This window comes from Passer domesticus, chromosome Z (genome assembly GCF_036417665.1).
Source record: "Passer domesticus isolate bPasDom1 chromosome Z, bPasDom1.hap1, whole genome shotgun sequence".
NCBI classification, from domain to species: domain Eukaryota; kingdom Metazoa; phylum Chordata; class Aves; order Passeriformes; family Passeridae; genus Passer; species Passer domesticus.
In genome coordinates this window covers 58,515,562-58,645,233 of record NC_087512.1, presented here as the reverse complement: position 1 = coordinate 58,645,233, position 129,672 = coordinate 58,515,562, and the positions used below count along the sequence as shown (strand labels likewise).

At 37.2% G+C, this 129,672-nt stretch overlaps 2 long non-coding RNA genes across 5 annotated transcripts; one reads left to right on the top strand and one right to left on the bottom strand.

The window, feature by feature from the left end:
- Positions 1-12,719: 12,719 nt before the first annotated feature.
- On the bottom strand, positions 12,720-109,851 carry LOC135290095 (uncharacterized). 2 transcript variants are annotated; one of them, XR_010352805.1, is made up of 5 exons: positions 109,635-109,851; positions 109,094-109,177; positions 48,096-48,191; positions 17,939-18,064; positions 12,720-14,158 (listed from the first exon to the last, which is right to left on the bottom strand). It is a non-coding gene; the product is annotated as an uncharacterized LOC135290095 (long non-coding RNA). The 2 variants fall into 2 exon arrangements; XR_010352807.1 differs by having other exon boundaries at positions 109,692-109,851.
- Positions 65,259-101,367, top strand: LOC135290096 (uncharacterized). Of its 3 annotated transcripts, XR_010352809.1 has the most exons (4): positions 65,259-65,470; positions 66,529-66,596; positions 99,225-99,566; positions 101,267-101,367. It is a non-coding gene; the product is annotated as an uncharacterized LOC135290096 (long non-coding RNA). The 3 variants fall into 3 exon arrangements; XR_010352810.1 differs by lacking the exon at positions 101,267-101,367 and having other exon boundaries at positions 65,259-65,460; positions 99,225-100,506; XR_010352808.1 differs by lacking the exon at positions 101,267-101,367 and having other exon boundaries at positions 99,225-100,506.
- Positions 109,852-129,672: the final 19,821 nt, after the last annotated feature.

Sequence of the window (129,672 nt, the reverse complement as noted above, 5' to 3'; positions counted from 1 at the left end):
CAGGTCCTTCATCATCCTCACAGACAGTCCCTAATAGCTTAATGTCTTTCTTATGCTATGGTGCCCAAAACTCCCCCAGGACTTGAGGTGAGGCTGCCCCATTGCAGAGCAGAGTGGGACAATCTCCACCTTGCCTGGCTGACAATGCTGTGCTTGATGCACCCCAGGACATGGTTGGTCCTCCTGGCTGCCAGAGCACTGCTGACTCATATCCAACTTGCAGTGACCAGGACCCCCACCTCTCTTTCCACAGCACTGCTCTGCAGCCTCTCATTCCCCAGTTTGTCCATACATCTAGGGTTACCCCATCCCAGGTGCAGAATCCAATATTTTCCTTTGTTGAAATTCATATTGTTGATTGCCCGTTCCTCTAACGTGTTGAGACTCTCTCTGCAGTGCCTCTTTGTCTTCAAGAGAATCAATAGCTCCTCCCAATTTTTTTGTCTGTCCCATCAGAACAAGTGAAATTTCCTGTGTGTTCAGACATGATGGAGATGAAAGGGGCAAGGAGCTCACTGTTAATGTTTTCTGCATTTCTCTCTTGTCTAACAAGTCTTGTATTTATTTTACTCTCAAATTTTATCTCTTCGTCTGAACTCTACATTATTAATAATCAGAGGATAAGAGAGTGTCTCTAACTTCTTAGTCAGTCTCCCAGTGTTTATAAAAATATGTTGGTGGCAAGGGAGGATTTGGTGGCATCAGAAGAGAAGTTCTGTTTTGGACAGTGTGGAAAATTGAGATCTTCTGCATCCTAGGTCCACTGCCCAACAAAGACACTTTGACCTTCTGCTTTTGCTGCCACTATGAACAGAAAAAAAACCCAAAATTCAAACAAAAAGCAAAACAAAATCAAAAACAAACTGAAAACCAACACTAAAACAGGACTTTTCATCCTGGGCTCTTAATTTGGAGATTATAATCTTCACAAAGTGGCTAGATCCATGCAGAAAGGCTCTTCAGTGCTCAGCACTGTGCTATTTGCCTTTGAAGATTTAGTCCTTGGCCTAGTTTTGTAATAACAGCCCCCAGCTTTTGGTGTATTATTAAGGATCCATGCAATTAGGTCAAGTAGTAGGTCATCAAACTGCCTTTCCCAGAGCCAATTACAACTTGTAATTTCTGAAGTGCCTCCTGAATGGCTATCAATTACTTTCCTTCCACTTTTATTGCCCTATACTTGGTCAGGTATGTATTGAATTTGTGTTTTATCATTCTTAAACAAAGAATTGGTTGTAGGCAGTCGCAAAATTTACAAGGCTTTTCCTAAGTCATAGCGCAAACACACACACTTCTAAGGCCATCAAATTGCTACATCTGTGTCAACTCTAAAATTATTATCTATTATATTCATTTTGGTCTATGTCTAGACAGAGTGGTAAAAAACGTGTGGGGGTTTTCCACAGCTTCCTCTCTATTTCTAAAAGCAAAACATTTTTTTTGTAGTGGTGGAAGAGGCAGAGGGGAAGGAGGGGAAAGGGGGAGATGGAAGACACTGTTTTTCAAAATGTAATTTTTTCTTTAGAATATCATGGTTTTGGATAGCCCTTCCAGAGCTGTTGAAGTCATAGTGATCTGTAAGTTCATTTGAAGGCCGGGGTTTCAGCAGCACACCCCATAAGGCTGGTTTTACGCAGTGAATGAATGTCCTGCTGCTGGGGTTCAATTTCAAGGAGGGTCAAAGCTCTTATGTAAAGGTGCTTTTCCATCACTTCAGATTCAAAAGAATGTTAATATGAAATATGAGAATGGGAGGACTGCCAGGTTGTGTGGCAGTTTTGGAAGTGAGGGAAATGCTTTTGTTGGCAATAGTGTTTTCTTGTTTGAAAAAGTGGGGAAAAAAGAGTGGGAAAAAAGAAAGAACAAAATTCAAAATGGTACCCCAAAGAAGATGTATTTTGTGGTTTGGGATTTTTTTAAATTCAGATGGATATCCTGTCTGTGAGGTCTCAGAAACATCTGTGAATTGCAGGGACATGCTGGGTGAGAGAGGAGCCCTAGCAGCAGTTTTGACGTCCAGAGAAAGTGAATTAGAACTGCTGCAAGGCTGCCTGGGTAACACAATTCCAGGTGGGGAAAAAAGGAAGGGCCTAATACAAATCTTGGAATATTTTCTGGAATTCCATATTTTGACTGGCTTAAATGGTTTATAGGATTGTTCTCATTTTGTTTTGCCTAAAGATGTGTTTCACTAGTGTGCTGTGAGCAAAGCAGAGACACTGAGTGAGTATAACGGAAGAATAAAAATGCTGCAACAACATAATTAAAAGGTTAATTTTAAGAAATGCACTTTAAATCTATATAGCTGACATACATCCAAGGAGTTGAGACCTAACTTATTTCAGTTTCATTTACTTGGTGTTTTTCCTGGAGTTTGATCCAATTACAAGGGTATGTACATGGATCTCCAGACTACAGAGCTATATTCCTGCTGTTTCACTGATTCATTGTCTGACTAGAGAGCAGTTTAATCACCTTCTGTCTAAATTGCCTGTTTGGGAAAAAGGATTATATCATTATTTCACTAAGAATTAAATTCTAGAAAATGGTCTAATATGTTCTGATTTAACACTACATATTAGTTCAGAGAATATTATTGTCTTCTTCCTGTTCTACAGGATAAACAGCAACACCATTTTTCCCTGAATAATGCTTAGTCATTCTCCTCTTGTTGCCTCAAATAAATACATAAATAAAGAACACCAAATTTGCATGACAACATTGTGTGTTATAGCCTAACAACAAAAATGTCTACTGATATTTGCATAGGTGTGATGAATTTGTTTTGTTATCATCACAGAAATATTTTCCTCCTTTTTTTTCATTTGCTATGTGTGGATCTTAGCTGCTGTTTCTTCTCACTTCATTGCAGCATGGCATTAACTCTAAATTCTGTAGCATTTGAGACTGAAGGCAGGTTGCAATCATGAGCCATATTTTCCAGCTGCAAGGAAGCTTTCTCTCCCAGATCTATTCTGCATTCTCTGAAATTCTATTCCACAACAGCAGTACTGTTTTGGGTTTTGTCTACTCCTACATGGAAAGGACTCCAAAGCAAAATTTACTTTGGAAAGAAGCTCTTTGGATGTGTTCTTCTAAATGAGTCAAAGTGAAAGGCTTACTGAAAATCATAGTATTTGAGTAACTAAGAGAAGTGAACAAACACACTATACCAAAATGTTTAAAAAAAAGAGAGATGCCTAAGTATTTAAACAACAATACAGGAGAAAATATCCTTTCACTACACAGAAATATCAGAGCAAATCTTAAGGCTGTATAAAAATACTGATTACAAAAAAAAATTTGTGTAGAAAATATTATTATTCAGAAAATAATGAGTTTTACTACATTTCTTCTCTGGCAAACTTGCTTGCACATTGGTGCTCTTGATATTGTTATTTGATCTTTGACAGATGACAAATTTGTGGCCAGAGAGACCAGGAATAGACAAGAATTTGAAAAAAAAGTCTCTTTCTCTTTTTCATAATAGTATAGGACTTAGATTATGATGGATCAGACCACAGGATAGAAGAGAATTAACGCAGAATGTCAGTGCTAAATTTATTTCCAGTGTGGAAGTAATGGTGAATATTTGACCTAGAGCAAAACAATATTAATATCCTGAAAACACCAAACTCCAAACAAATCACATGGTCCTGTCCTCAATGGAAACCTCTTCCTTAAAGATATCCAAAGGGTTCATGTGGTTTTGCACATTGGAAACACTTGCAAAGCTTGTCATGCCAAGTAAAATTGAACCAAACCAAAGCTTCTAAATATACAATACCAAGCGGTTCCCTGTTTGCTTCATGCACTGTCTTCTGCATCCTGTTGTTTATTGCCTTCATCCTACATCCTGGGCAAAAATCATCTCTACACAATTAACATGAAATACAGACAATCCCAGCTTAAGGATCTGGTCATAAATATATTTCATTACATTCACAGATCTGTGAATCACTTCCACTGCCATTGCCCTTTTTCTCGTCACCTTCCGCTACCTTATTGCTCAGATGCAGGAAGAGCAACGAGACTCCTAAACTTCAAAAGTGCATCTTCAGTGACAGTCTTCATGCAGGTCTAACATACTCACATAGGGCTTACGTATGACAAAATTTAGTCTGTGCCTAAGCAAATCTTCCTAGCTCAGGGCTGTGCCAACACATTCACGTCTCATTTTTTATCAATTCAGTTAATGATATAGTAAGATGATAGTGTGTATCTATATTAAAATATAGAAGACATTGTTCATCACATGAGCCTCTGCAGCCATTATGGCCTAACATCTTTTTTATCAGGAAAGTTATTATTTTTACAGAATTATGTATTTTTTCCTGTCCAATCCGTATATTCATTTTTATGTGTTTCATTTTAGTCCGCCAATAATCTCTTCTCAAGGGCTGAGGAGCTGAATCACTATTTTGATAGTGATTCAGAGCTCATATTCAGAGCTTCTTGTATGAAAAAAGAGTAAAGCAGCTTTCTGTTTTCTGGAAGTGCTAGCAAGCATAACTGCTCATGGTACCACTTGTTTTTTCCCGATTGCCATTGGCATTTTCAAAGGACTATTCACAAAGGATAACTTTAGCTTGTAGGAAGCACATTTCTCTCCAGTCAGGAAAGACAAAGAAGATCTCTTGAAGAGGGTTGTGTTGGGTACTTTGTGCCCCAGAAAAGAATCACTGACTATAAAGAAAAACCTGGTAAGTCTTTCTGGGCTGAAGTAATCCTTTGTGCATAGCTTTAGCTGACATCAATCTTAAAGACACAATTTTGAGGTTTAAGCCCAGAAAAGAATGGACCAGGAGCAGATGCAATCAAATTGAGAAGAGTTACAACTTTGTGAAGAATCATTAAGGTGTGAGGCTGGTTTATGCAAATCCATCCATTCTACTTCAGAATAGATCAAGAATGAGATATGATAAACACACCTTCAGGAAAGAAGCCATGTGTGAAATATGACTTTTCACAAATTAGATGAACCTCAATTACATCATTGACCATGACAACTCCTCTCAACTCAGAAGAGATGTAAGAAGCAATTAAATATTTTTCAGAAATACAACAGATTAAAGAGCAGAAGCCATCACTGAATATCACTGCTGATGTCCTACATTAGATTTTTGCCCCCACAAATAAATATGCATTATGTTTGTATATTAACATAGGCATATTTCTATATACAAAGTTCACATGAAGGTATGGGAAAAGAATTAAAGCTTGTTATCCATTTTCGTGGTTGTTTGAGAGGGATTTAATTGTGAAGTTGATCAATTGAGTTTAAAATATGTTTCAGGAACTACTATATTTTATGCACTGATGAATATTAAATTCTTTTCTTTAAATATAGATTTAACTTCCATCTCTAGGATATAGCTTGATTGGAAAATTGTTTTAAATAGATTGCACTGATACATTCCAGAAACATTATGCTCATATGAATGGAAAATTGCAAGCATGATAACACACGGAAGAAAGAAAACAGTAAGGTTTTCTCTATTTCTACACTACCAAAAATAAACAACTTTGTTTAATTTTACATTTTAAGATTTGAATTTGACATTTTAAGATTCATCACAGAATCACAGAATTAACTAGGTTTGAAAAGACCTTTGAGATCATCAAGTTCTACCTGTGACCTAACACCACCTTATCAACTAAACCATGGCATTGAGTGCCACGTCGAGTCTTTTTTTAAACATCTCCAGGAACAGTGACTCTACCACCTCCCTGGGCAGACAACTCCAGTGCCCAACCACTCTTTCAGTGAAGAATTTTTTTCCTAATGTCTAGTCTAAACTTCCCTTGGTGCAGCTTAAGACTGTGCCCTCTCATTCTGTCAGTTGTTTCCTGGGAGAAGATCCCTACCTGACTATAACCACCTCCCAGGTTGTTGTAGAGAGTGGTAAGGTCACCCCTGAGTCTCCTTTTTTCCAGGCTAAAAAACCCCATCTCCCTCAGCTATTCTTCACAGGGTTTGTGTTCCAAGCCCTTCACCAGCCTTGTTGCCCTCCTCTGGATATGTTTGAGCATCTCAACATCTGTGGTATTCACATGCCCTGTAAACAGAGAGAAGCCGTGAGAGAAGCAGAGAAAAGAATGATCAAAACAATTCTTATCTCATTTGCTGCTCCTGTGTTTGTGCTATGTAGAATGTTCTGGAGATTGTTTACCCAAGGTGATTGCTTAATTAGATTCTGGTGGAATTGTTTATGTTAATTAACCTATCAGGTCCAAGCTGTGTCCTGACTGTCAGGAGACAGTCAGGAATTTTGAGTAGTATTCTTGAATAGTTAGAAGCAAGTATGATATAGTATAGTATTGTATCTCTCTAATATAATATAATATAATATAATATAATATAATATAATATAATATAATATAATATAATATAATATAATATAATATAATATAATATAATATAATATAATATAATATAATATAATATAATATAATATAATATAATATAATATAATATAATATAATATAATATAATATAATATAATATAATATAATATAATATAATATAATATAATATAATATAATTTTAAGAAAGCAAGTGTTCAGCATTCCAAAGCCTTGGAGTCAGATGTCAATCATTCCCAGAGTTGAGGTCACCCTGCAACATCTATAAACATCCTTCCTAAACTGAGGGGCCCAGAACTGGACACAGTACTCAAAGTACTGGCTCACAAAGTGCTGAGTACTTCCCTGGTCTTGCTGGCCACACTATTCCAGGCCAGGATGCCACTGGCCTTTCTGGCCACCTGGCACACTGCTAGCTCATATTCAGTTGGCTGTTGACCAGTACCCCCAGGTCCCTTTCTACCTGGGCACTGTCCAGCCACTCTGTCCCCAGCCTGTAGCATTGCAGGGGGTTGTTGTGGCCAAAGCGCAGGACTCGGCAGTTGAACTTGTTAAGCTTCATGTTATTGGACTCAGCCCATCTATCCAGCCTGTCCAGGCTGCTTTGCAGAGGCCTCCTACCCTCCAACAGATTGACACATGCTCCCAGCTTGGTGTCATCCGCATATTTGCTGATGGGGGAGTCAAGCTACTTAACCAGGTCATCAGCGAAGATATTAAACAGGACAGGGCCCAACACTGCTCCTTGGGGAACACCACTGGTGACTGGCTGCCAGCTGGATGCAGCACTGTTTGCCACCACTCTAGGCCCAAACATCCAGCCAGTTCCTAACCCAGCAAAGAGTGCTCCTGTCCAAGCTGTGGGCTGCCAGCTTCTCCAGGAGTGTGCTGAGGGAGACAGCGTCAAAGGCTTTGCTGAGGTCCAGGTTTTTTTACCATCTTTTCACTGCAACTTCTCTTTTTAGAACTTTCTATTTTTGTGCCCCATACTCTGCCTTGTTTCAGGCCCAGTCCAGAAGATGTTCCTTGGGTTGAATTTTTTCTTACTCACTCCTCCACACTGTTGCAAAATCCCATTCCCACTTTTTTAACCCCATGAACCTTTGTTTGAACATGTCTGAATTGGCTAGATTTGATGTCCACTTGCAAATAGATGTATGAAAACACCAATGTTATTCTCCAGTCTTGTGCTGTTTGCATTGAACCATGACTGCTGCGTCTCCCATCATTAAACTGGAAGTTGACAAATAGTCTAAAAAATATTCCCTTCCCAATTGGTATATATAGGGCAAATATTTGGGCCTCTTGAATAATCTCAGACTTTTGATTGTTCTATGCACTCTGGCATAAATAATCAGCTGTAATCAGGGTTGCCGTGGTGTACAAAGAACAGAAAGAAACCTCTACCTAAAAATGCCCATACTGCCTCTGAGAGGAGGAGTGAAATTGAGGGAGATCTTCAAAGGTTTGAAAATGCATGTAATAAGCACTTATACTTTTCAGAAGACTTACCCATCACAAATCAAAGGTATCACAGGTATCTTCCCTGAGTAAAACTGTCTTTTCTTCTGGAAGATGCATCTCATTTAAAATGGCTACCATCTCTAATCAAAACCAGCCACGCAACAATACCAAACTTTTTTTCTTTTCTTTCCTTATTTCCATCTCAGCCTGGTTTTTCTCAGCCTGCTGAAAACCGCACACAAACAATTCAATAGATAAGGACAAAGAATTTAAAATTTGTGGTGTTGTTCTCCAAAGCAATTTCTGACAGAGACCCAAATGGTTATCCAAGGACTAAAGTGTTCTGCTTTCATATTTTGCAGCTCCATAAGAACACTTGTTACTACTAGTTTCATATTAGGTTTAATAAATTTTTCTGCATTAACTGTACTGATCAACCACAAATTATTTATAAAATTCCCACAAGAAGATGTGGTGGTCTTGATAAGTGTATCATAATAATATTTTACTTCATGTAATAAAGCTTTTAAAATGTTTTAAAGTGGGGAAGGTAGGATAAGATTTAGTCTGGCTGGCTGGCCTCATCTAAGTGATGAGGTAGAATAGACATCCTGGCTTTCCAGCTGTAAAGTGTAGCAGGGAATACCTTTACTAGTAAGGGCTGACTTCCTACTGAAAGTCATGTTGTCCACTTGCTTCATATAGAGTGCCAATTTCACAAACCACCTGAGATTTAAGACTTCTTGGTTTGTGAACTTCTATTTTCCGTTTTGGGGCTTTTCCACTTTCCTGGACTCCCATTGCTCTCAAGCTGAAGTAACGTGCTGATGCCTGAAGTAATTTTTTTGAAAACCTGAATCTTGTTCACTCTTTTCAAATTAAGCTCAAAGTAGCATTTTCTGTCATATACTGAACAAATAACTTGGGCTCTCCACATATTTTTTACCATGAGAGATGAAAACATTCATATGTAGCCTGTTCATGCCCCAGGAGTCAAAATGGGTGAAATTTTACAGTGGTTGAAGATTTCCAATACTTTAGTAATGAAGTATCTAATTTAATTTGGTCACAGATAATTACTTTTCTGAAAAAAATGCCTCTGGAAAACCATGACTAACTTTTTTGTGACTGACACTGAGGTTAGGCTCTTTTACTGCAGTGTAAGTAGAGCTGCACAACACATCCTGTAGCAAAGCTGGGTAATGGTCTCCTAATTTGAAAACAGTGACTCTTACTTCTATTCTCATGCCCACTGGTTTTATGTCTTTGTAACTAATGATGTTGGCGTACTCCTGGCTTATACCAGAAAAATAGAAGATCAGGGCTCCTTTATGTCAGCTGTTCTGAAAATGCTCCAGAGTCAGTTACCTAAACCAATTTTCTCCCCACCACTTTCTTTCCTCTAGCTTAAAAATAATGATTCCAGAAAATTTACTTGCTGGATTGTTCTTTCAGTTTTCTCTGCAATTTAGGACCATTTCAATAAACAAACAAACTGTCATTACTGCAAATCATGGTAAGCAGTGATAATTGAAATGTTTCAGTAATGCTGATTAGCTTTAAGATGGCCTTTAAGGACATTAAATAGTAAACTCACCACTCTAAAACGTGTCGTTTCAGGTTTGGGAGTACTTAAAACATAGAACACAGCTATTTCTTGTGCAGTAGAGAGTGGGAACAAGTAACAAAGTGACTTATGGAATATACAAACAGGTTATCATGCAGTTTGTGTGCAGCTGACACTGTGGAAAGCTGCCATGTCCATAATGTGTTTCTTGAAGAGAGTCTGTCTTTAACTGTCTGTTCCTGCATCTCACCAGAAAACAAAGGAGTTTGAAGTACCACCAGTATTCATGAAGAAATGCTGATTTAGGCCACTTGCAAATAGTTTTGACATTTATTACTCATGCTTCTTTTTTTTTTTTTTTTTTTTTTTTTTTGACCTTAAGGACTATAAAGCTGTATTCTTAGGCAAGTGTATTAATTTTACAGGAAGACATTGGGAAATATGCTCGCAGAAACTCTATGTAAACACTTTAAAATATTTCCACATTATTTCTCAGGTGGTACAGTCAATGAGAAGCTGCTCAATAGCTATACGAACTGGGTCACCTAATCATTGTGCATCACATGTGAGCTGATTCCTCAGCTGAGTGTCAAACTACCTCTGATTTTCTCATAGTGATAATCTCTATTCATAACTGTATGAACTACAAGAGTTCTAATGCTGCTGCACATTGCTCCAGCAAGCTGACTTACACACATTTATGTTTGTGTAACCAGATAGATAGATAGATAGATAGATAGACAGATAGATAGATGATAGATAGATAGATAGATAGATATGGCAAAACTTGCCTGGAGGTGTGCATAAAGGCTAGTAAGGCAGAGCCAAGAAGTGCCAAAAGGCAAGTTGTTATATGACCTTCAACCCATTCTCATGTGTGTGACACAATGTGTTTAAGAATACTAGCTGGGTTTTTTTTCACACTCCTACATTTTTGTTACAGTCCTTTAAGCAGTTCTGCATAATATAACAATTGCCACAACTACAAAAGATGGACAGTGCAAGACCCTTAGGCCAGATGTTCACAGTCCTTGATCTTATTTAACTCACCCTTTTCCAGCTGGCCTAAGGTGATTTCTAAAGGATCTCATGTTCTTTAGAGCAGCCCTAAAAAAGGTAGGCCAAGTGTGTGATTTCTGAATAAATTTGTAATAAATTATTTCACACAATGAATATTCATTGAATAGACAGGAAAAAAAAAGAAGCATTTTAATGTTTCTTGAGTAATGAAATCAGAAAATCATTCCAGGTGAGGAAATGGCTGTCTAAAACTGTGTATGATCTTTGGGACTCTGCTCAGTGGTAAGAAATGTTTTCAGATGACTGAGAACATCTCAGCATAATGCAAACAACAATCCTTGATTTCTTAACTCCACTTCTGTTCTGATCTTGGCTGAGGATTTCAGTGTAATTATTTGTCTGTGGCAGAGACTAAACATTAGAAAATTCTTCCTTTTTACCATTTGCTTTTTACTGGTACGGTCTTGGAGTCACATTCATTTTGTTGTAATCATCACCTTTTTCTTAATTTTGTCTTGGTGTAAGAATGAAATTGTGGACATCTGAAGCATCATAAACCTTCCAATCTAAACTCTTTCAAAAACTTTTCCCTTTGTATAAGGTAACTCCTGCCTCTTCCATCCTAACTCCTTGGACAATACACTTTTGTAGTGCAATACAGGTTCACAAGAACTTTTAAGAGAGCCTTCAGGGAGTTGTGCCCAACCAGTGAAGCTTCCATAGTCATCATATCTGAAAGACCTTTGCATTTGTAAGAACTGTGTAGAAAAAGACTGAGTGATTCTTAGTTTGGCAAAACTAAAACCTTCTTCTGCTGGACCTTTTTCTAGTATGAATGTCCTCACTTAAATTTCATTGAATCTGGGTACCTGGCAAAATACTAAAGTGAGCTCTTGTCCACATATAGGCAGAATATATAAAAACATAAGATGTAATAATCAGAGAAATAGCAGCAAATTTAGAATAAACCCACTGTGCAATGTGTAGCTATAAAAAGTTTTCATCCTGCTCATTGCTTTAAGTATACTGAGTTATGCTTAAAATGAAGATGTAATGTCAAAGGTACATAGAATTTAGGACATTCACCACTCCAATATATATTTCTAATTCCTGCATTTATTTTACTTATTGATTAGAAATACTTACTGAGTTGTGCATGTTCCAGGAGTGCTTCATTATACAAGTATGTATATGCTATGTATATGCTATGTATATGCTATGTAGAAAATGTCAGTACTGATCTGCCTCAAACCTTTTCATGTCATTCTAATCTTCTTCCAAATGCTTTCATAAGCTTCATCTCTGTGTTATTTAACAAAAAATCTTCTTTAAAGAAGCAGTTTATTGTGCTCAGCAATTCAGCAAGGGATCTTAGCCAGAATAAAATAATACACACTCTGAAAGCACCTGAAATGCCATATTTGCATATTTTTTTTGTAACTTGTTCAGTGTAATCATGCCATTACTCAACTTGCAAATGGATTTATGAGGAAAAAAGGGGATACTCTAGCTTCTGAGCCCTGAAGAAAACAAAGTTACATCTTTCCTCCAGCAGTGCCAGGTATCATTTAGGAGAGAAAATCACCAAAGTAAGTGACCCTCAAAACTGAGCAGGAGATTCCTCCTTTGGAAAGCTCTCCTTGTCATTGGCAGACATGAGAAGAGGAAAGTTGACTGGCATGGCTTCGTCTTTCAAATTATATCAGTTCTGGACATGTATATTTAACATCTTGTTAATTTTGTTTGCCTCACTCTTACAGCATTGGAGCATTTTGGGTTTGGTTGGTTGGTTGTTTTTTGATTTGTTTTGTTTAGAAACCCTGGGTATTGTGAATCTTTGTTTCAATTAATCAGAATGAAAATTTGCCCATTTGGAATAAAAACATACAGAGATAATATTTAAAGTATTCAGTCAGGATTTTAGTTTATTATCTCTTTTCCTATGTCAGAGGAATAGATAGGAAAAACCAGCAAAATAATAAAAAATATTTTAAAAAATTAATAAAAGAGTTCCTTAGTTGCTTGTATTTCATGGTCAGTATCAGATTCAGGAAAAAAGCTCTTTAGAAATAAATAAAATCTACAAATTTGTTGGTAGATTTTAAAGCTTGTGAAAAGACAAAAAATTCCCACAACCTTTATCATGGAAGAGTTGAAGGTCTAGGCACACCTGAAGACAAGGACACACCTGGCAATGTTTGCTTCTAGGTAAATAGAAATTGATACAAGAACTGGAAGAAGTTACAGATGATCACTTTCAGCCCAACTTTTTGATTGTCTCCAGGTGCCTAATTGTGCACATCAAACAGGAACCTTGGCATTTCAGGATGATTGGAAAGGAATCATCATTCCATTCTTGGTCCTAAATATTTTTTTTATATATTTTGAAGTCATCATTCAACCTCCATATACAACGGAGGATAACAGAGCTATTTTCTGATAAAGCCACATTTTATTAATAAATACCATACTACGTTACTAAAAAAATTGAAGTAAACTTTACCTTATCCCATTTGGCATTTTCATTAAACTCTTGCTCATACACCTAAAAAATTACTCTATCATCAGCATCTTTATGTGTTTTCAATCCTGTTTTCAAACATATAATGAGATATGTTTGGTGACTTTTCCTAATCCAAGAATTCAGTGTTCTCAGAAAGCCATCACAGATAACTCTCATGAAATTTGATAATCAACTTGTGTTTCTGTCTGGTTTTTAAAGTTCTTTGAAATGCCTCTTCCCAAATTAAGGTGCAAACAAGACCATATGCCAATGTCAACAGAATGGGCTTCATTTAATAATAAATATGGGGGGGTGGGGGGAAGAAAGGGAAAGAAAAGAGGTGGGAGGACAGAAAGAGAGTGACAGAAAGAGAACATAAAGAAAATATTACCACTCCATAGATCCCACTGGCTGCCCAATGATCCTCTACATCTAGTTTTGTTGATGAGGGTCCCCAAAAAGACACAGAATCGAATGGATTAATATACGCTCAGGCCAGATGGGAATGTGCAGGCACCTCCCCTGGAGGGGGCGGGTGGGGGCGGTACTGCAGTTTGACGCTATCCTGCAGCAGACTCTGTCGGTTACATCACTTTGCCTTATGAGCAGTGCTGTGGTGCAAGGCCTTAGGAATCAGTCTGAGGAGTACTTGGGGGGTCTTTGATGTATTAACACATCCTCTCAGCTGCCACCCACATGAATGTCCCATTGATGAAGCCTTTCCACAGTAGGGGTTTCACAGCTGGGCTGGTTTGTGTAAGGAGCAATGGGTGTTCAGTGCCTTTGACCAGAGGTCACACCACACACCCCAAACCTCCTCCTCCCCCCTTGGCTGGGGGGATTCTGTGCAAACCAGACCTCTTGTGACCTGTGGTCTCTCTCACCTCAAAGCCAGCCAGGGATGATTCTCTTCAGCATTTAGCTTTCTTGTGGATGCATTCCTTTCCCTCTGCCTTGTTTGTTTCTCGCTAGACCTGAGATGATTGAACAATTGAGTCCAATTTACATTATCTAGGTGGCTTCCCTCATAGTCCAATCTTCTAGTCAGGCATCTTCAAGGAGGGGTGGGCTTCCATGGTTGTAGCTTCTTTATACAGTTTTTGCTATAATGGGCAAAACTCCTCCAAAGCGATGTTTAAGGCATGAACCATTTCAGTTTTTGATAGCTTATGCCTGGTCCCCTTGAAAAATGTTGCTTGTAGCCCCAGATCCTGTGAGATGGGTGTCCACTTTTAGCACTAGTGAAACAGATAAGAATATTGACATTTATTGAGCAGTAACAGGGAAGCTGTTTTATTTCACTCACTTTGTTTCACTGCTCAAATTAATACAAATTGTTTCCGTGTGGTTTATAAAAAATGATATTTCAAAAAGAAATAGCTTTTTTTGCAAGTTGTGACACCAAATTTCTAGGCAGTTTTGCCTAACACCAAAGTGTCTCTCCATGCCATTTTATGATAGTAATGAGTTCAACTTGACCTAAATTCACATTGTCTCACTATTTAGAGTATTTCACAGAATAATTACAAAGAAATATTTATATTTATTAGAATGCATAAATATTTAGCCATCATTGTTTATCTAGAAAAATCAAAAAGTTTAGTAGGACCATTCCATTTATTAAGGCTTCATCAATATTGTTAATATTAGTCACAGAAATGCATAGTAGCTTGTCCAAAATTTGAGATTTAAATCTTTTTTGGTAGAAAAAGATCACATCATCATCATGTTATATTTTACCATGGTTTATCCTTTATTTGTGCAGCATATGCTGACAGAAATTCCCAAGTTTAAAGCCTAACTACACAATTAATTTCATTGGATAAAGCTTCTGCATCGTTTCTAAAATATTTGATCACATTCTGTGATTAAATTTGTCACACTAAATATTGACAATTCAGAAGACAGGGCAATCATCAGTCATATGAAGATCATCTATGGAAAATGCTGCATTCTGCACGAGGAACAGTGCAATCCTGAATGTATGGATGGACAGAGTGGATAATGAGATGCTGGAAAGCAATGCTATGGAAAGGGACCTTGGGAAACTTGGCTGACAGAAAGCTGAATATGAATCAGTAGTGCTGTGGCAACCAGGAGGGTCAACCATGTCCTGGGGTTCATCAGGCCCGGCATCACCATCTAGGCAAGGGAGGGGATTGTCCTGCTCTGATCTGCATTGGGGTGGCCTCACCTCAAGTGCTGGGGGCAGTTTTGGGCATTGTAATTAAAAAAAAAAAAAAAAAAAAAAAAAAATATATATATATATATATATATATGTATGTATATGTCTGTATATATATCAAACTATTAAAGAGCGTCCACAAGGATGATGAAGGGCCTGGAGGAAAAGTCATATGAGTAGCAGCTGAGGTCATTGGGTCTGTTCAGCCTGGAAGAGATGAGGGGAGACTTCTTTGCGAGGGGAAGAGGAGAGGCAGACTGTGATCTCCTCTCTGTGGTGACCAATGATAGGACTCAAGTAAATGGTATGATGTTGAGTCAGGGGAGGTTTAGGTTGGATATCAGGCAAAAGCCTTTGACAGGATGGCTGGGCACTGGAACAGATTCCCCAGGGAATCTGTCACAACACCAAGCCTGAAAGAGTTCAAGAAGCATATGAGCAATGCCACAATGCCTGTGGTAGGATTCTTGAGTTTTCTGTGCAGAAGTTGGACTTGATAATCCTACTGGGTTTCTTCCAACTCAGCATGTTCTGTGAGTTTATCTACAGTTTGTTGTATGTTTGAAATAATGTTATCAATGTAAGGATGTTGATTTAGATGCTCCATCATGAAGATTCTAATCATCAAAGGACACAAGTTTGTGTACTTGGAGCAATAGGTTGAAAGTTTTAAGTGCAGCTTTTCAGAAGAACAGTTCTTTCTGACAGTTAAATACCAAGTCAGAAAAAAAGGGAAACCACTTAAATTGTTTAGGCACCTCCAAATTTAGGCAGCATCAGAATAGATTTTTTGAAATCACTGAATTTGGCACATAAACCCTCATTATGTATACACTATACAATATATACATATATTATTTACATTTACATTTACATTTATATTTGTTTATATGCATTCTGTATTCAGGATTAGGAGCCTGCACCATGTCCAGTTCTGGGCCTCTCACTTCAAGAAAGACATTATAGTGCTGGGGCCTCTCCAGAAAAGGGCAACAAAACTGATGTAGAGAGTAGACAAAAAAATCATACAAGGAGTATCTGAGGGAGTTGGATGTGTTTAACCTGGAGAAAAGGAGGCTCAGTGGAGATCTTATTCCTCTCTACAACTGTCTGAGAGGACAGGCAGCTATAGACAAGTGGGATTGGGCTCTTCTCCTGTGCAACCAGTGAGTGGATGAGAGGACATGGCCTCAAATTGTGCCAGAGGAGGTTCAGGTTGGACATCAGGAAGAATTTCTTCACTGAAAGGATTGTTAAGCATTGGAATGGGCTGCCTAGGGAGGTGGTTGAATCACCATCCCTCTAGGTATTCAATAAAAGACTGCTTATATTACTTTGTGTGGTGTTCTAATTGACAAGGTGGTAATCAATCAAGATTGGACCCAATGCTTACAGAGGTCTTTTCTAACCTAAACAATTCACTGATCCATAAAAGGAGGAGATTCCTCCACCTCATAATCCCATGAAAAGAAATACATTAAACAGAGACATGTTTAGGTACACTGGTGCATTATGTAGAGTGAAGAATCTCAATACTCCACAATCCCTGAAAAATTGATCCTGCCTGAGATTACATGCTATTGTCAGTGTTTCTCCATCAACTACACTGGAAAGTGAAACACAGCCTGTTTACTTATACTTGACTTGCTTAAACTATATTGTTTTGCTTTTGGAACGCATATTTCCTTTATATTCCTCCTAATATGGTCATCTACAATTAGCTAAAAATACAAGAATTGAAGAGTCCATCTATAGAGAGTTCCCAAATAGATTCCTCACTTGCAAATAAAAAAATTAAATATAATCCATTCCAAATTTCAATATATTTCATGTTTTTATTCCTCTTATAGAAGACTGAGATTTCTAAAAATTATTTTGGATTTCTTATCTCTTGACATATTGTGCCGTAGTCTCGCATTTTAACAAAAGCTGTAATCACTAAAACCTGGGTGATGAGAAAAAGGTTATAACAAGTTGAACAATCCCATGATAATCATTATAAAAAAGTGATATGCAGAAATAACATTTCCTAAACAGTTTCCTAGAATCCCCCTTAATTTCTCTATTTCTCTATTTCTTTCTACAGTAAAGGAGCAAGATTTTACCTAATATTCAATGGGTTGTGGATCTCTCACAAAAACTTTGACTCACAAAAATATAAATTAAGCTAAAGAATAAATTCTTTTGGCAGTTCCATTCACGTCTGAGATGAAAGATTAGGCAAAATGTCTGCAATTATTGGCTTCATTACCCATCACACCACTGGAGTCTTCAATAATTCAGTAATTTAGGTATCTGGATTGTCTGTCCATTGTGAGATTGTCAAGGAAATAGAACTAAATATATTTTTTTAAAAATCAAACCATGCTGTTGAAACTAGCTTCACACTAAACAGGTTGAATTTTGGCTGGCCCAGCTCAAAAACAAGCAGACTTCCCAATAGCTCTAGGTGTTGCCAGCTTTCACTTAATCCATGAACACTCCTCAGGAAAAATCCCTCTGACCTGCTCTTCTCCTCCTTGCTTCAGGGCCTGACTTTCCTTAGGAAATAGTAACAAGCTGAAATGCAGCACTCAGGAAGTTTGTTTACTTTTTTGTTTCTGTGAAGGAAGAAAGATGGAAATATAGTGCCTAAAAGGAAGCACATAAAAAAATGAGACTGATAGCAATACTGAGAAACCACATGAAAAATATCTTAAGAGAAACACTGGGAGGTACTGTACCTAATTGTCTATCAACTAGATAACTTCAGATTTTGGCTGCCGTTCCAAAAATACCCATTCTACCAAACAATTGGTAGGGGTTTTGGTAAGGAATGTCTAGTGACTGTTACCTGTTTGGTAGAAGCAAGGAGAGGGATTTTCAGTGAAGTAACCTCACTTATGGAATTAATTTCAGTGTTGGTCCAACAGAGCTCAAGAATTCTGACTCTCAGGGCAGATTTCAAGCTGAAGTCTTCCTAAAAAAAAAAAAAAAAAAAAAAAGAATAAATGTGAGAGGTTAAACTGATTCTTGGAGGAGCTAACGGTGGCTCACATAAGAAAAGTTGTCTAATACTTTCGATTAGATTTCAGGTTACTACTTGGCCCAAAATTCTTAAACTTTTACCATATTCATCTATTTATTTTTCATTTCTCTACTACTCTCTTGTGGTGGTAAAATACCAAATGGTTTTGATGGGTCAAGGATCCTGTTTTTATATTTTTCAGCTACTATTATTAACTGGGGATTTTTTGGGATTTTTTTGGTTTTTGGTTTGTTTTTTTGGTTTTCTTACATTTTAAGGCCTTTATTGCTGGAGGTGATATATATCAAGAATAGGAACTAGGCAAAGGTGGTTCTTCCTTCTGCTTTTGTAACCAAGGTCCCAAAAGAAATCACTAATCCAATCAGGTTGTGATCCACAAATACTGTCCTCATGGGTGAGGATGCATATTAATTAAAAATAAATCCTGTGCAAACTAGTTAAATTCTTGGACTCTCAGCAACCTGATCTAGTGGGTGCCATCACTGTCCATCATATGGGATTTGACACTAGATGATCTTTTAGATCCCTTCTAACACAAGCCATTCTGTGATTCCATGAAGAGACTACAGAAAAAACATGAAATTTGGAAAATAAACCTGGTGGCCAGACTGGTTTTTGTTTTGTTTTCCCTCGGTTTTCAATATATTTATTGTTTGAGCATGAGATTGGCTTAGTTGGTTAGACTATGTTGCTAGGGGAACTGGTTCGATCCCTGCATGGGGGCCATTGAACTCAATGGTCCTTGCTGGCCCCTTCCAACTCAGAGTATTCTGTGATTTTCTGCCTGCTTAAATTTTCACTCTGTATAGGTGGATCATAATCGTGAATCCACCACACCAGACAGAAATATCTACAGTTTGTGAGAAATGGATCCATGTTCCAAGGAGGTTTGGGGTCCAGAACCAAGTGCTGCCAAAAAATCTTTCCAGTGTTTAGAAAGGAGGGCTACAGCAAGAAGATGGGAGTAAACCTCCAAAGCCACTTCAACTTTTTTTCCACAGTCTGACCTCATTCTTTTACTGGAGGAAGTCTCTTAGTACCAGACTAAAATATTCTGAAAGGTTTAGTGTCCCTAGGTTTTAAAAGAAGTGACACTGTTCCCCTTTCACAATTTTTATGTCAGCATTAATCCAACACTCCCATGATCAGAGGGGGCAATCACAGCAGCTCATTAGTGACCTCCTGAACTGGATGCACGTTTGTAAGAACGTGCTTTCATTCATGGTCCACTTTAGGTGTAAAGTTGAACAGAGACTTTAGGTACCTTTATATCTACAAGAAATCATTCAGAAACTTTGGGGAAAAAATAATTCTTTGAGTAATTTTTTTTTTTAATTAATGTCATAGCTATGATCTTTATAGCATGCCATAAATTAAAATACTATTAAATAAAAATAAATGCAGCACTTGAAATCAAAACAGTTCAGTGGTTTGATGACAACTTTAGAAGTGGGTAGTTGTCATAGTGTATACATTGATGTTTATTTATGCTTTGACACCCTTAAACTGGAGGTAGGCTGTAATTTATTTCTCCAGAGGTCAGTTTCACCAAATAGTCAGACGTGAGGTTTGCTAGGGCACTGTCCCAAAGCCAGTCATGGTAAACATTTGGTTTAGAATCTACATAAATTTACATGTTTTTATTGGGAATTCATTCCAATATTCAAAGATGTCATTAAGAGAACAAATGAAATTGCCACAAAAAGATACAATATTTTTCATATTCACATACAGACATCTAGGTTTTAGGTTTTATTTTCTTTTTTTATTTTTTTTTCCAGATGAATGGAAAACTCATGTTGATATCACAGACATTCTCATTGTCTGTGACCTCTGACTAATGCAGAGTTCAGTTCTTCACTTGTTATTGGATCACATAATTTACATTTATCTTGTGTAAAAGGAAATGCAGAAAGCTGCTGAGAGTTTAATTTCCCATGCCTATGCTAAGCTTTGCAACTGTAAAGGGCTCCCATTAAAGATTGCATTGAAATCATACTTTATAGTATAACAAAATCTACAATAAATTGTTGAAGCAAGGAGAAAACAGGGAAAGGCTGACATGAAAAGGAGATAATGTTTGCCCTGTGAACTATTGGTAATTTTCAAAAGGATGGGAGCAGAACAGTATGAAGATTGGGTACAGTGTGCACCTGTTGCTGAAGCAAGGTGTTCCAGCTTAGTTCCATGTACTTCATGGAGAAACCGTGTCAGCTGTGCAAAGAAAAATAGTCAAATGTTGTACTTAACATTTTTTAAATCCACATCTCACAGCCTAAGTTGATTACAAAATATAGTGGCCATCCAAAAACTGGTTCTGCCTGTAACATGAGAAAATTTTTGTGTAGATGTTGAGTTTCTTTACTCATTTTCATCACAATTAGCATGAAACCATATCCCAATATTCAATTACTGTAATTTTAGGATTTTATAGTTGTGGATCTCAAATTTCCTTCCTTTTCCTTCATTATTTGCAAGTTTTCTCTTTCAGGATTTCTCTTGGTGTAGAGTGAAGCAAACCACCAAGGGGAAAACATCTTGTGTTCATGCCTCCATGTTTAAGAAGTATGAACAGAAGTTTGAAATCTATTACGTCAACAGCAAAATATTATAGGTGCTATTTTCTTGTCTCTGTTGTGTATTTTTGCATATACTTAAGGCTAAGATTACTGATTTCAAGATACTACCAAATTTATAACAAAGGTATCTGGTATCCTGACCTGTTGCTTACCTACAGCTGCTGTGATAACACTTCCTAGACTGTAGAGGTACAAAAAACCAGAACAATTCATACAGAAAAATACTCTGAAGTGCTTTTATTTTATCTGGTGGATCAAAGAAATAGTATTTTATTGCAAAAGAGATATTTTCTTATTTATGAAAATCTTATGTTTTATACTTCCACTATATCTCATGCTTTCAAGATTCATCTGGTGTTTCATTCTGGTCTGTCACACCATAAATTCTCCCTTGAATAAGTCAATCTTCAACACTTGTAATGATTGTTATTAATGCAAGAAATATTTCCCAATTTCTAAATCATACTTCACAGTGAGTAAAACATTTCTTTCCTCAAATTCAGTAAAAGGTTTTGAAAGGTAGGCATCTATTCCTTACAATTTTTAATGTCAATCTAACTTTTAGATAAATCATGAAGATGCAAACATACTTAGAAAATTAGTAGTCTGGTGATTTTTATCTTTCAGTCTTGATTTAAAATTTATTTGTAAAGAACAGTCAGAAAATAGAAATATTGGACAGAACTGTTACAACTCCCACAAAATCTTCAGAGATAGGTTACATTTTCAGATTAACAATCAAGATCTTATAAGGCACCAAAACCCATCATATAAACATATTTAGGAAGATGAGATGAACTCTCAATGCCAGATTTTCAAGCATAGTGTCTTAGGGTGATTTTATGATGATATTCTTATTTCCTAGTCATATGCTCTGTGGCAAGAAATCATCGCTTTAATTGTAAGGTGGGTCCAGGGAAGGGGAGCATTATTTATAAACAGTCTAGACAAGTAAAACCTCTTGAGTTGACCCATGTCATATAGTTTGAAGTTTCTCAGGCACTCTCAGCTCAGCTCTCAATGTCAAAAATGTGTATGTATGGTATAGGATGAATGAACATGCTTTGTCCCCCCAGTGCTTCTAGGGGCGACAAAGCATTTTGACAAATCAAAACCAACATCCAAAGAAACTGTATACCCTGCAGAGATAAACAACCCCTTTGGTTTAATTCTTTTGCCTAATTCTTAAGCACCTGCACCAGAATCCTCCTGTCTGAGGTGGTAGCTCCTTATTTGGTACATCAGACAGGTAGAAGAGGCTGAAAAGTGAGAGGAGAGATTAAGGGTAGGCAAGAAGGGAAAGAACAGAGGGATATCTTCAAAGCATTCTATCTTGAGACTTAGGAGCCCTTATCAGAGCTAACTGTTAATTATTACTTTTGTTACCATCCAAAAACTTTTTCAGAAAAGATATAATGATGTCTTTTCTGAAAAAAAAAAACCACCACAAAACAAAAAAAACAAAAAAATCACCCCAGCAACAACCAAAAACAAGCAAAAAACCACAGCAGAAGAGTGCGTAATTTCTTGAGAAATACCAATAACAGAGGAGGTGGCAGGTTCTCCATCACACAATAGCTCTGTGTGATTCAAGCCCTCACTAAACATATCGGTGACCTTAATTCAATTAATTTCTTGGCCTCCAAGGTTTCTAACCCATACCTCTCATAAGGGTTGCTGAACTGTCAAATTATAGTAAATTTGTGGAAGGAGGGAAAATATGCTCCTCATGCTGTGGTGGAGTAGTTTCACCGGCCATTGGAAGGTGACTCAGTGGTCCAGGGAGAAACAGCAAAAAAGGTCCAGATCACCCAGCAGAGTGACTGAGGTTTCTCTGCCCACATGCCAGTCTTGTCCTGTTCTGGGATTATTTAGATTACTTTTCCAACAGGTGATTTTTTCCCCTTGCACATCTGCCCAAAGAGTAGTGAGTGGCTTTCAAGTAATCTCATTTCTGTGCATGAATAACTATCATATTCTAACCCAGCTTGTTTTCTTTTGCTCCTGCAGTGTCTGAGGTTTTAGGGAGGATGCAGATTGTTGCTCTAGGGCTCTACAGGAGTCAATCCAAAAGCTGTTCCTCACCTACCTGCAAGAAATGAAACTAAAAGTAGCTTCATTGGAAAAAGTGTGGTATTTATCATAAAATATTTAGACCCTATACTTCTACATTCTACCTTCTTCTACCTTCTTCATAAGTTTAAGTTCAAGGACTTTAGTGCTTATACACTGGCAGGCAAAGTATTAACACAAATCTAGGTATTGTACAGCTATTGTTAAACAATGTATGACTAGAAGATTAGACCCTAGACAGATTATAACAGCACAACTATTTTAATACTGGGTTGCTAAGAATGTGTTTCTACAATGCATTTCACATCAGAAAATTGTATTGAGTCATAGAAATTAAGTTTAAAGTATGACTATTCTAATTCTGTAAAATTTTTTGTTCATTTTGCCATCATTTTACCCAGGTAAATGAGTGTAAAAGGTGCTTCCTAATAACATTCCTTGGGATTTGTTTATTCACTAAGCTTTGTCTCCTAAAGCAGGATTGATGAAGTTGTAGGAATAGCAATCTGTGGGGCATTGTGAGCTCCTCTAGATAACCACTGAGGAAAAGAAAGTTATTTATACACTGATCCATTGGTTAAGAGTCAAGAAGAAGGAATATTTAAAAATTTAAATTATACTCTCAGTGTAGCCTGGCTTTAATTCCTGAATTTACAACACTATACAGAAAGTTCTAAGCATTTTAAAGAGTATGCATTAAATTAAATATACATTACATATAAAAATAATATTTAACTAATATTTAAAAGATTGAATATGAGATATTTCAGTGTCACAGGCTTTTCAGCTCTTTACCTCATCTCTAAAATGAGTAAGGTAACAACTTACTAGGAAGAAAGGAAATGCATGGAAAAATTACATAGTCTGTAAACTCAATATGGAGAGTAGAAGTGGAAGAAAATTCATTTTCCCAGTTACTGTTTCATTAATAAAAATATTTTCTTGGCTAATCTTGTCTCCCCTTCCCTCTTATATCCAAAGATCTATTTCTATATAAATGCTATAGTATATTTTTTTATAACCTTGAAAAATTACTTCCTTTTCATTTTAAAGTAATGAATTATGGAAATGTTGCACTTAAGTCCCCTGTTTATAAATATAATTTATATATTAGGGTTCTATTACAAAAAGTAGGAGACAATCAAACATGGTATCTATCCTTAGTTCTCTTTTATCTTTCAACAAATAATATTTTCAATTACTAAAGTAGTCTAGTGCTTTTCTATCTTTCGAGGGTAGCCCTGGATGCACTATATTCTTGAACTTCTTTGTACAGCACAAAAAGCTGAAGATAAAACTCTTGTTCTGCTGTGCAGCCTCCAAAATGGTATCTCCGAAACACTGCTGCTGTTCAGTAGCAGAACACAGTAAGGATTACTTTCATCTGAATTACTTTCCACACAGAGGTGGCTAAATAATGCATTTAGGCTGAGTCTTTGGTGCAAAGCATGAACTATTAACTCATTTTAAGCAACACAAGTGGACATTCCCAATAAAGTGAAGCCAGTCTTGGCTCCTGGAACTGTGTCATGGTATTGGAAAATGCCTAGTGAAATTAGCCATAAGTTAACATTTTACATCTTGAGGTTTATGTTAAAATACAATCACTTTGAAGGTCTTGGCTTATTTTTTACTAAGTATTTTCTCTGCTTCGAGGAGCAAAAGCACCAAATTCAATGGGACCGAAAGAGGATTTGGTTTCAGTGGAGATGTAATGGTCGTTCTTTGAGAGATGTGGAAAAGGAGACAGCAGAGAATAATTTTCCCTACTTTCCTTGTGACAAGTCACAACTGGAGCTGAATGAATCTGTTGCATTGCATACTATGAGCATTTAATTTGTTCATAGGAATTCACACAAAATATTTAGATAACACCTAATCTGTAGATACTGTCAGATACTTTTTTCCCCCATGTGCATATTTTACTTTTCAGAAGTAGTACTCGTGAGATAATTGTGTCACAAAGTGAATAAGATTTCATTTTGTCTAAACAGTTAATGGTTTTGACTCCTGTTCAGTTTTGTTTTCCATATTTGAGCATTCATTCCTTCCAAATATAGTTGACCACTGATAGTCATTTGGAAATCTCAGAAAAAAAATACTTCCTGATGTGCACATGACTTGACAGTTGTATGCCTACAAAAAGAGTTACACACGCTTCTACAAAGGATCCAGTTTGTTATGGAAGTTCAGTCGCTAGTGTGACCAACCACTTGTGGAAGAACACAATACTAGCCCAGCTGTATGTCTTTGGGAGAACTTGGGTCGAGTTCAGCTGTCTCAAGCAAGCACTCAATTAGATGTCCTCCATATGTAACTCAGCTACCAAGTAATGTCTTCCTCCAAGAATCTGACCCCAATATTTGTGCTGACCAAGGGTAATCATGTTTGCTTTCATGGACTCACCTACACAGATACCTTAACTGAGGCAGTGAGGTGGTCCTTTCACAAGTACCAAAAATGATTGATAGACATTTTAAATGTCTATCCCATAAAGGCCTGAATAGATGCTGTGTTTCTGAAACCAGAATCTAATTTCTATATTCTAATATAAATACTAGGTCATAGTATTTTTTACAATAAAATAAACTGTAATGACTGATAATCAGTCATTAAACAACACATAAAAATAGATAGTGGTTATTTCTGCTAATATTTTATGTGGTCTGGCAAGTGATCTAGACATTATTATTTAGCATACTTAAATTATATTTGTGATTTTACTGAAGGACTAAATCCATCTTAACTACATGCAACTGTTGTGCCTCTTTCTTCATCTATGAAAATGGAAAGCCAGTAATGAGTTCTTGACATCTCTAAAAGGATTTGTGTCTGTCTAAAATAATTTTCTATATAATCTATCAATCTATGTATCTCTGAATACTTAGCAAGTATTAGCCCAATCTGTTTCAAGCACCAGACTTTCATCTTAAAAAATAAATGCTTTAGCACTACTACAAGTAGACATACATTTCAGTAAAAATTTTATTTTGGTTGGAACATTGAGAAAAAAATCCAAACTCCCATTTACTAGATATGTACTAAAGCAGCTGAGGCTTTTATCCAAAACCTGACTCTTAAAACCTATTAATTAAACTTTATGGATTTGAATATCTTATTATCATACATTATTATGCTTATTTATTTATTAACCACCAGTGAAGACAAATCTAGGGAAGCTAAATGGAGAAAGCAGACTGTTTTTCTGACCCCTCAACTGTAATATTTTCTGGGTTCATATACTCTTTCATTGACCTTTATTACACATTTTTTGAACAAAGCCTATTCCCACTACTGTAAGTATTAAAATGTCTACTCACTGCAGTATAGCCAGGATTTTTCACCCCAGCAGTTCTACATTAGTCTGATAAAATCCCTCTAGGCACTAGGCTGCCATGTGTTGCTCACGTGGGAGGCACTGCACATAGTTCTGCAGAAGGCTTTTTTCTCATCTTAATGGGTTACACAACCTTATTAAAGTCAATAAAAATCTGTTGTGATTAACAAATGAGGATTTTTTTAATAGCAAGGATTCCTGTTGAGTGGTACACCATGTATGCCTGCACAAAACCAGATCTGCGCAATATGTCCAGAACAGCTTGTCTTTTTATGGCCTTTGGAGAAGAGTTGATCCCTGTCCACTGGGTAAGTGAATCCCCTTGCCTTTGACACATGCATTTATAGCAGCTTTTGGGGCTGGGTTATTGAAAACAGAAGCCTGTATTTCTCCCATCACCCTGGTGTTTTTGTCCAATGTGGGTATGTCAGCTTTAAAACTTGATGGTAACAGAGTGGACATGCAAAGTCCATGTACACAGAAATGGTAAGCAGAGGTTGGACGTGTGCCTCAATCAACTTGACAGTTGAGGATGGTGTTTTTTCTTACAACATACACAGACATGTGCATACTAACTGTGGAAGGTTAATGTAACCCACAGGAAGGCAGGACAGTGACAGACACAAATAGAGTTATATGGAGGAGGAATCCTAGACCTCCCACTCACCCTGTCCACCCAGACTGCATTTGTCTCCCAACACAATACAGCTTTCTGGCAGCAGCTGCAGTCCCTGCACTCCTTTGAGGTTGATAAAGTGAGCAAAATGCAAGATATCCACATTGCTCTTTGCCAGCTGCTAGAAGACACCCTCCCACAGGAGATCAAGAGCGTCCCATCCCAAACATTTTAGCGTCTTACTGCAAGCCAGAGAGGCTCCAGCTGCATGGGAATAGACATTTCCAAAAATAAGATGGAAAGGTCTGCAAAACAATATATTAAAGCTTCATTCCAGACCCAGATACTTGTATGTCCAGCTCTAAAACTTCGTATAGAGAGAAGAGTGTGGAAGTTTCTTTGACCACCTGTCTCTGGAAAAGATCAAGACATAGCATGATGGTTTATGCCAGTTGTTACTTTCCCTCTCTGCTGCTGGTTAAATATCTTCATGTCTGGACTTTGCTAACAGACTGTCCCTGTTGTGCAGAGGTAGATAAATAACCTTTGTTATTTATCTACCTCTACAAGCTCACCAAAAAAAAGGTGCTCCTATTAGGCACTGAATTCCTCCAAATATTACATCTCTGACGTAAATATTTCTACTGTCCTCTCTAGTTCCTGTTACTTTCAGTCTGCGTACATAAAAGTCTAACAATAGAAAGGCAGAGATGTGGAGGTGGGGGAGTGAAGAAGAATAAAAAGCAGATCACATAGTCTTTCTGCTTCTTATCCTGACTTTATACTTTTTGAAACGTGTCACATCTCAAAAGCATTTTTTAAATTCATATGACTGCTAGAGAATGGTATTGGTGTCATATTCACCTTGTTATGGGTTTGAGATATTTTTATTATATCACAACAAAACTCACAAATATTGACAGAAAGAAAAGCTGGAAATGAACTTGTAGTCAGAGATTGTTTGAAATATAGCAGCTGTTGTGTGGCTGGTGTGCTCAAGCCCAAGCTTTTGATAAACTCTTTGATACTGTGCTGAGGTAATCCAACCACTTTGATGCAGCACTGTGGTGATCAGGATCTTAGATATCATTATTAAAATTATCTAAGCTTCTCAATGCTTTACAGAGTGGTGACCGGACCCCAAAGTTTAGCACCAGTTTTTTCCAGCTTCTTAGATAGGACAGTAAAACAGCTCAAGGTTTCAATGCAGTTCAAATCCTCTTTTGATGCACCAGAATAACCTACTCTCTTTCCTCTTGAAAAGCTTTGATAAGATATTCTACTTCTGGAAACTTGACAGCATCATACCTGGTGGAAATTATTTAACCCAATTACAATATGGTGATGCAAACCCCCTGCTACCAAATTCTCTAATACAGAACCACAAAGGTCTAGGATTTTTTGTAGTCATCTGTGGACATTCAGATTTTTGGAAGCATTTGTTAGTTTGCATGCTTGACAAATATATTCTCATTATACACAACAGATGCCAATACTCTGCAGTACTATTTTTAAAGGATGGATTAAAAATTGTTTTCATTTAAAAACATGTTGAACATGAAAACTGTCCATCTAAAATAAGACTCAGCAGTCATCATCTTACTGATTGTGACTAAGTTTACAAATCATGTAGCCAAATAGCTGAAGCAGGAGAGAAGCCTGGGGCTTGCTACATAGTTCTTCTGTAGCACAGGAGCCAAAGTGGGATCCAGTTTCCTTTTTTTCCTAAAGCAGACTGAAAACAGCTTCTATCTCAATATTGTTTTAAGTTTTTCTCTTCATCTTAGAACGTGATTATAGTCTAAGCAATGATTTCCCAATACGCCATGCTAGGATGCTGGGCTCTCTACCTGATTTATATGACAGACATAACCAGTTTACTAGGGAAGCACAGGGATCAGCTCATTGGCTAGCGTGAATAGGTGATGTGATTCTTCCCCAATTAGCATAGCTTATTAGCCAAATTCCTGAGATCTAAAAAGTACACCCAAATAGGATCTAATGGATTTACAAATAAACTGACATATTTTTGCATTTTCATGGTGTATAAAATTTAAGGTTGTTGAACTTCAGTCCTACTGAAAATGTACATGTAGATGATTCATTCATACACACAGTTCTCGCAATTACACAGATCAGATGATCTAGCTGGCTCCTGCAAGTTCTGTGAAAAACTAAATCATGTATGGCTAAACTGAACTCAGTATCTTCAAGGTAAATGCACTGTGTAGTACACTGTATGTACAAAATACCCTTTGAAGATGAGGCTGCATTTCAGACAGATCATCCCAGATTTTTTTTTAGCTCACCTTCTATTTTCTTATTTATATATGTCAGAGAAATAAATCTTATTTCATTCTGTTCATCTACTAGAAATATAGGTATCTTTTTTCTCTCTTTTTCCATTTTTATAAATTCATTTCATACTTATAAATTAATTTAAAGTGTTTAGAAGTTATGAACTGCACAATTACACTGCTTTAAACACCATCATCCTGTAAAATGCAGAGTTTTTTCTTACTCCACAATGACTCTTATTATGGAAGAAAAAGAAAAAGAAAAGACCAGCAAACACCCTCCTGATCAGCAAACTCATTTTCTGACAAGCCTGAATGATAGTGAGAATTGTCTAGTTTTCTGCAGCAAAGAAAGCAAGAGACCTCTTGGCACCCTTCTTTGTGGAAGAAATATCTTTTTTTTCTTCTTTCCAGGGGGCACATGCCTGCCTTGACTGAGACCCAGCTCTTCCCATATTCTCTGTCTTATCAGTGTTAACACTCTGAGTCTGTCATAAGTGTTTTTTTGCTTGCAGTTTCAACATTAATTTCTACCATACTACCTTGGACTGCACTGCTTGGCTGCTGCATATATGGGTGTTTCTCTCAGTAGTTCTCATCAGTTTCTTCTAGAAAAACTAGTAAAATAATATTTGTTTGTGGTAAACTTTAAATACATGATTTCCCAGCAGCAACTGGGAAATACAGCAATGTCAAATAGAGTTAGAGAAACAAGTGAGTTCTGTGTAATTATATATCCTACCGCATATTTGCATGTGCAAACCGAGGTTTTGTGGTAGAATGTGTATTTTTTCAAAAACACGCATTTTTGAAGATGATCTGGGTAGCAGAATAAAGATTGTCTTTGAACTCATTCTAGCTTCTCTGATAAATAGACATGATCAGCTAGCTAGGAAAACATAAGAATTTATTTAAATATGCAAAAATACTATTTTCCTTTTGTCATTGCTAAAGAAATTGCAAAGCAGGAGAATTGTAGGTGTCTCTTCTATTTTTATACCTTTCTAGAGGACAGAAACACACACCAATATGTACCCTCACAACTCACACATTTCTTCCATCCATCTTAATCCTGTTACTATATCAATCAACAATTTCTCCTTTTTTTTTTCTTCCCTCTGTCCCTTCATTTATGAAAGTGATTATATTGTAGCTGGAAAAACAGGGAACTTTGAAAGTTTGTAAGAAACTAGAATAAACTGCAATTGAAAATCTGGGAAATTCAGGAGAATGTGCAACATATTTTCCCTTGATAATATTGTGAAAAGCACAAAAGTACTCTTGAGACATATGTGTTTCCTTCTGCTGAGTGACAGCCTTAAGGACAGTACATGTGAGAGAGAAGTTTTGGAGGTAAAAATATTTTTTCTTTTAACTGAGTAGCAGAGAAACAGGGGTATTTGAAGCGTAATTAAATTGACAGTACAGTCTTTGTATTCTTATGTTATTTTTCCTCTTTCTGTACTTGCACACTGGTGGATTTTGCCCTTTGCCCTTATATGCTTAGAACAAGAATCAACCTCAGAGCAAAATTAGAGTTATAAGATATAGGATTTTGAGGAACTGTTAATAATATAAAAAATAATGTCAATTTATAAGGATATTTAATGTCTATTTTAGATAAAGCATCACTTCCACTATCAGTGTTGCATAAATATGAATTTCATGCTTGCTGGTCTGAGCTTTCATCATTGTGATGCATTTTTCAAAATGCTTCATAACTTCACTGAATAAGGTTGAAATATGCAGCAATTTGCTTGAATGTGGTTTAAATGGAAAAGAAGACTACAGCTTTTAGCAGAATCCCGTGGACACTGTATGGACAATCCAGGATGGCCAGGGTATCAGACCCAGCCAGCATGGGTTTAGGAGGGGTAGGTTGTGTTTAACCAACCTGGTCTCCTTTTACAACCAGGTGGCCTGCCTGGTGGGTGCAAGAAAAGGCTGTGGATGTTGCCTATTTGCACTTCAGCAAGGCCTTTGATACTGTCTCCCACAGCACACTCCTGGAGAAGCTGGCAGCCCATGGTTTGGACAGGAGCACTCTTTGCTGGGTTCAGAACTGGCTGGATGGCTGGGCCCAGAGTGGTGGCGGACGGTGCTGCATCCAGCTTGCAGCCAGTCACCAGTGGTGTCCCTCAGGGCTCTGTGCTGGGGCCAGTCCTGTTTAATATTTTTATTGATGACATGGATGAGGGGATTGACTCTTTCATTAGTAAATTTGCAGATGACACCAAGCTGGGAGCGTATGTCAATCTGTTGGAGGGTAGGAGGCCTCTGCAGAGAGACCTGGAATGGTTGGATGGATGGGCAGAGTCCAACAAGATGAAGTTTAGTAAGTCCAAGTCCCAAGTCCTGCACTTTGGCCACAATATAGGCTAGAGACAGTGTGACTGCATAGTGACCAGGCAGAAAGGGACCTGGGGGTACTGCTTGACAGCCGGCTGAAAATGAGCCAGCAGTGTGTCCTGGTGACCAAGAAGGCCAATGGCATCCTGGCCCGTATCAGAAATAATGTGGCCAGCTGGAGCAGGGAAGTTATCCTACCCCTGTACTCGGCAGTGGTGAGGCAGCACTTTGAGTGCTGTGTCGAGTTCTGGGTCCCTCAGTTTAGGAAGGACATTGAGACGCATGAGCGCATCCAGATAAGGGCTGGTGAGGGGCTTGGAACACAAGCCCTATGAGGAACGGCTGAGGGAGCTGGGGTTGTTCAGCCTGGGGAGAAGGAGACTTGGGGGTGACCTTATCACTCTCTACCACTTCCTGAAGGGTGGTTGTAGTCAGGTGGGGGTTGGTCTCTCTCCAGGCAGCAACTGACAGAAGCAGAGGACACAGTCTCAAGCTGCATCAAGGGAATAGGTTACATATTAGGAAAAACCTTTTCAGGCAAAGTATGATAAAGTACTGGAATGGTCTGCTCGGGGAGGTGGTGTAGTCACCATCCCTGGATGTGTTTAAAAGAAGACTGGATGTGATACTTGGTGCCATGGTTTAGTTGAGGTGTCAGGGAACAGGTTGGGCTCGATGATCTTGAAAATCTTCTCCAACCCTGTGGTTCTGTGATTCTATGGTGGAGCTGATTTCCTGTCATAGCACAGATTTCACTGAGTGATGACATTATGGAAGGAGGAGAGTGCTGGCACAATGGTGATACTGACAGGCAGTGGGATGGAAAAAAAGCTCTACTGATGGTGTTTTTTGACTGAGTGAGAAGAAGCAGCCATGAAACCTAAAGATCAAATTATGTTGAAAGCTGCTGGTGGTTTGAAGGAGAGCAGAGCTTAAACTGGTAGCATTGTCAGAAAACTTCATGAGAGGCCTTGCAGAGGTTAAATGCTAGACCTTGTAAGAATTCTGTCAGGAAGTTACTTGGCACAAGTAGATGAAAGAAGGAAAGGAACATTAAGCATGGAACTACTGATTCAAGTTTCTAAAAAACAGAGCAAAACCATTTTCATTGGAAAGAATATATCTCAGGTTAAAACTACAGAAAGGGAAGAAATAAGAAGAAAAGAAAGCCATGTTGGCTTTGAAGCTCATGTGCCAAAAGAGCAAATTACAAATTTCCAAAAGGGTAAGAAGGATAAATTAAGAAAAATGAAGGCAGGAGGTGGAAGACAATGGATTTAAGAAAGGTCTTTGAATAAGCAGGAAAGGAGTTATGGCACATACAAGAAAGTCTTCAGCCAAACTGGAAATGTTGGAGAAAGAGATGTATCGTTATGAAATTCTTGTTAGAAATAGTTCTTTGATTATTTTTAATTAGAAAAACTTTCTCTAACTAAGAGAAATTGACATTCCATTTGAATATGATGAAAAACTTCACTTTTGAGTGCAACTGAGCACTGGAACAGGGTGCCAGAGAGGTTGTGGAGTCTCCTTTTCTGTAGATATTCAAAACCAAATCCTGTGCAACCTGCTCTGGTGAACCTGGTTGTGCAGGGGAGTTATATTGCACACTCTCCAGAGTTCCCTTCCAAACCCAAACATTCTGCTGTTCTGTGATTCTGAATCTTCTGTGATATAGCAACAGAGCAGACAGCAGGAACAGAATTTCATTTTTGAGTGAAAATAACCACTTGCTAATAAATATTTTCAAATATGAGTGCACCACTGTGGAATTTACAACCTGTCATTGGAATAAATTGTGCATAAATTACCTTAAAATTAAATCAAAGGTCCTGTGAAAATCAGTCTCACAATTCTGCCCCTTTGTCAGTGTGTCTGCCAACTGCACAGCACTCTCCATTGCCTATTGTTCAACACAACTCTGCTTAGAAAAATGTGAATGCTCTGTACCATCCAGAGACAAAAAAATCTCTTTAGATTGAAATAAAATTACAGAATGGCAAATTTACTTAGCAATGCTAGAGAATGTATTTACAATTTCCAAAATGTTTTTAGGAATCTTAGTTGGTTGGTTTCCACTCTCTAGCCTCAAAGTAAAAAAAAAAAAAAAAAAAAAAAAAAAAAAAAAAAAAAAACCACCACACAAAACTTAAAGCAAATTGTTCAGAAACAAATAGAAAAAAGGTTTTGAGGCAGTAACCAAAACTAGACTACAAAAGGTCTCAGAGGAGCAGCTTTATCTGCTGGTGAGTACTTGCTCAGTTCAGTAGTCACATGATTCACACACTGGTTCTTTTTTGTTTTCTTCCCAGAAATAGAATCAATAGAGAACAGACAAACCCACAGTTGCCAGTTTGTAGTCTTGTGGCTTTTCTTGAGGTCTCCAGGCATGCACAGGTCTACCAGATACTGAAGAAAAACTGTTTCAGTTCCTCCGTGCCCATATGTTGCTGTACTGGGGTCTAGTTATCAAATAAAAGCACTAAAAAAATAAGTAGTGGTTGAAACTGTCTAGCTAAAGTTTACATCAGGAAAAAATAGTGTTATTTAAAGTCACCTTTACATTTTCAGGCACATTTTATTTACCATGCACTTAATTAATCACTTATAATTTATGTTAAATACTTTTAGCAGCATTTGATATATGGTATTTTGGATGATGCACAGGAATCTACCTTTCCTGACAGCAGACTATACTATTCAGCAATTTTCACAAATTTCTATGACAACAGATTTTGATGTCTCTAAACATGTGTATTCCACTAAATGGAATACTGCAGGCAGCAAACAGGAAATTGATGTTTAGACTGTTTAGACATAAGATAATTTTTTCTTTAGATAGTGAGTAAAATGGACATCAAAGTGAAAAAAAAAAAAAAAACCAAACAATTAGATCTGCTAAGATTGCATCTTCAGAGAAAACAATAATTTTCTTTGCTTTTAAACCCTAATTTCTGCAACTGTCTTTAGGAACCTGGATGTGTATTCCTAAAATCCTTATTGAAAGTGTTTTTAAACTCTTTGAAAGAGATGCAAGTAAAAAAAGCTACAGATGTTTTTCAAAAGCAGGAAAATTTTCCTCATAATTTTTTAGAAAAAACTCTTAATGCACTTTTAATATCCAACAGTGTGAGAAAGGACAAAAGATAAAGTACGTGGGAAGGAAAAGGAAATTATGCTGCTTCTAGAGAGCTGGTTCATAATGACCCCAAATTCCTCAGTGAATCTACTTGGAGGTCCACTTCACACTAAGATATTCTTCTGCTTTTCTATATTTACAGCGTTCCAGCTTCATGATAACATTCATTTGTGAGCAGCATGCTACTAAAGGAGCAGCATGTGAGACACTGTGCTTATAGTCCAAGTCTGCTGTTTTCTAACACGTTGTAAATGGCCTCACACCACCAACTTCTGATCTTCTGCAAAGCTTACATATATTTTAACAAGCATGGTCCAGCATGTATAAAAAACAGAGGAAAGGTTGCTATTATGATTAAGTATGAATTGTAAAGAGCCTGTGTGAAATATTTCATGTGATCTGGCATTACGGAAACAGATCCAGTGAGCTATACTGTTAAAAATACATTAGAAACTGTTGTAAAATAGTTGATAATTGCTAAGCATGTACTGTTCGTTTGTTTGTTATATTGTAAAAGGGATTAAAAGGGTAAGAAATATGGTACTCAACGTACCATAATACACCTAAGCAAAGTGCACCACTTCCCAAGAGAAATGAGCCGACCTGGTCAGAACTGTAATGGGCCAATGAAGCGCCTAAAACGTTCATGCAAATGAAGGATCCAAAAAGAAACCAATCCAAAGGGACAAAAACAGGATAAAAAGGGGCTTCTGACCCACTGAAGGCATACTGTTCCAATTGGGACATAGCTACATCACGGCTGAAAAGACCCAGCGCTGGTGCTGCAGGAGCATTCCCTCGATGGGAATGCTCCCGCTCGGCCCACGGGCCCCCTTGCTTTAGGTCTTTCTTTTTATTATAATAAATGCTGAAATCACTTTAGCACTGGGAGCCTGCTCTCGTTTTTGTCACATACATTCCTTCCTTTTCAGAACACAATTCTCCAAACAGCTGAACATTAAAACACCCCTTAGTTTCAGTAAGAGCTGAAAGCTGCCTCATTAGCTCCCAGCATTACGCTTAAGGACTGAGTTCAGTGCTGATACAGAATCCCTGTTAAGATGCTGGGCAAAGATAAGAAAGTTTCAGATCTTTAAGTACACTTAAGTAGGTATTTCCTGGTTAATTGATTTGAATAAGAAATAGTCTGGGTATCAGTGCTGCAACCTTAGCTGTATTATGTAGTAGGATGTTTTGAGAGCTGCTCTTTTAAGACAAAGACTGATAAAATAAGAACTGTTCAGACCTCTTTTGTGTTTAAATACTGGTTGCACCTCTTCTCAGTGCTCTTGCCGCGTCAGCTGGTGCAGATTATGGCTTTCAGAACTGTCTCGTACACTCTTCAGTTACAGCGTTTTCAAATCAGACACCAAAAAAGAAAATAACAGAAATCTCTCAAAAGGACTGAAATTCTCTATATTCACTCTCACTCCAGAGGTCTGGATGGACTCCGGCAAGTAGTGAAGCTTTTTGAGTAGTTACCCAAATGTGTTATAGGTAAAAATGAAATATGCCCAATTCTAATAAAACAAAAATTAATTTATTCAAGACCGTATTACAGTCCAGACAGCTGACAATCAAACGGACAGCGCAATATCCCCGGGAGATAGGCTGGGTGGACGTAGATCTGGCCTCTATTGTACTAAATCCCTCTTCGTCCACACTGGCTGTTCCGAGGGAGCAGTTCTTATACTCTTTATTTTGCCCACGGCAGAGTCCCTTTGTCTCTTTTTAGAGTTCTTCATATTCAGGTTGGGTCTTTTCTTCAGTCCGGGCTGCACAAAGCCTTCGTCTGGGAATTGATCAATGCCTTTCCCCAATTCCCGGAATCTGATATTCAGGTGGCAGGTGTTGGATGGCTCCGGTTATCTCAGATGGGTATCTCGTCCGGGCCATCATTTCTTGGGCGTCACTGGACACATGCCTTCATGAACGCCCATCTCCTGTTCAGCCTTTCCTTCGTATGTAAATGTCATGGTGTCTCCTTGCCAGTCTTGCCGAGGTTTCCTCATCATGAGAATGAAATTCTTCCCCCCCACCCCCCACCCCCCACTCCCTTCCCTATGTACAGTCGGTTTGGTTCATATATTCTATACAACTATATATATTTTATCTGCACGAATTACTAACTATATCCTTAACAAAGGGATAGTCAGAGCTTCATCCTGCTGCTTTGTGGATTCATTTCAGGGAAGGTTCAGGTCTGCTTCTGCAGCCCCTCTTTGGAAAATGTTTGAAAGTGACATGAGGTTCTGACCAGGCGTTGCAGCTTGCGGGAGAGAGCAGGAGGGGGGAGGCAGTGCACGTGCAGCTTGTCCCTGCCCAGGAGCTGGTGGCAGCTGATGCTGCGCCGTGCGTACTCGGTAGCTGCAGCCCTGATTAGTGCCTGACAATGTTTCCCCTGCAAGCTTTCACCAGCCCTTCATCCGTTTCTGCAACAGAGGCTTGATTGCCCTCTGGAGTCTTTGGTCTCCACTGGGGACCTTGACACCTTCCTGCCCCAGGGAACAGACTTCCCATTTGTATGCCAGTTTAGGAACTATTACATGAAAGTTTATAAAGGTTTTGCAGCTTGTTTTATGTTTTGGGTTTTTTAATGTCTCTTGCGGGGGCATTTATATGTCTCCTTTTTTTTTTTTTTTTTTAAGCCTTGGTCAGAATGATGTCGCTATTGAGGAATAGCCTTCAGACACAGGCATGAATTCAGTCCAACTAGTTAGAAGGAAAGTTTGACTTAAATGTTACATAAAATACATTCACACAAATGTAAAGGGACAGCAACAAGGAGTTCAGATAATGCTGAAGTACACTTTCAGTTTTCTGAGAGAAGAGTTGTGATTTCCTACGGGAATGAAAAACTCTAGAATTTCACTTCAATTCCGAATTTTAAAGTCAACATTTCCAAAGTGTTCCACACAGCAGAGACCCACTTTAATTAATATAGCTGCAAAATTCCATTTCACTACTTGTTCCTGAAGAAACAAATGTATATCCCTAAAGCATACTGATCTACCACAATACCTTAAAAACAGTAATATATTTCAATGCACAGTAATTTGGATCAGCAGATTCTATTAGCACTTTTCTTCTATTCTTCTTTGTATGTAAGTGATTTGTTTTCACTGAGAACAAGATCAGAGCTTGCTAATATGTACTGGAGCTTGCAGGTTCACTGGGAAGTATTTATTTCTTAATCATGTATCTCTTAAATTAATTGTTTGGGATGATCAAAGGCTCAGCAGGTGGTGGGGATGATTTAGAAAGCGGAAAATTGATGCTATCTTTCTGATTGACATCCTATTATTGTGGCATATATTTCCTGTTTGTCAGGAATGTAAAGCCTGAACATTCAGTAATAATATCTAGTAATATTTTGGAAAGGAAACCATTGGCTGATTGCAGTTTGACAAGATTAAAAAAATTTTTTATTTCCTTTTGTCAAGTTTGAAACAGAAGCTGAGCACATGTAGCCCAACCTTTCCTGAGAGAAATAAAAACTAGCTACAAGACACCTGCTGCTCCTTTTTTCTGCTTGCCTGAAGCCACAATCCCTCTCTTAGCACCACTCTTTAAAAACAACCAAGACGGTGAGGTTTTAGCAATATGCAAAATAATTATCACAATAACGTAAAGCAGATTGTTTAAGACAGGTTTCAGGCACAACTGAAAAAAAAAGTGTGTCCTGAGATCATCTTCCTCTCACCTATCTCAAGCTGCACTTCCCTCCTCCATTTTGTGATCAGGCTTTTTTAAGATCACAGCCCTTCTTCTTACAAGAATAATTTCAGCCTCTGGGGAAATCTCAGGGTGCAGCCATTTGAGCTCCTCTCTGAAGCAATAGAAATTCTGGCAGTTTTCTTTCTTTCTTTCTTTCTTTCTTTTCTTTCTTTCTTTCTTTCTTTCTTTCTTTCTTTCTTTCTTTCTTTCTTTCTTTCTTTCTTTCTTTCTTTCTTTCTTTCTTTCTTTCTTTCTTTCTTTCTTTCTTTCTTTCTTTCTTCCTTTCTTTCCTTCCTTTCTTTCTTTCTTTCTTTCTTTCTTTCTTTCTTTCTTTCTTTCTTTCTTTCTTTCTTTCTTTCTTTCTTTCTTTCTTTCTTTCTTTCTTTCTTTCTTTCTTTCTTTCTTTCTTTCTTTCTTTCTTTCTTTCTTTCTTTTCTTTTCTTTTCTTCTCTTTTCTTTTCTTTTCTTTTCTTTTCTTTTCTTTTCTTTTCTTTTCTTTTCTTTTCTTTTCTTTTCTTTTCTTTTCTTTTCTTTTCTTTTCTTTTCTTTTCTTTTCTTTTCTTTTCTTTTCTTTTCTTTTCTTTTCTTTTTTCTTTTCTTTTCTTTTCTTTTCTTTCCCAGAAGCTCAGCCACCTCATGTTATGTCTCACTTCTTTTTTTCCTATTTGATTTTGGGTTTTTTTTCCCCCAAGTTATTGTCCTTTTTTTTAAGAATAAAACCTTAACTCAGCACTCTTACATCCCATGCTCAGTGTGATTTTTTTTTAATCTTGCTATAGGGAACCATGAGATAAATTTGTGGGATTAAAAAAGGAAATGAAATAAAGTAGCTAAATGATCTGAGTGAAGAAATAAAGAGAGCAACACTGGAAACAAAATGAACCTGGTGTTTGTCAGCCTATTCTTTTAGATAAGAAGCCTCTCAGGGGAGAAATCTTACTGTAATAATAGCTTTGATCTCTTTCTCCTAGTAAACAATTTGCTTTAACTTCAAAATATACATTGTCAAAAGCAGAATAAGCTATCACAGGGCACGTACAGATATACAGGTAGGAACACTGGTAAATAAAAAAAAAGAAAACCAAATTTCCAAGATGCTGTATCTTCTCCCATGGCATGGAAAGATGAACAAAAGGAATCTGCTCCAAGGAGTGGGGGAACTAGATCCTGCAAACACCCTTTCTCTCCTTTTCCTCCAACTACTCCACAGTGGTGTCCTTTGCCTGCCACTAGAGCCATTCCCTGAAAACAAAGAATGGCTGCCAAGTGTGGTCCCCTATGGGATTTCATGTGGTGTTAACTGGATTAGGTATGGGAGACATTTAGGAACATCCTGGAGACAGTCGAGGTATACAGAAGGGCTCCACAGTTTTCAAGATTGTGGCCTCCATGTCCTCCTAATAATGGCTGTTGAAAAGTGATACACACATTGAAAAATTTTCCTGGTGCCTTTTGGACAAAAAGGTATATGTTACAGTACTTGCCCTCTAAATGACATCCTTTGCTTTATGAATCAAAACCATAGCAGAAATAACAATGCTATCTTCCTTACAGGTTATTACAGCTGCTAACCAACACCCTGACTTAACTTAGTGTAGAAGCTGTTGTAAATTTATCTGGGCCTTACAAAAAATGGTGCTAGGAAATAACACCTTCCATATCTTTTGTGCTGAATATTTTAGGCACACTTTAATTAGATCTTTGATTTTTTAAGACTCAAGACTCCTCTACACACTTTTCCAGTAAAATGCACATGGCAATACTTATGTTTGCAACATCAGCTCCAAAAAGCTAAGCAGTGGTTGCTGGATATTACTTCAGTCTCCATTTATCATAAAAGCAAACAACCCCTTCAGCAAGATCTGCTGTATGCCAATGCAAGGGTTAGAAATTGTCTACTTGTGGGTAGAAATGTTTTTTTCAGCAGAACATAAACTAATTTCTTGCTTATAGAAAATTCAGTATGAAATGCACAAAAGCCTGGACACTTATCATACTTACTCATCTCTGTTTTGTGTATGTACATATCTAGGTCTGCAGGATGCCATGCTCCAAAACTGGCTCCTGAAAACCTTTTGAGATGTACAGGCAAACTGTTATTTAAAATCAGTTCAGGGTGGTACTCACCAAAGGTGTTTAGTCTTGCCCAAGCCATTCCTTACCATTTCTGCTGTCTCTTAGAAAGCCTCTTAATAGGAAAAACAGAAAGGAGGAACAAGACACTTTAATCAACATCTCATGTCACAACAGTTATGAGGTACTGGAAAAACCCTTGCATGGTTCTCCAGCAAAAATATTTGGTGTGTTCTTCTGAGAGTCAGAGGGCCCAAAAATTCACCAAATAAACTCATTGACAACTGCACTGGGACTCTCACACTTAAGTTGAACCATCTGAGTTTTTTGTGCTTAAAAGAATGCACCTGGCATTCGGAGTATTGGCCAGTGTTTGGGGTCATGGAAGCAAGAAATTGGACAATGCAAGTGAAGGATGACCTGGATACCTGACAAAGGTGATAGCTACAGAGAAACACAAAAACTGATATATACCCGACATGGTAATAGATTATTTGGAACAAGAAGAAGGATATTGGATATTGCCAGCAGGATGCTGAAATACCAGGTTGCTCAGTTTGAGCAGGACAATGTTGAGTATAAAGTAACAACTACTTTAAATTCAAGCCATGTTTTTTCCAGGCTTCAGAAGAAGCCCAGAGAACTTTGTGTCATGACTGCTTAGTAACCATTGAACAAGTGTGTTCTGGCAAACCAGATCTCAAGAGCAATCCCATCCAGGACCCAGAACTGGGCTACGTATTCAGTGGGAACCTTAACTCCGGTAAGAGAAGCCCAGCCTTTACTTTTTAAAACATCAGTACCAAAAACAGAATTAATGACCTTACCTAGAAATAACTGAAGGAAAAAAGGTAAACATATGAACTGATTTAAAGTATGTTTTTAGAATAATACCTGCCCATGGAGCCATATGAAAGACAAGGCAATTATTTTTTGGTGTAGAGTTCTTCTATTAAACACAAAGAAGAAATCAAAAAGAGTGAAAAAACTGAAAGTCATTGTGATGCCCTTATAAAGCCCATCAGTTTGGGGACTCCCCAGTTAATACAGGGAATCAATTAGCTGACCAAAAAGCTAAAGAGTTTGCTGAAAAACATATCCTTGTACTAACACCTAACAGATAGTTGAATGTCCTAGAACAAAAACCAAATTAAGACAGGCAGTTAGCCCCATCACTGAAAACAACAGAAAATCCCAGCAGATGATTGGTAAACTAATGGGGGCAAGTAATTGTATCTCCAAAGTAATGTATTATAGCGGAACCAAAACATCAGGAAACAATTAAAATGTAGAGAATAGAGTAGTCAGTTTACAAAGGAATATAGTAAACATGAAGGTGACAGAAATTAATATATCAGTTGAAAAATTATTTTGCTTATTGAAAAATAAGTTATTTCTTTTGTAAAACAATCTCAAAGAAAGAAGAAGTCCATCTCCAGAGGGAGTAAAACAGAGAAATTCACCAGGTGATTATTGGCATATTGATTTTGCAGAACTGCCCAGGCAGAATGGGGACTGGCACATTTTGATATTTTGGTACCTTTTCTAGATGGTCAGAAACTTTCCTATGTCACACCAACAAGCAAGAGAAGTCTCAAAATTCTGTTGAAATTAATATAATAGTACTAAAATTAACTCTTTTAAGTTTTAAAAGGTACATTATTATCAACAAATGGTTGAGACTACACTCACATGTACATCCTTTCCAACAAGAAGATACGGTTTGCTCCAGAACTTGGGGTTTTGGACTAATCCAGGAGAAGTGAAAGGGACCATATCAAGTTCCCCTGGTAACTTTTACCACACTCAAGGTGGAACGAATGGAACTCTGAGTACATCACATATGAGCAAAGCCAAGAACACATTAAACACACCAGAAACAAGACTGACTAACAACATGAAGTTTTTATGTATATATGTAAACCCTGTTTGTTTTAGTATAGGATATAATTTCTGAGGGAATAATATTTATTGGATCTTGATTAAAATTACACATAACTAGATATTCATAATAATAGAAACAATTTTCTTAATTTCTGAGAAAGGGAATGTAGTCTTAAAGTTAGCGCAAGATTTTGGCAGATCACAGAATGTAATTTCTATAATTGCTTGTTTGTCAACACTAACCTTTGTAGAAAATTCCCAGTTCTGCAGGGAACTTCAGTGAACAATTTGACAAAAATTTGGGAACACTTGTGCAACTTTACAAAAGAGATTAGCTGTTATCGTTACATGAACGTAGAGTATGCGGTTACTTGAATTTAAACAATACTAGTTGCGTGCACATTTCAAGTCTGTGACTACTAAATTGGATGATCAGATAGGATAAAACCTGTTGCTGCATCTAGCAGAGAACTAAGGACAGGATTAGAAAGTAACTAGTTAAATAAAATATTTAAAGAATTTGGATTTTCTTGAACTGGTTGGTTGACCTTACTTTCGCAAAGTATACTTATGGTCATAGTAATAATTGTAATTATGATACTTGCCTTAAAAACTTACGTTAGTAAAAAAGAACAAAGTGAGGTTTATGAAGGCTTGCAAAGAAGATAAACTTCACAAGCCTCAAAGAGAGGAATGTTACCAAATGAGAAATTACCTGCACCTGGTGAGCTAACACAATGCTTGTTCTCCAAAACCACTGCTCTACAAAACTGCACAGTGCTCACTGTGTAAGAAGGAATTGGAAATTCACAAGCCCCAGTGTCCTACCAACTCAAGTATGTCAGCTGTAACACTGGTGTCTATGACCATTAGGGATCCCAAGAGAGACCTCCAGGACAGAAAAATCCATGCATAAATGGGAGAGAAAGTGTTTATAATTTTGGGGAAATTATTATCATATGTATGTAGAGTACAGTATATAAACAGAAACTTCCCTGTATTCGGCATGCACAGATTTGGGAAGAGCTATTCCCCTATTCAGCATTTGGCTGAATAAAGAATGTCTGCTTCTTAATGTTACACTGTTGTTAAGGAGTTTTTTTTTATTTTACCAAACTTTTTATAACAACTTAAATAAACACCTCATATCACAATTTTCTGCTTCGGTAACACACCAATGGTAATAATAATTTTTAAATAATCTTACCAAAACCAACACTGTCTAATCATCTTGAAACAAAACCATATTTGCTGAGATTTTGTAAGGTTTATGAGGTGATTAGTTAGTGGAAAGATAAGTTTTAAACTAAGAAGTCATTCCTGTTTCTGGGAGATTTCCAAAGACTTACTGATCTAGTAGAAACAACTCAACTCCTCAAAAGGCTTTTGAAACAAATCAAGAAAATTAATTACAGTATTGCTTCTGTGCCTTCCTTTGCGCAAATATTGCATTTAAGCTCCAGAGTGAATTTTTAAACCTCCTTATCATGGTTATAATTAATCTTCTACCAGTTAATCTCCTTCAAGCCACACCTCTTCACTGCATGTATAATTTTAAGAATGGCTTCTCCTTGTGTCCTATCCCATCACTAAAATCCATGTACAAAATAACCTCCCAACTCTAGGAGCTTTGTGTAAATTTTAGTCTGTTTTCCTAACAAAACCAGCTGTTTTCTTCTGAAGTATAAGCTGTACTTCAGCAAATTCAGTTTGTGGCTCTCGGTGCAAAAAATAGTGCTGAAACTGGCCATGTAAAGGATACACTGGTTTGCGGCAATGGCAGTGATGGCAGTGCAACAGTTATGCCAAGTCCTTCTAACTGAAGATGTTAAACAATTAAATGAACTTTTACCCTCCAAGCCTAAGGTTGACTGAACTTCACTTTTGTTCCTTACTGTATTTAATTCCCATTTTGCTTTTCCTAGCTTTAGGCCAGGAAATGAGTGAGTTATCTTACTGTTCCCTCATTGTATTATTTGACCGCATGGATGTCTCATTAATATTTTTCAACTTCTAGCAAAGTTTCGTCTCATTATGATCCCAGTCTAATTTTGCAGAAGAGACAGCTCACTCATTAAAAGTCTGGAAAACCACAGATTTCTATGCCCAGTGCGGATGCTCAGGGCCCTTAATCAGTGACTATGCGAGCCTATAGCTGCTGTGAGGCCCATAGCCCCAAAATCGGGTGAGAGTTGAATGTGTTACACCTGACAGGAACTTTCCACAACAGAGACAGAGCCATTACCCAGGAGGGCACTAGGTGGTGTTTTGTTTGTGAAAATATTTCCAACTACTTCAAGAGTAATTGGAAATACTTTGGTTCAGTCCTTGACTCCAAGCTTCTGGACATTTATGTTTTCAATGAGTTTAGAGCTTCAGTGTGGTTGACTTAAGGATTTTAGGGGGTTTTGTTCTTTTTGTTTTAAGGAGATTGTTTCTATTAAAAATATTGTTGTTGATTTTTTTCAATTTAATGTTTCTGTTGTACAGAAACCCACATGTCACAGTGGGAAAACATTTTATATGTTCATGCTTATTAGCAATACTTACTATTATTCTTCCAAAAGGTTTGATTGGCTTATTTGTAAGCTAAAGGCACAAGTGTATTTATTATGCTCTGTTTTCTCTAAACTTTAGATTACAAGAACAGAAGAAGAACAGTGAATCAGATTTTGAAAAGTCAGTCTTACCATTACTATCCATAAACAGCAGTATTTATGCAAGAAATAGTGTAATTATGTATAAATAATAAAAACCTGAAGTAAAATTAATTGCATCGATAGCATTATGATAAGGACTATTTCAAACTGAGAGAGAACATCCTTGTTACTGGAAGCTCTTAAGAGTTTAGAGAGATGAGGGACAGTGGGTCAAGGAGGAGAAAGGAAGGAGAATCATTCCCTTTGTTTCTCAGTGGGGAAATAAGGCAGAGGGGGATGAAATGGCTTGGAATAGGCAGCAGTAGAACACTAAGGCATTAATTCCATGTCCTTTAGGTCATTTTGCCACATAACCTGGCTCAGGCCTGCTTCATGAATTCAGGTTGCATTTCATACTCATTTGTGACAAAGGATGCTGAGTGCTGAGAAGGAGGGAAAGAACTGCTGGTTTGATATTTTGAGAGCCCTTACAAATGTGGTCTCTGCACTCAAAAGAAGAATTTTTCTTAGAATCATAGAGCTGTCGTACAATATGCTGAATTGAAAAGGCTCACAAGGATCATCAAAGTCCAACTCCTGACCCTGCACGGAACACCCAAGAATCACAATATATGCCCAAGAATATTGTCAAAATGCTTCTTGAAATCTATCAGGCTTGCTGCTTGCACTTCCCTGTGGAACCTGCTTCAGTGCTCAGCCATTCTCTAAGTAAAAAACATTTTTCTGAAGTCCAACCTAAATCTCCCCCAACTAAGCTTCAGATAATTTCCTCAAGTCCTGTAACTGGTCATGAGAGTGACAGAATCAGTGTCTGTCCCTCCTCTTCCCCTCACAAGGAAGCTGTAGACTGCAGTGAGGTCTCCCCTCAGATTCCTCTTCTCGAGGCTGAACAGACCAAGTGACCTCAGCTACTCCTCATTCGGTTTCCTCTCCAGACCCTTCATTATCCTCATGACCCTCCTTTGGACACTCTCTAATAGTGGAATGTCTTTTTTATACTGTAACACCCAAAACTGCCCCCAGAACTCGAGATGAGGCTACTCCACTGCAGAGCAGAGCAGGACAATACCCTCCCTTCTCTGGCTGGCAATGCTGGGCCTAGAGAGCCCCAGCCAGTCATGAAAAGGCAGAGCCTCCTAATTAGGATGCTCTTGGCTTTTGCCTACAACTCCTGAAGTGATTATGTTATAAATCATGGTAACACTAACACTTAATTTGTTGACTCTTGAGAAATCTCTGACTTCGTTGAAAGATACATCTTGTCCTAAACATGGAAAACCAATCCTGAGTGAACTTAGTAGAAGAATGTACCACATATTTTGCCTTTCTTTTGTTCATTTTGTTTAGGAACCAAATGAAGAGTCTCTACAGGCAGAAATTATTAGCTTTCTATTCTTAAGATGAATGGAGTTTAACACACAAAGAATAAGGCCTCACAAAGTTTGACAGCAGATTTTTGTTGACCTATACATAATGCACCTGCTTAAAAGATGAAATTATTTTGTACCTTCTGCTTAAATAATCTAAAATTATATTACCTAAAATTATATTATATTAGCCCAATTAATGAAATGTATGTTGTGGGGCATTTATAGAGACACTTGCGACAGTCAAACTTGGCTGGAAAATAGCTGCCATTGTCCCATCATATTATGACATGGCTATAATTTATTTTAGCCTAGAAATGCTGAACAGATGTCAGTAAAAACATTGCACAGTAATCTAAAACACCAGCATGGTGACTAAGTCTCCCTATCCATTTTCACTTCGTCAACTTGCCAGTATAAATAAAGAAAGAGTGCTTAAAATGTATGTATTTTGTTTGACTTAAACTTGCCATTTTTTTAATTTTGGAGTGTAACTTCTGTAGTGCAAACTCCATTCATATGTTCTATTCAAATCCAATAAAGGTAACATCCCTGAGCAATGTCAGTTGGCTGCTTTTCCAAACACAAGATGAAAATTTCATGTGATTTTTTTTAACAAAATATGATCGATAAGATCATTCTCTGACATTTTGATGGCAATTTGGAGTAATTCTGAGACACATAAATGAAGGCAAGTGGGGGGAAAAAAAGGTGAAAAAACCATTTTGAACCTGGAAGACAAAACTCACCTTATATAAAAGTTTACATCAGCTCTTAATTTACCTTTAGGTTATCCATCCTATTGACATTAATATTCATGCGCTGAAGTTATCATAAGTAGTTTGCTACAGTATTTATGTATTCTGTTGAATCAGAAGCATAGAATAGACCTGCCCCAGTCCAATGTACCAAAAAAAGCTAAGCAAACTATAGTGAATAGAGGGGAAAATAAGTAACTGCTACCCAGATTGCCTGACCACCAAGTTGTAAGAAAAATGGACAAGGCAGAAAGTTTAACAGGAAATAGTAAGGGAGAAATAAAATAGGCCAGCCCAAATAAATGAGACTAGCAGTGGGAACTGAGGGCAAAGTGAGACATTCCAATGGCTCTCCTCTGGGATGACTTTCTACAGCTGAAGAGTGTCATGCAAGAGAGACTGCCTTAGGGCAGTCTTGGGGCTACATGTGAATATCTGCCTTGGGGCTACATGGGAATGAACCCAAGGATGGCAAGCATGTTGGCTCCAGCTGACCAGAACAGCTGCCTGCAGTTCAAAAGTGGCATCAAATAAATATTCTTAGAGCCTTTGGCTATAAAGGTCTTACAGCTTAATGTTTGGCCTTGGCATAAAAAAACTTTTGTGTCTTTCTTCTTTGCTATCAAGGGATTCCTCTTGCTACACTTGAAGACCTTGTTCCCACTGGAATTAATGGGAGTGGGATCAATATGGCAATTCTTCTGTCTCTGGCACACAATTCAGATCCTCTTCCTCTTCTATACAATAATATCTGCACTCATTTATAGACCTTCTTAAGGAAGGCACTTGCAGAGGAAAATATCTTGTTTCTGAGACTAACAGAATTAGTTTCAAATCAACCTCATAATTTTAGAATGGTTTTGGTTTTTTTTTCCTTTCCTGAAGGATTTAGTGGCATGAAATCATATTCTGGAAGGTGGAAGAACGTAAGTTCTCATTTCTGTGTATTTGCTCTTATGCCCATCTTTATGTCCTTAAGAATTTCTCTTTTATTGAAACCTTTTCAGTTTGGCATATCACAGTATCCATTCAGTTTGGCCTATCTATGTGTATCACAGCATCATTATTATTCCTCATTCTTCTAAAGGCTAGTGATTTTTGCAAACACTTTACCTGGGTATTTTTGTTGTTGTTCTGGTGGTTATGTCTGACGTCGCTCAGCTCCGGAGACAGATACTGAGGAGCCTAGCTCCACTTTTACACTAAATCCTGTTGACAACAAATGAGAATTACTGTTTGCATCTTTTTTTCTTTTTTTTTTTTTTAATCAGGTCCTTATCTCAAATGAAAAAATTTCTCTTTCCCCACATACTGACTTGTATGCTTCACATCAGCTGTTAAAAAAAAATTCATGTGTCTGATGAGAAAGGAGGGTAAGAGATGATTTAGGATGTTATTGGCATAGTCCCAGACAAAGTATGGTCACAACCCTTCAGAGAGGAACAAAACAGAAAAAAGAAAACAATGTATAGTCAGGTGTCTACCAAGTAAAGCCTCTTTCAGCTAGAAAGTATCCATGTGGTTCTGAAAGACATTCAAGAGTGGGGAAAAAGACATTCTCAGTGCTCTTGCTTCCTTACTCCAGGTATCATGCTCCCAAATAATTGGGATGGTGAGGCAGGAGTCAAGGGATAGGGAAGCCAACCTTCCACTTCCCAAAATGCTACAAAAGAACTTTTGTCTGCTTCATCAGACCACAATCATCCTGATTTTCCTCACCTGCAAGACTCTGAGGTATTGAACCTCAGAACAGATTTGCTTTTTGTCTAATCACCAGCTTCAATATTTTGTCAGTTTTGCAGCTCTGGGCTATGCAATAGTCTCAGGCAATTAAGCATATATCTGTTATAGTAGGGTTTTTTTAGTATGGTAATATTTAGTAAAACAAAAAATAGCATAAATGCATAGCAAAAAATGCCAACTTTAGAACACATATTCATTAAAATTTAGTAATTTTTGACTGAGAAGACAGAAAAGCATGTCTTAGGGTACCAGCTGTAAAGAGAAAATCCAGATAGCCTTTGAGAGCAAATGACAATGCTGTTGCTTTTGGGAGCAATATGTCCACCTTTCAAAGCCTTATCTTTGTACACACTGATTTTCATAAAACATATATTGCTCCTGTTCCTTTTCTGCACAATCAGGTTACAATCTCTCTGTTATTGCTACATGGTGGTGGTTCCTAGTTCAACAAGGTGCAATAAAACATAAGCCGGGCTGTCAGATCTGGCCACTCAATCAAGAGAGTGAAGGCGAAGGTTTTGCACTCTGTGCCTCCAATTCACAGATGGAGCTTGGGCCTTCTATATTTAGCTCTAGGACAGCCTTGCTACCTACATGCCACTACTGAGAGCTGAGATTGCTGATTTGTCCAATTTGACATTCATCGTACAGTACATTAATAGAAGTTACATGTTAATAAAAATAATATGTTAACAAAAATTATATTTTACAGGCTGATAAGAACCCTTTATTCCAGTTTGGGTTTTTTTTTTGCATATATTACAAAATCACTGTAAGGTTCAGAAAGAAATTTCAACTAGGCTTTGGTTCTCTAATGGCTTCTCTTTATTAGTGCTGACTTCTGATTTGGTTTGTTTTTGTAGGTTTAGTCTTTCTTTCTTTCTTTCTTTCTTTCTTTCTTTCTTTCTTTCTTTCTTTCTTTCTTTCTTTCTTTCTTTCTTTTCTTTCTTTCTTTCTCATGTATTTATTACTCATGAAAAATTATGGATTAAGTGCTCTATTGTATCTACTACTGTTCCCAGTGACTCCACAAGATACAGGAATCTAACTTTGGATATGCTAAAAATCCAGGTGTAAGCCCTTTTCCCTCACTGTTTTTTTTTCCCTAATGACAGTAGCAAGAAGGTCCCTCTCTAGATCTTGACAAGACTATAGCTTCCTATGGGTAATTTTTAGCAGACAACAGCTGAACTATTTTTTAATGTGTGGCAGAGATCTGCTCAAGACAGTTTAATTTTTTACATTTCTGATTTTCTGACAGACAAAATTTAGGGAGAAAGATTATGTTTCATTTCAGTCCACTGCCTGAAACAAATAAAATGTGTCATTACAAGTACTGCTGGCCACTTCCAAATATAAAATGCATTTCTACAAATACTACAGAAGTTTTCACTAAAATACTCTTCTAGCCCACTAAGGTAAAAAAGTCCTTTATCGCCCCATATCCTTGGACCTGTAGGATATACTCCTTGTCAAAGTTCAAATTACTCAGAAGTCTGGCTTGGCCCATGATGTTGTAATAGCTGATGGTGGTATGGGTGAAGGAATTTCTTAAATTCTCTGTTGCCTCTAAGTTTGTCTACAAGGCTTTAATGTGGATTCATCAAGTACAAAATCAACTTGGGACGTGAATGCTCAGTTGTAGCTGATCTGACATGAATTAATATTATACAAAAAATATTTTGCTCCTTCATCTTTCATGTATTAATTTTAAAGTAAGCAGTAGGAAAATGTCGAAGAAAATAAAGAAGGAAAAGGAAGGTTCTTAAGTTAGTTTCATTTCAAAGTGGTACATGGGTGGTACTGCACAAATTCCTGTTTGTGGATAAGATTTGTGTATACCTCTCAAGTATCATTTTGAAAAGTTACTTTTAGTCTTAGAACATTTGTTTTTTGTCTTTCATTAAAAAATGTAATGCCATGGGTCACCTATCGAGGAAAGGGCTACAGAACCACTATGATCAAAACCCAGGATTGTTAAAAAGAGGGAATGTGTGTATGAAATATCACAATTACAAACTACGGAAGAATGTTTCAATGTTTCTTGCTTTCTCTATCAATTCAAAATATAGATATTTGTGCTTAAACTCAATCTCATTATTGATATTATCAGTATTACTATTATCTTTTACTTTTTTGTACACACCTGCAAATTGCTAGGTATATTCCATGTTGACGAAATGCACATTATCTGCCATAGATAACATTCTATTTTAGTTCCCTCTTATTATTATCCAAATTACTCCGTGAGACATAGCCTCTAAGTAGCGTATGCCATTAGCTAAAACTTCAAATATCGTAAAAATGGAATTAAGATTTCAGCCAGGAAGAAGAAAAATTGAGATATGGTTGAGTAAGAAACTGTCTCTTTACAGACAAACACCTTAATTATTAGCATTTAGATGAAAGAACAAAGAAGTCAGAACTAGACTCAAATGTTTAATCATTTACATTAAATAATACACAAAATGTATTATTTAAACTAAATTTTAAAAAGAGTTCAATTGTGAGGTGAATACTTGCCCAATTCAACTGAATAACAAGCAAATTTGGTCATGGGTGCTGATCCTAACAACAGAGAAACCAAATCAACAAAGGAAGGTGAGGAAACAAGGAGCAGTTTATTCTGCTGCCTGAAGCACCACTAAGAAATATGGTGTGTCTCAAAATTATACATAATTTGTAGACTGCTGCAACTCATCCATCCCAAACGGCACTTGCCATTCAAATTCCACTTTGCTAACAGCAAAGTAGCTACTGTGCTTTTCAGTGGCAGGACAAGGTAGAGACCCTTACCTGAAACTCACAGCAGGGATACAGTTCAGCCCAAGGGGCAGGGAGAAATTCAAATAAGCATATTATTTTTAACTCTGTGAGAAATACTGAAATAAAGGATGCATGGCTCCTCAGAAGACTTGACACAAGGACCTATTTTTTAGGATCTATAGGACCTAACCTATTAATTTCAATCTTGTTTTCCTCTATTAGGAATTTGGAGGTCTTTTTCTACTTCTGTTTTGTTCTCTGTGCATCATCAACAGAGTTTGTGATGTTTAAATCAGTATCAGTTACTTTTGTGCAACATATTTTAAAGATACCATAGTTGCAGCACATACATTCAAAATTGTAATCTATATGCTAAATTACTACTGCAAAAATATTGCTGTTAAATTTTGCACTGCTTTGGAATTTACATTACATAAAGAAAAAATATTGACCAAGCTTAAATTAATATGTCCTAGGAGACAGTCAAACAAAAAAATCAACTGTTCTTTGGCAAGTAATAGCTGGGAAGACAAAAACAGTACTAAAATGACATCATAGTAAGTTATCCTCTAATCTATGACTTCTATGAAGGTTTTCAGAGCTCCAGCCCAGCAATATCACTTATCAGGGACGATAAAAGCATATTACCCTTGCATCTTTGTTATAATAATCTCATCTCACCCACAGCTCCCACAACGACTTGTCCAGTGGTTGGATGTTGAAGAGATGCCTGTGCAACCCTTGCACCTGCTGAGGCCCCTTAACCCTATTTTACTTGTGCTTGATGAAGAAGCATAATTCTTGTCCTAAAAGCTGAGGAGATGCACAGCTCTCTCCCTGCTTTTCAGTAGGTGTATGGGACTAGTAGGGGACAGAAGACCATTCACAAGAAATTAACAAAAACTCACTTCACTATTTTGGATTCTCTACACACACATCCTCTGCACATGTACTACAGGCAAATACAAGCAGACATTTTCAGTCTCTTCCCTACTGAAGAGTTGCAAAAAACCATTGGAAATAATAGCAGGTGTTCGTCAATAGCAATCCCTTGGAATGATTCCGTACTGTGTTGCAGAACAGATGTAAATCTCACATATCTACCAGCAAAAGATATTTTCTACAACCTGCAGTATTTCTTTGTTATGACTGGAAATAAAATACCTGCTTGGTGTACAACAAGGTTTTCTTTGATAGACATGATGAGTCCAGTGGAAGGACCCTTTGAAGCCTAACTTATTTCTATTACATGGATTCTACCATCTCATCCATCTTTTGAGCAGTACAAGATTATTTTCAAGCGCAGGAAAAATATTTTAAAATAATTGAATATAGTCCACAATAAAGACCACAATATGATATAAAATTAATATAAGGCAATATACTATGAGTGTGTTCCTACATAATTTCCAAAAAAAAATTTTTAAAGAGTGAGATGGGAAATAAATAAATATTGTCAAATGTTTCTGTCAGATGTTTAAAGGAGGAAAATCTCTTCTAATATTTTTGGATTGATATGTTTTCTTTTCACTAGTCCTTTAAAAAAAGGACCGCAGAATGTGTAGTCTGCCTGAATGCAAAAGATGTATTAGTACAGATAAATATGAAGGGGTTTATATTACAGTATTTAGTATTGCATTTAGCTTTTTAAGGAAGTCAGCTGTTGAGCAGGTCAGATCTCAGGAAGCACAAATATTTTTGCCCATATTTTTTCTGTTTTCAATAATAATTGAAGTTTTTATATGGTGCAGGAATAACAACTTTTCAAGAATTTACCCATGGCTCAGTTTGCTGATCTCACACACAGTCTCATAGTTCAGAGCAGCTTTTTTGGAGTGCCTGTGAAGTCTGATTCAAATTGTTGATCTTGAAGGGTAGAGGTAGACATGCTGAAGAAAGAATTTTTTTTCAGGAAATAGAGTAGTTCACTATATGTTATGTCACTGACATAACATAGTCTAGCCAAACCATCTTCACTATATACATAACTTTTATAGATTTTCAGTCATTAAGTATGTACAGATAGTTTATTGCCACTCTTCAGTTTTGTGTAGCAGTATTTCTAAAAAAATGTTGTGGTAGAAGTTTTTTCTGTTTGTAGTCGTCTATGCCATGAGGAAAGAAATTTTTTTACTGACTTTTATAGGGGTTGGATTCAAATTGGTGGTATACTTGCAGCTAAATTGATCTCATTGCACAGAAATATTCTACCAGAGGACTTATCAATTGTTTTTCTCATAGAGATGTCAAAACCATAATGAGGCAGGTCCCTTTGACCAGATGTCATAAATACATTTTTACCCAGTGTCTGTGTCATCTCTTCCCCAAAAAGTGAAACTTTTTTAGAGCTAAATTATTTTTTTAAGTTTTATTGGCATAAAAAAGGAAATTTAGTACATAATTCTGTAATTCATTTTATGCACAGCACTGTTTGATGAATTCATATTTTCTTGCCAAATACTTGAATACTTGCCAAAGTTTAACAGTTAATTAGATATTTAGCTTTGTTCACTGCTTTTAATAAAGCTACTCCAAAGATGAAATTGGCCCAATGTTTATGAAATGCTAAATAAAGAACTAAGTAACTCATCCCAGTTAAGGGGATGAGTGTGTCTTGTGAACGAGGGTCTACTATTAATTAAACAGAAAGCATCAAACCCATTTTTGTAATATGAACCTGAACCTGACTCAGTTTAAAACTAGGGTTTGAGAAACATTCCTTGACTTTCTGTTAGTTGCATCCATTTCATTTTAATTTTCCAAATCAGAATACATTACTTTTTAGTTATGTATATATTTTTAAACATTCCCCATTTTTAAAATTTAATTTTTAAATCCATTTAAAATAGTGAAATGTTTGGAAAACTTTAGAGGGAAACACTTGAAATCGAATTACAGAGACTGGCTGTTTTTCAAAAACCTGAACTAGAAAAAAAATTCTGTTTCTGGAGTGGGCATAATGTCGTGAACAGAGTTTTGGAATAAGAAAATAAAATTGCAAAGTGCAGGAAAAGAAGAATCAAAAGTCTTTGGATAACAGCCATTGTTTACTTTAAATGCAAAGCATATTCTTTTGAACTGATTATTGAGTTAAGACTTTGATTCTCTGATCAATTTTTTAAATGCCTGTAGATAGTTTGATGGCCTGTCTTCCTCCTTATAAATAAACTATAGCAGTTTATGACATATGTTGAGTTTTGGTTTATTTAATTCAGAATAGCCAGAAAAAATAGACCCAGTCAGTGTTATACAGTATATGGACTGATAAAGTAAACTGTGGCCAGTATAATATATCAAACTGTTTATGCTGGACAGATAGACATGTTTACATTTTTGTACAAAGGTGACTTTTCCTCAGCATTTTTTTCAGCAGCTCAGGTGGGAATATGCAATATGTGGCTTGGAGGTCCTACATTACTATGACAGCTCCTAGAGAGGAAAGATTGTCACTGATGATCAGATCTTCATTGTGCAGTTGCATTCTGGCTTTTGGTTGGTTGCTTTTTCTTGTCCCAGGTGCCTTTTCTCTTTAAAACACAAGGCTGTTGGCAAAAGTAAAAGGCAAAAATTTTCTTTATTTCAACATGGTGAAATTGCAGGATAGGTGTTAGCAGCTTTGGGACCAGCACAGAGTTAGCCATGTGCTTTGTAAGATAAAGACAACTCAGAAACATAATCTCTTTTTTTTTTTTTTCATTTTTTTTCTTTTTAGTTAGATGATATTTACCTACCTATTCTACTAATCACTAATTTTATTCTTCACTTGTACATTGGCGTTCTTCCTTTTACATTTTCTATATCTTTCCTGGCTTGCTGAAAATATTCTCTGATGCCTTTAGTTGACTGGATCTTGATACTTTCTAGGAGAGTGTCAGAAAAAAAAATCCTGAAAAGAAGGATTGTACTTAACTTCTGTGGGTGGACAAGTGGAAGAGAGAACTAAAGGGGTCAAGAAGAAGCATTTTGACACCAACACGTTCCAGCTCAACTCCACCATGTTATCCTCCTCAAAGCCTCTAAGGCTCCATGTGTGATCCTCTAGCCCCCAGCTCTGCGCAGCCTCACAGTTCTGCAGCTGAACCAGTTCCACAATATGCCCCTCCACATAGCTGCATAAACAGCTACAGGGCCCCAGGGGAGGCAATAGTCTGGACCAGCAGCAAAAATACATGTGTATATTTGGGAGGCAGAGCTGTTGATGCAACATGCAGCTAATACCCAAAGTAGCCAAAAGATGCCAATTCTGGGGAAACTTACACAAGACTTAGCAGCACAAAAGCCAGAGGCTTTTTCTGTAAAGCAGTAACAAGAGGTTAGAATGTAGAAGGTTTTCCTCATTAGCAGGAGAAAAGTAGCAACAGAGAGACTCCAGCAGTTAATTTTTGCCTGTATTATTTACAGCATGTCAATACATTTTTTTATTATTTATTATAAATCATTATCAAACTCTACTTTGGAGGGACAGCTCTGCTTTAGTTTTCCAGTGTGCACTGATTCTCCTCCCTTCATGTTTCCTTTGGGTTTTTTGTACACTTCATCATGGTATGATGTTAGCTCCTTGTCCCACCACCACCAGTGCTTCAAATGTCTACTTTACAGTTTCACCAAATATGACGCTTCAATAGGCTGGCAGCTTTATGGGGTCCTGGATTACACAATGTGAATAACCCCAGCAAGACAGGTATCCTCATTTGAGCATCATGTACCACTGTACATCACCAAATGCTGCTTCATGGAAGGGTTTTTTACCAAGGGTTGTCTAGGGAAAAAATATCATTAAGAGTCAAGGATATGGGTCTGGATCTCTACAGAAGGAGAATATGACTTTTACCACACAGATAGCTCATAGGAGTAATCTCAGTTCCAGGAACCCTGCAGTGGCTTCATAGGGTGTCTGGAGGAATATTATTCTTTCTCCTCCTTCCCTTCAGAGCAGATAGAGGTGCAAAGAGACTGTGCTGGTGGATTTGGCCCTAAAAGTATCTAGCTCCTCTATGACTGACAGTGATAGCACACAAACTTTGAAAGCTTTAATGTTGATGATTAAGCCATAATAAAAGCAAATAAGGTGGTGTCTGTGTGTATCCCAGTCAGCCAAGCATATATCTACCTGGCAACTTGTAAATTAATCTGGGTGTTTATGCTGTAGATCATGATGAACAGGTTGCTATAGCAACCAACATTTCTTCCATTTTTTCTTGCTGCTAATTATCCTAACATCACCAACAGCTACTAAATCTGAATTCCTAATGAATGCATGTGGAAGGTGATTTCTTGAAATATCTCTCACACTACTTCAGCAGAATGAGATAATCAAGAATTAGTAGATATTATTTAGGGTTTATTGGAGCCTGTCATTCTCATACACATATGCTTATGCACCCAGAAGATTTGCCCGATTTTGATCAGCTCATTCTGCCAATCTGCACCAATTACCGGCAAAATAGTGGTAGGAGAGTGTACTTTCTGTCAGATATTCAATGCACTGCTTCCACAGGCTTCAAGTCTTTGCCAGCATGAATTGTGCGGCCCTGAAATCAGCTCTCTTCACTAGCAGCACTGTCACAACACCTTCATTGGTGTTGGTATACTTTAATGTTTTTTCTTTTATTTTGGCTTGGGTTGTTTGGATTGTTAATCTGGGGTTTTGGGGGTTGTTTGGATTGTTAGTTTGGGGGTTTTTGTTGGTTTATTTTGGGCAAGGCATTGATTTTTTTGCCTTTGTTTTGTCTTTTCCCCTTAACTGCTCTGTACAAACCAAATATTTTTGCCATTATGAAAAGGATCTCTGAGATTCTGGATGACATTGGGGCTATGGATGTTGGAGAACACACTGGGCAGTAGACTACTCTCAGAGTAGTTCAGGCTGCTAGCACATCTGTACCATCTGGATGTTGCCATCTGAGCTTTCATTGCAAGGCATTATGAAATTCAGAACGAGTCTTTAATATGTGATCCTTCATCAGACCCTGATGAAATTACATTTTCCTCTAGAAATTCAGTATTCAGTGCCATCTGTGCCTAATATTGCTCAGGTATTTCAGAGTTGCTAAACTCATAAAAACATTGATATACAGATAGAAATATGTCAACATTGATTTTTTTTCTGAAGAATAGAATCAAGAAAGAAAACGTTTTGTTGCAATGTTTTTTCTTAGAATCTGATTTTTTTAAAACTGGTCATTCTATAAATTTTATTTATTTTTGTACCTCAAAGCATGCTGAGATACAGGTATAAAAAGTGTTTCTTAAAGGTCTTTTGTAAATAAGATTCTTATTAAATTGAGGCAAAAGAAAAGATAGAAAAAGGTATCCAGGAGGTCATAAATGCATCAATGTCTGTATTTAAATATTTTTTTCCAGTGTTACAGTTAAATTCCAATTAAATAATTAAAGTCCGATTAAAGGCACACTATGTATATTATATGCTCATTTTATCTCCCTGTTTCATTTCTATGCCTAATGGCTTGAAATTTAATTCTCCTGAAATTTGTATTGGTATAAAATAAGATAGATACCACCAAGAACACCAAGATTCAGATCAAAGTAGAAAATCTATATATGAAAAGGCTTTTTTCTATAAAGTAGTGGTAAAGGTAAAAAGGTGAAAAAGTAAGAGAAGTTTTGAGGAAAATGGCTTCCTAACTAATACCCTGAATGCCAGTTTCAGTGTTCTTTTAAATTTACCAGAGGAGAGTAACACAAAAAATATTTTGTTTGAATTCCACTCAGTACATTTTGAAAGCAGGCAGCTCAACAATGATTCATACCACAATCATGTCTTAAAATTCGTTTATGCAAAATAAGACAATGAAATTAGGGGTTCCTTCTGGATTTTTTGCATATGGATTAAGGATGTGTATCATGGAGTAGAGTTCCAAACAACTGAAAAATACCAGTTCCTCAAAGTGAACAAAACAAGCTGGTGCAATCATATTGAGAATAGATGTAGGTTTTTTCTCTATATATAAATTTTTTTTCTCACATATGTATTGTTATGCTTAGCAGACATAATAGAAAAATTCTATATGAGTGAATTTTAATCTTGTATGGATATTAATAAGTAATCAATTGAGTGTCCTAAGTTTAAAAATTAGGTTCACTGGAAAGTTCTACAGAACCTGGGTGCTAAATCTAAGCTAAATTTATTTCAAACCAGGAACAAGTTAATTTTGAGAGAAAATTATGTCTGTCTCTGGTTTTGCATACCTTCCAGCATAAACCAAGGAAAAATGTTCCACCTCACTTTTGCTTTGAGTTTCTTAGTTCACATGAAATTCACAATTGTGTGAACTGAAACTGGAAAAAAATGCACACAGCTTCAGACAGACTGCTGCTTGCAGAACAACTGCGTCATCACAAACATTGAGGGCAAATCTTTGGTTTACCTTCCATGAATATAGAAAAGAAGGAGGAAGACTACTCTGATTCCCCATATGTTTTTGGTGAGTTCCTGCGCAGAAATTATTAGGTAGGATTCCATTCACCTCCTAAGCGTATGCTTTGGGCATCTGTGGGCTTTATGCATAAGGGAAACAACTTGCTGAGAAGCAAACAGTTACACGGTCTTAGAAGTTATATACTCCTAAATAGTGCAAGCCTGTCCCTCACACAGACTTGCAAGTATAGTTAGAAGACATTTGTTTCATATATTTTTAGTGGACACGTGAAAATTATGAGAAAGGCTGAATGCTTGTAATATTAACTCTTCTCATCACTCCATCCACCTCCATTCACCTCCCATGTTTCTGTCACTGGTTAAGGCATTAGCTATTCTTACTCATCCCACTGATTTACTGTTTACTTATCATTCATATTATAGCCACACTACAAAGCCCAGACTCCATGGTTTGAGTTTGGTTGAATCATACACCACTTGATAACATCTCTGCCTTTAATATTAGTGAACCATCAAGTAAAGAGAGGAAAAGGCACAGCCCAAGGTTGTTAAAGCCAGAAGATAACACAGTTCCTCACATAATGGCCTGTAGTAATATACACACCTGGAGAGTAACACTCTCCAGAGGCAATCTCCCTCCCCAAGCCTTTGCAGAGATGTCTTCATGTCAGCCCTCTACAGCACCTTCTCCCTGCCCTCTCAATACTGTCTTCTCAAGCCCTGTGCTGGGCATCATATAATTACATAATCGTATTTGTCAGAAAACTTGCCAAACAAATCATACCCATGATGAATTAATAAAAACAATATTAAAAAAAAAAAAAGAAAAGAAAAAAAGAAAAAACAAAAAAAAGTAGTGAGGGCAGAGAAAATAAAACAAAGTCCCATCCTAATAATATTATTTGTAAGTTCAAGATTTTGTGTTTATTTTAATTGAAGAAACATTTTAAACATTAATCTAGGCTTTCAAAAGCATATATTAGTCAATGACTTATATATTCCTCTACATGTGCTCAATATTTAGGCAATTTACTACTTTTATCTTAATTAAGATAGATCTTCTCAGCCAGCAAAAACTAATCATCTGTACTGTTATACAGTCAAGCCACCAAGGCGCTGAATTTTGAGATGTGTCTGCCTCAGGGGGAGGACTCCTAGAAGAAACATTAATTTCTGTGCTGCTGTCATTTAGAAACGAATGTACATATACGTGCCTCATGAAGAAAGGCTGAAGAAGCTCAGTCTACCTATCTTAACAAACAGAAAGTTAAGGAGCAAAGTCCATACAAAAAAAAAAAAAAGTCAGGAAGGGCTTTTCAATCTAGTAAAGAATGACAAGATATCTGTCACCAAAATCTGTTCTGAGTAGAAGATGCATTTTCTTTTCCAGTTATTTAATAATAGGTATGACAAAATAAATGCTCACTGTCATGTGATGTTTCTGAGTCAAAATAAAATTTGAAAGATATTTGCCATATCTCTTGTATGTTTTGGGAATGGAATATATGGTAAAACACCATCATCTCTGGGCAGATCAGATGGTTGTTATAGTCTTCTTTGACTGAAATTTCTATGCATCCAGGCCTATTTTCAGTGTCAGGTGTAATATATATTTAATGTCTAGAGCTTTCTCCAGCAGAACATAAACTAGAATTAAATTTAGAACTGTTTACCTGGCTCTGGCAAGTAAATTTCACAAGTTCTATAAATTCCATTTCCTCAAATAAATACTTCAATATTAATCAGATCTGGTGGAGTTTCACAAGAATTTATATATAATTGTTAGCATTTCTAAGCCTCTGTAGCTTGCTCCACCTTAAAAAAATGTGATATGTTACTAGTTCTCCTCCTGTTTCTAATGGAAACAAATCAATATGGAATGAAAAAAGCAGAAAGAAATTAAGAAAAAAACCTTCTCCTGAAAATTAACTAAACATTTTGAGCAAAAGTTTTTTGTGGAAATATTAAAGAAATAAATTTTTGTTTCATTCAGAGCAGTTCTACTAGAGTGTTCACAAATTCATTAACGGTACAGAGTCTGAAATGATCCCTTTTGCACTCCTTCATCCATTAAGAACATGCTAGACAGGAAAGGCACAATGTCCTGTGGTTAATGGAGTGTAGGAAAGTATGGTAGGCCTTTTTAGGATTGGACTTTTTGCTTTTCTAGTCTGCTTTTCATGCTTCCATCTGCAGTCCTGGAGCATGTGGCAAACGCAAATCCTGCATAGAATCTTGCACTATTACTATCTCTCCTATTTAAAACTCCAGTCATCCTGTTATATTTGTGGTTTCCTTCAAACTTGATTTGCACCCTATGTTTAATCAAAATCCTTACCGCACAAAAGGAAGTGGATGCATGTAATTAGACACAATATATATAATTACATGTGCACACATGCACATAAGCACACACATATACATATTTATATATCATATAAGCATAGTCATTTATGCACATCATTTATCTCCAGTGATAACAGGTGTAGCAGTTTTGAGGGTTTTTTCCTACTCTTGCTCACAAAGAAGACTACAGGGAACAACAGCTTTGAAATTGCCACAACATAAATTAAACAATACTATAATTTGTTACAAATATACAAATTGTTTACAGCAATTTATAATATATGGATATTTTTTTAAATGGGCAAATCCTAACATTTCCTACTTGAATTCTAATACCTAAGTGTATTTCAGTACTACTTTAATTTTCTATTATATTCATTCTAAATTATTTTCTTGCACATCAGATTCAGTATGCGGCCTGAAGTAGAAAAAACGAAAATCCTACTAGCTGGTACTGAGAGATAAAGAAACTGAGTTGGTTTGAATATTAGAATTAGTTTCACGATAAAATTAGACAAAAGGCTATTATCTAGACACTCTCCACTCTTCTCACACAGAAAGAGCTCTTTTCTTTACAGACTTTGACTACATTAATTTGTCTTCTCAACTTAGCCATCTCTAAATGAAATTTGATCCAGTGCAGGAAATATCATGAACTGACTATTGACCGGGGATATACAAACAGCTGTAACATACAGATTTGACAATATCTGGGCCTAATTTTCTTGTTTAATATCAGATGTTACCACTGGACTGTGTAAAAAAAAAATTTCTTGGCCTCTCCATGCAAATTAAGGAAGTTCCACTGGGCTCATTTCATCATAAAAAGAATTCAACATATCGTAAAAGGGGAAATCACAAATATACAGACTCTGCCATTCTGCTGTTAGGATAAAGGATCCCTGGTTATAAAAGCTGAATCTCACTGAAATCAGAAAAGGGAGCCATTTGTCCCATGACAACATTCCAGAGGACTGACAAAAGGAGATCTCTCCCTACAAATTATTAGATTTTGTTTTTATTGTTTAACTGTTGCTGTTAGTAAAAGCATTATTATTTATGTCTTTCATCAGTGGTTGTGTACTGAGAAAAGGCACACAACGAAGAATTTTGTCCCCAAAGTGCTTTATCAATCAAAAAAATTATAAGAGGTTACCATTAAGGAACATTGAATAATACACTGGTGACTGCCAAAGGCACTTTTACAGGTGTGTTTCTTAGAGACCCAACCCAGGGGACCATGGAAAGGTTCATTGTCTGTGTGGTCTGTGGGACTACTGGCATCCACACATAATGCCACAGAGGTTACAAGGGAAATGGCACCAATAACAGGTGATGATAAAAGCTTTCTTTTGACCCCCAATATGAGTAAAGAAAAAGTATATTGCCACACTGTTCTGATCAAGACAGCCTTGAACTCAGCTAAGATCAAACAAGCTGCATACAAAGAATTGATATTTTTTAAATTAATGTATTAATTTAACTAAAAAAAACCCAAAACATTTTTCCAGATAGGTTTTACTACCATTTTCTGGACTTTTATTATTGAGGCTCTCTACCTATCATTTTCATATCCTCCCTTAAACAGCAAACAATGTGGTAAAATTGTGGGTAGTGGCAGCATGTAGAACAGAACCATTTTAATTTGTCCCATCTGGCATATTAACATTAATAAAGTTTAAAAAGAAATGTCTTGAAAGGCTTTCACCTACTGATTTAACAAGATAATGAGTAAAGCTTGCAATCTGCCACTAAATATAACTGATAAGAATAAGAGTGAGTTTAAGATGATAATAACAGAGATTAACCTCAAAAAACACTGACATAAAAAGGGAAAAAAAACCACCAACCCTGCTGATTACAGCACATGAGCATTAAAACTGGCAACCAAATGGTCTATTATTTTTGGCTAATAAGGTTTATCCAAGTACAGGCTGTTGCCAATTTAACAAACATTGCAAACCATCAAGGGACTTTGCACCAATCAGGTCAGAGCAGAAACAAAGCATTCCTAACCCTTTAAATGCCCACTGAGTTTACCCCATGCTGGGGAAGTAAGTGCTCCTTGATTGTTCCATTAAAATTTAACCAATGAATCGTCCTATTTTCAGGTTGCTCTAAGGGGGAAAGCAACATTTTAATTTGTGTAAAATAATTATATCATTACTTATTTTGGTTATTTGTACTCCAGTATTCAAATGCCCTGAATGGTTTGTCAGAGACAGAGAGGGCTGGCTGTGAAGACCAGACAAATAATTCCCCCATTATCCCTATTATCCCAGATTTTAGTTGCTTGTGCCCAAATTTAAATTTAATGAAATAAATTCAATTAAATAAACTTGGGACTCTAGAAGGTGCAGCACAAAATTTTGTGGTACTTCCCATATTCCAGTGTTGAAAATAGGTTCACTCCTCTCTTTCTCCTTCACCAGTATTAGAGCCACATTTTCATCCCTATCTTGGTCTGTTCCTCAGATCAAAGCAATATATTTTGCTTTCATTGTTCACAAAGAAGTTTGTATTTAAATCTGCAAGAAGGCACTTGCTCAATTTTTGTTCTCAGAAAAACAACAGTTGGTATATTTCATGTCTGATACCGGAAGAATGAGATTCACCTTCTGTGTTCTCAGCTTGGATGACAGAAGTTGGTGACATCCAAGTATGACTTTTGAGGTCATACCGGTGTGCAATAAAGCAGTATTTAGCAGCTCTGTATGTTTCTGAAGTTCAGAAATAGGTATACTTTTTATGACTGATCTCTTATGTCTGGCCAGATCGCACAACATCTTATTAGAAATCTGCGGATCAAGATGCAGGACTAAATTATGTAGATGTAACAGATATAAATGCCAAAATATTTTAAAATATAATAATTTCCATTATCTATATATATATAACAAGAAAAAAAATTGCAATGGGGATAATATAGCTGTGACAGAGGGAGAGCTAAGTAATATTATGTATCAGTGTTTACAGAAATAATGGGTTTTATTTAGCATATCTATTTTCAACCAGTGTATGTTTTCCAGTGTGCTCCTCTCTACAAATAGTGGATCAGATTACAAAATATGACAGATGATAAATTAGGGACATAGGATGATAATGAGACAAAAGTTTATTAAAAGGTTAAGAGCTCTTAAAACCAGATTCAGTCTAGATGAATTATGCCAATGAAGGAAACCACAAGAAAATTGAAGAAAATACCACAAAGTTTAACAGAGGTTTTTAATGCTTATTCAATGCAGGAAAATGCTAACTGGATTATAAAATGGCTGACATTGAGGGTTATTTAATGCCAGCCTGAAGCACAAATATTTTTATGAACTTTTTTCTTCTCTTCTTTCTCTGATGGTAAGTATCAAATATTGATATAGGTGGGAAAAAATATGACAAGTGGTTCACTCATAGGAGTAGTCCTAAAATCAAGGAAAATCCTTTACAGCTGTAATGTCTCACGTGCTTTTAGTGACACCTTATTAGTAGAGCAAAAATTGTAATGGCATTTCTATGGGAAGTATTTCAGTATGTTTGTTTACTTTGTTTGTTCTTTGGGTTTTGGGGGTGGGAGGGTGGGTGGCAGGGAGGTGGGAGAGTGGTGGAGTGGGGGAGTGTCGTGTTTTGGAATGGGGGGAAATTTAGGGAAGTAAGGCAAAGCGCTTTTTGTGTAACTGACAGTCTGTTGAACCACTGAGAAGCTGGACACGCCTCTGTGAAAAATACATGTTAAAGACGAAAGAAACCCGGGAATTTTCTTTTCCGGTCGGCAAAGAGGTGGCAGGGTCTGGCCCCGGCTCCATCTCGGCCAGGCTGGGCCCCTTCCCCGCCCCGGGCCTCCCGCCGGCCCCGACATCGGCCCTCTTCTAGCCGGGCCGGGTCGGGCTCCCTTTCTCTCCCTGCCGTGCCTGCTAGCCCTTCCATTGGCTGCCAGGCAAGAGAGGGACTGGCCCCGTTGTAGGAAGCCTGCCTGCCCCAGCAGCTGCCAGGCGGGAAGGCAGGGGAGGCTGCGGAGCCCTGGCAGGAGCAGGGCTGGCCGCAGCTGTTAAGATCTTGCTGTTAGGTCCCCTCCCCACAGTGCAGCAGAGACAACAGAAACCCTTGCAGCCTGCAGCCCTTGCAGAGTGGCCCTGCGGTGGGAATTGAACGCAGAGAAAATCCAAGACCAGCAATGAAGCCCATCCTGATAAAACCCAGCCACAGCTCCTGCCACAAGTTGTGGCGGGTCAGGTGATTATTGGTAGGCCCTATGTTGGCCATCAATAATGTATTTGTCCTGGTTCAGAGCAAATTTGGGAGAGAATCCCTGACAAGGTTCTTCTAGAAAAGCAGATTCAATCGGCCCGTCCCCCAACCAGTTCAGGAAAAATACCTCCTTGGAGAAAAGTGGAAATAAGTGTTTATTAAACAATAAAATCTGAATAATATTAAACAAGAAAACCTTTTGCTGCTCCAAAAGAGATGACAAACTCAGAAAGTCCTCTTTGTGGGCTGTAGCTCGGCTCACTCAGTCTCTTATCAGTCCCTCTGGCATTGGAAATGCCATGGCCCAGACCCTGCCCAGTGGGCCACAGGTGCGAGCTGCCGGTGCTCTTCTCGTGTTCAGTCCGGAGCAGGTTTAAACAGGTCTAAAGGAAAGGGAAAAAAACTCCCACAGTCCAGAAAACTTCTTTGCCTCAGCTAGCTAAAACTTAACTAAAAGCAAAGGAGAGCTTTATCCCACTGTCTGTCCATCCACACACAACACAGTCCAGGAGCAGGAGTGTGGAGGAATGAGTGCAATTTCTGAAAACAAACTCCGTGGTTCTTCTCTCCCCCATTTGCTCTCGGAACAAGTCTTAAAGATTCAAAACATATTATCCAGCATAAACAGAACAGATGTTTGGGGATACGAGCATCATAGAGCCAACCCAGGATAGGGAGCTTCCTTTGCCTCTCATTCAGATGTGTACATATGTGCCTAAGATATCTTTTTGCTCACCACACTAAATGTCTTAGTTCACTGCTACCAGAGGTAGGATCATCACATTTTGCTTCATAACAGATGTTACTATCTTCTAGTATTTTTTGTGCTCAGATATCTAAATTCGTCTAAGCCTGGTTAAACTATATGATAGCAGAACTTAGGCAGCCACTAGCATTTTGATTTTACTAATGTTTCCACCACTGTTACCACAAGAGAAGTTAACTTGTTTGACAAGTCCAATGAATTAAAGAAGTGATTTGTCATATTGTGTCATATTTCTTCTCTGAGTATTTGTATCTTGCATATAAAAACAGGAATGTGGTCCATTCTAGGGCTCTGTCACCCACTCCCTCCTCCTCATAAGTGTCGCCAGCACTACCCAACACCGTCATTCAAAAAGGTAAACACATTTTATTTCATAACGTATTCCAATATGCTCCAAATGTATTTTGACATGTTCTTCTTCCCTAGCTAGGCCTATTTTCTAAACACCTTGGCACATTGTCAACACTGCTGATTCACTGTGGTCTTTCTTTGATTTCCATGATATCAATTAAAATTGGAAAGATGGCACAAAGAACTGTTGGGGAGGGGAAGAAATTGCATTTGTGCCCTTCAACGCAAACATATGTGCACATCTGATTTTTTACTGTATTACAAATTCATAACACAAATTTATCTAAGGCTTGCAAACTGATGGTTGTGTAACTGACAACCAAACCCTTAAAAATGCCATGAAGACTTGACTCAGTTACCTAAATGAGCATAGGTGAATAATTAAACACTGATCTGCCAGTTTCTTTCTTTCATGTGAACATTTTCTGTAAAGAAATGGGAAATACATGACTAAAACACTGTTGTAACTGTCACCAATAGAATAAAACAAATGCTTATTTAAAGCACATGTTGGAAGGAGGCCTTCTCTACCTGTCCCTGTTGTCTTAAGTGGAGATGGACTTCACATGGAAATCAGAGTGTACAAAGAATTCAGGACTCTCCCATCTCTAACAGATATAGAACTTTTCTAGATGCTTCTTCTGAGCATTTTATTTATCCAAGCTTCTCTAGTTCAAATTAATCACAGAACCACAGAATAAGCTCAGTGGAAAGGACCCACAAGGATCATTGAGTCCATCTCCTGGACCTGCACTGGACACCCCAAAAATCACAATATGTGCTCCAGAGTGATGTCCAAACACTTCTTGAACTCTTTCAGTCTTGGTTTTGTGAGCATTTCCCTGGGGAGTCTGTTCCTTCTGGGTGAAAAAACTTTTTTTAATATCCAATCTAAACTTCCCTTAACATAATTTCAGGCCATTCTCTTGGGTTCTCTCATTCATCACTACAGAGAAGAGATCAATGTTTGCCCCTACGCTTTCCCTCTCAAGGAAGTTGGAGTCATCCATAGTACAGAGCCTGTATTGTTTCTGTCTCTTACAGGATCATTTTGCCACAGTAGTCTGATAATAGCAGTTCAGGACAAAGCTTTCCATCATAAATCACAATCACTGATGAAGTGGGTGTTCAAAGGTTTAAAAGTAATATACATTGCATCATCTAAGAATTTGCACATGGAGAAAAAATGAGACTTTAACCGCCAAAGTTTGTTAACTTTTTGCCCATTTGCTTCACCTTTCCTTTTTTTTCCTTAGAAACCTTTTTCATTACAACCACTGTTCATGCTTAGTAAATCATACGTGATCCTACTAAAGCAGAGACAGAACAAACTATGTTAAGAACTTAATGGTTGATTTCAAGATGCTGACTTTAACAGAAAAACCTGTAATAAAGCAATTAACATAGGAAACTCAGACTGAAACTCAGGGAGAGGAAGGTGTTCATTCAGACATTAGAGGTTATTGCTTTTTTGTCTGTGCTCAAGTAATATCAGTACTATAACACAGCATTTGATTGGTGCATGTTCATTCCTTGCAAGAACAAAGATCTAGAGCATGTGTTAGAGGAAGCATTTGTAGTGCAGCTATCCCCAAAGGACACTGGGACCTAACTGTGCCTAAATAGCTTGAGGACCTGGACTCAAGGCCTAGTTCACAGCACTTAAAATTAATTGTTGTCTCTTATGGGCAAACATAAGGCTCATACAGAGAGAGAGCTATTTGACTATTAAAATTCAATACCCTATCTTCAGTCTTATGGGAAGGTAATGTATATGAAATAAATTTATTTATAACTATCATTTTGACTTCTCTGAATATCTCAAAAAAGCTAAATCTTCCATATTCTAAAGTAAGATAGAAAAAACACATGAAGAGCTGCAAGCAGCATAAAAATGTGGGGTTTTTTGAAGGTGGAAGAATTTAGCTCCTATGTAATCTTCACTTACTTCATGAAGTAAACTTGAAAATTGAGGACAGGGACAAAAATCTTATTTCATCAGGATTTGGAAATATTTTATTTTAGTTTAAGATGTTATAGAACAGCCTTAAGATGTTATAGAACACCTTTTTTCTCCCCCTTCCCATAAGGTTCTACTTTAAGACCTCCATATGCTCAGTTTTAATAATTTGTTCCCAAAACTCAGGAATTATTCCAAATGTGAAATATTATGGTTTTTACTCAAGGAAAAAAAAAGAAGAAAAAAAACCCCAAAAAACAAAACAAAACAAACAAAAAAAAAAAAAAAAAAAAAAACAAAAAAACAAAAAAACAAAAACAAAATAAAAAAAAACCAACAACAAAAAAAACCCCAAACCAACAGACAGAGAGAGAGAGAGAGCAAGAGAGAGAGAGAAATCTAAAGCCCAGGTATGGCATTACACATACCATTAAAAAAAATTTAAAAAATGCTTTCAATCCCATTCTCAGATTTCAGTCCTTTTCCTCTGGAAATTCTGGTTCCACTCAGAAGTATTCAACCACCCTAGTAAAATTTCTGTAAATGCTATAGGGATATTTCCTCTTATTACAGTGTGTTTTTGTGAGCTGCATAGCTAGCCTCACTCGCCATGCAGCTGAGACTCAAATTATTGATATAGCAAAGTGTCTCTGTAAAGGGAAACTGAAAATTTTGGACATTTTTTCTGGGGAAAGAGGCAGCTTTTACATACGCCACTGTTAAGCCAGGAAGAAATTTATAGAAAAAGATGAAATTTCTTGGTTTACTTTTGTATTGGGACTAAGTAGTACATCTTTGGAAAGGACTGTGGAGGATGTCTCACTACAACCACCTGTTTAAACAGAAAAAAAGAAATAGAATTCATAAAGCTAGGGTGCATTGTTTAGTGAAACGTTCCATCTACTAACTTGTCAAAATATATTTACATTTAGCCTAGGTATAAAAGACAGATTAAAGATTCTTCTCCGTGTGGGTGAAGGAAGACTGCACTAAGCACAGACCATCACGGTTGCTGTTTTCTTGCAGAAGCTCTTGATGTTGAACTTGTAACTTAAGTCTAAAAGACCAGGAGTGAGTGTTCTCACTCCATTTTTCCTCCACATGCAGAAACCCTTTCTTCTACATCATGAACAAAACCTGTGTTTTAGCAATCTTTACTCAGTATTAGCAAATTTAGATGAGGGAGAGAAGAGGTTTAGAGTTATGACTTTGCAGGGCCTAACCTGTTCCATAGCAATGCTCCTGCTGCATACAGGCTTGGGGAGAGACCAAAACTGTCGTACCAGTCCTGCATAGTGTGCTGTGTTACAATGCACAACTGCTGGCATCCTGGACAATGTGTGTCATTCATCTGTAAGAACAGAGAATCTTCCTCTGTTTGAATCATGCAAAGCATGCCAGAAAAGAGTTACAACAAAATTACACATAGATTTTCGAAAAAATTAACCCCCTGCCAGTATTTGTTACTATGAGAATGAAGGTCTGTAAGTTCAAAAATGCTCTATAAATCAACTTTTGCTGTCTGGAAAAGCTGGAATAGCCATCTCCTGAACACATCAATGGGAGGAATATCAAGCTGCAACTGGTCATTATAGTAATGATGACAGAACTGACTGGAAGCTGGAAGGCACCACCCAGAGCTTGCTGAAATCAGTGAAAATATTTCTAAAGACTTTCACAGACTTTGGCTTAATCCTGGAGTGAGCAAATGGGGAAAAGGCAGTTTTTTTCCTTGTGGAGTTGGAATAAGCGAGTGTGGCTCAATGAATACATATGTTCCTACCATATGGAGAGCTCTGGGATTTCTGCCATATTGATCCTGAAATCAAATAAAATTTGTCTTTCTAGTTTAGATAAACTAGATCATTAAGTGAAGAATATTTAACTTCAGGTGAATGCTGCATGTGGTGTCTTCAGAGACTAAATTGTAAATCCATAAGCCTGTCTAGACCAAGAGAGGTTAACCACAGCGTAGGTTAACTGGTCTTGATCGTAGTTATGACTGAAAAGCTAAATAGAACTCTGCCCAAATTTCTGTGTTCTCTTTGCCTGTATTCATTATTTTTAAAGAGATCTGATCTGATTTGTTTTACTCAGATGCAGATGTCACTTTTCAATAGCACTGTAGGAACTCTACTTCATAGGAGACAATTTCAATGAAAAGTAGACTCTAAATGGACGTATCACAGGGTATGGATCACCTCTACAGAAAAATCTGTAGCCTTTCTTCCAGAAGTACTACATTTATTTACCTAAATTAATATTAGGGCTGATGTCTGAGTCATTTATCTATAAACGTTTCTCAGCATAACAAGCTGGTGCCATAGTCATCAGTTATTTCAGGGCTAAACCCTGCATGCAACAGGTTTTTTGGCATTAATAAAGTCTAGTTAAGAACTTGCACTTTGGGCAGTGGCTCATTCTCAGATCATTTTGGGTCCAAAGAGTTAGGAGTGCATGAATCATTAATAGCAAGACAATCACTTTTGAAAGTCAAGTATTTCTGTGCTGAAATATGTCAGAGCTCACAGAACAATAAATTTCACTATTCTGAAAACTCTCCAATAGCCTTTCCAGATGAAGAGTACTGTAATGATCATGGCTTTTAAAGTTAATTTTGTATATTTCATCTTCCAGACATGTACAAACATACATGAAATTTAAAAAAAAAATGGCAGAGAAGTTATTAACAATTTTTCAAAACTGAAACCTTAAGTTAGAGAAAAATCTCAAATGATTCTTTAGTTGTCTGAGGCAGTCTGTGTACAAATGAATACAAGCTACTACTAAAACTTTATGTTAAAAGATGTACAGATTTGCTTAGATTAATTTAGACATAATTCAGATGGACCGGAGTGTTGTTTGAGAAAGTGATTAGCATGAAGATTACTAGCCGCAAACACATTTGATTGACATGTGTTTCAGACTGCAATTAATTAACAATATGTTTCTCTTATGCCACCAAGAATTTTTACACATGACAGCAAGTGTAGAACTTTAATTCAAACAGCACTTCTGAGGTGGGATGACTCAAATAGCTTCAGAGCTATTTGACCCAGAGGACTCTTGCATTTCTCCTCTGATCCCTGCCAGCTGATCACAGAACAGCAGCCTCTTACTTCTCACTTGAGGAAGGGTAACGGATAACAGCTTCTGTATCAAGTAGGTGGGAGGGAGAGAAAAAACCAAATCCATGGTCCGTACAGATAAGTCTGGTGAATGAGGGGTAATAAGGGGTACAGATAATGTGACACACAGAAAAAAAAACTAATTGCAGAGCACCTTGGCAATTTTTTTTCTCTAATAGCAATATATTATCTCTTTGTGAGACTGTACAGTTTATGTTAAAGTTAGGATCATCTAGAAGAATTGCAGAAAATCTGAGATCAGCAGAAGAAATTGCTAGAAGGGGTTTTGTGGTGCTTTCTGGACGCAGCATACCTTGTTGATTACCTCGTGAAGCAGTTGGTGGCTGTATAGAGCAAGCTGGATTGGAAACTGTTTTTGAGTGGCTACAATGTGCTGAAAACCCATCAAAACTCCACAAATACTCCTGATTTAGTGCAAGCAACTCCACAATTGCCATGGCAATCCCAGTGGATGGCAACAGCTGCAGGAGTGGTCAACAAGGCATCTGTTCCAGGATGCAATCCTCTCTCAAAAATAAGATTCTTATAAAACATCTTGAGGTATCTACAAAGCATCTCAAAGAATTGCATCTCTGTCAAGATAAATAAAATGTAGTGTTACCCTTGTTTTTGTTTTGATTTCTCCAAGGTGTATGAACAGAGTGCATTCACTTTCCACAGGAATTTTCATTATTTTCCATAGAAGTTTTCATTTGGAGACTGAGGAATAATTTGTCTGGGATGAGCTGGTGACAAATGGGTTTGCTTTTGGGGCAGCCAGTCCCAGCTCCTACACTTCGTTTGTTTTTAAATTTTCCCCATTATGAAAAATACTTAAGAGCTTTCCTGAAAAGTTTGAGAAGTTTTAACACCTCTTTTGGAAACAAGTGTTTGGAGTTTGGCAAGGAGAAAGCATTTGGGCTGGAGAAGAGTCTTTGTCCCAGATACAATATCTGAGATATAATTATCTGCTGTGTCTGTCTTCCTCAAGAAAATTTGTCAAAAGGGTAACTGCACACGAATATACTCATCAAAGCCCAAATCTCTAGCACTGCCAGAATCGTCGCAGAAGCACTACATGCTGCAAGGGTAAAGCACAGATATGGCCTGGATGATCACCCCTAGCTGTGGTGAGAAAAAAAATGGAAACAGGTCCAGAATTCCTTAGATTCTGCACTGGACACTCACTGGAGAGTAGGCAGAGATTGCATGCTCCATATAAACACATTCAAAAATAGGGTTTGGATTCAGGATCCACCTGTCTACTTCTGCAATACCTCTGGCTTTGGGAGGGGGGAAATAAAAAAAGACCCAGACAGGCTCTCAGTTGTGAGAAACTGGAATATGGATAAATAATTTGTTATGCTCCTGCTGTTCAGTTTTGTAAACAGCTGGTAACAAATCATAATTTAGATTTTGAACTGAGAACTTTACTGCTCTTTCTGATTACATAAAAATAGCAAAACTGTTGGGCTGTATGTTCTTAAATCAGAGAAAATACTGAAATTCACATATTTCTTCTCTTAACAAAACTCCCTGGAAATGGCTTTAAAAAAAAGATTGTAGTGAAGATTGCAAGTGCATTGTCAGAACGACCGTAGTGCTAAAATTTGTTGCAGAGACATTAGGGTAAATGTTCCCAGTCATGAGCAGGTGGTACAAACATGAACCCTACTGAGATATAATGAGATGTGTATACAAGGGAAGTTTAGGAACCTCCTGTGTGGCTTTTTGAAAATGACATAAAACAACTTGCAATTAAACTCTATTTGATGCCAGATGAGAAACAAATGTTTTGGGGAAAGTAGTTTTTAATACAATAATAATCCACTTTACATGTGCATTCCAGAAAATTTGCATGCTACTTCCCCAGACAGTGAGAAGTCTTACAATTGTTTGGCAGGAGATGAGATCTTCCATTTCACATCTCTTTACAGGGATATTTCCTCTAAATTGTTACATTTCTCACAATGACAACTTAGTGTGCTAGATCTGCATTTTCACTGTGCAAAGACCTCAGCCAGAGGAACACTTCAGCACACATTTAAGGACACAGGTACTGATCATTAAAGTACAAAAAAAAACCAGCTTAATTGAAACCAGATACTAAACGTGCTTTGATGGACTGAAGTCAGAAGGCGCAGAGCATGAAGTATTCACCCTGATTTTGGGAGTGAAGTGCAATGGGAAATGTCACTACTGTTTCCTATAGAATTGGTTTTGTTCTCTTCCAGAAGCACATACATGTCAGAAATGGCATATATGACATTCAGAGAAGCATCTCTGTTGTGTATAGGTAAAACCTTACAAAATAAGGGCCTTGTTACCCTTGTAAAATCATGGCTCTGGCCTGCTACTTGGGCTAAGTAGAAAAGGACTATAGGAAAGTGACTCAGCTGAATTAGAGGTCGAAAAACAAGTTTTATAACCATTACGTGCTCACATCATGGCATATGGTAGTTGGTTGGATTATGTTTAAGTTTTAAAACTATATAACTGAAAAGGCCTAATTGCTTAAAAAGGCCTGGTTTTTGCAGGCACCTCTCCATTGCACCTGCCTGGAGACTCTATGTCTCTCTACTTTGTAACACATCTCCATTTCTCAAAACCCACAGTTTTTTCTGTTTGTGAGTGAAACTCCCTGCACCAATGGAAACCCAACATGAATATTCTCAGTGGGGTACAGTACTCCTGCTCACCAGTTGTACATCCTATAAGTGCTAAATAGGAGATGATATTTATGTAAACTTTATGTTCCTACTGCAGTCCAACCCTTATTCTTTCCACTGTTTTCCCAAGATAAGAAAATTAATCTAAGCAATAACTGACAAAAGTAAAGATACATGTATAAGTGTAGGTAAATGTACAGCTATAGGTATGGGCATATGTAGGAACAGTTCCCTTCACTGAGAAATTGCATGACCAGAGTAAACAGCAAAGTTAATGCCACAGTATTGCAGTCACAACTTGGTTCTGATAAAATTATTAGAAATATTAATTTCTGTACTGAAGTTAGTAATTGGAAAAAACTAAACAAAAGGCTAGGCAATCCAGCAAGTATGCTGACAGAGGATTAAGGGTTAATATGTTGCTGAAAATCATGCTTCAGTAAACCATATTTTTCTGTCAATTCCATGTAGATCTGTAAACATGTTATATTTTCATGTTTATAGACACTACTAGATATCTGGAACTTTTCTTAGCAATGTGAAACACTAAAGGAAAAGAGGTGAGAAGCTGGAAGAATCTTCTGCAATGCATCATTTGACAGGAAGTCAAGTTATCAGAACAAAGTCATATAAGTATTAATCTTACACCCATATATGGTGCACATCCTAGTTACCATACAGATATGAAAGGGCCATTAGGGCCTCTTATCAGCTGTATATTGGTGTAATTAAAGGGTTTGATAGCATTAACTTGAACTGTGAAAGTCTTCAGACTATCAGTCATCTGACTCTTCAGTTTAAACAGCTACAACAGGATGACTTTCTCCTCTGCTCTGCAAAGGACATGCCAAACTGCTGAGCTATTTGGCCTTTTAAAGTAAAAATGTTGATTAAAAGCAAACTATTCTTTTTCACCTAGTCTTCTACTTCAATGACAGGAGGAAGTAAAAAAAAAGCATCTTCTCCAATATAGTGCTATATTTTCATGAATATCCAATGTAGAGTACTGCAGAATTTGTGGTTTTTTTAGTTCATGTGTTTCAGTAGCTCTACCCTGCTTTTCATTTTAGTTCGTGTTGTTTTGTGGTCAAACGACATGAAAATTTAGTGACAGTATGTATTTCTAGAGTCTTCTTTAGTTCTTTTCCTGCATACCTGAGAAAGACTAATTCTATTTATCATGTGCTAGAAAGTTGAAATATGTTCTGATTGTCTAAGCAAAATAAGCAACTGGGGATTTAATTGACTTTTTGCACTACTGTTTTGCATGAGTTGCTAAAGAAAGCCTATTATTTGCTATCCCTAGGGCTTGTGGAATATACAGCACAGATGATGGGGGACAACAAAGGCACTAATCATCAGGAAGATTTAATCAATACTTTACTTTGGGGAATTTTATATACCTTTTATTCCTAGCAAAGACTAGCCTGTGATCTAGTTTAAAAACAAAATTTAAAAGCAAAAGAAAATAAAAATGAATGAACAACACATTTTACAGAAGTAAAATGACTCTGCTTATTACTGTTGCTAAAGGGATCTTTATTTTCAACTATTTTTTTATTGCTTTAGAAGTAACTTTAATGAAAAATAGCTTTTTTTTTTGGTATTTTTTTATTTCCTAAGGATCACCTGGAACAGAAGAAATACTGCAAAATAATTTCCAGTTTAGCAATTAGGTAGCTGTCTTTGGATAATTCCACTGCAATTGCCTCACTCCTAGCTTATCATGCTGAAGAGTAACCTCAGCCTATCTTGTTCCCAGTTGTGTACACCTCTGCAACACTTTGTTCTCTAAAACTCTGAACAGTTCATTAAAATCCTAAGTTCATTAATAGTCTAAGTCCTGCAAAATTCCTCTCTTCCTTTTTGTTTTCCTTTTTTTTCTGTTTTTGTTTTCCACCAGATTCATATTTCCTGGGATTTTTCCTTTCCTGCATCTCTGGCATTGTATAGATAATATTTTGGTTTTGTTTCATAAAATTATATTTACTACCTTTTCCTCCAAAAGAATCCTCCGAAGACTGTTGTCTTGATATATAGAGGGAATACCAATCTTAAATTTGCAGAAATCCTCTTTTCCTCCTGAAAAACTGAAGTCCAAACTTGATTCACGTAACCCTTTTTCTATTGATTCAACCTTCTGGACATCTATCTATTTCATATGTCTATTAGACACAGTTTTGACAGGAAATGTAAGGAAAAAAAAAACTGGCAGAAGAAATTATAGCCAGATGTAACGTACGCTTTTTCCATATATAGTAATGCAGTAAAAACATAATTTAACTCTACATTAAACTAAACATCATGTTTAAATTTTTCTCAGATGGAAACCTTATTCTAAATCAGTTACTACAGACCAAGTAGCATGAGACTTTAAAATCAGAATTTTAATTTAGCTGGAAAGCAATGAAGTATACTAATGTTATTGTTATATGTGCAATAAGCAACTTCAATGTTTACAAATGAATCATAACTTGCACTAATAAAACAGCAGTGCCAGACTGGGCTAGAAACATCATGCTTTCCTCAGCTAAAACACAATATTTTTCTGATAGCATCATTTAACCCTATTTTCTAAACAGAGCTTAATAGGCTTGCCACTCTTGTGGTAGAAGTGGTATCCAAAAAATTATTGAAATTAATATGATTGCATCATGATCTTGCAGGTAACACTGAGAATGATATTCCGAACAGTGAATCTGCAGTTTACTAGGTGAATTCAAGTGATTTGATGGGCTTTGGAAAAGCCCATCCAGAAAGTATACTTTGCATTATACAAGAGCAAGTAAATGGCAGCAACTATGGGTTCTTACGGGTTTTACATGGGTTAAACTGTGGGTTTGATATGGGCTTTTCCACTTTTGAATGTATGCTATAGGACAGCCATATTTATTCCAGAAAAAAATATATGTAAAGTCATTTAGCATTGTGGGGTTTAGATGGTGGTCCCTGCTAGCTGTAACTATTTCTCAATAAGCGTGTCCTGTGGAAAAGCTACTTAGGTAAGCATTCAGGGAAAGCACTCAAGTCCACACACACCACACTCATTATGGCTAGCTCAGCAAAGAGAGGCAGAAGGACCTTTTGTATAATTCTGTTCCAGCAATGGTTTATAGCAGCCCATCAAAGGGAAATCAGTGACAAAAGACAAGACCATGTGCTCTGCACAAGCTTAAGTATGGGATGGCACAGGCCGGACCAAGGGCGGGGCAAAGGCCATTAGCCTACAGGGAAAACAGGGCTGGCCACCAGGGATACCACAACCAATGAGGAAACAGGGCAAGGGGAAACCACTAGAATTTGTGACATTTTGGGAAAGAAATTGGGGTGGATGCAAGGCTCCATTGGGGAGTCTTTTCTGTCTGCCTAGGTGGGGAGAGCTCTATGGTATGTCTTTCTAGGGCAATGCCCTGGGGCTTTCCCTGATGGGGAATGATTCAGAGGATTCCACAAAGTCAGGTAAATATGACTGTGCAATATGAGCATCAAAGCTGTTTGCCAAATGGCTTTATCCAATAAGGAACACAGACCACGCCATGAGATTCACCTGCCGATTTCAATTGAACAATGTACTTTAAGGAATTATAGATATGCATCAAATCACTTGCCAGAGATATTTAATGAAGGATATTACATTAAACCATTGGAAGAAAGTTGGTAATTGTGAAACATTTCTTGTATTGTGAATGCTTTAGTAAAACCCAACATTTACACATGAAATTTTGGTGTTTACTGGACACTCTGATACCATGTTTCTTGTGAAATCATCACAATTATTACTAATAAAAATAGAAAAGAGACAAACTTAGTTTATTTAGACATTCTCCCAAAGAGCTCCATTATGCAGGCAGCAAGAAACAATGAAGCCCAAACTGTGGCAAGCGTTAAGCACAAAGAGGGAACAGGCATTTTCCATCTTGCCATCTGCTATTCAGAATAGCTGTTTATGTGCACATTGATTGTTTCTTTGGCTGTTTTGTTGGTTCAGGATTTACAAAAACACAGCCGACTCCTCTGTCAAATCCAAGGAAGTACTTAATGAGGATTTGAAACATTTCTGGTATCCAAAAAACCTGCTTGTACACTCCAAGTAACAGTGGTGTAGATCTGCATCAACACAAATCCTGCAACAATGAATCAGGTACCTTTCATTACCACTAAAATAATATCTGCAGCACCTGCTAAAGGCAATGGAAAGTGTAAGGTATATAAAGGAATTCAATGAAAGCCCGTATGTCTTCAAAAAATTAAATAACAAAAGCAAATATATTTTGATGCAAGAGGGAGGTTTTTGTTTTAAAACAATATATGGCTTCACAATACTAGAAGAGTTGGCATTATCTTTGACAATCTTGACAGAGAACTGAAGGAGTGAGAAGAGAATTTTTTTTTTCATCTTTGCTTTATCTAGAACTTAATCTAGGAGGCAAAGTCACAGAGTTTGTCTGAAGTCAAATTGGTTTTGTTATTTGTGTTGATTTGAAATTGACCTCATTGTTTGAGGCAGTCACTGTACTATGACTAACCAACAGTACAATGTAGTTGAGAGACACAAGACATTTAAAACATAATATTTTTAAGTAACTATATGTGAAAATGATATTAACAATACATTTTAAGAAAAAAAGAAAAAAAGACAACAAATGCCGTAAAAAATACGTAAAAAAATAATTCAGTTCTGGAACAGAATCATCTTAAATCTGAAAATTAGTAGACTTAGGACGGAAAAAAAGGCGAATTAGGGAAAATAATCGCATGCAAAGAGTATTATTAAGATCATTTAATATTCTAGTTACTAAAGAGTGCTTAATATTTTAAATCTCCCTGCTGTTTATCATAGTAGAGAGATATATTAGAGGAAAAATGAGGATGTCAATCCATTATACCCATTTTGTTATCAAGAGTAATCACTGTGTGAAATCTGGGATTGAAGAAATTATGCTAATTTGGGGCCCGCAGAGAGAACAGCATTGCATCCTGAGACTTCTATTGATCACAGGTTTATTCAGCATAGGTTGCGACAGAAAGAAAGTGGTATACTGTGCTTCAGGATCTCAAATCGGGGAGATGTAACTCAGATAACACATGTAAGAGCAGCCCTCAGGCTGTTCCAAATGAATTGTTTTTCTAAAAATGTATTCTGAGATTCATCTTTATTCCCAAATTTCAAATTTTTCTTTATTTTTATTCTTTCTATTTATTTCTTTCTATTTTTTCTTTATTTGGGTTTTCTGTCTTTTTTCTGCTGCCAATGTGCAAAAGCATGTTCTGACACATATAGGAAGGCAACAAATTATTTTTCTTTCTTGTAATAGAAGCCATCATTGGTTTATTAAATTATACCTTCCTTAGCTCTATCTTATATTTCATGGAAATGACAGCACTATTTGAGAATATCTTTGCTGAATGTGATCCAGCATCTGAACATCTTTGAAGGGGTGTCACTTCAACTAGTCTTTAATTCTCACACACATAAGATTGAGGACAGCCAGGACAGTCAAGAAATGACATTTGCTATCATAGATCAAGAATTTCTTGACCTAGGAAGTCTTCTTCCATAGAGAGATAAGGCCTGGGAACTTCTTACTTGAGTTGGAGTTGACAGCTTGCAGACCAGAGATCCAGGTCATGTTTTCAGCACTTACACGACTCTGCTCTATTTGATGACAAATATAAATACCAGCATTTTCCAACTATCAGCTTCAATTGTTTATAGGGAAAGCATGAATAGAGGGCTTGTCATTGAAAAGATTTCTATGCCATAGTAAATGGATTGCAGATTTACAATTCTCAGAAGACAAAACCAGCAATGAAATATCTGGGCGTGCTTCACTCAGGAATGGATCTCATCCCTCCTCCTCTGTTTCTATGTTATAATCTTAACATGGCATTCCTAACCACACCAGCAGGTTATATAGGTTGTGCAGGTAAATGCAGGCTCAGGGTATACAGGGGGGCAACATGAAGGTCAGCTTCAAAGCTTGCCTGAATTGCTGGGTAAATCCTCAGATGCAGAATTTTGAAAGAGTTCCATGTCTCCATGGCTACACTGGCATTAATTCAAGTATGAGCTCAGGGATGTAGCCGTGATTTGTGGTGATATTTTTTTATTCTTGTGGTGATACTTTTGTATGCCTATACATTACAAAGGGTGTGAGTGCATCTCCAGCTGGAAGAGGACTCAGGCTGAAACTGGGCAGTTGTGGATGGGGAAGTGAACAGCAGGAGCCTACACACACTCCATAACTGAATCCTTATAAATAAAAATGCTATAAACTGTACTGGTCATTGACTTTTGAAGGACTGAGCTAGTATCTTCAATAAAAATATCTTTTAATCCTTTCCTTTTTGTAGTTCAGTTAAAAGGCTTCAGCTATGTGCACTCAGAAACATGTTAATTTCCCAGCATTCACTGCTTACAGCTTTCTCTCTTTATTCCTCTAGAGTGAAAAATACCATTTCTACCTAAAATAGAGAAAGCTGGGAGTCAAACCACCTTTGTGACACAGGAAGGTAAAAGAATCCTTTAAGCCAATAAAGGTTACATGTATGCATTTACGATAAAGGCACCTTGAACACACAATGCTCTTAGTGAGTTTTACCAGATAGACCCTACAAAAGCCATTAATGGACTGTGAGAAGGAGCTGCCAATGTAATCCATACAAAAATTAGAGTACCATATAAAAACCAGTTCTCTTGTTTAAAATCCTCTGAACTTTTCTGGAAACACAGGTATCAGCAAAGAAACCAGAAAGTTGCATTCAAAGTCAGAGTTCAAATTAAAGTGGCAAGTAACTAAGCAAGAGAAAATATTTATTTTGTGAGCTATTAATATTAATAATATTTACAATTAAAATGTACTGAGGTTGCTGGACCATCAGTATTTTAGACCACACTATTTTCAGTTTATTATTTCCAGAAGACACTGTGATGGGAAGACAGATTTGGTCCACCAGGAATAAATGTGCACTGTCAAAAGGTGGATTTCTGTTCAGTGCAAGAAGCAGCTGGCATAAAATATTTTGCTGCAAAATGTAAGTCCTAATGAAACAGACAATGTGGTAACGGGTGTTGTAGGTGCATTGGTTGCAAGGCATTTGCTCTCCAAGCCCGTTTTGCTGCTCACAACTGCCCTTAGTGTGTTGAGAGGTCTCACAATGCTTCTTTTTCCTCCCAAAGAAGGTTAAGGCTGAGGGCTGGTTACTGCAAAAAGTTCCCTGACCCCAGAGGCATCTTACAATCTTACAATTTGATTGCTTAGTTGGAGCCTAGAAAGCACAGCACAGTGTGAAGATCATGGTGAGGATTTTCAAGTCAGTTTTTATTTCCTATCACATGTCCCATTCTGTCTTCATTGAAGGTAACTGAAATCTTTCTCTTCAGTAGCACTGACTTTTGAATTAGGCTGTAGTATATCCTACTTAAGTCACAAACTTCCATCATCCTTAAGGCTGGTTAGGCACTGTTTAATGGATCAGTAATGGCCAAGGGCAGAATAATTAAAGTATTATCTCCGTGGACTAAAGGAATTGAAAGAAAATGGAGATATATGGAAAAAAAAATCATTGTAAGAATGAAACCATTTTCTTGCAATTCGCCTGATATGCAGATGAGTGCACCTTTACAAAAACTCATCACTATCTTCTCTTACTTAACCAAGGACTTGGCCCCGAACCCATGAAAACAGGAACAAAGGCAAGGGTAGGTATATTTATAATAACTTATAGCCTTCTAATTTCATAATTAGCTTTCCTCATTTTACTGTCTTCATCAAATAATCATTTGATGAATAACATATGCCTATAAGTGTACATCTTTGATGTGCTATTCAAATATCAGCTATTTTTTGCCCAACATGTATTACAACATAATGTTTAAGGCGTATTTCTTTACCTTGTGATTCCATAAATATTTAGGTTGTATAAACAAGGGGAGAAGCTAAAAACTGAAAAAATACTGTGAATTTATAAGCATGACATCCAGAGTGGTACGGATATGTAACTCAAAGCCATGGCAATACAGGACAGTTACAGAACGTTTTGGAGATCTACTGCATGATTACTGAGAGTCTGCAACTTAATTAATTATGAAGAAAAGAGAGTACTCACAAACATTTGCATATTCAAATTGAGTGATTAACCAGGCATGAGAATGATGGTGTCTGCTCAGTAAACAGCAGTCAGGTGTACCAAAGAAAGCTGAAAGCACAACAGAAATGTGCACTGGTAAAACGTACATGTGTTGACATATGTCTGTATTGCACACCCTGTTGTGGGTAGTTTGAACACAGCTGATGCCTTAAGTACAAATCATTCATGAGCACTGGAGGCATTACAGACCAAGTCCAAGGAAAATCACTGAATCACCGAATGAGTCAGGTTGAATGGAACCACAGAAGCTTGTCTGATCTAACCTCCCTGCTCAAGCAGGGCCATTTTACAGCTCATGCCACAGACTTGTGTCCACATAGTTCTGGAATATCCCCACTGAGATAGACTCACACCCTCTCTGGGCAATCAGCTCCAGTATGTGATCACCTACGCAGTAAAGAAGTTCTTCCTATATTCATGTAAATCTTCCTGTGCATCAGTTTCTGCCTATTGTCTCTTGTCTTATTGTTTGGAACCACTGAGCAGAGCCTGGCAGCATCCTCTTGACATCCTCCCTTCAGAAACTTATAGACATTGGTAAGTCCCATCTCAGTTGCTTCTTGAGACTGAACTGGTCCACCTCCCTCAGCCTTTCCTCATAAGAGAGATTCTTCATTCCCCCAGTCATCCTCACAGCCCTCCCTTGGACCTGCTTCAGGAGCTCCATGTCTCTCTTGTACTCAGGGGCCTGAAACTGCTCACAGTACTTCAAATGGGGCTTCACCAGGGCTACACACAGAGGCAGGATCACTTCCCTGGAACTGCTGGCAATGTTCCTCCTAATACATTCCAGCTTTCATTTGGCCTTCTTGGCCACAAGGGCACACTGCTGACCCATTGACAGCAAGTTGTCCACCAGAATCCCCAGGTTCTTCTGCTTCCCTGCAGGTCAGTCTCCAGCCCATGTTGGTGCATGGGGTTAATCTTCCCCAAGTGCAGGACTCTGCACATTTGCCTGCATTGAACTTCAGACTATTCCTCTCTGCTTATCTCTCCAAACAGCTGAGATCCTTCCAAAGCATTGCACATCTCTCTGAGGTATCAGCCACCCTTCTTAGCTTTGTGTCACTAGTTAACTTACTGAGGAGGCACCTGGCCCTTCCTCCAAGTCATTGATGAATAAGTTAAATAGTGGCCCCAGTAATAGGTGCCCCTGGGGGACACCATTAATAACAGATTCCAACTAGACCCTGCTCCACAACTGTCTGGGATTGAGCCATCCAGCTCAATTCACTTCACTGTCCGTTCATCCAGTCCACACTTCCTGAATTTGCCTATATGGATGTCTTGAGTGAAAATGTTGAAACACTTAGAAAAGACAGGGCAAAAAATATCCACTGCTCTTCTCTCATCTAACCAGGTAGTTTTCTCATTGTTGAAGGCATTCAGGTTGGTCAAGAAAGATTTAATATTAGTGAATCGTTGCTGACCGTTCCTGATCACCTCTTGTCATCCATGTGCACAAAGATGACCTACCAAATGAAGTGTTTCAGGGACTGAGGTTAGACTGACTTCCAGCAGTACCATGGACCCTCCTCTTTGTCCTTTTTGAAGCCAGGTTGTCTTTGAAGCCATTTGTTGTCTTTGAAGCCAGATATAGCATTTGTTGTCAGGCACATCTTCTGACTACCATGAGATTGCAAAGAAGATCCTGACAAGTCTAGTTATGGTGCCCTAGCTCTATCAGCACTTGTGGATGCATCCCATTAGGTCCCATGGACTTGTGGATGTCATGTTTGCCTGGTTGTTCTCAAGTACAATCCTGCTTGACCAATGAAACACACTTATTTCAAACACTTATCCTGGTCTTTGGGGTGAGAGGACCCTAAGTGCTATTCTTGTTAATGAACATTGATGCAAAGAAGGTGTTTTCTGCCAGGAAAACATTCATTTATTCATCTAATAAACTTCATTTATTAAGTGGGCCACATTATCTTCAGCATTCCCTACCTCCCCCACATGGACACTATGATGTGGGTAGTAACTGAATTACTTGCAATGGTAGCATGTTATTCCAAATTCAGAAGCTGGTTTAGTTTACTGGAAATGTAAGGCAATACAACTTTCAAATTACAGCAGAAAAATGCAATCACGCACAAACACATGGTTTTCTTCCAGGTCTATGGTATTCTGACCGCCAGATCAATCACCTAAACCAATGTGGACTGGTCTAGAGGAAGCGTACATTGTGTCTCAACTAGACTTTAACACACCCTTTAATCAATTTGACCTCTCTAATCTAGTTTCCTAAAGCTGGATGTCTCTGAAGAAAAGAGTTATCATCTCAACGGCTGGAATGAAAAACATATTTTATGCTGCCAGCCATGCCAGCCATTACTGATTGATTTGTGCAAAAAGAGAGTCTGAAGTTTTTAACTGCTGTTTTCGCTTGTGTGTATTTTTATGGTGTGAGTTAACGGCAGGAAGAGATGTGGATGGCTCTGCTGAAGGCCGAGAACGTGAGGACTGCTAAGCAGTAGCATGTGTTAGCAGACATGAATAACTGAGAAAAGAAGATCTAGCAAGATGTAATTAGCTTTGAACTACAGCCTCCTCTCAATTTTTAGTCAAATGTGTTCAGAGGAGTACGTGTCTTTTGTTGGGAAAATGCCAAGTGAAAACGGGTGGTAACATTTGCACAGCAGTGTAGAATGAAGCTGAGCAACACTTCTAGGTTTCATTCCAATATATTTGGACAAACATGAAAATGTTTTGGAAGTACTTATCGGCACAGATTTTTTTTCCCGTGTTAAAGTTTCGCACATTTTTTGAATTTGTTTTTTTTCCATTCTAGAAGACCACTTTCTTCAAAGTAAAAAAATCTGGGAAACTCTAAAATAATATTTTTCATTTTAATTTCTAAAATTCCTGTGACTTCAACTGAATGATGCAGGTGGTCATTATAATTATTTTCTCAAACAATCCACAGAAAAGATTATTTTGTGGCTATTCTAAGAATTTGACCTTTCCTTCCTTGGCTTCTTTATATCCAAACATGCACCACATTTATTCTGTTGTACTTAATATTTCCCATTGTTCCTCCTTATTAGGAAGCTTTATTTTCTGCAACATGATCTAAAAAAAGGAATTTTTAAATTATATGTTTGGGTTTTTTTCATAAGAAACTATTTTCCTTCTCTTTGGCCTAGGTGATTAATTTTATGTAGCTCCACTAATCAGTATACCCTGTTCAGTCACTGGTGAAAATGAACTCTAAAGCAAAATTCAGCGGATACCATAGCATTTTCCAGTTGTGCTCTCTCCATGTTCTCACCAAGATGCCTTTTTTCAGAAGTTAGTGGGATTCCCTTTAGAAAGAAGCTGTCAGGAATGGAGCACTGTTATATTCTATTCACTCAATTAATTTCATTTTCAGTTGGAAAAAAGAGAAGACAAAAATCTTTCTCAAATCTTTTAGACACTCTTAGTTAACAGGTCTATCCAAACATAAGGGAAGTACATATTGATGTGAAGAAAATTGTTCTGCACTGCTCTGCACTGAGGCAGCCTCACCTTGAGTATTGTGTGAAGTTTTGGGCACTGTAATACAGGAAAGACAGGAAACTGTCAGATAATGTCCAAAGGAGGACAAAGATGGTGAAGAGCCTTGAAGGGAAACTGTTTGAGGGAGCAGTTGAGGTCACTTGGTCTATTCAGCCTGGAGAAGAGGAGACTGAGGAGAGATATCATCACAATCTGGAACTTCCTTGTCAGAGGAAGAGGAGGGGCAGGCACTGATCTTTTCTCTGTGGCAACCAATGACAGAACCCAAGGGAATGACCTGAAATTGTGTCAGGGGAAGATTAGGCTGGATGTTAGAAAAAGGTTCTTCATCTATAGGATATTTGTGCACTGGAACAGGACCTAGAGGGCAGCGGTCACAGCCCCAAACTGTGGGGTCCCAGTTGTCACATTCTCTGGGTCTGGATTGAAGGCACTTGAAATGGTAGTTCATGGTCGGCCTCAAGTGTTTGTTATTTCTTATCAGTAAAACAGTCTCACTAATGTGAGTTTGGCAGCTTTTCATTAGAAGGCACAAAATGGCTAACAATCTCCTGTTACAAGGTCTTTTAAGATTAAACTATCCAATTAAGAACTGAGACCTAGATCCTAGATTATTTTCCCTTTTAACCCAATAACTGATCCCAAAGAGCCTGCAATGCGGACTTTTCTGCCCAATTACAAAATGCCACCCAAACCCATGAAGAAGAAGGAAGAAGAAGCATGAAGAAGAAACCCATGACAACACCCTGTGCCCTCCATCTTGCTTCTACCCACAACATATTAAAAATCCCGAAATCTAAATTTCTCACCAAGTGATACACTTACACCACTCTCTGTAATCTATCCACTTTTGTGGATTCTAGTCTATCTTGAAGTCTAGGAAACTTTCTCCATGAATGAGGGTCAAAGCCAGTGCTCCCCTGGGGGTCAGGGCACCCCAGGCAGACAGAGAAATATTCCCGGTGCCCTGGGCTTCCCAACCAAACCTGACAGAGTCCAAGTAGAATTTGGACAATTCTCTCAGGCACATGATACAACTCTCAGCAGTGGTGCTGTGCAGGGCCAGGAGTTGGACCCAATGAGCCTTTTGGATCCCTTCCAACTCTGCCTATTCTATGAATCTGTGATTTTGTGTAATGAATGTTTTCCCAAATCATTCCATCCATGAGGATTTACAAAACTGGTTAAGCAAGTTGCATGAATCATTCTGCTCTTAAGAGCAAGTGGTAGCAAAGAAAATTTCTGTTCCTTTAAATTCCCTTTTGACAGCAACTCCATTGCTGGATGCACCACAATATTCACACAGACTCTGAGGAGTGGTTTTACCATTGCAAACTGTTTAAAACACACTCATAAAACAACATTTCTTTCTCCTGAAGAAAAGAAGAGTGAACCTTCCTAATTAATTGCAAAGGTTTGACAGAACTGCCACATTCATTGCATTACTTAATCCATTCCCATACATACAAAAACTTATTTCCTATCCAAATTAATTGCACAATTTTGTGTAAAGTACATTAAATCTATTACATGTAAAAGCTCTTTAACCAAGAATCTTATATAATCTTATTAAACAAAGTTTTAAAAAACTATACCATTTAGCTACAAGAAGAGTTTGCCTCTTAGATTTCTAACTCAACAAATTATAGTGTGGCAGCAAGTGGGCTGCCTTCTTGTACCCTTACCATGGCACGTCATGTTATGAGTCAGTTCTGATGCAGTTAGGAAATTCTCCATAATATCTGAAGTGGAAAAGTATATTCCCTCTCTACATATAGGAATTCAAACACCTAACTCATATTTCTGTTCTATTTTATATTTTATGCTTGCATATTGGCTCCAAGGCCACTTTCTTTGAGAGCTCACTGGCATCTGGAAGTATTATTTCAGAAGGCAGCAGAACTACAGTCATATTCCCACTGAATTCCATGAACTAGCCAAAATTGGAATCAGGCTGTGGTTCAGGCTGGGGGACTCCCCAAATGCTTGTCAGGTTCTGTCCTTCCTCCTTGGCTTTCAGCAGTGTGAAGGTTTGTGGTCAATTTGAGCACTATTTTTAATGAAAGTCTTGTACCTGAAATTTGCTGTTACCTGTTTATTATCTGTGTGTGGTGATTTTGACCTCATATTTCCATTTACCATACCATGAAAGTGAGTCTCATTTCTTCCTCCTTTTCAATGATTACTTCTTTATAGGCAATGAGGTCTCCATAAGAGACAGTCTGTCTTTGTCTGATTGTTATTATTTATGGTATGAAATTAATCACCTACATTCCATGTTGCTAACAAATTTCAGTAAATTCTCTCTTTTTTGTTACTCTTTCATCCTTTTAGAAAAAAAGGGAAATTAAGACATGCATCAAAGAAATCCACATTTCTCACACTGGACTAAATCTAAGTTCCAACATTCATTTGAAAGAAAACAAGAAATTAAGTCTCTAAAGTTTATGCTTTTTATATATATTCATAATTGGAAATAAGTGTTTAAAAGCATCAACTGGTTTAATATCTGCACATTCACCCAAACTGGCAATTAGAAGTGGCAAAGGAGTTTATAAATTTATGTATGTCTGTAAAACAGTAAATCCCAACAGCAGTTTTGCAAGCCTCCACCCTCTTTGTATCTGTGGTGCCCATTAGTGCCTGTTTGCACTTTATGCCAAGTCTATTCAATCTTCAGGGTCAGACTCCAAGAAAAATGTTAGACTGCCCAGTTGTAGTCCTTCTGTAGAAAATTTACATTTAGAGTCCAGCCCAAATAATTGATAATATTACAGAGCATGACAAACTTAAGGCCTCCTTTTCACTGAAAAACTTCTAACAGGTCTGCAATGTTACAAAGATTACTTTTGCAAGCTTCTTCTTTTTTTTTTTCCTTCTATTCCTGAATGCCCAGCACAAAATGCCTAGGGCCTAGTTACTAGGACTTTGCACAAAATAAGTACTCTTAAAAAAAAGTTAAAATTTAATTAATCCTTTTAGCTTTGCCACTTTTCAAGAGCAAATATGTAACAGCTGTCATTTCTTCTCTGTAATATTAAAGGAATTCAGCTCTTCAGTATCTATTGAAATGTGTCTGTAAACTATGCAACCTTTCACACAAAAGATCATTACATAAGTGCCAACAATCATTTGACCACAACCAATAAATAATTTATGAGCTGAATGTCTAAGTATGATTCACAAGAAAATGTGCTATGGATTAATAGATTCAACATTTAACAGATTTGGATTTTTGCAGTGCTCTTTATTTTTGCTGGTTCCTAGTTTAATATCCTAGCCCAGAAAACAACTCCTGACAGTACTATCTGTAAGTGAATATACTGGCACCCCTATCCATTAGTCTGTTTGATGCTTAAAATACTTTTGCCTTCCTTTCAGAACTTTTTACAAAGGGAGAGAGAATTTTTAGTGTGAAAATAACTGCAAACCTTTTGTTCTGCTTATCAGATAGATAGATAGATAGATAGATATCCTTGATTTATGTATTGTTTTAGGGTAAAACTAGTTCTGGTTCTGCAGTGAATGTTATGTTAGCCTTTGGTAATTTGGCTGCTGTTACCTATATTCCCTAAGTACTGTTGCAATATTGATTTTAAACAAGGATAGGCTATTATGGTCAAACAGTCTGACCCTTGGTCTGATGTAGGTTGAGGAGTAGTGTTTCCCAGTAATTCCTGCAACAAAATCAGTCATCTGTGACTAATAAATTGTTGTTACACTAATGACTCCTTTTGACCACCATCAGGCAGAACAAAAGTTTGTGCATATTACAGCTACACAGAAGAATATTAGAGTTCAGATCTTAAGGCAGTTTAGCAAATTTGTTTCTGCAGCATGGCCTGAAATTTTTTTCTGCCTTTTCAGCACTAGAGATAATTATCATATGATCTTCTGGCCTTTAGTCATAGTGACACAGTGAAGTTTCAAATTCTAGTGGTCAAACGCAAGAAATACACAAAGAAAAAAATTCATTTACCATGCAGTTTGCTAAAACATTTGATAGAGTCCACAGACATTACTTTTTCCCTTCTAGAGGATTTTTAATTTGTCTGAGCAAAATAACTTTTAAATTCTAAGAAAATTCTTAGAAATATACAGAGGCTAACATACATCATCATCCTGTGAATGATGCAAAGCATTTGCTGCCAAACCCCAAATCATGGGGACCATATGCAGTTTCAGAGCAACAGAGAGTGAAGCTGCAAGTGGACTTATAAAATAAACTTGTGCTCCATGTGGCCACGAGTCTGTTGGTTGATTTTGGAAAAATACATAAGAAATTCATGCTTCTATTTTGTTAGCTTCATGTTCCCTGCCAAGCTTGATCTAAGATTCAGTGTAAAAATCAGTACGAATGCAAAGTGGGCTGGCTTTGAGGAAATCAGTCATACACAACCCAGGACACTCCAGCTTGTCAGACCTGCCCAAAAAAGCAGGTGACTGGAGTACAGTATCTCAGCTATACATCTGGTTTCATCTGTTTTGTACTTCATCCATGAAAGGAGTTTGCAATGATATTTGATGAAGAAAATACTTCAGAAATCAGAATAAATGATCCATGGAAATATATAATTCTCCTGCAATAAGAGTTTCATTTTTTCAGAGCCTCTTTCTGACTTCTATAGTAATGAAAGAGCTCCCCATTCACAGGCGGTTTGGTCTCTAACATAGCAAAGATAACCAGTCTGTATGGCGAAAAGCACTAAGGACTGAGGCAAGCCCAAAGAGGATTAATAGTTTTCAGCACACATTGGACAACTATTTGGAGAACAAAAATATTCTGTGTGTGAGGATTTGGGGGTGGGTGAGAGTAGTACAAATGCCAATTCAAAGCCAGAGACTGGCTGACCTAGATGGGCTTCATGACCTTTTTCCATCCTTGAAACCTCCCCATTCTTCTCTGGACTGGAAGTCGTCTGTTTGTAATTAGGCCCAGTTGCTGCTTTCTCTGGCTTCCTTCTTCTGTGGGTTAGTTGTGTTTGGCATGAAGCAGCAGTATTTGAGGAGTGCTTGTGCCCCCTACTCAAGCATTTTCTTAAGCCAATCCGTGGAAAAATGACATACTGTATGGCATGGAACACAGGCATTAAAATACCTTTATTAAAATAGAGAAAATAACACCTATTAGAAAGTGACCCTGATCTCAAATTTTTTATTAGGAGTGGGAGAAGGCATTTTCCTTTTAATGTATTGTAAATGCTATTGTTTCTTTCATGCTGTTTAACATGGAAGTGGGTGCAATCTATTTTTATTGCATACAATTTTCTTGTAGACTCATGAAGAGCTGACCTATGACTTAGCACTTAAATTATTTTTAAATTTTTTTTTGTTAAAAATTTAGTCAGACTATAAAAACAAACTTTAAAATAATTCTGCTGGCTGATTTCCAGCAATAGTGTGTGAGGTTATTCCTGTAGAGCTACAAAGGAGAAGAAAAATTGTCAGAAGATTCTGAGCTTGATGACCTTCTTATGAATGTCTTTTGAGAAATTCCATTCTATTCTATAAAGCAGGAAAAAAAGGTGCTCAGGAGGAAGCAGCAATGCCTCACCCATGCTCTTCTGGTATGTGTCCTTGATGATGGACATGGCATGATGAGCTATGGGTGCAATCTTGCAAATCAAGTACCCACAACCATACCAATCTGTTTCAAAAATGTAGCTGGTGTCTACTGCATCTCCCAGTGAAAAGCACACTGGGAGATTCAAGATATGTGTTTCTGCTTTGTTAAACAAGAGAGTATTATTTCAAAATTATCCAAAAAATATGTTCCTAATAAACAAAGATAAAAAAGAGGAAAACAAGTGGAAACGCTAAAATGTTCATCCAGTTTACTTCACATTTTTAAGTACTCGGGTTCTGATTCAGGAGAGCATTTCAGTGCTAATGTCTGACAAAGTACTAATGCCCGAGTTGCAAACTTAGATTATCCAGGAAGAAGAAGTACAGCTTGCAAACACCAGTTAGTGATTGTGTGTGTATCTCTGTGTGTATGTGTGTGTATGTGTGTGTACTACTCATCAAGAAAGTAAAAGGTGGAAATTAGTGGTACTTAAAAGACTAGCAAATGAAGAAAACACCAAGTTACATATTATTTTTATGCCATATTTTTATTCAGAAAAGTAAGATATAGTAAAGAAAAAGAAAGTAGTTCTGTTCTGCATTCAACCTCTGTGGAAGGAGGAATAGTTGCCCAGAGAAAGGCAAAACAGGTGGGGAAGTGTCTGGAGCACAAGTCTGGTGAGAAGTGACTGAGGGAGCTGGGGGTGTTTAGACTGAAGAAAGGAAGGCTAAGGGGAGACCTGTTTGCTTTCTACAACTACCTGAAAAGAGATTGTGGCCAGGTAATGGCTAGCCTCTTTTCCCAGACAACCACCAATGGACAAGAGGATAGCTGCATCAGAGGATGTTCAGACTGGATATCAGGAAAAATTTCTTCGCTGAAATAGTGGATAAGCATTGGGACATGCTCCCCATGGAAGCAGTGGCTTCATCATTCCTGGATGCATTCAAAAGTTAGTAGACATGATAGGTTGTAGTACAGTTTAGTCATTATGGTGCTGTTTGGCTAAAATTTGGACTTGATGATCTTGGAGAACTTTTCCAATCTTGATGATTCTATAATTCTGTTCTGTGATATGATTCAGGGTTGTGCAACCAATCACTAGAAAACATTGGTGAATTCAGTAGTGTTCATGGATCAGAAAAATTGTCCATGGCTTTGGTGGTTAATTGCTTACTAAAGAAGGACTCATAAAGAGTTCTGTGTTCTCTGCTGAACAGCAGGGCTATGAGGTGCAGCACTATTCCCCCTCTTCAGTCAACATCTGAAACCATCTAATTGGTAAGAAAAATATTAAGGTGATTAGGAAGTGGGGATAGGTTCACAGTTCCTTGCAAACTAAGATATGGGAAAAATATGCTGAGAGACCTCTTGCATTACTGATTGAGACAGGAAGAAAAATGGAAGGCAGTAATATGGGACAAAGAAAAAGAAGATAAGGGATACTGCAGGCTGCTGAGGACCTATATCCAAGGTACCTTTGCATGGATTAGAACAAGAAACAACAGCTCGTCCCTGAGAATAAGGAAGACACAGCCAGGCCTCAGGAAAACATTCCAAAGAAAGGACTCAGAGCTTTTTAGGATGTGCATATTACAGGATTTATATTTGATGATATTTTTATCCTGCAGTGATGAAGAGTGGATATGTTGATAACTATTGGTGTTCTAATGCCTATGGGTCTGAGAGTTTGTTTTTTGTGGGTTAGAGGTAGATTTCTTTTCAGGGGCTGATATTTAGAAATAACCTTTCTTCTACCAAAGTCTGAGTGAATCTTTCTTGACAACTGTTGTTAGTCTGGCATGAATATTTTTGTTCTTTATTAGATTTTTAGAGTTTCTCTGTGGGAATACTATAGAGAAAAGATGAATCATTGTCAAAAGTCTGATATCTAGCAGTGCACCCATATTTGGTTCAGTGCCACCCAGCTCTGTTTAACTGGTTTCCTTCAACAGGCTTCTTCTTGAAAATTTCAGGAGATTCACTTCTTCAAAATGCAGTAACCAAGTGGAAGAGCTTTAAGAATGTTTAGCCTTTCCACAGCTAGCCTAGCTATACAATGTCAGAAGAACATAAAACGCTGTCTAATAACTACACTCCTTCAAATTAACCAAAAATTTATGTCAATTAATTTAAGCATCAGAGACTGATATTATACCTTAATTTCCTTACTAGAGAAAACTTTTAAAGCATAAAAAATAAGGTAGAGTACAATGTATAATCTGCAAATGAAAAAGTTTTGGGAATATGAATTCCCTGAGGTTTCTGTAAGATAAAACAGCATTCTGAAAATTTTGCTATCAAGGTTTGGCTGTAAGCAGCAGAAAAATACGCGAATAAAATATTTGCATAGCTTATAAAAACCTCAAGTTGAATATTAAAGCGTCTGTTTTCAATGAATATACTATAATTAAAAAGGCTTGAAGTGAATCAGAATTTCAGATTCCCCAAACACAAGGCATATCATAAACAAGTCAATAGATTCATTCAATATACAAAGTAACGGATGAATCACTGCATTACAATAAAATAGTTCTCTCCTCAGGCTCTGTGCCTCATGCAAACCACATCAGTAAGGGAGAAATGGTTCTCTGGTTTAGCCTATGCTCCAAGATTTCATTAAATTAGATTACTACTGTATCATGATAGGGAGGGTTATTCTGTCTTTCTCCATGTGTACTTGTATTATAGTATGTATGGGTTCTGAAGCTTTATATATTTGAGTCTGGAAGAGAAGCCAAAATAGGTAACAAAGATCATACACATACACAGGCAGTGTTTAGCATCAGCACGGGATATAATCTATTATATGGGACAGCAGAAAAAAAAAAAGCAAACAGACAAACAAAAAAAAACCAAAAAAAAAAAAAAACCAAACAAAAAAAACCCAACAAAAAATAATAAGGTGAAAATCATTACAATATCATGAAGGAACTGAATGGCATTTGGTTGTACTCTGAACACCTGCTTTTCTACAAAGAACCCCCAAAAATGAGTGAAAACCATCTTTTCAAATTTGTGTTGCAGCTCTGAGACAGACAAGAACTGCAAAGGAAGCAAAACTGGCAAATTATAATGGCAATAAAAATGTTTTTTCATTACAACACTTGTTACTTGTGGGTCTTCTCCTGGTAGCCAATGTCTGTTATGTTCTTCTGCCAAGCAGCTTTTGTGGAAGAAAGATTGCAAATTTTTTCCTCACCCATGAAAAAGAGCTATACTGATATTCAATGTCATTTCATTTGCATCTGGCTCAAAGACCAAATCATGACTTTGGGGAAGTTTTTCACATTATGAGTAGACAGCAGTTCTGCATGAAGTGTTTAAGGATTTTAGTATGCTCATTGGAAGAAAAAAACATGTAGTTTCAGACATGCAACATTTTCTCATGTGCAAGTTCAATGGGTAAATGATCAGAATTGTGAGTCACCTAGACACTTCTGAGACAACTTCTTTTATCTTTTGTCCTTGATCAGCTTTAAGACCCCTTTGGGCTGATATTTGCAAGTTTATTTGAAGGACACAAAGGATCATGAGTGCACGTGAGCAACATCCCTCCCATTTAGGTCAGTCTAAACCTGTGTTGTCATATCAGCCAAAGACCAACCTGACCTGAGTCCTGTGGACCCTTCAATCCCAGCAAAAACATTCACCCTCTAGTTTATACTCATAATAAATACCCATTCACAAAACAATTGCAATTTTCAAAGGATTTGCCCTCATTTTGTTCATGCCAGCAATCTGAGCATCCACACAGAGAGAACACAGTGTAGGTGATCATATACGAACTGTGAAATGTAATGGGAAAAGGGTTAGTTTAGCATTTACAATTGCCATGATTCTAATTCTAATCCTAGCAGCAGCCATTTTTGCAAAGCACTGGAAAAGCCACCATTTTGCAGAAAATTGTTTCCTTTTGTGACAGAGAGAGGGAAAATTCATTATTTGATTTCAAGTTAAAGAAACAAAAGCATATTAAAGGATTCAGGCAGATCAGAGAGCAAATACAGAGACTCTTCTCAGTAAATTTTGGGAGGAGTCATCTTATACTACCGTGCGAAGAGAGCACTTAATTCTAAAATCTGTTTAAATCATTAAATTTATGTTAAATGTGGAGGGGTTCTGTTTCTCACTGAACTCATCCCAGCAGCATCACAGTTTTTATACTGCACTTCTAAATGGTTGTTATCAGGTGTGAGATTGAGACGATGTAGCAATTATGAAGCCTGATCCAAGTTCTCACTGAATTTAGTGGCAATCTTCTTGTTGACTTCAAAAGCAGTTGGGCCAAAATCTAAATTAGGACTCAAAACATTAAGTCCTGTGAAAATTTCATTGTATAAGCCAATGACACATGCAAATCCAGCTAATGCAGCAAAGAAATATTAAAGCTGAAGACTGAAACCTCCCCAAAAGTAAGACAACTGTAATTTAATCCTATAATAGTAAATTATCCCAGCCCCCTGCATGGCACTTGCAGATTATATTGCAGTCACTTGCTTTTTCTTTATTGAAAATTTAATTGTCTTTCTTTATTTTCTTTCTTTTTTTTTTCTTTATTTCCCCTGATATTAAGTAATATATTTACTGGCTGCTGAGCAGAGCATTTGATCTAACTGACCTTTGGAGCATATACCAACATGGAATGGTAGCAACCCTCCCCAGCTCAAGCAAGATCTGCCTGACCTCTTACTGGCATATTTGGGCTCCCACTCCCTGAGCTTCTTTGATGGTGTTAGCTTGAGTGCCAAAGGAAATGAAGTTTTTTTCATCACCCACTATTCCATACAGTAGTAGTGGAAAAAAGTGCATTCTCAAAACTCATGCCTAATTTGATGAGTAAGTAGTCCAGATATTAAGGAAGATACGTCTACTGTGAATGTGCTGAGACAGTTATGGTTTGGTTCTCAGTCAACAGCAGCCCTGCAGCAAAGCTGTTAAATACATGGGGCTACATTTTATGGAGAAAGAATAAGATATAGTAGAGCAAATCCATCCACTCCTGCCCTTCCAGGCATGTCAGGACATCTTACCACCTATAGCCACCTACAGACTACCCACATAAACTTCCCTGCACCTTAATCGTCCATCCATAAAATGCAAGAACAGCATGGTACTGCTCTTGGGAGGCTTGTTAGATTAATGATTTTGAATTTTATAAGCACTCTGATAATGTGTTTAACAGACCTGCATTACTAAGATAGATTTGAGGTTTCTTCATGAAGCTTCTGAAGAAGAGAGCACAGCATCCCAGTCTGTCTTAATGCACTCGGGGAAGGGAAAGGGTCTTGTCCTAATGTTTGTTCCCAGTTAAAAATCTGTTCTTGTGGTATATATCAGGACACTATGTGCCATTGATAAATAGTTTTTCTTGGCAGTGGACCAAAATGTTCATGGCAGTTTTCAGGTCTCTCCATATGATATAAGTACTTCAACTTATATCCAGAGAGATATCAACTTATATCCAGAGGCCAGAGAGACATGTTATTAGGAGGGCATGCATGACAGGACATATTCACAATTCATCTGTAAATTATTTTATTTAATCCGAACCCTGTTCTGCTTAATGAGGGAGAAAATAATTTTATTAGCTAGAACATTGCTCAAGACTGAGCAAAGGATTATATAAGATAAGAATTCTCTCATGGCTATTATCTATTATTTTTTTCCTTACTTGCTTTTTCCAAAGAATATTAGCAGCTACACTGATATATTATGTTTTCCTGACTCTTTTTGTGCTTAACAGTGTGCTAAACAGTGTTACAAGTAAATCAAAGGCTACCAGATTTCTACTTTTTCACAATAACAAGTTACACTGGTATTCTTATCTCATGCTTTCTGAAATCTACCTAATTTCAATTGACCTAATCTTTTTCTAAGCATAAAAGCCATTATGTTTACCTTTTGATTTTCTTAAGCTATTTTTACTGGTTTTTTTGTGTTACAGTAGCCATCAAGACCCACTCAAAATCAAGGCCCACCATAATATGTACTGAACATAGCACACTATCAAACACTCCTTCTTCTTAGACATTTATATAATTGTAACCAGCAGAAATGTTATAAAATGATCCCTATTTTAAAAGTAGAATAGTAAAGTTTAGGTTTTTAATGATATTTAAGTATTTCATTCTCTTTGCACAAGGAAACCATGAGTGCTGGAGTACTCAGGCTTTCCTTTGTTTGCCACAGGCTGTGAATAAGTGGCATAAAGGCAACCCAAAACAGTTTCTGAGTATCACTTGGAAGTATTTCAGATATGTTATGGATATGGTGGTAATCCGTGCTGCTAGAATATGATTATTAGAATAATATAATATAAAGCTTTAAAATCATACTAGCAAGGGAGAAGGGGATTGCTTCACAGGGTGGTGAAACCGCAGCTGGCAGCCGAGGAGGAGGTGTGTCATTGACATACGAAATGGACCTAGCCTGCACAGGAGATGGGCGTTCTTGCTGCCACAAAGGAGAGAACGCCCAGTGATGATGGCCCATGAAGATGTTCATCTCAGATAGACAGGACCATCAAGGACATACATCTGAATGCGGGATTCTGGGAACCGAGGAGCAGATACACATCAGTTCCCGGACAAGGTTTTGTCCAGTGCTGGACAGAGAATAGACACAACATTAATATGAAGAACTCCAAGGAAGGACAAAGGGACTCCACCTCGGGCAAGAAAAAGAGTATAAAAATCGAACTCTGCCAGGCGGCATTGGTGAACAGGGGGATTCGGTGCGATAGAGGCAAGATCACAGTTCACCCAGCTTCAATCCCGGGGTCGGTACTGCCTTTGATTGCTGGTGGTCAGGACTGTGTATCAGTAGCAAATAAATTTCATTTTTTTATTTTTATTAAAATTGGCTGAATCAGTTTTTACCTATAACAGGTATAATGATTAATATATATACTGCAGCCTGGTAATTTCTTCTTTAATGCGATCCTTTGCTCTGTTTTGAACAATGACATACTTAGTGAAAAGATTTTTGTCTGTTCTATCTGAAAAAAGCTGAATTTCAGCAATTTTAAAATACATTCAAGAAGCTGGGCTGCAGTGTTACAGTATTTCACAGAAAGTCTCCAGCTACACTAGACATGAACCTAGATCATCAGTCCTAGTGACAGGAGCATCTTAAATATTTTCCTGATATACTTCCTCTTTTTGACCAGCACTAGGTAATTATTTGTAAAATATCAAATTCTGTCTATCATGGATGCCTGAAACTTGCCACTCAAGCATTCAGAAACCTATGTGTCTCCTTCATCTTAGAGGTATGTTATTTTACTGCTGTTTTTTCTTCAGAATCCCAGCTCCTGTGGGGCATTTGTGCCTTTTAGCTGTTATGGAGGTGGAAGGCAGACAAGCATTCAAGAGCCAAGGTTTAGGGGCATGGGGTGCAAGAAGGAGTGCAAGGTTATGAAATAATATGTCAGACATGTGAGAGTTATAAAGGCCACAAACTACCTTTCTGCTTGGAAAAGCCATAGTGACATGGGAACAGGTGCGAGTGGTAGATGTTGTGCTGAACTGGGTGGTCAGCTGGTATTGCTAAAGAGCAAGTGTTATGTGAGGAGTTGCTAGTTAATGCTTGTGCATAAGAATTCTTTATTTCCTGTGGTACTGCTGTTGATTGATTACTGTTCCTTTCACAGAACCTGAATGTGATTTGGATGAACAGCAACAAGTTTCTCAAATCTTATAAGATCACATGATAAATATTCCTACAGCTCTGCCTGACAAGAACTTCATATCCAATGAGACCTCTCTGAGATTTTGTTGACAGCTACTTCAACTCAGAAGGCAAGGGGAAAGTGATGAAAGCAAGATAATCTGGAAACTTGATAAAGACATTGTAGAACTGTAGTGTATCATTTGCCATCTCTAACATTTCCCACAGTGGAGATGAAAGGAGCTTATGTGAATGTTTGTCAGACAGAAGAAGCTGATATGGTGTACACCATAACTCTGCCTTGCAAAGCATAGCCATGCAGAAGGTATGTGACAAAACAGATGTAAATTTTTGAAAAGAAGTAAGCAGATGAGAGCAAAATGTATCTAGGGTCTGTTCCTTCTAGCTAGACCTTGGAAACCAGAATTAGGGAACAAATGTGCCTTTACATCAACTCGCCAACCTGTTGTGCCACAACTGAAGCGCAGCATAGAGCATCCTATTTACCATATAGCTCCTTGACCCCATCTGAAATCGTGTCAGGATGGTTGCTAGTGCATCCATGTGTGCAGGCTTTGCTGGCTATTTCTGCATGCTTTAGAACAAAGCATGAGCAAGGCACTCAACCCTCAGGCTTACTTAAAATTAATGACTATGTATTTTCTGGGGTTTTTTGTGGCAAAAACCATGCTATTTAGTTCACCAAACAAATATACATCAAATTTTTACACTGTCAAAATAAAGCACAGAGTATATGCATGCTGGTCCTTTATTGTGGAACCACTGGAAGGTTTAGAATTTTCCCTATACCATTGTCAGGAAAATTTGCATAAAAAACTTGGTTTATACAGGATAACAGGACAAGACAAAGAGACAAATCTTAGTGAAAAGATTTTTGTCTGATACATCCAAAACTAAGACTAATTACCAATGCCCTGTATATCAGATGTGAACTTACGGTCTTACAGGTTGGTCTTCAGTTCCTTCAAACTCCCTGGAGGCCCCAGTACAATCACCATTTTTTATATAATTTTACACATTTTAGTAAATAACAATAGCACCCTCGTCATTTCTCATCTTTGTTATTCCAACTGTGAACTCTTTGTACCCAAGCCTTTCATTCCATGCTAGTACAGCAGGACTCCCATGTTCACTAATGTCTCTTTGAACTAAATTCTAGCTCTTACCAGATTTAGCATGAACCTCAGCTCACAAACAAACTCCTGTCATTTTTTCTGTGCTTCCCAAACATATTGAACACCACTTCTAACCTTTTTGAAAACAGTGAATTTTGTACTATTATTCAATTTTCTGAAGGCCATAAAAGAAAGAAATCTAGTATGAAATACCAGCAGATATTGTCCTGGATCTACATTTCCCTAGACTATGTGGCTTTGAGCAGATCTAAGTAAATGACATCATTTAACTTCCAGGGTATTTTTTTTTCATCACTTTAGCTTATATCTAGGAAGGAAATAATAAGAAATGGGCTACAGCAAGTTAAATTGTTGAAATATAGTGATAAAAAAAGCCTGCTGACAATAAAATTGAAAAAAGACTGTTTCTAAGACAGGATGTCTTCTTGTAAATTTCAGATATTCAAACTCTACTTTTTCCAACACCTGACCCAATTTCTAAAAGCTTTAAAAAAGTTGCCAAAGGAAACAAATATTTATTTTTCATGGAATTTCACATTTTGTGTCCAGTACTCTGTAAAAGAAAAATATCTGTTATCTACTTGAACCTTTTTCCTGCCATGTCAGTCTGATGAGAAAAACTGCATCTTGAAGACAAAAAGAATAAAGGGATAAAAACAACACAAGAGATTGATTAACGCTCTATTGTTATCTACCAAGTGTCAATAACAAAATGCTATTGAGCTCCTGCATTGTTTTCTTCTAAATTTCCAGTCTCGCACCTATCACCTCTCAAGACAACTATCCATCACAGAGTCAAAGTGGCAAACAACTGTGTGGTCCCTTGATAAGAAATAGTGACACAATTTTTCTTCTTCTCCTCCCACAGATTGCAACTAATGGGCAAGCAGCAGGTTACAATAGCACAAGATGGATTTGAATGACTATCAGTATCACTATCAGGAAAGTGAGCACAGCTGCAGAATAGCCTAAAGAAACATTTCAGTTCAAGTCAAAATCTGAAGATATGTGCAAAATAGAAACCAAATCACTCTGCTTTGAAAGGATTTAATGGTAGTCTCAAAAGTTAGTTATTGCACATATTGTAGGCTTATTATTACATGCTTTACCCTATTAATGGTAAATTATTTCAGAAGTCAGAGCACAGCTTCTGCACAGCAAATAATATTACAGTGGAAGAAAGCCCAGAAGATAGAAAGTATTAAAGACTACAAAATCCTGGAAGCACAAGGCATTCTCCAAATGATTCCATGGCATAACTTTTAGAAATATGGAGTTATTAACATGAAAATATGAAACCAAATGTACAAATAATGAAGCAAGGGACCTGGAACAAATTCAGCTCTGGTTCCAAAAAAAATTCATTGGAGATCATTTTATGGAAGATTAGAGCATATATTTTCCCAACAATAGGTTATTGAAATTTGTTCAAGCCCTCCGATTTGTCAAACAGCTTCTGCTAAAAATCTGTGGAGACAGACCTATGCTCATAATGTGGTGTTTCAGTTAGAGAGGCCAAAGAAATTATATTAAAATAGATTGAAACATAAAGCACATATAGTGATTCAAAAGGAAGACAGATGTTATGATAGTTACCCTCAAGCCAGAAACTATAGATTAAATAAATTGAGTCTTGTGGTTATTCCAAAAAGAAATCCTAGTAGTATAACATAAATACAATTCTAAGTTAGTCAAATGACCTTAACTTGCCACCATAGTGAGACCATGAGAATAATTCTAAAACCCAATCTTCAATTTTTTAAAATTCATTCCAGAACCTGAAGAAGGAGTGAGAACAATTTTTCTGGTCTTCAGGTCCTGCAGTGAAACAAGCTGCCTCAGCTCCTTTAGGACCAAAGCATCCATGACTTCATCCAGGCAAGAACATGCCCCTCTGCACATGTCTAAGGAAGGTGGAATGGGGTTAATTTTGAGGAAATAAACATGACCCCTACTAATATGGGAACTTGGTGCTGCTGCTGAATGAACCCCATGCTACTGTTTTTAATTGCCAGACTTCTGCTCCACTCTCTTTTCCGCCTGACTTCCATTTGGGACAAAGACTATATTAACCAGAAGCCACCAAAATCTAGATTTCATGATATTGACATCCATGTAGGAAAGTAGGAGGCTTCAAAAAAAATCCTCAGGGTGGCTTCATACCTGAAAATTATTGTCCTTCATTTGTCCATCATAGTCACTCCCTCACTCTGATATCTTTTGTTCTCAAACTAACAAAAACTGCAAATGAAAAGGGTGTCCTCAGAGAAAATAATGTAGTACAGTTCCCAGAATTGTTCTGCTCATGGGGAATGGTCCAAAGCAGAATATTACCAGACTGCAGAGGTATGAAACAAGTAGATGAGGTCCAGCTTGTAACCTGTGGTGAGAAAAACATATAGATCTACCTGTTTTAACAGTAAGTCGTGCAGCACATCAGCACTTTCGTGATGCATTATTCAGACAAAAAAACTGGGTGAGCTTGAAGAGTGAAGATAAAGAACCGTGATGAAATTTAATAGCTCAAAGTGCATGGACTTATAGGCTAAAAGCAGGAATTTCTGCTATCAGCTGGAATAAGTAAGGAAGTAAGGAGAAGGAGAAAGACTTTGTTAGATTAATTATACATTGTAAGATTATGAGTTTGAAATACTGTTTAAAAAAAAAAAAAAACAGCCTGGTAAGTGAGGTATTCCTGTGAAAAAACAAAAGTATGCTCTCCAGCTTGTAAAGCACCCAAGAAAATACATTTGAAATAGCATTCATGTCATGACCAGCCAGCTGAAATGTTCACCACGGCTGACACAAGGACAGAGGCAGCCTGCTAGAGCAGACAGAGAAACCAAGAGCCTGGCTCCTGAGAGGGAATTAAAAGGCTCTGGCTTCTTTTAGATTGCAAAACTTGAGGAGGGGTGTGACTGCAGTCTATAAATATGTAAGTAGTAATGAACAACTCCTCAAGAAGGTCATTGTTGGCACAAGAACATATGCATATAAACTGCAATGAGTAAGTATGTATTTGTAATCAGAGGAGTATTCTCAGCCATTGGGGTATTCTGCAAACCCTTTCAGAAGGAGTGGAGGAGTCTGAAAACTCAGCTGTTTTCCAGACAGACATTTTTACCCCTCTCCTAAGGTGGCCACATGACCTAACTGTATATATTGGTCTAGGAAGTACTTTTCCAGCAATAAATCCAGTAACCCAGTGAATTGGGCACTGAGCCCTCAGCCCTCCTGTCATCACAAACCTGAGGTTCAGGAAGCATAGGCCAAATCATATACTGAGGGCACACAAATACAAATCACGTTGCATCCAGTTGTGTTTCACTGAGCAAGGCTGAAACTGCCCCCTAGAAATCATACAAGTTCTAAAAAATTTACAAGAAACTTACAAGAAGTTTACAAGATCTGCTAAGGGAAGTAAAGACAACATATTGGTTTCCTTTCTCAAGCAAATTGCTTCCCACTTTCCAGTTTTATTCACTTCTTTTAAGTGTATTGAACTTCCAGATAGTTTGGAATTGCAGCTGAAGTCTAAACTCAAATTCAGCTTTAACTGAGTTAAAAACCAACAGGGAAATGATAATTTCTTTTTATTTTCGGAGTCCCACTTAGTACAGTACTCCCTTCAATCACATAAGGGTGCTTTATTTAAAATTTTCTTGATGATTGCATGCCAAAATGATCTTATGATTCAAACCTTTGTCCTCTTTTATACACCTACTCAAGGCAGGATAAAAATGTGACCCTGAAAAAATGTGAAAGAAAATGTGCCTAATTTAATTAATTTAATAAAGTCTCTAGCATTGAAATAAAATCAACTACCACTGTGGGACCTTTGAAACTATAAAATTCTCCCTCGTCTGGGTAAAGTAATCATATAAGCAGATTGTGTAAAAGCAACTAACTATTGTTGGGACAAACAAAAGAAACAACAGCTATGCTCTAGCTCTCAAATCAGTATTAATACTTTGAGTAAGACATGCAGATATCTTTCTGATAAATGGCAGAACCATATGACACATGCATCACATAATTTTTAAATGTTTTAAAATTTATTTTTTAATTTATCATGCCAATTTAACTACCTAATTTTATTTACTACTACTCCTCATCACAGAGCAACTTCAGACAGACTACATTTTTTTGATGACATGAATAAGTTATAAACACTTTCTTCCTCTTTTTAAATGCCTATTTTAATTCCCCAGAGCATGCAATAATTATTAATTAATACTAAAATAATCCCATTTTAAAGCTTGCTTACTTAACTTTGCATAGCTAAAAAAAGGTATTTTACATGAGTGAGGAAAGGAAACATGGTGTGTTAATGTAATTCTGTCTTGACCTACACCTTTTCTGAGACCCAGGGCACAACACCTCAAAACTATGTTTCCACTCTGTTTGAGCTATTTTATTGGAGTTTGTTAAGACAGTAAATACATCAAGTTGGTTTCCAAGGCATAAATATCTGTCAGAGATGAGTATTCCTGTTTTCCACTTTAACATTGCCAGTATTATAGCAATGGTAACCCCAGTAAAACATCTTCTCTTTCTGTCTCTTTCCCTCTTTAAATTTTATTTAATGCCTTGTGAAATACTTGCATCCACATAACCCACCCTTGCGGACTTGACAGAAGATTAATGATGTCATAATGTTCTTGAGAACAGAAATATGTCTACCACCCTGGTGAATAATCTCTCCTTTTTCACATTAGAAGTGAGATGGAACTGCACTGGAGAGAAAGGACAGCATGCCATGCAGAATTGGCATGCAAGCAGCTGTTCCCACACTGCTAATTATGACATGCCTGTCCCATAATGTTAATTAGAGCTTCCACTCTTATGCCTCTCTGATTATTTGGGACAGAGCCTAGCTCCCCCTTGTCAGCTTGGAGGATGCTAAACAAATACCTCATATAATGCAAGAAGGGCTGCACCATCATGAAATAGCACCAAAAGGACAAGGATTTCAAAAATATATTTGGTGCATGCAGGATTATCATGAAGCAAAATATCAGACTTGGTCTCAGTGTGATTTCTTTACTCTGGAAGCCATTTTGTCTGCCCTCTTCATAAAACTTCCCTGCAATAAACTACCTGAAAAGTGTGTTTTGAATTTATTTCCTTTTTTCCAATTTATTGTATCCTTTGTTAGAGCATGGGTTGGTGTGGGCTTTAGGATTTGCTTGTCAGGGAAGGACAGAATCGTTGTCTGATTCTCATGTTCTTGTCCATTTTCCTTGATACTAGTCTCTGCTTTTTGTTTGTTGATGGTTTCATTACAGTAAAAAAAAAAAACAAAAAAACCCAAACAAACAATGGAAAAAAAAAAAAACAAAAAAAAACACCAAACCACCAAAACAACAACAAAAACCAAAAAAAACCCAAGCCACAACAACTTTTTTCCTGTCCTTTTTTTGTTCTGAGCCTGGTTGCCTGTTTTTTTTTTCATCTCTCTCTCTCCCTCTCTCTCTCACACATACTTCCTTTGACCTTTTCCTCTCTCATTCTGTCTCTTTTCTTTGTCCACATTGGCAAGAAGCTTTAGCTTATGCTCTTTTATAAACCTTCTGCTTCTTCTTATTTCAGCTCTCTGGACCTGATTTGCAGCTGTAGGATTCTTCCTATAGCTGTTCACACATGTGCAACACAGGTGTAAAATACTACCATTTTCATTTACGTTGCTTGCAAATGTCAGCAAAGGAGAAAGCAGAATGTGTCCTTCAGCACACTTTCAGGAGTGTCAGATAAGTATGAGCAAAGTCTGCATTAGTCACCAATTACCCCTATTTCATGCCTGCTTTCTCACAAACCCTTATGCTATTGCTTAATCCTCCAGCTCTTCACTGTTCTCAACAGTCCTTTAATCCAGATTTTCTTCAAAAGAAAGGATGTTTCACTTTGATTTTAGAGATTGTTTTACTCTTTTTTTCCACACAGCTTCCAGACCCTTGGACAACTAAAAATACCCACATAGACTGAGCTAAACATACCCACATAGACTCAGGTATCTGCATGCCAGTTTTACCCTCTCAAGCCACGAGTGCCACAAGAGTGACTGCAAATAGAAAAAGAAACCTTACACATATATATTCTTTTAATGAACAAAGTTACATTGCAGTTTTTTCATTATAGAGCTTTTCTGAATTCATCAAAACACCTGATGACCTTAAAGGATCAGAGGTTTTGGTAACATTCTGACTTTCAGATGTACTCTGAAATACCTCCCTCCTTTTTAACTTCCAAACCATTTTAAAAATAAATAATTACAACAGGAAGACAAAGCTGAAATGTTAAGTGACAAAAATCCAGCATCAGATTGTTTTGAATGCTAGTACCAGCCTTGCTCTTCCGTTGCCACTACTGCTCAAGGTGTGTTGCAAGAACAGCAGGAAGGCAAGCTCTTTGGGAGGGTTCAAGTATGTGGCACCCCACTCTCTGCTCTGGCCCTGTGTACAAAATATCTCAGAAAATAAACCCAAGACCCATGAGAAACCTTTCCTAACAAGTTTTTAGCCCTTTTTGCCACAATTTCATTGTCAAGCTCTATCATCCCTTTATATATTTAGCTGTTGCACGTTTTACCACAGGCTGCTTTGAAAGCTCCTCATTCCCATGTGTGTCCCTGTGATAAATTTTATCAGTGCTCAGCTAGAGGGTTTTCGACCAGGCAGCTGCACTGTGGCCTTTTATCTGCTATGGCACATTCCAACAAAAATGATTTTTTTTTTTTTAATTAACTTAATTTAAATAGTTGCATTTATGTCTCTAGATGTAGACTCAGCAGTCTGTGCTGTCAGAGGAAGCTCAGGTGGAAACAAAGCCAAGGAATAAAAATCAAAGCCATGAAATAAAAGTCTTATTGGGATAAAAGAAACAACAAATCATAATTAAAAACTACGAGCAGCTCTATGCTTCTAAACACCAAAAATGTGATACCTGCTTTCTCACTTGTTTCTCCAGTTGCACTCATATACACAGCTGTCTGAAGTGGCAATGACATTGTTTTCTCTACACTTTAATTTACTCATTTTAAGTAAAAACTGTTGTCAGTAACACCTTCATTTAATAGAACTGCCTACAGATACTGAGGAAATTCAAGACTGAAAGACATTTTTGCATGTAATCAGTGATAGCTTAATAATCTATTTATTTTTCTGTACTATATGTACCGTTTTTATATATCTTTATTTGAATTTGATTTTTAATACTCCTTCAGAAGTTTTCCAATCTATGGCACATGTTAGAATATATATTTAGTATTTATTCAATGTTCTTTAATTATTCTGTTTAGAGTTCAGAAATTAAAATATCTTCCTGAAATTCTCGCTGAGGTTTGTCTGCCAATACAGGTATTTTAAACAGGATGGATGAATAATAACATATAATACGTTTTCAGTGTCCATAAGAAAATCGTAGTAATGACCTGAAGGATTAATTTACTTTTTTTAACTGCTTTTGTTTCTTCTACATGGAAATACTTCAGTCTTTTTTTTTTTTTTCAGGTTTCTTTTCTTAAAATTTATCATCCAAGAAAGTATATGGCAAGTAAGATTTTGCCAGGTATTCATGTGTCCTCTGGATTTTAAGGCAATGTTTATATAATAAACTCATCACAAAGGAAGCAACTGTTTCAAAAAGATAAATTTATTTTTAAGTTGGCATTGTCCAAATTAATGACTTGATAATGTTGAGATTCCATCAAATTTACGAGGGGGTCTTGGGTTTTGGGGGTTTTTAAACATTTTTTTGTTGTTGTTGATATTCTTCTGATTTGCTCAATTAGATTTTTAAATTGGGCTCATCCACTGCCAACTTTTTCACCAAAGAGCTGCTATGGCTCTGAGGTAGTATTATATATAAAAATATAATCTTCAGGTACCCATATGCGCGTGTGTGTATGCATAAATATATTTAACTCAATCAATATTCTTTTAAAACACCCCAATATTTAACCTAACCTGGTTATGTATTTACCCAATCTACCTTCCATGTTTGCCTAAGTAATTAGAAATATCTCTTGGGCAAACACTGTAAGTTTTACACCCTTCCATGGAAGTGTCTGTGAATTTGCTTTTAGAAGAAAATATTTTTAATTTTTTTTTTAAATACCTAACATTATCCTCCTTGTCCTTCAAGGGAAACTGGGTAAATAAATGAAAAAATATTCCCCCTGTCCAGATAGTTTTGGACCAGCATTCAGGAAAAGATTTCACCTTTTAAAAACAGGAATTACCCTGCACTCAAGGGAAGGCTTGTATTTAGATTCCCTACTGAAGCAGGAGATGCAGTGATGACTATTGCTAGTAGACAAAAAATAAGCATTATACTAATAACAGCGAAAGAAAAGTAAGTATTAGGAGTCTCAATGGAAAGTTAAAATAAAATAGATTTTTAAAATTTCAGTGCACTTGTTTAGGGATAGATTCTGAAGAAACAGAGTCTTAGCTGATTAAATTGATTTTTAATGCATGGTGTCCTTGTGTCATCTTTCCTTTCCCATCTAGTGAAAGTAAGGCCATGCCCCATGGTGATGACCAAAACTGAAACAAAAACAAAGTATCTCTAAACTAGTACCAGACCGAACAAATAAAATGTGGCGACTTGCTGTTCAAAATACGTTCCAGCAGGAATTGCAAGTAAATGTGAATTTATGTAGTACATGAACTCATAGTACAAAAGCAGGACTTACCACAAGTCAGTCTCCAAACAATAGCATTTTTGTGGGCTTGATCCTCAGAGCTGATGGGCACTTTAAACAATTTCCTTTCAACTTCTAGGGGAGAAGAAAATAGTTAGCACTTCACAGGACTGAACCACATGTTTAGAGTGAATACTAAAGAGGCAGCCTGGAGATCTAGACAGAAATTATGCCTGCACTTTGTTAGCCACAGCAAGACTTTGTATATTAGACCTTGAGTACTAAACTTATTGTGAACTTGGAGAACTTTAAATATTCATGGCGGTCATCCTGGAAACCTTCCCTAAGTCCATTTTCAGTTGCCATCAATTCAGACTATGCAAGTCCTTTAAGATACTCTGAATAATGATGGACAATTAGGAACCATGAACCAAATCTGAAACCTTTGTTTATTCTCTTCATCAATAAAATTATCAACATGCCTCAGTGGCAAAAACCAGGGCAATCTGTTGTAGTGTCTTCATTTTCTTTATTTGGTATATTTTACTGCTTGATTTGTGGTTTTTAAATCCCTCTGTGTTTTTCTCCCCACCTTTGGAGTGGCACAGATTCCCCAGTCTGTATTTTATGTTGCTAAATTTAGACTCACTCCCTCATTGTTATTCAGCTTGGTTAACTATCAGTTCTTGTTTGTTGCCTCGCCACTCTCTGCCAAATTGTCAATCTCTCTTTTCCCTACCCTTTTTCCCCCAAAACCTTCCCTGCTCCTCCCCTCCTTAGATGTCAAACCTTCCCTTAAGCCTGCCCTTCCATCCAGAACCTTCTGTGTCAGTTTTGTATCCTTTGAAACCCCATTGCTTTATTTAAGCCTTTCCCCTCCCTTAAGATCCTCTATTGGTCTACAGATTGTATTTCCTTGCCTTGTGTTCCACCCTCAGACTTTCCGATTGGTTAAAAATTGTATCCTTCCCCAAGCCCGCCCCTGATTTTAAGTTAGTGCCTGCTATTGGTTCAGTGTCTTGGGACCTTGGTTCTGGGGGGTGTTGTTGCTTTACCATTTGGTAATGGATTTCTAATAAGATTGAGCCTATCAACCTTTGTAAATTGTGGTAGGAAAGGATTAAATATTAGTAAACAGGGAAAAAAACAAAATTTTGATAGATATTATCTGCATAGTCTTTAAAGTAGGCACTAAAGACTGTGCTCCTTTGTAATTTTTTTGTGTTCAGCATCTGAAAAGTGTAGTATCTATGAGCTGAAAGCAGCATTTCATCAATTTGGGTGCCTCTTGCCTAATTCAGTTTTCAGTTATACTGTGTTTCCTTTAGAAATCAATAAGCACTCCACAGCTGCCACAATCAGAGCAGTATTTTCTTAGTAATGTAAATATAATCGGGCACTGAGTCATTGATCATTATGGGTCTCTTCCAACTTGAGATGTTCTATGATTCCATGTCCTCTTTGGATAGTATGATGATGATGCTGATAGAAATGCTACTGACTACACTGATCCATAATATGCTGTGGTTGGGGAAAGACAGCAAAATTTTCCTTTCTTGTCAACAATGAAATATGTAAAAGATGAAAATTACACACATTTCCAGGCAGAATTTTTTAATTGTGAAAACCGTAGGATAATATCAATATAAGAAAGTTACAAATTGTAATAAGTATTAACAGGCACGTATGAGTCCTAGTTTCAGAAATATTTTGAGATTTAACCTACTGATATTAGTAAAGCATTTGTGTGATCCTTGAGTGTCAGAGAAAAAGGGATTCAAAATATTGGTGTTGAATGTCAGATATGACTGTAATACAAAACAAAAAAACCCAGGGGATTTGATCTATATTTGCCTCTCAAGGAGCTTTTATATATTTTGGAATATCTATTATATTAGTATACGTGTGGAAGATTTCTCCTAGAGTGGTTGTTTGCAAACCATCTACAGCGTGTGATTGCTAATGCTGAAAAAAGCATCAGAGAAAAGAATCACAATACATTGAATTCATGGCTTTTGATAAAATTTTTCTAGCTATGCAGCTCAAGGTCTTCAAGTATATATTGTATTTCAGTTGTATTCGCTTAAAAAATAGCAGTATATTATGAACAAATGCAGCTGTGTTTGGAGCCCCTTCTGAGCTGCATATGAAATCTATAAAGCAACCATCTTTCACTTCTTGAAAATTACAATACTAATTAAAAACTACAGGGTTGATTCAGGATTGCATTAATAAATGAGAAAGACTACTCCACTGAAAAGGTTTTCTGAGAGATGACATATATGCTTTTTGCTCAACAAGATCTTAATAGAAGACTCTGAAGTTCCTGTTTGTCTTTCCAGTTCGTTGTTACTTCCAAGGTTTTCTTTCCCAGTTCAGGACCTTGCAACTTCTAAAACTTTTCAGCAGTGTTTTAAAGATGAATAGATTGGTTCCAGATTGTCTGACAGTCGTGTGTTATCTTGTGTTGAAACTGATAATATGTGGGTGAGAAGAAATGCAGGTAAAATGGAAAGCACATATGGTCAACATGTATTGTATTCGTAGGAAATAAGGATTCAAAAATCAGTAAAACACATTTGTCTTTTGAATGTTTTGGCTTAAACTGAAAAACTTTCCCTCACTGAAAATCTAGCATAATTCTTTATACCTCTATTTTTCTCGCTGCTAACACTGAAGGATAGAAATTATTTTAAGAAATAACAGAACATGAGAACTGGTGTTTGGCAGTATGACTGTGAAAAGCATTTATTAGTCATCTCATCACTCTGTCCTAACCAAATAGATCTAGCCCTCAGAAAGTTACCTGCACTCATGATCACTGACTGGATGCGATGTGAGATCTCACAATTTTGCCAAACCAAAACAAACTTGTGATGAGGGATGGCTTCAGAGCGCTATCAGGTTTCCATTCCATCATACATATCCATTCAGTGTAAACCTTACATTGGTTGTCATAAACTGGTGTAAATTTTTATATGACTGCTGGTATACTAGTCAAAAGCCCTACCAATTTTTTTAATAGTATTTTATTCAAAGCTGCAGTATTTGAAAGGATGATTTTCTAATACCACCTCTGATTTTGATCACTCTAACTAACACACCCAGTGGCAGTGTTCTGTTTATTCTTCACTAATACATGGAAATGAAGGAGCATAGAGATTAAGAAGCCTAGCTTTTGCACAAAAAGTAAAGATGAAGTGTGTATCTACCTTGATTAAACAACTAAGACACCTTCTGCCTGATAATTTGGACCACAGTTATGCTTTCTGAACTAAAAATCATCTACTCTGACCATATGAGTTAATTTTTGAGAGTTTAAACCATGACCACATAAGTGTAAACTATCTTCAAGCTGATGTTGAAGGTAACTGTACTGTAATGTATACAGTAATTGGTATTTGTGAGAGATGAACAAAAGTTTGTTTCTCAGCTAAGAATTCACAAGGTTCACCCTAAAAAATGCACATAACATTAGACGGCTTCATCATATGGAAAAGGTTCACTCACATTTTGTTAAAACAAATTATGATATCATTCACCTATAGTAAGATAAAGCTGATCTGTATGACAAACAGCTGCTTTTTTGTCTTAAATAGTCTTTGGCCTTTCTGAATGCATTCTTCTTGTTTGACAGCTGCTCTCTCTTCAGATCCATAGCTGTATTATTTCAGTTAATGAAACTAACTTCTTCAGTGCAGCAGAGAAGGTTGAATTTCATTCTCCTTGCTTTAATGTCCATGAAAGAAATTTGTGTCAAGTACAAGATGTACACTGCCATGTCCACAGCATTTGTCAAGACAATGGGATGGGCACTCAGACTGCACTGGGTCTTTCAAATCCTTGCAGATCATGTCTCAGTCCACAAAAATTTAAATAGTCCCAAAGCAGAAAGCCTCATCACCATAACTAGGTAGGTATGTACCTCCAAACATGCCAATCATAGAACATAGGAGGGACAGTTTAGCTACCAGAGAACAGGTTGGATTCTCCAAAATAGTGGAGGAAGAGGATTTTCAGTGAATCTTCGGATCTGGTTGCAACTTACAGAAGAGCTCAGTCTGCTCACTTTAGGATTGAAGGAGTGTGGATGAGGAATAGAGCTCTGAAAAAGAGAGTGAATACTTACAGTGGCACAGAGTTGACAGAGAACTAGTAGTTAATAAGTGGACTTTACAATTATAATATTTTTCCTTAATTTGTATTAAACATGCTAAGAAACCTAGGGATGATTTCCTTCTTTTAATTTTTGCACAGAGATAATATACCTTTCTGTACAAAAATTCTTGACTGCAAGGCTTTTATCAGCAAAGGTTTTTAATGCCACAGCTCAAAACAACCAATGTGTCTCTGTACGTAGAAAGAAGGCAAACAGTAAGACCACATGGACAGTATTGAGCTAAATCTTATCTCTTCTGTAAACTCATACCTGTCTGTAGTAAAGGTAGTCTGACAGTCCATTCCCTAATGATCTCTGGCTCACAGAGATTCAAAATTCATTTGAGATTTCAGGCCCCTGCTCTGATCACTGCTTTTGATTGCTACCAGTTAATAAATTGTATTTTGCCAGTCAGTTCCATTTCAACCTGAGGAACACTGTTTTGGGGATGTTTTGTTTGATGTTTTTGTTTGGCTTTCCTCTTTGTGTTTCCAATGGAGCTAAAATTGGCAAAGTCAAACTTTGTTTAACTGCTTCTATTTGCAAAGACAAGATATCTTAGTGCACCAAATCTTCAGTATTTTCATATCAGAATCTGGTATGACATACCATGGATACTGTGGGATTAGCATTAAAATATTGGATTTTTTTTTTAGCTATAGACATGTTTTATTGGGTTTTTTAACATATTTTTGTATATATGTTAAAATAACAATGAAATTGTTGTTGAAGATCTTTTAGTATTTAGGTTATCATAGACTTTTCATAGCAATAATAAAAGTAGACCAAGATTTAGGCTTTCATCTTACGAATTCCAGGATTCCTACTACTAGTGTACATTGACTGTATGTCATTGGAATCTTCTTCACTTTCCAAGGGTGAAAGCATAAAAATTTAAAACAAGGCAAATATTCTGTTAATCCAGCTACTCATTTCAAAAAGGTATGAAATATTGTAAGAGTTTGGGAGGTGGGAATCGTCAGGCTTTCTTTTTCACTGTTTTTCCTTTTGTCTGCAAGTCTAGTCTCAGAGATTGGACATTTCTTCCACTCTTTCCGGACAAAGTTAAGCTCTTAATAAAATGGTTCTAGTATATCTCAGTAGAGAAGGTTCAGTTGCTTGTCACTAAGCTGATTTGAAGCATGGGCACTGAAACAGTCAAATCAGCCCAAAGTCAATATCCACTGTCTGCCAAAGTGGCTGCTTCTCTGCGCTAAAGTGAGGAAGCATTTTTAACTGAGAAGTTTATAATAACAAATCATTTTTTATAAAATGACATAAAAATTGATGCGATAAGAAGGAAGGAAATTAAGTTGAGAGTGACTGGTGTATCTCAGATGTGCCAGGCTGCTAACTGCAGTGGAACCACTGTTCCAGATAAGAGACTTCATGTGTCTTGTATACTCATTTGCATTCTCCACTAAAATGGATAATGTGATTTTCCTGAAATTCAAGCTGTTTAACAAACAAAAGAGCCAATATTTCTAGAAAGTTATATGTTACAGTTTGTTCTTTGTAACTGGAAACAATTCTGAGTGATAGATGGCTTGACAATTTTTGGCTCCTGCTGTCACAGGTGATAGCTAATGAATTATGCTCATGGGACGATAACTTTTTGCAAATATCAAATGTTTTGACCATGATTTTTTCAGCTAGAAAAAAATCTCTTTCCTGCTCAGAACTTTAAGTACTATAGGAAAATAAAATACAGAGTGAAGGGCTATGGACCAATTTTCCGTTGTTAACTGATATCGAATTAATATAAGAGAACATCAGAAAATATTTAAATATATATTTAAAAAATAACAAAGAATATCTTGAATGTGAAAATTACAGATGAGTCCCTTGAAAGCTATCTACTGAGTTCCAAACTTTATATTTTTTTCTTGAAATGTGGTTGCTTTGATGAGAGAAGTCACAAGGGGTCTTTCTACAAATGAGATACCTTTCCATTAACAATTTATTGAGTCAAGACCTTTCCGTCACAAACAAGAATCTATTTGCTGTACCTGTTGGAATCCAAAAGAACAATGCAGGTGAAACCTTTGAGAAATGTGCTTATTAATGCCATCTCACAAAGCCCCTGAGAATTCTCAGTGAGAAATGACAGTGTATGGCTCAGCTGCACATACTTCACTGCTGTAAAATTGCTCAGTAAAAATATATCAGGTTAAATGGGCACCCAACTAAGTGAATTCTTTGATTGTATTGGACTTCCACTGTCTGTTACTTCTGAGGCTTTTTGCATCATGATTCAAAGCTTATTAAATTCAGCAGAAATGCACCTCTTTATTTTCATCCAGCCCCAAAAGCCAGGGAATATGAAGGGCACCAAGCACTGTATGGGTTCTGATCCAGATGGTAGTACAGTAAATTATACCAACTGATGTTTTCAATAACCCACCTAATTTGTCGAGAAGATTGATTACTATTTGCTTTTAAGATAAATCTCCCCTGCAAATGGTCATTAATTTTTTTATTAATGCTTTTCTGAGAAGAAAACCAGAAATTGTTACCCATTTCCACAACTGCAATTATTCAAAATTCTGGGGACTTGCAGATTATCCTAGCTTGGAAGAGAATCACTGTGATTCTTGGCAGACAGCTCACACTCTGGTTTCCTCCTAAATTAATAGAAGTGAAACAATAGACTTTGCTCAGAAGTATAATCTCCGTCTTCAAAAAGACTCTAACCCAAAAGCTCCCACTGCACCCAGAATAGTGTAATACCACCATTAGCAGGCCATGTAATACCCCTGTGGTGTTTTTTTTTTTTTTGTTTCTGTAGCCTCAATGCTGAAAGTCAAGGAAAGCAGACCATTTTCCCCACCAGTGTCATCATTTATCTGTCAAATTTGAAACTAACAAAAATAAATTAACTGTGCCAAATATAATTATGGTGATTTCTAGGATTTATTAAACCTGAGTTAAATATGTATTTGAGTAGTTCAGTTAATTATTTTTCTCTCTCATTGACAATGGTTTGCTTTCATAAAAAAGAAAAAAAAAAAAAAAAAAGAGGGGGAAAAACCCACACCTCTGGAAACACTGACATTTTTGCTCAACATAAATTTTTGTTTTCTATCAAGCCCCTGTCCTCCATCATTTGGAATGAGATGTTTCAGGACTACATACTAAGTTACATTCTAGCCTCAAAAAACTTTAGAACAATAAAAGAGTAATATCAAAGCACTGTTTTGAAATATTCAGATAGTACTGTCAGTAGGTGTCATTTATTGTTTTGATTTTGAACACTTGATTTTCCAGTTACAGTTTCCCCACTGCAGTTTTAAAACATTTCACTGTATACAATTATCCATCATACTTACCCTAGAAATGTACATTAGTAATTGGTAAAATTAAAATAAATAGCCAGTTAGTTTTGCTGTAAAATCTTTGCGAAAAAGTTTATAATACCACATGGCATTGTTTGTTCAAAAAGGAAATAGTAAAGTTCTGAATGTTAACTCTGTTAGAACACAGTTATGAGCATTGAAATACTTGTCAGGCTACCGTTAAACACACGTCATTAGGATATTGCGTGACAATGAAATAAATATGTCTCCTATTGTATGATATTATTACCTTATTTGGTAATTAAGAAGAAAAGGTTTAACGTGAAGAGAAAATATTAATTCACCAATCTTTGACATGACAGTGAAAAACAGAAAATAAAAAATCAGAAATTGAAAACCAAAACACAAATGCATGATGCCAAATCCTTCTCCCTATTACACCAAGGCAGCATTGCAGGCTGAATACTACATGGAGAGCAGAGAATGCTTCCATATACACCTATTTATACCAACTCTCAAAGATCTATTTCCACATCAGATATAAACATCATCCTTTCCACATACAATTTCTGCATTTTATTCTCTGTAACTGTAGAGAAGGAAGTTTGGAAAAATAAGCAATGTGGAATGAATTTTTAGGAGCATACAGCCAGTCCACCATCTTTTACTAGATAGATTTTAGCCTGATTCTCCTGTTTAATGTCTTGCAACTGTGCCACAGACGTTCTCTCTGCCTAACAAGTTTCCCTGCCACTCTCATCCATGCTTCCAGATAAAGGAGATGCAAGGCACATGCTGAGCTGTGCACTGGCAGTCAGACCACTGCATGACTAGCAAAACATGGATGGCATTCTCCCTACTAAAGTGATACATGATGTTTCATTTACATTTGCCAGCTGGCTAATATTAGCCAATGTTTGTTGCAAAGAGTGAGTGAGAGAGAAAAATAGCCATATCCTTTGGCACACAGAATAATAATAATCCTCCTCCAGAACAGGCTGGCAGCGCTCGAGCCAGAGCCATCTTTCCGACTCTGAGACACTATTAGATTCTCCACCCTTCTCTTCTAAATTCTGCAGCAGATTGTTTGGGCTGGAGAGAGATAGAGACAGGAGGTCCCATCTGGTACTTTGTAGCTCTATAATAGTTCCAGGTCTTTTCACAGTTCATTCACGAGAAAAGGGTAACTGTTGGGTAAGGGGAAGTGGTGGTCCCAGGGATTCTACAGGCTACCCATATTTTTATTTTCCTCTGTATTTCCTTTTTTCTCTTCTCCAGATTGACAGAAATTAACAGTTAATCTGCTCTCCTACATTTGCAGCTCTATAGTGCAGACCTGTCAATAGTTTCCACAATTGCTGAGATTATTTTATGGGCAAGACATCAGATAGGGCTAGGCAGAGCTAGTGTGAAAAATAACTCTTACATTGGTTTTTTCCCCTCACCCCCCACCATGCCTATATGCTTTGTTGTTTTTTTTTAACAAGAGCTAGAACAGAACTTTTAATTCTTCTCTATTTCTAAGCATGCCTTTCCAAATATTTGACTTCACAGAGGTCCAAGTTCTAGTCTCTAGTTCCTTAATTCCAAACACAGATTTGGCCAAATGGCAGTCATGCTGTGTTGGATGAGAGTAGTTTTTGTTCTGTAGGTCTGTGCTTCAATACCATGTTTTACCCACAGGCAGAGATGATGAAGCAGACTTGTAAGATGCCCATGCTCATAGGCTATTAGGCTTTATCTTTCTCTGTTCGAGCACTGACATTCACTGGGTGAATCCAGGGCCTCAGTAGCACTGAATCCTGCCACTGCAATTTGACAAGAAGAGTGAAAAATCCTTCCTGAGGAATGCTCTGGTTCAGACACTGAGATGTGGGCTTGCAGACTCTTCTGGGAAAGCAAAAGCCAAATATCTCAGATTTGTCTCAGCTTTCACAAACAAATTTGCGACACTACTAGATACAAACAAGTTTCTAGGCTCAATGTCTCTTTTTTTATTATTTTCCCCATTTCAATGAGCTGAGAGTGTCTTGTTGAGAGAAAGATGCTAGTCACAGACAGGGAATTAGCAGGATGGAATGGCAGATTACTTACTGGGCTGAAGATGTTGAATTTTACAGGTAGTCCCCCTCTCCAGACTGAAGAGCAAGAAGGAGCAAACCCTGGACTGTTGCTCAGGCTATTTCTTATGGGTTTTCTTCTGCTTAAAAATCCTTTGTGGGGGAGGAGGGAAATGGTCAGAACCTATTTAATGCATCAGTATTTAATTACAGCAAGGCATAACTTCGGTCTGATTTCTTTGTCAGTTAATATTGTGCACTAATTATTCATGGAGGTCCTGAGATTAATCCTTAGATACATTTAATTAGATACATCTAATACTTAGATACATTTAAATTAAAAGATTAAAGGTTGACAGCATATTTTATGACAAGGAAAGCTAAAAATTTAGCCTTCTCTCACAACCATATTCTTGAAAAGCAGAAGTTTAATTATTTATGAGCTCTGTAACAAATATTTTGGAAGACCAATCCATTGCTGCAGGAAGGAGGGAGATAGAATAAACACGATTATGTTACAATTCAAGGAACTAATCGGAAAGATTCTGAGTAAAACTCCATGTCCTAAGGACTTACTGTGTTGGAGAGCACTTGAAGTTGTTTACCACACTAAAAGATCAGAGTCCAAAAACACACTAAACCAATTTTTTTTAACCTGAGTTGGCAAAAGCTTCCGTTGGACACACAGAAATTTCCCCTTAACCCAGTGTTCAGCTATATGAACTGCCTGAAAGAGGGAGTACAATGACAACTCAAAATTCAAATTTTCAAGTCCATGCTTTATCACATTTTTGGCTGTAAAATGTCTGAAAAAAATCAAATTATCTTCATTGTAGTCTTAATTGGCAGCATGCAATTCATTAAACCTTATCAAAACCTTGGAGGGCAGTGGGAGAAACAATAAATCCAGTTATTAAATTTAGGATGCATGTAACCTGATTCACAGCTAGATTTGCCCTGTTGAGTCACTGACCGATGTGGTTTTGTGCTGATATTTATTTCTGAACTTATATGTCTATTAAACAATCACTGACCATTCAGAGTTATATTTTGAGTATTAAATTGAAATACATTATGCATACTAAGAAACTAGGAACATAAATACCATGTAAATGGTAAGAGAAAGTGGAGGTAAGAAGTGAATCAATCTGCATTTTTCACCCAAGCCAGTTGCTCTCTGATTTGTAGGCACTTTTCCAATATGCCTAATATTCCATAGAATATATCCCATCTAATATATCTGAGAATATTTCTGCAGTGAGAAGGCCAGTTATTGATTATTGAGTCTGCTGTAATGCTGTAACCCACTGAGATAACACCGTGCTGGGAAGTAATAAGACCTGGAGGGCACCTGGCTTTGCAGGGAACAGGGGAAAAAGACAACTTCTGCTGCTATCTGATTTAAGTTGACCACTTAAAACAAGGTTTTGAATGTGGATTTTTGGAAGGAAGGGTGAAAGAGCTCTGGAGAGAGCAAGGAAGGTGAAAAGGAAGTATAAATAACTCTACTGCTCAAAGAGACTGAGTGTCTTGTAACTGTATGATAAATATAATATAAATAATTTTAAATAATTGCATTGTATCTGAAGAATTCTTTTCTACAAATGTCTACCAGATCACATAAAATTACACTGAGATATTTCACTCCAAATAAAACTTTACAATAAGAAGCTTGTTGGAGAATATAGTTATTTTGATCCATCTGAACTCATACATCCCACCTAACTGCCCCCTAAAATTGAGGAGTAAAAATTATTCTTTCTTCTGAAAAAATATATTTTTTTATTGAAAGAGGTATGTTTGTAGAAATTGACATAAAATACTGATATCAAAACAAATAGTTAAAATTGAGTGCTTTGATGTAGCTGTTGGAAATTTTCAAAATCTATTCAGATCAAAATAAACATTTGTTCTGCTACAGAAATTTCTTACCATGGAGCTGATATTTTTAATAATATTTCATATCTATGGTGTTAACCTTTTCCCACTGCTCACTCTCACTCTGGACCATACATGTTCAATGCCTTGAAACATCCAGAAATATGAGGTGTGCTAAAGCAGGCTAAACGGGAGGGGTGTGAGGCAGGAATACAATTGTCTAAACTGCTCCTAATTGCTCAGCAAATAGAAGAAAGCTATATTTCTGTGTACACAAACACATTTTTTCTCTAGCATGTCTGGCCTCTTCTTGCTTTTAGCTTCTGTCACTAAGATTGCTAACTGTACCCTATGGGAAAAGTCACATGAGTTTGACTTAACTCCAGTGCTTACAACTGGGATTCCCTGCAGTCACACTCCTGCCGCTCAAGTCCAGCAATTCTATCTCCCCTAAGGAAAGATTCACATCTTGCAGGAGTATGAAAAGTGCTGACTGATTAAGTTCAAACCTTAAATGGTAGCCAGAGAAACAGTTAGCAATTCAAAGTGGGTAGTAAAGCATTTATAAAAGTCAGGTGCAGTAATTCTGTTATTTCACAAGTATGACTGAAGGTAGAAAGGAAAAACACATCTCTGGCAATGGAAGTCAGACACCTCCAAATCTTAATTATCTTTTATAGACAATGTCTTATTTAGATCCTTGTTTAGAAAGACTATTAATACCATTGTGCTGGTGAAACACCATGGACACATGTTGGACTAAGCTAGTAATTAGGTTTCCACTCTGTGTAGTGATGTAGTGACAATTGAAAGTTAATGAAAATTTCACACTGGCATTTTACTTTAGGTGGAATCTGTGTCATCTCTAGGAATGGTCCATGAAGAAGTTTACAGAGAGGTAACATCAGCCTTTCTATTAATTTCTTGCTCTTTCTCTAAAATACTTAACATTTTGGTCCAGTAAAGTGGTCACCAGCAGCAGGTCCCTAAGCAGCAGTTAGTTCATATGCTTAATATTTTTCTACCTTTTTTTTTTTTTTTTTTAAATTGAGCATACCTTTTAATCCTTTTCAAGTAATCAGATAACTGTATGCATCTTTTCCAGACCCTACAAGGTTAGGGAGAGCTGTTGGGTTTTTTTAAGCTGCTAATAGGAGTGTGCTCAGAATTTAGCTGCAGCTATAACCAGGCACTTCTACTAACTGTGTGTTTTAAACCCTGATTTGTACAATGCATAGGTTTTTAGGTCTTTCCAGAATTCTGTTGTGTAACATCCCTCCTTAAGTGACCCTGCATTAGTGTCTGGTGCAGTTGTGAGGATCATTAGGATTTCAAATATATTTCCAAATTAAAACAAGAAAAAGATTTAAAGAGAAAAAAAAATCTCTTGGCCTAATTAAGAAGAGTGAACTAGATTTAACAATGAACAATTTATTGGCAGTTAATAGAGCTCATACATGGTAGCCAGGAGCTAGATAACTTATCATTAAAGAGAATCTCCATTACATAAAAAAATCCCTTCTGTCTTGATACAGATAGCAACTGCACTTCACAATTTCCATTTTTATAACCCTGACTCACTGGGAAATTTCAGCTGTATTTGCTGCAGAGTAGCAGGAAAACTTGCAGGTGCTGTGAATATTTGAGCATGCAGGATTCAAGTTCTTTGTTATGATGTTTATTTTCTCTTCAGTCAATGACCCTTAGCAGTCATGACCTTAATTTTCAAAGCTTCATTGTCCAGCCTCTAGTAACTGGAAAACTCCTTAACATGATTCTGGTTAATGCAGTCAATAAAGTATATGGTAGAAAAGTATTTTGTAGATAATATGTCCCAGATATTTCAGCACCCTGCTCTTGCACGAGAGGCAAACTGCTGCTCTCGTGATCATAGTGGCCACCTCCACCAAGCCACTGGGAATGGTGTTTGTGTCATTCAGGATGGACTATGACAGGAATCAGTTTAGTTCTGTTTTGCCTTTGGGATTCAGAAGTGAAGGAATTTGTGCTCCACACATGGGTTGCTAAGATGTGCAGATGTATCGGTCCTGCTGAGTGTGAGGCTACCTGTGGCAACCATGCAGAACCAGACCTGATACTTTCTTTTTGACAAAAAGGAGATCTGAATGTAGTGCATTTTACAGCATTGTTTCTTTGGGCAATTTTCCCCTGAAGGTAAGGGAGAAAGTAATTCCACTCTGCAATAGGGTAACCTATGCATAGTAGTGCTGAAAACAGCAATTTTGAGGCAATATGGAGGACAGCTGAGTAATCTGTCAGCTTGATGAGTAGAGATATTTTTCTCCATTCACAGGGAACAGGAAAAGATGGACTACCTCAAAGAAAACTGCATTTCCTGATGAAGACATCAACTACTTGTGGACATTGATGCAGCACATGAAGAAGATTTGATGCACCTCAAAGTTCACTTCAGCTGGAAAGCCCTGATGATCAAGACATGCAAGACCTCTTTTTTGGCCGCTTCTCTGATTTTCTTTCCCCTACTTCCAAGAAGATCTTTGAGGTCTTTAAGTGCAAATGTGTAATGCCACTGCTCAACATTAGTGTTCAAAGGTGAGAGGGATATGAAATCTAACATTATGAATGAAATCTAGGGTCAGACCTAGAGGTGAGTGGATTGAGAAATTTTTAAAAAGAAGGGTTCAAAATTACAGGAAGATTTTAATTTAAAAGCTCTCCTGATAGTTGGTTTCTTGCTTGCTCAAAGACTGCAGTCTAGCAAATTCAGCAAGGATATTCTGACACTGTTGTCGACCAATGAGAACATTTACAGAACTACATCAGAAAGACAAACAGAAGGTGGGAGGAAAGTCCCATGCATGTGGAAACAGACAGATAAAGATAGTTTTTTCATGCCATCTAATGGAAAGAGTGAAACACACTTGCCAAATACAGGTTTTTTGGTCCCCAACAGAATGGAAATTCATTGATGCCATGAGGTCTGTCTTTGTGAAGATCTTCAGATCTGCTCTGTTTTTTACACAGTCTTGTAGACAAGACAAGACAAGCAGAAGCTCCTTTCACCACCTGAGAGCACTGGAGACCTCATGAACTAGCCAATTCTTCATAATCTGTATGAACTCACATTAAGATTTCTACAAAGCGACTGTTCAACTGACAGTCTTTTTCATGGAGACATATCTTTGACCTACAGTCCTGTGACAGCTTTTTGAGTGTGGTGAGGAATACCTCATCACCTGTCACATCTGCAGTACAAAAAAATAGAGTTCTGGGAGAAGAGTTTCAGTATTCAGGCTCCTAAGCATCTGAAATGTCATCTTTCTATCAGCTATTTGGCATTTCTAAGGAGGTTTGCAAGACTAAATTGTAATTTAAACATATTTTCCATCATTATACTTAATTGATGGGGAAAATGTTCTTCAAATTAAAAAAAATTTTTTTTTTCTTCATGTAAGCCTTATCGTTTAAAAATTAGTATCTGCCAAGAGGCTGCAAGACTGTTTTTGAACAGTAACTATTCTGACTTTCTCTGTTATACAGTACTGGCTGAATACATATTTTTAAAGTTCTGACATAATCAGGGATAATTAATGTAGTCAAAGCAATAATGAACAGCTGCATCAATCTGCACAAAGATGACTGGTGCAAAAATGGGGTGAACATGGGTCAACCACTAAAACAGTCACTGGGAGCAGCAGGCCACAAAAATATCAGATCTTGAGAGACTATCTGAATCTTGATTTTCAAACAGGCTGCATCTTGTCCTTCCATCTAAATTTAAAGACCTCATTCTTTTAATGTATAATTTTGTAGTAATTTATAAAAATGAAGAGCAATATGGAATGCAATCAATCATTCATACTTCTGAATGGGAACCCAAAAATAACAATGCTGTTCTTCAACTTTGTCAGGAACTGCTGTTGACATCAGGGTTGTCCTGCCTTAGTGGTGACCTTTTTGCCGTATCAGCAACTAAAATAAACTTTTATTTTTATTTACAAAAGCTTTACATTTACTTGTGGTTTTCACCCCTTTACAGAAAGGTAAGGAGAAAATATGATTTGTAAACTTATCACAAGCCTGTGCTCATTCTTTACTTTGATCCAGTTAACATTGACTTCATGGCAAAGGAACAAGAAAAAAAATCGCAATATTTATAATGAAAGAAACTAAAAAAAAAAAAGCCAAAAATTTCAGGATTCCCTGTCAAAAATGAGAGGTAGAGTTTAAAAAAAATTATTTCAGCATCTTCTCAACCTGTTTTTGAGAAGACCGGCATGTTTTGTTCTGTCATCCTTAAATTGGGATATATGTCATTGTGAATTCAAAAAGGTCTAAGGAAAATTACTACATGTTAAAATATTTAATATTAAAGCAAATTGTTCATGAGGGTAGCCAAGAAATAAAAATTTCACTTACAAAATAAAAGAAGAAAAAACCCTCTTTTTTTGTTTTCACTCATTTCTTGAGTTTTTCCCTAGTTCTGCATCAGTCAGAAATTAATTGTTTACCCAGTCCAGGTAGATAACCATGCTGAACAGATACTCTGTTCCTTATAAGTTTCCCAGCATAAGGAGAAGGATGCCAGAATGAAACCCTACATGAATACAACTTACATGAAGGGTAGGGAAAGGTATGTTCCTATCAGCTGAGAGACAAGAACATGATCTGGCCAGCACGAAGTATATAAGAGAACCCAGGGCATTTCCTGATTTCAAATGTCCAGGGGTATAATCCATAGATAGCTGACAGGTGGATTTGCAGCACTATTGATGAGAATTTAGTTCAAACAAGAGGTATCAACTATACATATAAGAGTGAATGCATGGACCAAGTCCCAAAATAAAACAATATTTTTCAATTATTCTCTGCTTTAATGTGTTCTTTGAGTTAAAGCTAATAAAGATTTTTCCGCTGGCAGGGGGATGTTTGGAATCAGGCCCTGAATGTGAGTGGAGAAATTAAACTCTGATCAGTTCAAGAAAAAGCAGTCTGCACAAATAATATTGCCAGTCCCATATCAAGAAACACTTTAATCCTTTCACAGTTTGTTTGGACTCATGCCATTTCATTTCACTTAAGAAAATCTACCATTGGATAGGTGTTACTCAAATAGAGAGAAGCTTGTTTTGTTTTGTTTTGCTCTGTATTACTACTGATCCTTTACATTCACAATTTTCAAATGCTTTCAGAGGAGTAAATTATTTTAACAGATTAACTTTTCCTGGTATTTCCTCTACTCTACAGAGATTTGGCAGATCATTCTTCATAAGATCAGTGTATTGTCCCAAGAGATTTCCAGATCTATATATTAAGTTAGTGAATATCAAAAAACAGTCCTGTTCACAGGACTGTTTTGTTGATGTTCTCTGTTCTGGAGGTTGATGGAATGAAGGTGTTATACAAACTTGCAGGCAAGCCCTATCAAAGTAAGCAAATGTGTCTGCTTTAGATGAATGGCTTGATGATGTAACTGCAAAGCATTTGTAATTATTTTCAGACAATTCTTACAGAAAAGACTACTTGTCTTCTTGGGAAAGGAGAAAATAAGGGTATTATAATATTTTTTTTAAGTTGTTAGCTAACTGGGACTTTATGTACCAAGCCCAGGTGCATAAAAGGAGTTAGCAGAAAATTTTCTATTAAATATATGGATTTCCTTGAACAATTTTTCAGTTTTCAGAGCCTTCATCAGAACCAAAGTTATCTAAACATATCTGAAATCAAGACAAGAGCAAAGAAGTAAACAGCTGTATTATAGCTGTATTATAGATGTTTACCAGCATCACTGGTAAATTATAGGAAGAAAAATAAAACATATTTTGCCAGATTTTGACATGAAATTGTCTATCTCCTACCATTTTCTGAAGGAAAAATATAAGCCCCGACCAACTGTAACTTCTATAATATCTTCACAGTAGGGATTCCTCATAAAAATGGGAACACATGTAATGATTTGGAGGCAAGAGCGTATATTCTGTCTATTTTTAAAAAGTAGCCTGAAAAATCTTTACCACCAAGCAAAAGAACTGATTCTGGGATCGTTATGAATAGTCAGCCATGGTTTCTTCTCTAAGGCTATCATTAGGCCTGTGGCACATGTGTGGCTTGCTGACCTTGGAGAAAATATCTCTTGCATCCCTCTACAATGATAGAGAAAACTAGACTGCAAGGTGGGAAAAGCCATGAAGTGTGTAATGGTGCATGGGGGTTGACTATTTGCCCTGAGAAGAGAGTTCTGTTGGAAACATGGAGATACTGAAGCTGCCATATCTGACTAAGCATCTGGTCTGTTTCCTTCATTCTCTTTGTGAGAGTCTGGAGAGATAACATGCTGAGGCAATAAAACCTTCCATTCTCTCTTCTAGCTTCTGTATAACAAAGCTGAAAAATTTCAGCATGAATGAGAGTAATGAGCAGATCAAAGGGTGATCTGTTAGGAACGGGATGAAAATACAAGACATGTATCACACACATGAAGTCTCTGTGAAAACTTTCACTGTACTTCACTGTCATGGGCTGGCCTGCTATATAACATGGATTCCAAGGAAAGCTTTTGATGTGAATCATTTCTCTCAGGCTTGTACACAGTGGCCATCTTGGCCATCTGCCAAAACAAAACAAAACAAAACAAAACAAAAAAAAAACAAAAAAAAAAAAAAAAAAAAAAAAAGAAGAAGAAAGGAATTGCATTCATTTATGCACATGCATCAAGAATATGCAAAGCTCAAACTTGGCAATCACCCACTGCTGATTTCACCCAGATTTTAGACAGTAAATGTGCAGAGAGTTGTGCATTCTCTGTACTGTAAATCATTGTTTACAACTAATGCCTTTTGGGCAGTGTTTTGCACAGTAAACTGCCAAGATGAAGCAGCTATCTGCCTGAATAGTCTCACAAAAAAAGAGGAAAGTGAACAGCTCTGGCTTTCAGACAGGAATTGGGGCATTTACCAAGAATGATGCATCCTGTCACCCAGATTTATTCTCAAACTTTTCAGCAGCAACTCCTGGTCAGTGATATGAAAGGCTGAATGTAAAAGAATCATTACGTCTTACTCCACAGCTAAAAAGAGATAAGTCAGCAAAGCAAGCCTAGTGCTGAAAATGAATGAGAATATTGCAAAGGACATGTGTCAAAACTTAGTCTGCTTTTGAAAGAAGAGCTCAAAATAAGTGGCACTTGAAATTTTCAAGAGATCATTTCTTGTGCAGGCCACCAGTCATCACTTTTCTTATGGAAGCTGTTCTATTCTGACAAAGTATTTAAGTGTCAGAATCAGGCATTAAGTCACTGACAGTAAGGATGCCAGTGACAGAACTAGGAGATACGGACTGACTCAATCAGTCACCCAGGGGGTCCCTAACCAACACTGGTTAATATTCTTGGTGAGAAATTTGTTATTTTCATAAGCAGAAATGTCTAAGGTACCATGAACATGCAATTCCAAACTGTCCTTCTTCATGTACTTGAAAAACCCAGGGAAAACAACATAATTGATTCTTTGTTTATTGGTATCTTGGTTTATTGCCTGCTTGTCAACCTATGCCTGAGCTGGCAAAACTGATACATAAGGAATTCTCTTTTCATTAGTGTCTCACTGTTAGGTTAATTTGCTCCTTCTTGAGAGCATCACTGAGCTGCATTACAACTTCATTCAGCTGTCTCCTCCAGCCTGCTGCAGCAGCTGCAAAAATCTAGCTTCTCATGCTTTCCAAACACCAGCCTTAGATTATGGACACTTCCACTTTTTTTCTGTAGATCTTGGGGTTCTTTCACCTTACGTCCATTTAAATGATAAATAACAAATCATATTTTGGTTTGGCTGTTGTGGATGTTCAATATGTTCAATATCCATGGCTGGATGAGGTCATATGAATTCTTCATATAGCTGGGTAAGCCATCCAATGGAGATGAAACACAGCTTTGACTCTTGAGTCCAGTCTGGTAATGTTGCATCTTCATTCTGCTTCTCTGAGTTACTACACTTAATGCATTAGAAAAATGGGAAAAATATGCAGCTAATTCCTGAACTAGCTAATCTCTCTGTTTTCTGTCTGATCCTCTAATGCCTTGCTCTTTGAGTCTTTTTGGAGCTATCAATAAAAACATTAAATAATCCTGGCTCTGACACTACCATCTACATCTGCTTCCACTACAATAAAAACTTCTATCAGCATACACAGAGGGACTAATTAAACCACTCTGTCATTTCCTTTGAAATTGTCACACTGCATTTCTTATCTTGTATTCATTCAGCCCCAGTGGTGGTGCAGTAATTTTAGCGGGGTTGTACTGAAGCAATAATACACTGAGCATGAAGAGGTCACCCTATGTATTGAATTGCTGGATTGAAAACTGAAGACTAGGGACACTAGTCAAGAAATTCTTGTGTAGGTATAAGAAATAGTGGAGTGCCTGAATGATGTTATAAATTAGTCTTGTGTGTTACGGGAAGAAGTTGAACTCATAAAGAATAATGAAATCAAATAACATGGGGCTTATATGTTTTATAAGATTACAAGAAAGGCCACCCTGGCTCTGAGCAAAGGCATATCATGCTTTTATCTGCTTTCCACTAATGATAGGAAATCAGTGTCTGCAGACAGGTTACAGAAAGGAGCATGTGGCCAAGACTTCCTCAAATATTCCTGGAGCTGCTGGTGATTCAAAGATAACATCCTCATAACTAGTAGTCCAGATCCTAAAACTCTTACAGTACATGAACATAATAGAAATGTTCTGAAATTACTGCTTGAGACTAAGAAACCACAAACTTCCTGCAATAATTCATATTTAAATTTACTTTTTATCTAGAAGATGCACATAGAACCACATGCCACTTCTACATTTGAGCTCTTGAGGAATATCTCCATTCTGACTGTGGTCTGTGAGTTTACCACTACTGTATACTCACATCAGCATAAACACAATGGGTTTTTTTAAAGAAAATAAAAGTTACAAATCCAGAAGTAGTCACTTCTCTTTTTTTTTCTTTTTTTTTTTACCCATTTCAGGAAGATTGTTCATAATCATACTGTGCAATAAAAAACACCAAGAATGTGTATTTTACTGTCTTCCTCCTTGTGAGAGACTGGAATGTTAGTGGTTAATGACTCAAAACAGTCTGGTATTTTCAAAAGCAGTCGGTGTTTTGCTGACCATGCACAAAGTAACAACACATGTGGAAGGGCAGTGCACACCCACCCACTACAAGGCTACAAGCTGGGTTTGAGCCAGGCAAAAGGAGAGAC